This window comes from Gobio gobio (genome assembly GCF_949357685.1).
Source record: "Gobio gobio genome assembly, chromosome: 23".
Taxonomy (NCBI): Eukaryota; Metazoa; Chordata; class Actinopteri; order Cypriniformes; family Gobionidae; genus Gobio; species Gobio gobio.
The window spans coordinates 26,419,205-26,562,202 of record NC_137119.1 but is presented as its reverse complement, the minus strand read 5'-3'; the positions used below and the strand labels follow the sequence as shown (position 1 = coordinate 26,562,202).

The window sequence follows — 142,998 nt, the reverse complement described above, 5'->3', positions numbered from 1 at the left end:
ACAACATTCTGTGTAGTGCAAATAATTTTTGAGGCATTTCAACTATTATAATTTTTTATCTGTTTGAGAATTATCAACTCTGATTGCTTTTTAGTAGAGTCCCAAGTGTCTTCTTTCCAAAGATACCTTAATTGTGCCTGTAGCACACTGTTCTCAGGAGCTATAATTGTTTTAATTCAGGTAGGTCGTTTTCAGCTGTGAGCCCCAAAGTGGGGTTGCAGTTTAACAGGTTAATCACTTACACATATATCATTTTAGTTAATCAATCATTAATAGGCACATAGTTAAAATTAATATAAATAGCCTATATAAAGGTCATACAAATAAGCTTTAAAATCAATAAATAAAGCGATAAAAATGACTACATGCGAGTTTAAATGTTCAATTCTCTCTATATATCAACTAAACTAACTTCATAACTTTTACTTGTACTGACTAAGTAAGATTTTTCTTAAAGTTGACAGCTTTCATAGACAGCTCTTTTCTTCTTCCTGTGTACATTTGTTTAAATTCTTAATATTTTCAATCATGTAATATTCTGCAGAAGAGATAAATCAATTTCGCTGCTTCTCTCGCGAGAAGTAGATGTCAGTTTCACTGATCCACAGCATGTGATTGGCTGTTCAGTACTGATGTCACAGCTAAAATCCTAAACTCAGGATCAAAGCCTGAGTTGACAGAGAAAGTTGATGAGCTGCGTCATGGTACCAATAAAGCTTGATTGCATCGGTTTGGTTTTGTCAACTCAAAACCAATCCTGTAACCCTGAGTTTGTTCAACTACCTTCATGGTACAGGCCCCAGGCCCAGAAAACGAGTTCTCTCACAATATGTCGACTATTGACGTAATAGGACGCAGAAGCACCGCCTCAAGCCCGCCCACCGACTCGTGGAGATGCCGGTTCCAGCTCATGTGCGCAAGACATTGCGTTTGTTCGCTTTTCACCGCGGAATCGATTGTAAACAAGATACAGGTTGAGACTGGATTTGCAGACATATTGAGATTAAAACACAATGCTGTGCCTTCTATATTGGATCCGACAGGAGCGGTGCAACACACCTATGTGAGTAAAACATGTTTGTTTTTTTATATGCGTGTTAGTATTGCATTGTTACAGATCGTTTGATATCTATTGATTACTACCTTAGCATGCTGTCACAGGCTGGAGAAGGTGTTATTGGTTCATTCGTGATTAGACTCGGACTTGTAACGGCAGCTCACAAAGCCCAAAGTCCCGGGGCTATGTGTTTTTCACACGGGCTATCACCGGCCTGTCGACGCGCGTGTGTATACGGTTCACGGTTATATTCACTGATGACCGGGTGAAATGATACAGAAATAACATTCCAATCAATCGCAGGTGGATGAGAGATGAATCAGTGTTTGTTTGATAAAGACATTTTGCGAGCCCTGGCTGTGGGCTGGGCAATTCATTCCGGTTGCCGTTTGCCACACGCTTTCACTGACAGGGGAGCAGAAGCTCATTAAATATGCAAATCTTATCCAATCCTAGCCGTGGGCGTTTACTTCCAAGTCTTCAGTGTGGCACGCCCATCAAAACCGACCGTTTTTCAGTGAGCCTCAAAACCAAGGCAGAAAGTAGCCTATTACTTATTCATTATGATGTTTTTGAATGTAAAAACCACACGAACATCATAAGTTGACCTCAGACAACGGTATCATTTTTTTTTTAAAGCCAGTTCATGACTCCTTTAACCAATGTCTTTGCATCTGACCTTTGACGATCTAATTAAGCCATACTACTGAGCAAAAATGACTTATAGATAACCATAACATTTGCGTTTCATTTATTGTTTAGTTAGTTACCATTGGAACAACTAACATTAAATTAATGTCTAAACCCTGTGATTGAATGGTAGCAGCTGACAAAAACATGGGCAATAAAACTTTTTATATAGCGCCAATGTTTTAGATAAAAGTTTTATAATCAATATATATGAATAAGTGTATATTTTTAGATGTTGGGACTGGTCTTTACCCATCCTGATAATAAACGCGTGCTTTATGGTTTGCATAGCAGCTGTTTATAGCTAAACATCATCCCTGAGTTTTGCTTCCTCTGTCAGTCTTGAGCTTGCAGGTACTGAACCTACCTGAGGCAGGATCGGTTTCAACCACTCCTTCCTCTTTCCTCGCTACATGTTCACGCAACTGCCACCAGACATTTTACATACTCTGCAAATAACGGCTGTATCCTCTCTAACACACAAACACACACACACACACACACACACAGACAGACACAGAAACAACTAAGCAAGAAAACACTCACCCCACTTTCTTTTCGTGAAGTAAGAATCCGCTGCCGGATCATTGAAGTGCCTGCTGAACATGGTCTCCGCACCCGCATGGAAGTCGTAGGAGAACACCAGTGCTGTTGAGGGCAGATGTGATCATTTACGAAAAGTCAATGACAAGTGTCCATGATAATGAAAAGGAAAATCTTTCATATATGGTTTCATATTGTTTAAAAAAAAAAAATAATAATTAATTATAATAAGTATTACTATTAACAAACACCTATATATATGTGTGTGCGTATGTATGTATGTATGTATATATATTATTTTTTTTAATTTTTTTTTATAAGAAATGGGTCAAACTACCTATGGCCTTATTTTTCTTTATGGGGGTAAACTTTACGCCCCCACCCACCGAAAATCAAAATGAATTTTAATCCATACATTTAAAAACACACCTCACAGCAGAGGTAATCAATTCAGCATCTGAGTGAATTGCATTTTTTTATTTAAAAATATGCATCACTTCATCGGCCCAAAATGAAATGCATCATGGCGAAACCAAAAGCAGTGTTCCACAATAGTTTGGATATGCACATGCCCAGTCATTTAAAAAGCAAAGTTATTCGTACAGTGGTCTCCAAATGCTTTGGTGGTGAAGACCTCTCGAAGGGTCACAGTATTGGAGTGCTGAATCTTCTTCCACATGTCTACCAGCATCATACACTTGGTGTTGACCAGTCTGAACCCTGTGAATGCATAAAAGTAATTTCCAAAGTTACATGCGAGTACTAAACAAAACAATTAAGTGTGCTATGACTGCTTTCTTTAGCACTGCCTTGCGCTCTCACTGCTTTCTTTAGCACTGCCTTGCGCCCTCACTGCTTTCTTTAGCACTGCCTTGCGCCCTCACTGCTTTCTTTAGCACTGCCTTGCGCTCTCACTGCTTTCTTTAGCACTGCCTTGCGCCCTCACTGCTTTCTTTAGCACTGCCTTGCGCTCTCACTGCTTTCTTTAGCACTGCCTTGCGCCCTCACTGCTTTCTTTAGCACTGCCAATTGTTTGATATATTAATTCACGGTAATTTCACAACCATGAGCACTTAAACGTACTGAACTTTAAATTATTTCTTTTTTATGCCAGTGCAAAATCACTAGCTGTACATAGAACCACTTTATGCCTCACCATGTATCCTCCTGAGGCAGTAAGGCAGGTCATCTTTGCTGTTGACTGCCTTGTAACAGGAAGTGATGTAACTGAAGTTGCTGGTTTTCTGAAGACGGTTGGGTGGGGGAAGGGGTTCCAGGGGAAAGAGGCTGTGGTAACTGTCTACCTCAGATGGCACTCCTAAAGGGGAGATGGAACAGCCAACTTCAAACATACAACACACCTGGTCTCACACACTTGATAAAATAAACATGGTGTTCATACTGTAAAAGAATTTTGTGTGGCTCTGGGTATAGATAGATACATATAGATGACACATAGGTGGATAACCATGTAGATGTTTTCAAAACAATCTAAATAAAGACAGACAGACAAAGGTTGTGGTTTTATTCTCAGACAGCAGGTGAACCAAGATGCACTGACCACAAAACAGACATTATAACTGAACAGTTGCCACGTTGTCCATTAAAACAAAAACATTGTTAACATATCATGCCAACACAAGACAAACCACATCCTTACCAGTGTTCTCAGACTGATCCATCTGTGCCATCGTTATCAAATGCCTGTTAATCAGCTCCTGCAAAAAAGACAAACATATGTCTTACAATAAATAAGTGAAAAATTACAACAAATAACCAACTTCTAGACAAGACTGGCTAACAGATGAGGGCAGATTACCTGTCGGAGTTCGTCAGCCATAAAGAAGGATGGCGCGTTGGCTTTTGGCTGCATGTATGCCACATGAGGTGCCGTTTGTGGATACATGTGATATGTAGGGAACACCTGAAAATGAAAACCGCACATTGGATATTTTAGGTAAAGCAGGTAAAGACAATAATAGTGCACAGCAAATTTCGATTTACGTGGAACATACCACTCCAGCCAAGGGAGCAGGGGTGTTATCAGTATAGAAGTAGGTTGTCCCGCCTACAGTCTCCTTTTGAATTACATGGGCTCCACCTCCCTGGTCAGACGCAGTGGTGGGCACCATGTAATTGGCTGGATTGGGGTTGGGGTTGGGGTTGGGGTTGGGGTTGGGTGTATGGCTGCGCCGCCGCGGGGCTGGGGAGGTGTGAGGGGTGATTTTGGGGGAGTGGAGAGGCGATGACCCAGCAGAGAGGGACATACCTGTGCAAGAAACCACACAAAGCCTAATTACAAACAGATTCACAAAAAGGAGACCACAATCTAACCTAAAAGATCACACACATTAAAAGACTGGCTAGAAATACGAAGCATAAGAGAATACATGAGTTTATCAAGACAAAAACAGAAAGAAAGAAAAATGTCAGAGCACCGGGTGGTACTTTTCGGTTGAGTCACTTACCAGGTGCAAGAGCAGCCGCTGTGGAGCTGCTCAGGCCAGGATGAGGGAAGATGGGGGAGGTGAATGCTGGCACGGTTGTCTGAGACATGGAGGCCATTCGTGGGGCCCCTTTAGGAACAAACTCACTGGCTGTGGGGTTAGGAGCCTGGAGAAAAAAAAAAAGAAAAAAAGATATAAATCACAACTGTAATGGTTTCAGTCCAACAACTTTTTTCCAAATTAAGTATGTGCAAAGCAAAACATTTTCAAAAACAACTAACGTCTTAAGGAACCCCTGTATAATTATTCCAATCACTCGTTTTAATGGGTTTTCAAACTGGTGTCAGGTTATTTATTTATAATTAAAGAATTTGATTGCAATAAATAAATAGATACACTTTTTATTGATTAAAATAAATTGAATAAAAAATAAAAAATAAACGATAAAAATTTGTTTTGTCATGTACGGTACAGAACTATAGTAGAAAAAACCTAATGTAACGATAGAAACAATCTTTTTCAAATAATATTTTACACATTTATAATATATTTTTTTCATAATATGAATTGGGTCTTTATACATAAAAACAATACATAAAATGCCTTTTAAATTTTAGGATGGGGGTCCCTCACATGAGGATTGTAATATTTGGGGAACTAAAAGATTGAACACCCTGTCATAGGGGGTGTTTACAGAAGACGTGTTCTTGCATTCAAAAACAACCAGATAGAAGGGAACAAAACACAAGGGTCTGGAGATGTGTTTTACCTTGACACATCATCTTACAATGCAACGTCAGACACAATGTAATGGCAACTGATGTCCATCTAAAATGTACAGTGGGGCAAAAAAGTATTTAGTCAGCCACCAATTGTGCAAGTTCTCCCACTTAAAAAGATGAGAGGCCTGTAATTTCCATCATAGGTAAACTTCAACTATGAGAGACAGAATGAGAAAAATTTCACTGTCTGATTTTTAAAGCAAATTAATTAATTTTTTAATAATTTTATTTGCAAATTATGGTGGAAAATAAGTACTTGGTCACGTACAAAAAAAGCAAGATTTCTGGCTCTCACAGACCTGTAACTTCTTTAAGAGGTTCCTCTGTCCTCCACTTGTTACCTGTATTAATGGCACTTGTTTGAACTCGTTATCAGTATAAAAGACAACTGTCCACAATCTCAAACAGTCAGACTCCAAACTCCACTATGGCCAAGACCAAAGAGCTGTCAAAGGACACCAGAAACAAAATTGTAGACCTGCACCAGGCTGGGAAGACTGAATCTGCAATAGGTAAGCAGCTTGGTGTGAAGAAATCAACTGTGGGAGCAATTATTAGAAAATGGAAGACATACAAGGCCACTGATAATCTCCCTCGATCTGGGACTCCACGCAAGGTCTCACCCCGTGGGGTCAAAATTATCACAAGAACGGTGAGCAAAAATCCCAGAACTCCACGGGGGGACCTAGTGAATGACCTGCAGAGAGCTGGGACCAAAGTAACAAAGTATATCATCAGTAATGCACTACGCCGCCAGGGACTCAAGTCCTGCAGTGCCAGACGTGTCCCCCTGCTTAAGCCAGTACATGTTCGGGCCCGTCCAGGGCTGGACTGGGGCTAAAATTCGGCCCTGGCAAACCCAGCCCATCCGGCCCATGAGTTCCTCTTGACTGTTTTAACTGGGGTTAGGGCCTTAAATTCAGCGGTTCTTCAGAGGTGCTATATAGCACCTTAGTCAAAGAACCGGTGAAGAACCGCTGAAGAACCACTGAAGCACCAAAATTGGTGCTATATAGCACTAAAAAAGGTTCCCCTATGATTACGAGCCAAGAACCATTTTTGGTGCCATATAGAACCTTTTTTTTTTAGAGTGTAATGACATTTTAACTGAGTTTAACTGTAGGTCAGTTTCATTTAACTGTATGGGCATGGTAGTCACAGGTAAAATCATGCTCCTCATTACCATAGGTATATGGTTTCGAAAATAAATAAATAAATAATAATAAACTATTGAATTTGGTTGTGCTAGAGTGACAAGTTTGTAGTTGTGTGTATTGCTGTTTTCCAATTTACCTCGTGATGTATTTACATGGTCGCGGCTGTTTTCAGCTGATTCACCACAGAACCTTTAATATTCTCATATCACACGATTGTATAAAACAACATTCGGAGTCAAAGTGCCGGTTCATCACTTCATAGAGCAGCAGAAACGCAGCGCACGTTCGTCAGCGGCAGCGCTGTTGCGCGGATATTCGCCTTTTGCAGTTTCATGCGCCCAAATTTTTAAACAGCGCCTAATATGGACACAGTCTATGGAGGAGGGAAAGTCTCTCTCGCTTTGGCCTGTCAATTCAGAAGACAAACCAATGGGCCGCTGTCCCTGCATGATGGGCCAGTCCGTGGCAAAAAAATTTAATAAATAAATAACCTTGTATCGGCCCCAAAGTGTGTCGGCCCACCGGGAAAATGCCCGGTATGCCAGATTACCAGTCCAGCCCTGGGCCCGTCTGAAGTTTGCTAGAGAGCATTTGGATGATCCAGAAGAGGATTGGGAGAATGCCATATGGTCAGATGAAACCAAAATATAACTTTTTGGTAAAAACTCAACTTGTCGTGTTTGGAGGAGAAAGAATGCGGAGTTGCATCCAAAGAACACCATACCTACTGTGAAGCATGGGGGTGGAAACATCATGCTTTGGGGCTGTTTTTCTGCAAAGGGACCAGGACGACTGATCCGTGTAAAGGAAAGAATGAATGAGGCCATGTATAGTGAGATTTTGAGTAAAAACTTCCTTCCATCAGCAAGGGCATTGAAGATGAAACGTGGCTAGGTCTTTCAGCATGACAATGATCCCAAACACACCGCTCGGGCAACGACGGAGTGGCATCGTAAGAAGTATTTCAAGGTCCTGGAGTGGCCAAGCCAGTCTCCAGATCTCAACCCCATAGAAAATGTGATTTTCAGGATTTTTTTTCTCATTCTGTCTCTCATAGTTGAAGTGTACCTATGATGAAAATTACAGACCTCTCTCATCTTTTTAAGAGGGAAAACTTGCACAATTGGTGGCTGACTAAATACTTTTTTGCCCCACTGTATGTGGCTGTAGCATGACTGATGCTGAGGAATTTAAATACAAAACGTATTGGTTTTCCTCTGCAAACTCTCTAAAAGCTAAAACACAGAAGGCTGTGAGTATAGTTGTGTGCTTCTGCTAATTGTTTTAAGGTACTAATTAACAAGTCAGTTGTTAGATGACTAGTCTGACCCAAAATGTAAGTGGCATGAAAATGTTTATCTCCTTATGTCTCAAAAGATACATGTAATTCTTGCATCAACAAAATACCCAGTCACAATATTAACAGCATAACTGACATATTAAACACTCACTTTTCTCCTTTGTGATATGCTCAAAGCACCAAAATCACTGAAGAGAGATGATGTTGGGGAATTTACTGGATCTAAAAAGTGGAGTGGATGCATAAGAATAGGTTTTTAAATCTTACCACAACAGCTTTATTTCCAAAACAAAAGATTCAAACAATTTTATCACACACCATGTGTGCTGTGGCTGAAGCTCTTGGCATCGTTCAGCAGACTTGGAGAACTGCTACTGCTGGTCATCCTCTGAAAACACAAGCAACCATCAACATGTGAAGCGTACCATTATGAATCTCCACTGTGCGCTCAATTTGACAGACCCAGTTGCTAGTATCATCTATAGGTTTCACTAGTGGTTTAAGTTACCTGCATCATTGAATATTTGGACTCTGCTGGGCCTCCAAACCCATTCACCCCAATAAAGGTGCTGCTGAAGTATGAGTTGGTCAGACTGGCATCATTCAGAGCACCTCCCTCCATCCCAGGGACTGAAAAAAAAAAACACATAATATCTTACTAGTCCTTACTAAAGTCCTATGTTATGATTTTTCAAACTAAATAAAATAAATACCCACCCTGAAGAAGGCTGTCTGTGCCGCTACGTGTGGGTTGTGTTCCCCCCACCCCCATGTCTTTTAAAATTTCTATTATGAAATAGCCAGTAAAATCGAGGCTTTTTAATATTTTGAAGTAGAGTGCCTTGGATTTTCCTTTTTTCCACATTCAAATAAAATAAATAATTCAAAATATTGCAGTGAATCGTTGCTTAGGTATATATTTTAAGTGTTTAAAAAGATTAATGTGCTCTCCTAAAATGCAAGTGCCATAGAATTTCTTCTGGATACAAAAACAAGGTTTTAGGAGCCGCTGGAAATAATTTCACACTTTATTGTGAAAATGCACTCCGACTCAAGCAAATCATATAAAGTGTCATCAAAACACTGGCAAAAAACATGCTTGATATTATATATTAGTTTATAAAGATATTTCAATATTGCCTGTGAACAATGACTCCTTCCTATGGCAAGCCATTTAAAGGGGTGGTAAACCACGATTTCACTATTCTAACTTTAGCTAACGTGTAATGTTGCTGCTTGAGCATAAACAACATCTGCAAAGTTACAACGTTCAAAGTTTAAAGCAAAGGGAGATATTTGCTTTTAAAGAAATCAGTTTCTAAGGACTACAGCAAACGGCCGCTAGGGACTACTACACATTCACCCAGGTTTTGCTGACATCACCAGGCCCAATATTTACATAAACCCCTCCTCCGGGGAATATGAAATAAGGGGGGCGAGGCAATTTTGTATCGCCGCGGGGAAGCGTTAGTAGGCTGTGTTTTTGCCGCAATGCCGAAGAAACGCTGTTATTTTCATCCGGATTGCAGGTCTGGGGTACTTGCTCTGTTCAGCCTTCCTTGGGAAGGGGGTGCGTTGCAGAGCGTTTAACATACAGCATGTTATATGCACGTGTGTTTGAGTCAGCAGGGAATCAGGCGCGCGCAGGGCTCCCTGCATCCACCGTCTTCGCGATTTCAATACCAGATTTGCACAACGTCAGCTGCGTGAAAAAAACACTGCCGGTGCGTGGATGCACGACGCGCGCTGCACATTTCACGGAGGACAACACAATCTTCCACAAACTTCGCGAGTTCAATACAGGATATGCACAACGGCTTGTCCTGAAAGCTGGATTTACAAACAGAAGCTGTTTACGGGCCACAACCTGTAAGTCTGATTTATTTTTCATCGATGTGTTTTCCTGTAATAGGTTGTAGCAAGGAAGTAAACAGATGACAACGCTGTTCTGCAAACCAGTCTGTTAAATGCTCATTCATACTTAACGTTATCCGACGAACACCTATCGTTACAAACACTAACGATAAAATCTCAACAGCGAACCTGGCATTAGTGTAAATGATTCTTTGATTAGAGCTTTTATGTATTGTTTATCTACAGGCATGCTAAACATGGTTCTGTGTGTGATTTGGCTTACTTACTAGTTAAAGCCAGTGCTTAGTGTTTGTTTTGGGTTAGTTCTTGCGACAGATATTTGGCTATAATCGTTCTAAAAATACAAAAGTTAAAGTGCCATTCAGTAGCGATCATTATAGATCCGCAGTCTTTACTCTCGAGGACTGAACAGGTTCTGCTCGATCATCTTCACTCAAATGTTCTGGGTCTGATTCGGGCGGTAAGGGGCGTGACGTTTCCGACGTGCACTGCGGTTAGCGAATCACAACACACTGGGCCAGCTAACCAATCTGAGCCCACTGCGTATTTTTGAGGGACTGGCTTCATACAACCCGGAAAGCATCAGACCGTTTTACAAGGAGGGACAGAGCAGTGTAGAATAAAGGTCAAATATATGAAAAATAAGGCAATTTTTTTTTAAACGAAGCATGAACACATGTTACAGTGCACCCCACAAACACAATCAAGCCTTCAAAAGAATGTGTTTTACCACCCCTTTAACATTTATTCATTACAACTAGGGCTGCCCCCTAATAGTTGCCGAGAAGAGGCTTGGTCGACAAAATTAATTAGTCAGTTAGGCCCTGTCCACATGAAAAAGGGGATTTTCAAAACCGCAGCTTTTTTCACGCGGTTGTGTGTCCACACGCAAACACAGTATCCGGTTACTGAAACCGGACTTTTTTGAAAACTCCGGCCAGGGTGAAGATTTTTAGAAACTCCGGTTACAGCGTTGTCGTGTAGACGGTGAAACTGGAGATTTCGGCTTATTAAGTCGAAGTGTGCGACGTTCTCTCCTTTGTTTGACGTTAGATTGCACGCCATTATCGCTTTTGTTTACATGAGTGGATTCTTTGCAATGGTGGAAGTAGCTTTGAATAGCGGTTTCTGCGCGGAGCGCTCTGATGAGATTAACAATGCTCACCACATGGATCATATATCAGATATAGACGGGAGCGAGCGCGTTTACGTTTTTTATGGACATATTTCATATACTATAGTGCTCTAAACGTGAACCCGAAGCGTGTATGCGCACATATTTCATCACGTCTTACTGATCACGACCGCGATGACACGATGGATTATTCTGCTATACAAAAGACAATGAATGATGCAAGTTAATAAATAAACTGACAATTCAAAGAAGAATGGGCAAAAAAGTAACTGTGTTGAACTGATGTGTCATTTGTTCAGAGAGTGCTCTTAAATGTATTGCAAATATCCACGTTTCTCCCTCGTTTTGGCAGTTTGTTGTTATATAGGATTTTTATAACAACAAGGTAAGATTTTTTAAATGCTTAAGGTGTCCTCAACTCTGTTTTTTTCTCTCTCTGTTGTCATATTTTAATATTCATGTGCATGTAATGAGTGTGTTGCAGGTCAGTTTTATTGGTTGTCTCTCCACAGCATCATTTTGTGGGGCTTTGCAAACTCTAGTGTGGAATTTTTCTACAATATTCACTCATCATAACAGTAAAATAGGGCATTCCAGTCAATCTACTGCAGTATTTCCTCTCAATCAGTAGAAAACGTGGTTAACACCCGGTCATGCCTGGGGTGAAAAATACCGTCATATACCGTGAAACCGATATAATTAAGAAAAATACCGTGATATACATTTTTGGTCATACCGCCCAGCACTAGATCAGTCTATGATTGAGATGCAAGCCATTAATGAGTAACAGTTCGTCCGTAAAGCCTTGTTTGCGCGCGGCAAAAATGAATGTGCGCAGTCAGCGTAGCGCGGAGGCTCGCACTGCGGAGCCAGGCGAAAGTAAACAATGCGCGCTCTGTGCGGCCGTGCACATTTTACTTTAGGTTTTGAATTAGCGCCAATTCGGCTGCGGGTTGCTTAAATTGTGGGTTCATTAGCCTATTATTTTTAATGAAAAACACAACAACAAAACAAATGACAAACTCCCTTAAATAGGCGCTTTTACGTTTCGCTTTGAAACCAAATCTTCCGCGATCATCTCAGTCAGCTCCTCACTCTTAAATCTGATGAATGACTCCTGCCGCTGCCGAGACTCACGGTCGGATCCTGCTTTATTAAGCAGATACGTTCAGTTTTTATTTGTATTGTCAGTTCTCTAACTGAATTAAATTATTTTATTACTATAAAAAAAATCAAAAAGGCGGTGGGCGGTGCCACGGTGGGCAAGTGATGTAACCGGTGTTGAGTCTGGACACCGGTAACACCGGCAACACCGACTATCGTAGCAAGCCTAGCGTGGTTTTGAAATTTCATGTGGACAGAGATTTTTTTTTAAACCTTGCTTGTGTGGCCATGATTGTTTTTTTTAAACGGAGGAAAAACTCTGGTTATAAAAATACCTGTGTACGTGTGGACTAGGCCTTAGTTGCAGAAAAAAAATAATAATAATTTAAAATAAAAAGTAATCAGTTCTAATGTTATTTTGGAATTAATAAATTGACATCTAAATTTTTTTTGAGGAAATAACCCCTTCAGATCTGTGTATTCAGTTGTGTGGTGCTGTGTAGATGCCCATTTTCTCCATATTAGGATTTTTCCCCCTAACACTTTCGGTTCTGTGATTGGTGGTCCAACCATGAAATTACAGAGGGCCAAGCTATAGCAAGTCAATGACAGACTAATTTCAAATGACCAAATCATATTGAAAATTGACCATATATCATATCATCCCTCTAAATGGGTGGGGCTTGTTATTACCAACTTTACAAGATCCTTTTGACAAGTTATGACAAGTTGCTGTAATTCTGCATAATAGGTAAATTTTTCACAAATCATAAGTTTATTACGGTCTGTTGCATACATTTAATCGGCTGCTGTGCCAGTGTAATAATATTATTTATTGACAACATTGCTTGTTTGTGGTGGTGGATTCCAAAATCCAGTGATCGCTGTTCAAGGTCTCTGATCCAGAAGTGCCTATTGCTTGTTTGCAACAGATCAACTTTGCAATTTATATTGTGAATTATTTAAATGCTCATTACTATGGTTTAGTATTACTCCCCGACTAATAGCTTGAACAAACGACTAACAGTGGACTAGGAAAATCTTTAGTCGGGGGCAGCACTACTTAAAACTAAGCTAATATCCCTGGTAGTAGTGTCTAATAATGACCATTTACAGGTGAAACAGTAAAAAAAAAACTAGTACATGCTGGATTACTGGAGTACACGATAAAGAAATACTTATACTAGGAATAAATGTTGAAATGGCTTGCCATACCTTCCAGTTATCAAAAACTAGACATTTTATGCATTTTGTAAAACATTTTGGAACCAGTAGAAACCACACCGAGCATTAACTAAACGCTTTTGCATTGGTTATTCAAGTACTTTATCCGTTCGTTTAAAAGTGCTTGCGAGCTGTGGAGTAACAAGTTGATTTCCCGTGTTGTTTTGGTGGCGAGGTGAAGGCCGCGCTAAATCCACGGCCTCGATTTAGACAAAAGCCGCCGTGTAGTAACAACAACAGAGAACACTATACAGTAGGCCTCAGTACAAACTTACTGGACAACAGCTGTCCCTCCAGAGCTGTTCCCGCGGGACCCAGAGAATCGTTCTTTTTGGGGACGTTCGCAGGAGCGCCGCTGGCCGCGCTACCTCCAAGCACGTATCCCGCCGCCGTCACTGCTCCACCGACTAGAGATAAAGAGACGGGGCTTCCTCCTCCTCCTCCTCCTCCTCCAGCACCTGTACCACCTCCGTGCAAAGAAAGGCTCGCCATGGACGGGTCCTCGTGCAGAAACTGGCATTCATCTCCGTAAAAACAAGTCTTGTCTTTCGCATAATAACGACAGAATTTCACTTTCACACCCGGTATTCCGACACCCCCGAGCGGAGCAGCTAAAGCTGGGAGTCCACTGTTCATGGCACCGCTGCTGCTGCTGCTCCCGCCGGAAGAGACTTGCACATAGAGTGATGTTTAGCAGCGTATATTCTAAAACACTTGAAAAACAACGAGCACCTTACTGGACGTTTAGCAATAAAATCAGCCTCCTCATCGAGCCAGATCAATAGTCAGCAAAAGCCACACTTTTGTCGCCATGCACTGATACTCGTTGTCCGGGTCCATAGCTGGCCTACTAGCCCATCAGCCTGGCGTTTGGCTGAGATCATGCTGTTGTTGTTGTCTTCTGTCTACACTTGTTCAGCTAAGCGCTAATAGCTCTGCTGTGCATGCTGGGTACGACCAGGACTGCAGTTCACATAAGGAGTCAGTAGGGGATTCATTTAAATAATAAAGCACATATTAGCTACAATCAATGATAATATATTGACATTTAGCCTATACTTATAGTGTTGATGTTACATTTTGAGCCTGAGTTTTACTTTTCCTAGTTTTACTAGTAGGACTTTGCACTTTTCATATTTTAACTCAAATATATTCATTGGGTATTTGTGTCAATTTGTTTTTAATAGGTCTAAATAATTATTTATCTTCATACATTTATTATGAACGTGTGTGTGTGTGTGTGTGTGTGTGTGTGTGTGTGTGTGTGTGTGTGTGTGTGTGTGTGTGTGTGTGTGTGTGTGTGTGTGTGTGTGTGTGTGTGTGTGTGTTCATGTTTTTTCAAGCATAGTGGGGACTTAATTGTGCATTAATTCAGGTTGAAGTCCCCACTATGATAGAAAAAACATGAACACACACACAGACACACGTTCATAATAAATGTATGAAGATAAATCATTATTTAGACCTATTAAAAACAAATTGACACAAATACCAAATTAATGAATTAATATATATAAATATATATTTTGAGTTAAAATATGAAAAGTGCAAAGTCCTCTGCTTTTAAAAACGCAGGCTCAAAATGTAACATAAACACTAGGCCTATAAGTATAGGCTAAATGTCAATATATTATCAATGATCTCGTGTCACCATGGGGACCTAAATTGAGGTCCCCATGAGGATATAAATCATACAGAAGGAGTTTTTTAGTTGTTGTTTTTTTTATGAAAAAAATGCAGTTTTCTGTGATGGGTAGGTTTAGGGTCTCCATAAGGGGATAGAATATACAGTTTGTACAGTATAAAAACCATTAGAGTCCCCACAAAAAGTGTGTGTGTGTGTGTGTGTGTGTGTGTGTGTGTGTGTGTGTGTGTGTGTGTGTGTGTGTGTGTGTGTGTGTGTGTGTGTGTGTGTGTGTGTGTGTGTGTGTGTGTGTGTGTGTGTGTGTGTGTGTGTGTGTGTGTGTGTTCTTATTAATGACAATTCATATGTATTAATATTGTTGTTATGCTGCAATAGGCTATTGCTGTCAAGGAAAAATACTCCAATATAAATAATAGGCTACCAGAAATATAATTCCGTTTTAGAAACAATCTACTTGCCAAAAGGCTTCTTTTTGAAGTTGCTGTCAGTGATACCCAACCTGATGCATTTGAAGAAGTGCTTAGCGTCAGTAAAGTGATGTTTTGTGTGTCATGTGCTGAAGCGAATCCTGAGCCTTATTAAGAAGTGATGTTTTGTGTCATGCGCTGACGTGAAAGTCTTTGCGCCTCTGTTCGCTGTCCATCCTATTTCATGATCACACAAGGGTCGAGGAACAAACTGTTATGCCTTCACGCGATGCGTCCAGGAAAGAGGCTTTTGGTGGGTAAGTCGGACATTTTTTTTTTACTGTAATTTAACACTGAACCGGTGACACATTAGCCTAGTTCATTTAGGCTATAATCTCATTTTAATGGATTAATCGTTTGTGATTTATTTTGTCTAATTTGTAGCTATGTTAAACATTCATTCCATTAGTTTAAGGTCTAGTATATAAAAAAAATTCAATTCACTCTTTTCTCTCACATTTGTTTTCTTCTTATGTCGTACCGAAGTGTTGCTCGTGCTGCACTTGGGCACTCAATGCAGCGCGGTGACGGACGCTTCAACTGAGACTCAATCAAAATGTGGCACTGATGGATTGGTAAAGTTTTTCTGAAAAGCCCCTCACTGGCTCAGTACAGCTTTCTGCCTACAGTTCTCAGACTCCTTGCAAGATTATATTTTAGCTTTACCCCACATATGCTACAGGCAGGGTTGAGGTTAGAGATGCCTATAGATTAACCATTCACCCTCGCGAGATTTACTTTACCAGTGAACGTTACATTAAATTAGCCTGGTCATAAATGCCTTTTCCGTTTATAAAATATCATTTGCAAGGCACAATTTTGTAAGACTTTAAACATTTAGTTAAACATCATAAACATTCGGTTGTTTACTTTAGAAATTCATGGTAACAGGGCTGATCATTTAATAAAATAGAAAGTGATTGAAAAATTAGACATTTGTCCTTAAAGAGCTGTTACATTATTTTATTAAGGAGTAGGCTAGGTAAGATGGTAAAAGGCTTCTCAAATGAAAACGATGGGTATATCGTTTCTTACAAAGTAGGCTATACTACAAATCCATGAACATTTACTGAAATATCGCTTGAGACTTGACATAAATATTATTATAATTATAATTATATAATTATAATTCATATTTATTTGAAGTACTTCTTTATTGCACAATGCACATTTCTTAATAATAAGCCTAAAATGTGTTTTTATATCACTATTGGTATAATTTGATCACTATATCAATCTTTAAATGCAAGATATTTAAAGTGTACATAAAGTATACTTGCAATAGTTCCACTTTAGCACAATCAAATACCTAAGTATATTTTTAGATGGGCCGCAGCACAATTTCTGGATAACTAAGGTGCATCAAGTGCAAAATAAGTTGTTCCAATTTAGCAGACTTTAAATAGTATATCAATATAACAACAGTACAGTTGCAGGGGATAACACACAGTAAAATCTGGAATTAGATTTCATTGTTAAAGTTTAATATAATTAAACATCCTTTTTGTGTAATGAACCTACAATATAGCTTATAGTTTATTTGGGTTTATTATTGGGTAGATTATTTGTAACAAGAGTCTCTGTAAGAAAGGGCATTAGGTCTTTTATCTAATCTTGCATTTATATACAAATGTTTATCCCTTTTTTAAGCAGTAAAAAAGCAGCTATAAATAAAAGCAGAACTGATGCCTATACAGAAATTGCAGTAATGACCACAGAACTTGTGTATTTTACAGTTACTGTCAGGCTGTGTTTGCTCTTTTTCAGCACTGATGGTGACGACTGGAGTGTTAAAGTCTGTACACGTTTTTTTTTTGTTTTTTTTTAGACCGTAAAATGCACATTGGAAGAGACTGACTTGATGAGTTCTGACCCAATCAAACTGGACGTCGCTGAAGGACAAACTGTTGAAATTTACAGTGCGTGCCAACAAAACAGCTCAGATGGGCTTAAATGTCTCTGCTCCCAAAGGTTTGTATCTGTGGGATGGATGAGGGATTAGGCTACTGTAATACATCACCTGATGTTAAAGATGAATAATTGATCAAAATCTTTTACATTCTTTATACAGGATAAATACATCTATGGATCCATTACAGAACACTGAGAGATTTGAAAGTGTAATATACACTGTAATCTGTGGCAATCATAGTGTTACAGTTGTTCAATCTCCACAAAGTAAGTCAAACACTCACAAAATGAAGAAAATACACATAAAACATCCCTATTTATGATCTAATCCATACTTTACCCTTTGTTGTTTCTGTAGGAAGGCCATCAGTTCCAGTGCTCAAAGCTATTGCACGAGCAGGGAGTAGCAATATAGCAGAATTAGTGTGTACTTCTGAGGGGAACCCAAAACCAACCATCTGGTGGTATGGTAACAGGTAATATGAAGTTATGGTCTGCTATCGTTTTACCTCATTTAAATCACGGCTCTAACTGTACATCTCGATTGTTTGTTCTCCATTTAGAGACAATCCAGTGGAGGGCAAGACAAATAAGTGGTATAAGACAGAGAGCATTTTAAATAACCATCAATATGATCATATAACTCCAAATATAACGTGCTGTGCCATTAATACACTGGGAGAAGAATGTACTGAGGTCCATAATTACGGTACGTAATGTTTTTTTTTTCAATAGTTACAGAATTTGTATCAAACATATTTGTATACACGTACATAACCATTCAATAGTTTGGGGTTCTTAATGTTATTATGTTATATATCTCACCAAGGCTGCATTTATTTGATCAGAAATACAATAAAAACAGTCATATTATGAAATATGATTACAATTTAGAATAACTGTTTTCTATTTTAATATATTTTAAAATGTAATTTATTCATGGTATGGCAAAGCTGAATTTTCAGCATCATTACTCTAGTCTTCAGTGTCACACGGTCCTTCAGAAATCATTCTAATATGCTGATTTGCTGCTCAAGACACTTTTTATTATGAGCAATGAAACAAAACAGTAATATTTTTGTGGAAACCATGAAACTTTTTTTCCTCCATGGCTTTTTGATGAATGAAAAGAGCAGCATTATTTGAAATATAAATCTTTTGTAACATTATGAATGTCTTTACTGTCACTTTTGTTCAATTTAATGCATCCCGTTGAATAAAAGTATTGATATATTTAATCATGCATTCCAATCTTTGTGATCTGTGGGTCATGAGACAAGAAGACATTGTTAAAATACTGTCAGCGACTTCATTTGGATTTTACTTAATATGATTCCTGAATTAAAAGTTCTTCAAATATTTATTTTCTTATCTAAATAACAGATAAATAATGCTCTTTTTATATATAACCCAAATGCAACCCATATATATACATTTGATCAATATACAACATATGTATATGTTAATATAATATACACCAATAAGGCATAACATATCACACATCACATAAAGTGAATAACGCTGATTATCTCCTCATCACAGCACCTGTTAGTGGGTGGGATATATTATATTATATAAAATTTTTCCTCAAAGTTGATGTGTTAAAAGCTGGAAAAATGGGCAAGCGTAAGGATTTGAGCGAGTTTGAAAAGGGCCAAATTGTGATGGCTAGACAACTGGGTCAGGGCATCTTCAAAACTGCAGCTCTTGTGGGGTGTTCCTTGTGGGTGGTCAGTATCAATCAAAAGTGGTCCAAAGAGGAACAGTTGTGAACCGTCGACAGGGTCATGGGCGGCCAAGGCTCATTGATGCACGTGGGGAGTGAAGGCTGGCCCGTGAGGTCCGACCCAACAGACGAGCTACTGTAGCTCAAATTGCTCAAGAAGTTAATGCTGGTTCTGATAGAAAGGTGTCAGAATACACAGTGCATCGCAGTTTGTTGCGAATGGGGCTGCATAGCCGCAGACCAATCAGGGTGCCCATGCTGACCCCTGTCCACTGCCGAAAGCGCCAACAGTGGGCACGTGAGCTTCAGAACTGGACCACGGAGCAATGGAAGAAGGTGGATCAGGTTTTCTTTTACATCACGTGGATGGCCGGGTGCGTGCTGCTTACCTGGGGAACACATGGCACCAGGATGCACTATGGGGAAGAAGGCAAGCCGGCGGAGGCAGTGTGATGCTTTGGGAAATGTTCTGCTGGGAAACCTTGGGTCCTGCCATCCATGTGGATGTTACTTTGACATGTACCACCTACCTAAGCATTGCTGCAGACCATGTACACCCTTTCATTGAAACGGTATTCCCTGGTGGCTGTGGCCTCTTTTAGCAGGATAATGCGCCCTGCCACAAAGCAGTTTGAGGAGCACGACAATGAGTTTGAGGTGTTGACTTGGCCTCCAAATTCCCCAGATCTCAATCCAATCAAGCATCTGTGGGATGTGCTGAACAAACAAGTTCGATCCATGGAGGCTCTACCTTGCAACTTACAGGACTTAAAGGATCTGCTGCTAACATCTTGCTACCAGATATCACAGCACACCTTCAGGGGTCTAGTGGAGTCCATTCTTCGACAAGTTAGGGCTGTTTTGGCAGCAAAACGGGGACCAACAAAATTAGTATATTGTGATCATATGCCTGATTGGTGTATATCAACAAATGACCCCTACCTCAAACCCCAAAAACATTACTTTAAAATTAGATATAGAGTATCTAGATATTGAAATATTATAATATCTCTTATATATTACTATAGTAACAGCCAAGTTTAATAACTTGCTTGGAAAATGTTATTTAGATGATGTAGGGTTTTTCAAATTGTGTTGGTTATCCTTCAGATCTGGATAAGAAAGTGAATGCGCAAAAAGCTCAGATGATTTTCCTGAAATCTGGATGGTCTCTGCTACTCCGTTGCGCCATAAATTGGAAAAAAAGCATCCCTGATTTGAAATGGCACTTCAATAAAACAGAAGTAAGATGTGGATGGTAACCATGAAGAATGATTCAATCCTTTCACTGCTCTGACCGTTTGCTGATGTTTTCACTTATCTTTTATGCCCTTACTTCAGGTCGAAGGAATTACATCAGTATATTTTTCTGATTGGATGAAGTACTTCTTTATCGAATCAGTTAATGTGACGCATAGTGGGGAGTACATCTGCAAATCTAAAAACAATCAAACTTGGAACATCTATGTCAAGGTCCTTGGTAAGTAAAGCCATTGCCCTTTTCTGTTAAAATATCAAAAATATTAATTTTGTGATTATTGAAAACACAATGAATAATTCAGATTTAGAGAAATCGCATGAAAGCTTCTAATACTGCCAAGTTAATTTGACAGAATTAAAAAAAAAAAATTTTTGACTGAAAATCGAGACAATGTATTGTTGTGCAACATAAATAATGAAAGTGATATTTTTGCCCTTCCTCTATTGTCCATCCTTCCTTGACAGAAAATGACAAAATCGACATATTGCAGTTGAATGAGAACAACAGCATACTAGCACGAAATAAGGCAAGCTTCTGCTTCCAAGCTCTGGTGTTCTCCTTCCCAAAAGCCCAATGTCACTGGATTACACCAAATCAAACCAAAATACAATGCAGAGAGACTCACCACCTTCATTTTAATAGGTATTTACCTCATGCCATCCATTTTAATCCATTTTACTGTGTTGTGTTTGCTTATTTTGTTCATTCTCTCTTTAGTACTTTTGAGCTGTGTGACCCTGAACCAGGCCAGTACCAAATAAAACTAAAGACTCCAGAATATATTGTCACAAGGAATATGTCTCTCTGCATTTCAGGTGAGTGGTCATTACCCAGTTTGAATGAAATGTAAAACAGTTTTGTTAAATGTGAAATATATTAATATGCAATGCATTTTGCAGACATTCCTACAATTACAATACAGAAAAATTCAAGCTTCACCACGTGTGACACTCAAAGCTCTCTACCTGTGACTGTCTCTTGGAAGATCTGCCCATCACATGCTAAGTAAGTCATCAAACCTTAGGAGCAGAGATAACCAATTACATAAACGTGTTTTTACAAGAAGTACAAGTCTTTTTTTTTTTTTTTGATTTGTTTTAACATATACATGACTTGTACCAATTTCTCTACTGAAACACCATTGTTTGCAAATGAAGTGAACTCTGAATATTTTCGCAGATGTATTGATCCTGAAGACTGGAAAGAGATGTATGTGGCCCAGCCCGAGTTCATGAATTCAGATCAGTTCTGTCACAAGAAAATTCACTTTGCCAGACCACTCTCAAACGGGGAGGACAATCGTATTAAATGCTGCATCACTAACGTAGCAGGGACGGACTGCAGTGAACAAATACTTCTGCAAACGAGTGAGTCTAAACCCAAGATTGAACACTCCTGAAATTGGTCGCATTGAGTTAATCTAAACACTGACTTGCATTATTCTGTGCATTTTACCAAAGTCCCTCTAAAAATAATTTCACTCGGCGGCCATCTTTGAAACGCCTGCAAGAACAGCTCCTCTTTGAATGGGAAAACATCAAATTCTCCAAAATTGTTCGCCAAGCTTACCATTAAATTTCATATTTGAAATCACCAATGAAATCTGACAACAACTGTCTCATAAATTTTGTTTCTAAACGCTGAATGTTTCTGTAGCAACCGACAGCTGCAGTGACGCGATGACTTTACTAATCAACGATTGGCTCTTTCGTTTAGACAATTTAGAAGGTGGAGCTTATTCGCCATATTGGGCGTTGCACTTTCTCCCATTAACCCTTAATCGTCCCTCAAGTAGGGTTTACGTTTGAGTCCCAAACTTTTACAGAGCGATTGCATAAGGAAATATAATTTTTTTACATGGAAAACTATATATCATTTTTTTAATTTACTTCTCAACTATATATTTATACATTTTTTACCTATTTACTGCACAAATACTTAACTATGTCATAAATTGGCTCATTAAAAATTATTTTTTTATGAAAAAATCACTTGAATGATGATCTTAAATAAATATAAATAGTTTTTGGACATTGCTCTATGTGTTAGGGATAGAATACCGCCATCTGTAGGTTTGTGGAAAAACTTTAGGAATTATAGTTAAAGAGAAAGAGAGTGCAATGACCACATTATCCAATAGAGGTCCATAGGGAAGTTATGCAAAAGTTAAGCTGCCTTTCATCTTTCTTTTATTTGCCCCTTTTCCCTCTCTTTCTCATGATTGTTCCATGTTGCATTTGTGCTCTAGTATTTGTTCTTCATTTATGTATGGAATTTTTTCAGATTTATGCCAGTTTTGTTGATTTTATTTGCCAGTTTCTTTAAAAATGCTCTCTGTTGCAGTCACACACATGTGGGTGTTTGTGTGTGTGTAATGAGACAGAAAGTTCCTTCCACTTTGTGTTTATGCTCTAGGACCAGGGGCCTCATTTATAAACGTTGCGTACGCACAAAAGAAGGCGTACGCCGCTCTCTACGCAATAATTGGTATTTATAAAAAGCAAACTTGACGGGAAAATGTGCGGTCCTTCACGCAAGCTCTGACCCAGGCGTACGCACAAAAACGGATGAAATGAGAAATGGCGACACCGTCGGCAGATGGAAGAAACACGTGAAAGTGTGTGAAACTGTAGACCGTTGTGTAAAAGAAATGGCAATAGGCTATGTCTCTCATAAATAACTTGAAGACTTCACAAAACAAGTATTACAATTAACAGCCTACACGAACACCCGTTTGATCGATCTGCAGTGTAAAACAAACAAAATCAAACGAAAATTACAACAGAAATGCAACAAAAAAAAAGTGAAATATGTTCTGCAACAATATTGGCATGTTATGCAATTCATCCTCATATATAATATGGTAAACAGAACGAAATAATGTACAAAACTGATATTCTCGTCAATGTGTCCGTCTGGCGGAGCAGATATAGATGCAATTAGATAGACAGATAGATAGATAATTAGGGAGATAGATAAATAGATAGATAGATGTATTAATGGTCCACTGGGGAAAGTTGTTTTCATAGTAAAAATTTCTTCATCAGCTACGGAATCATGGTATTCATGCAAATGCCTTTAGTTTGTTTTATTTTCGATAAAATAACTGATGTATGTCTCAACCATTCAGAAAGCTGCAAGAAATTACATTTGCAATGAACTATTTCCCATTTCCACGTAGATAATAGGGATAGGGATTAATAGGGATTCCCCAATAATTGCCGCCAGTCTCTCATCAAGAGGGGTCAGCTCCGGTGTCCCGTCTCCCCCACCCGTGGCAGACACACTCTGGCGATGCAGCGCTAGACGCTTTATTGCCTCGACTTTGATGTCCGACCATTTCTTTTTTTTTCGGCCACGGTCCGAGGTTGTGAGGCTACAGCATTTACGGCGTCTGCAACCTTTTGCACTTCAAGCGCCTTTTTGGCATTAGTAATGCCCACACTGTGCCCTCCAAAAAATATTTTTCTCCTCTTTTCCACCTCGCCAACGATAATTTCTACTTCACATTGAGTGAAGTTACGTTTTTTTGATTTCCTCTCTGTATTTGCCATGATTTCGCAATCGATGAATATTAATTTGTGGGCGTTTCACAGACTATTTATGGGCAACTATGGGCGTGACATGAAGCCGCAAAAGCTGCGCTACATTTAGAATTGATTGTGATTTATTAAGGGAAAACTGCGTAGGATGTGCGTGCGCACGGTTTTATAAATCCGAATATTTCTGTGCGTACGCACGTCCTATGTTTCATCCGTACGCCACTTCTGACGCAAATCCTACGCAAAGTTTTATAAATGAGGCCCCAGATCTTGATATAAATGTAGACATTTTCAGATTTATACTGGATTTAGTTGATTTTTTTTTACAAACAAAGTGAAAAAAAAGCATTTTTTACATTTTCCCATTCATTGCCAAAATCAAAAAAAATACTCCAGACACCTGTGTTTGTGTGTTTGTGTGTTTGTGTGTGTGTGTGTGTGTGTGTGTGTGTGTGTGTGTGTGTGTGTGTGTGTGTGTGTGTGTGTGTGTGTGTGTGTGTGTGTGTGTGTGTGTGTGTGTGTGTGTGTGTGTGTGTGTGTGTGTGTGTGTGTGTGAGTGAGTGAACATGCTTGTTCCATATTGCATTTGTGCTCTAGTACTAGTACTTCATTTATGTATGAAAATCTTTCAGATTTATGCAAGTTTTGTTGATTTTATTTGCCAATTTCAATAAAAATACTCTCTGTTGCAGTCACACACATGTGTGTGTGTTTGTGTTTGTGTTTGTGTGTGTGTGTGTGTGTGTGTGTGTGTGTGTGTGTGTGTGTGTGTGTGTGTGTGTGTGTGTGTGTGTGTGTGTGTGTGTGTGTGTGTGTGTGTGTGTGTGTGTGTGTGTGTGTGTGTGTGTGTGTGTGTGTGTGTGTGTGTGTGTGTGTGTGTGTGTGTGTGTGTGTGTACGTGTGTGTGTGTATGAGATAGAAAGTTCGTTCTACTTTGTGTTTATGCTCTAGGACCAGACCTTGATATAAATGTGGACATTTTCAGATTTATACTGGATTTAGTTAATTTTTTTTGACAAAAAAAGTGATTTTTTTTTATTTTTTACACTTTCCCATTCATTTTCATGAAGCTTCGGAAAGTATCAAATCAGCGAGTCGATTCAGCGGTTCGGAGCATCAAAGTCACATGATTTCAGCAGTTTGGCGGTTTGACATGCGATCCGAATCATGATTCGACTCGCTGATTCGATACACTCCGAAGCTTCATGAAGCAGTGTTTTGAAATCGGTTATCACTATATAAGTCGTTATTTCGGGGGTTTTGGTGCACCAAAAATATTATTGTCGCTTTATAATATTAATATTGAACCACTGTACTCACATGGACTGATTTAAATATGAATATGTTTTTAGTACATTAAGGGATCTTGAGAATGTAAATTGCTTTGCTCCCTATGGAGGCCTCACTGAGCCTTCGGATTTCAACAAAAATATCTTAATTTATGTTCCGAAGATGAACATTATTCGCCATTATGGCGACATTATTTTCATTTTTGGGTGAACTAATCCTTTAATAAGTAATCGGAGCGCACCGTCTTCCTATATACAAAGGCTTTGATCTTACTTATCTTACTAGATCTTAAATGGGATTTCATAACTCTTTACACTACCATTCAAAAGTTCAAAGAAATTAAAAGTTCTATTCAGCAAGGGTGCATTACATTGATAAAAAGTGACAGTAAAGTGACATTTACATTGTTACAAAAACATTATATTTCAAATAAATGATGTTTTGTATCCTTCTATTGACCAAAAAAATCCTGGAGGAAAATTTTTTATGGTTTCCGCAAAAATATGAAGCACAACTGTTTTCAATATTAATTAGAAAGGTTTCTTGAGCAGCAAATCGTCAAATTCAAAGCCATGTGACATTGAAGACTGGAGTAATGACTGCTGAAAATTGGGGCTTATAAAGGAATAAATTACATTTTAAAATAAATTTTTTATATTGTAATAATAATATTTCACTATTTCACAGCTAAAAATATTACCGTTCCCAAACATTTGACTATAGCAGGAAAGATCCCCCACATATATACAGTACATGAATATATTTTCACACCACAGAATTTGAATTTAACATAACATGATACCAAAAACATTATTTATAGCAAATTTTTACAGCTGTGAAAAGGTGTTTTTCTTTGGAATCTTTTTCCCCATTTTACATGAAGATCACATATTGTCTGTCAATGTTAGTGCAGTAATAAACCCCAATTTTAGTTTCAAATATGGTTAGCACTGAGGATGAGTCACGATTTTAGTTCAGTTTGGTTAGCAGGTGCAAACTTAATTTATGCAGGCGATTTTTTTTTCATATGCAAGTTATCACTCTATTTTTCCTCAGATTTCCGCATTGAATATGTGATTTGTTTCCTGCTAATCGTCATACTCCTTGTTGTCATCTTTGCCTTAATCATCTTCATCAAAGTTAAGGTAAACCTGCAGTCTCTGTCATGATGACAAACACCAAGAATCATAGATCTTACCTCTTGAAACAATATACTGTCACTCCTTTGTCACAGAAGCCTGCGTACCAGTGCCAGATCCAGATGATTCAGATGGTCGGACCCAATGACAATGACTACATATACATTGATTTCAAAGAGTTTAAGTATGACCTGAAATGGGAATTTCCACGAGAAAATCTTGAGCTTGGTAAAGATAGGACCAGGAACCTTCTTTTGACTGGCTAGAAATAACCTATTAGGTGTTACTAATTCCTTCTGTGTGCTTTCCAAAAGGTAATGAGCTAGGATCTGGTGCTTTTGGGATGGTTGTGCAGGCTACAGCATATGGGATCAGCAAACCGGGAGTGTCCATTCAGGTAGCAGTAAAAATGTTAAAGGGTAAGTGATGACAAAACTGGCATGAATATCTCTACAAAACAAAATCAATCAATTGTGTATGTATGTCATCGGCACTTTGTAATATGTTGGTAAATGTGTATTTTGATTTGTTAACTTATGCATCAAACAGACAAGCACCAGGCAGTGGAGAAGGAAGCTCTGATGTCTGAGCTAAAAATGCTGACTCATATTGGACACCATGAAAACATTGTCAACTTGCTCGGAGCTTGCACAGGCTCAGGTAAGATTTGGAGAAGTTGTGGGTTTCTGAATCATATCCTCTGCTAGAGACTCCTACACATATACAAATATCTTGCATCTCTCTTGAATACTTGATTCTGATTGGTCGGTTGTGCGTTTGACCTCTCTTCTCACATACCGCTGAATGTGAAAATGATAACTCTGTCAGGTTGAAACTAGCGAAAAACACTTGCGTCGCGCCAGCCGTTGCATTGCGTCAAGTGTATGATAGGGCCCTTAATGTTCATTTATTTGCTTATATGTCAAATGAGCTGGATAATATACAATTCTCTTTTTTTTTTATCTGCAGGTCCAACTTACCTGATATTCCAGTACTGCTGTAACGGAGATCTCTTGAACTACATGAAGAGCAACAGGGAACGTTTTCACAAATATCTGACGGATGCTTTCAACAGGGACAGATTCAGGGGCCTCTACCACAACTTCCAGCAGAAGAGAAACTCCAGGTTTGCATAAGCATCCACTAAGAAGTGAATTACATTAGTGGCCTTTTAGACATAGAAAAACCCGTGCGGAACAGAGGGAAATGAATATCCCGTGCTGATGGGGAACCGTGTACATAAGTGAATAAGGTGTCATACAGTTACTGTAAAAGACCATGTGCTTCTCTCTCCTTGTCGTGCCTCCACAGCGATGTTGAGCCTGATAACAGCCCATGCCTGCACATGACTCTTACAAGCAAAGGACAGGAGAACGAGGCGCTCCTCAGTCCCAGCATCAGCTCGGTGTCTACTTTTGAGGGTAGGTGGAGAAAAGGAGAATTTAAGAGGTTTTAGATACACATAAACATAGATATCATCAAATGTATACATTATGCAACGGCTTTTAAGAGGTTCAACTTTTTATTACTTTTATTTATCAACATTTTATTATTATATTAATGTGTTGTTTACCTATTAACTAATTTTATTATGCATATTAACTTGGTTTCACATATTAAACCATACATGCATCATAATCACAAAACATCAATTTATTAAAGTGCCCTATTATGTTATTTTAAAGGTTCTTCATTTTGTTTTTGCGGTCTCCTACAAAAGGTGTTCATGCATCCAAGGTCAAAAAACACTAACATTTTCTCATAATATACATTGCAGCATCACCTCTTTTCTCACAGTGGCTGAAATGGTTTGATGAAGGACTCAGTCTCTCTAAACCCTTATTTTCTGAGAGTCTTCTGTGCTCTGATTGGTGGTTCCATTTATCGGAAACAAAACCATATAAATTCTAGCCCGAGTCCCCAATCCTTTGGAAATGCGTGGATTTGCTTTCACAGCACAGAAAACAGCGTCTTCTCGACATGTCGAAAACATGACCCAGACTCTTCAAGGCCTCAGCTACAAATACAATGTTTGAGGGCGGGTCAAAGTAAACGCTGTTCGTGGGCAGCCAATGAAGACCATTATGCAAATTTGTAACAATCAGGACCTTTTATACATTCACAAACAGCTAAATTACACACTACATAAAATGTAATGTCCGAAAAAGCATGATGGGGGCACTTTAAGCAAATATGTGATTGCAGAATGTCCATATGCTCGTTTTATTTGTTATTTCTTACCAAATAACTAATAACAATGAGTAAAACAGATAATAAAACGAAATAATTGTTTTATGTCAATTCTGTAAAGAAATGCTTGAATGTGAAGACAAACTTCAAGAAGAGGAACTTCAGAGTCTCACCTATGATGACCTCCTGAGTTTCTCTTTTCAAGTTGCAAAGGGCATGGAGTTCCTGTCCTCTAAAAATGTGAGCTTAACTTTCTGATCATGACACATCTACTTCCTTCTCAGAGATAAAACTCACAGCTTTATTACCTTTTTTTCCTAATGCTATCTCTGAATACTTCATTAGAACATGTCACAACCCAGAGCTTCTGTACTCTTTGTATTCCTTTTTATATCTGAGTGCTTAATATCTTGATTTGTTTTCTCATATAGGTGCTATATAGTCATAAAAAAGTGAACAATTTTCTGCCTACAGTGTATCCATAGGGACTTGGCAGCCAGAAATGTTTTGGTGACACATGGCAGACAAGTGAAGATCGGTGACTTTGGCCTCGCCAGAGATATTGAACATGATTACAACTACGTTGTAAAAGGAAATGTAGGTATTTTGGGTAATCTACACTGTAAACCCAAATAAGTTGGGCTAACTCAAAACATTTGAGGTAGAAAGTTACATACAAATTTTGGAGTTATGATGTTCCCAATTTTTAGTAAGCACAACTATCAAGTTTTGAGTTTGTAGTACTCATGCATGTCAATTGCTCCTAACTTGAAGTACTGAGTTCACTAACTTGCAAATCAAAATTGCAAATCATGAGTTACTTAATTCACTGTAAAACCTAATAAGTTGTCAGAACTCAAAAAAGTAGAATGAGATTTTTTTTAAGTTAAGAAATATTTAGCTAGCTATAACAAACTAATTCAGAAAATGCCAACTTTCTAACATGTTAACAATAGCACTTACTAAATGAGTACAACAACTTACCTGCTCTCAAATCAAGCAGCATGCGCCCCTTGTCACCATGATGGTAACTCTCCAAAAACTCACATTAACAGAAACTCTTCTAAATTAGCATAACAAAACATTAATCACTACTAAATCTCCTTTATCATTAATCTTGCACACACACACACACACACACACACACACACAAAAGATATAACACTTCATTTTAGCATTTACTCTCCCTTTCAGGTCCCATAGGCAAAGCATGCTGGGAAATAAAAAAATCCCAGTCCAGTTTCAGTTAAACTTAAGTTATTCTAAATGAAAGGAAAGGAGTTCATTCAACTCAAAACAATGAAACCTGAAATAGTTTCAGTTTACTGGAAATATGTAATTTCTTTGACCTCAAAAGAAAAAGAAAGTTCCAAATACTCATAACAGTTCATTTAAGAACTCATTTGTTTAATTTAAGTTTGTACTACTCAATTAATTATTTTGAGCGTTAGGGTTACAGTGTAGTTGTAACTTGTCTTCATTTAGTTGACTTTTGGTGTTTGTCTACATGGTATTTTTGCAGGTGCGTTTGCCAGTGAAGTGGATGGCTCCTGAGAGTATTTTCAAAGGGGTGTACACTATGCAGAGTGACGTCTGGGCCTATGGCATTCTTCTATGGGAAATATTTTCTCTAGGTGTGGTAACTTGTATAGAAAGAATATTTCTATAAATCATTCCTTAATAAAAGCACACAGTGTTTTGTTATCTTTACACACTATTCATGTCTATTAGGAGTCACCCCATATCCTGGTATTACTGTGAATAGCACATTCTACAGAATGATTGAAAGTGGATATCACTTGGAGCAACCCTTTTATGCAGCAGAATCTGTGTAAGTGCCTCTATTTTCTTAATTAAAAAAAATCAATGCTATCTCTCTCTCTCTCTCTCTCTCTCTCTCTCTCTCTCTCTCTCTCTACACACACACACACACACACACATATATATATATACACACACACACACACACACACACACATGCTTTATTATGTGTTATATTACAAATTGACAACAACAAAATTAAGATGGAACATTTATTATACATATAAATAAGTACATTATACACTTATAAAATATAGGCTATGGTATTTTATAGAACACTGGTGTTTGTGTTTATTTAGATACAGGGTAATGTGTCGCTGCTGGACACTGGATCCTGTAGATCGACCGTGTTTCTCCAAGCTTGTGGCTTTCATGGAAAAAGAGCTGGCTGCTTTGGAAGAGAGGGTGACTTTTATGTGAAAAGTTATTTTTAAAATGTGGTAACATTGCTGGCGGATGCATATTTACTGTGATATCTGTCTACAGCTATATTACAATAGTGGAGGATACTGTCACAATGAAGTTACATACCAGAATGCAACAGTGACCCCTGACGCTGCATCGATGGAGAACAAACAGGATATCTATCAGAACAACACTGATAATTCAGATGAATGAAAAACCATGGACAGTCCTGGGTCAGTAAGAACAGAAGCTCTAGTTTGAATATGAGCTTATGCTTTGATTATGCAATCATGTCTGCAATGGGAAAACTAAATGCATAATTTGTGCTTCCATAAATAACCACTTAGACATTTTAGTTTCAAGAGAAATTGTGGAAGGAATTGGTATGAATCATTTATGCACATATTGTACCACAAATATGTTTAATATTTTTTATATTTAGGCCTATTATCTTTTTTATGGGTGTAAACAAGGCTAGTTAATAATATACAGTATTTGAATGTTGTTTTGTGCAGCAAGCTTAGGAACTATGAAAAATAACAAATCTTTCAAAATTTATTTTAATCAATTTAAAAATATTTAGATTTCTATAAATTGTAGCCTACTGAATAACCTGCTTCTGTACCATAATGAAGGATGACAAGAGGTGTTTGAGAACAGATCAAGGATCTGTATTGTTATTTTTGCTACATTTTCAGACTTTTATAGATTGCTCTATTTTTATAAGAAAAACTCTTTATTATAATTTTCATCATATTTATTCAGTTACCTTTAAAACATGTATGGCTTAATCATTATTCTTCAAATATTATTTATCGTGTAATAAGAATAATCTACAGTATGCTTAGTTATGCTTATCATTTCTTGTAACAGGAATTTAATTGGCATATTTGTGCGTATTTTCTACAAAGCAAACTAACTTTTTCAGTTCCATTGCCTAAAGTGATAAAGTATTAATTGTAATGTAATCATTGTTTATTGCCCTTGCTTTGAGAGCATTTGCACAAGTGAATGAGTGTACATATTATTGAAAAGGGAGCATTGTTATTTTTATGTTATAAACTACAAAAAATGTATTGGAGTAGCTGAAAAATATTTGTATGTATTCAGATGCAACAGAGCAAATAAAACAATACAATTTTTTTTGTTGCATTTTTGTCTCATAATGTGCAACCTATAGGGCCCAAACACCAATGGTGCGAGGACCTCCAACATTATGTATGTTTATATTGAAAGTATTTAGGCTATATCATAGACCTACAGAGGGGGGCGCCACAGTGCCATGACACCAGGGGCCTCATTTATAACCGTTGGGTACGCACAAAACAGGTCCTAAAAGAGACGTAGGCTACGCCACTTCCGACGCAGAAGTTGTGATTTAAAACAAACTTGACGGGAAAATTTGCGCACCTGCACGCAAACTCTGACCCATGCGTAGCCTACAAACTCTTTTACTAGAGTGAGAAAAGTAATGAAGTAAGAACAATTTTAAAGTTTGTTTTCATTTTGATATAGGCATACACATTTACATTAATGTTCCAGTTTTATGGCAATATGCACTGAAATTACATAAAGTCATTACTCAGAATTTAAACAAAAATGATATGAATTAATAAGCTAATAGCTTACTGTATAACCACAGTTGTACGGACACGGAGTGTAAAGAGATCTTCACAAAATTATGAAAAATATCACTGTATTTGTAAGATACAACTTGAAGAAAAAGTTAAGATTTGCACGTTTCCTTTTTCAGTGATGCGCTGAGTCAGACAATTGTATTTACACTGCAATAAATAAGGCCTATCTGTTTACATTAAAAATAGCCCAAACATCCTATGTTCACATTGCCAGCAAAATTGCATGAATTTGAATTTTTATTATTATTATTATTATTTTAATGATTTGAATTGTTTCAAATGAACTAAATATTTTGAATTAAAATACCATTTGGCTCGTGAAAATAAATGAATCCACTTTATTCTAAACAAATTATCTGATGTTGTTTTTATGGCTATTTTCATATATTTATTCTGAAACATAAAAAGGATATTGGATGATTTTCTGTGTAAGGCACAAATGGCATTTATAGTCCGTATCTAATATTTTTCGATGTCTTGTAGCCTGCTTTGACAGTGTTAAACATGGTGTCACGTGGATGGGAATATGCATGGTATGCATGATGAGGTTATGCATATATAAACTAGGCGTTGTAAGCTCCAAATATGGTGATTTCGGGGAGGCAGGGTGGAGATGCACGTAAGCACAATCTTCTGTTGGCTGTGATGTATAAAGGGATTTTTGCGCAAGTTCTGGCATACACATTGTTTTATAAATCTGATTTTTTTTTTTTGTCCACGTAGGCCTACACTTTAAGATGAAATCTGCAGATTTTTTTATAAATGGTAATGATAAAGCTAGAAGGTGAGGTCCAACCACACCCTAACCCTACCCATTAGCCTACTCTATAGGTAGGGAACGGTAGGGACACACCAAACCGACGCCAAACTAGCTCTGATGAAAGCCGGCTTTGTTGTGGCCTCTCTCGTCGGGGGAAAAAACAGCACAAACAGTAAAAATCGTCTAGTGTGTCCCAGGCCTAAGCTGAACAGCCAATCAGAGTTCTCTCTCTCACCGTCAGCGCTCCGATTCTACAGAACGGCGCCTGACTAGAGCCAACGGTGCGGACCACACCGAACAAACTAACAGCGCTCAAAAAGGGCCTGACGTTGCCTGACAGCCGACCGTTGTGTCGATGGCTGCGTCCGAAACCTGGAAAATGCTGCCTTCGTCCGAATGTTAGCTTCTCCTGTCTCCTGAGATACCTTCAGAGTTCTGAAGGCAGCATATATGTATCCTTCGCTGCCTTTGATATCCCACAATCCGGTGTGCTTTCCATTCTGTGACAGTTGAGCTGGAAACAAAAAGATGGCGTCCGAAAGTTGCATTTGCTCTTTAGTTTGTGTGTAAATGTAGGCCTACGTTGACCAACATTTTCCACTTCTGATGTAATTTCTAGTGATACTCGTATGATATACTCGTAAAAAAAATACTAGTAATTCAATATTTGTTTACTTCTCACCAAAGCTCTCTATTTTGCTGTAGATCATTAAACAGTAACGCTGCCTTCGAAGTCTGTCCAAAATTCGTTTTGTGAGGTGCCTTCATCCACAAACGCTGTCTTTCAAGTCATTGTCTGATAAGGCAGCGAGGCAACAAGTCATCTGTAAGGACGCAGCCCCTGGTTTATCCCTCCACCCATTAGATCCACAGAGGTGGAGCTGGATAGGTCAAGCTCAAACCATGACGTCCAGAGAGGTGGGGCTGGACGACATTTGGCTCTGCATTACCACTTGGAGCAGAACCCAGAGAAACCTTTGACAAAATTTTTGGTATGGGTTGTCTATAGATGTCTTCAATTGTTTGCACTCATTTTAACTGTAATCAGACCTAGTATATCATGGTCTCAATATTTCCATTGCCATGATATATCCATATTTACAGAAGAGAAAAATCTAAACTCAAATAACAGTGTAACAAACAAAGCAAAAATAAGAACAATAACAATTGTTTAGTCTTTCATTTAGGTTTTCTTTTGTTTAATAATTTAATAAGTTTGATGTTTATTTTGTGTGTTTAGTTAAGCTGTTTTTATTTCTAGCCTATTCATCTGTTTTAGTCACGTGACTTTTCCAGCTCATCCGCCATAAATATATTTATGAACACCAGCGGGGCAAAATAAGGTTTAAAATAAAAACATCAACAGAGATACCAGAAAAACTTTGATCAGTGGATTTGATCAATACCAAACCAGGTCCCAGAAAACATGTTTAATGATCTCATGTTAGCACACATATGCCTAAATCTAACATTTGCATACATTTATAGGCTATAATCCTCTGTGCATTAGGCTACTCTGGAGGACTCGAGTGAAAAATATTTTACCCAATAATTATAGCCTACCTGTAGCGTGTAAAGAAGGTATGTATGTGTAGCTATTTTCGACAAATCCTGTTACTACTGTTACCCCACATTATGTTACTACTGATATTTAAATGGAAAGAGTGCTCGCCCCAACGGACAATGACCTCGTCCAATATTGGCTTTTGCAATTTCCAGTAGCCTACAGTTTGTAAGGGACACGCGCCGGAGCCATGGACATAAGCGTTGTAAATGCTCTCACATACGAGGAATTTGTGAATCTATTCGGTAATGTGATTGAGAAATGCCCCATCATTTCTGCTGCGATATGGTCCCACCGGCCTTTCAAAAATCTAGCAGATATCGAGGCTCGCATCACGGATTTCATTCACAGTCTACCAGATTCAGGTAGTTATCAACTTAACACGTATCGTATCACCTTTCCTGAAGTTTTAAACAATAATTTATTTACTGGTTTATATACAAATAAAAGTACATTGACTGTTCAGGTAAAGAGGGCATTTTGCGGTGTCATCCTGATTTGGCGGGCCGAGATCTCCAGAGCGGGTCACTAACACGCGAGTCTCAAGAGGAGCAGAGTCAAGCCGGTATGACCACACTGGATTCCTCCGAGATTCTGCTCATGTACCGTCTAAACTCGGAGTACAAGGAACGCTTCGGCTTCCCTTTTGTCATCTGCGCCCGTCTCAACAACAAGGCGGATATTGTGCGCCGACTGTCTGAACGCCTGAAGAATGACTGTGCAGCGGAGCGGGAGCTCGCGATCGAAGAGGTTAAAAAAATCTGTAGCCTCAGGTTACACAATATTGTCCTATCCGACATGCAAACCAAACTGTAACTCAAGTTAACTTTACAAAAGTGTTTACTGCCTCTCCCTAGTCTAGTTTATTGTATTTTTATTTTTATGTTTATTTTATGTTAATTGTGTTTTTACACAGCAGATGTTTTCCAGATTAACAGAACTTTAGCAGACATTTTACAGACATGCTGTCTGGCTCATTCCGGTTCTAGGGCCCCTAACTCAAAATAATATTTACTGTTTTGTGATCTAATTGTGCTATGCAAATCTATAGCCTAATAAAATGCAGTGATAAAAACGACGTTGTCGAAGCTCCACAAATCTTATTGATAAGCGGCCTTTTAGGCCTACGGGTTGCTTTGTTTTATTATTATGACATGACGCCACACTGTCCTCATAATTAGTTTGTATAGGCTTAACTATTAAGCATTTTATTGGAATAATGTTGTAATGATAAAAGCAGGCTATATTTACCCATTTGTAGCCTATTTAAAATTAAGAAACAATTTATTGTATAGGCTACCTATAAAAATGAATGCATTCAAATTTTAATAATGTATAAGAATAGGCTATTTGATGAACATTTGGTGTTTCAGTGACGTGCTGGATTTCGATTAGCCTAAAACATTCGGCTCTCACGCAATCGCCCCCTACAGCCAATATAACAGGATTTGACCAAATGTTGTCATTGTCACTGAGAACGGAATGTTATGGAATGTCACAATTTGCACGCTTGGTAGTTCCACTCATCGATGGCAGGCTGATAGATTGCGTTGATAAAACAGTCTCAGATGTCTCTGTTGGACAGTCACATTTGTGTGTTTTACGAGTCTTGTGGAACTGGAGGTGCATGTGAGTGCAGGGGTGAAGGGGGTCCCGCTAGAGTTCCCGGGGCACCACACGACTCATCCTTCAAATCCCCGGACGTGATGGAGGAATCCTGTTCGGGATCCACTCCTCTGGCTCTCCTCTTGTCCTCCTCCTTTTTCCACTTCATGCGTCGGTTCTGGAACCAGATCTTTATGTGTCTCTCGGTGAGGCTGAGCGTGAGCGCGAGCTCCACGCGGCGTGGGCGAGAGATGTACTTGTTGAAGAGAAACTCTTTCTCGAGCTCGAGCAGCTGCGCTCTGGTGTAAGCAGTCCGCGTGCGCTTGTTCTCCTCGGCCTCTACCATGTAAGGGCCTAAAACAGAATCAGCCGACATGAGTGACATTTTTAGTAAAGTCATGTTTTCGACACATTTGCCTGTGAGGATATTACAGAGTTTAAAGGTTATCTGATGTTTGATAAAAGTTAAAGGGTCAGAACCAGTTCATTTTGTATCAGGCCTATAGTCTTGTCTATTTTATAGGACAAATTCATGATTTAACCATTAACCATACCTAAATTAATTTCAAGCTGACAATAGGCTCGAATTAGGCTACTTAATGAATTAAAATAAGTCTTAAAAATTACATTTATTTAAAGCAAAATAAATCAGAATCAAATTCTGCATTAGTCCATAAATGTCACGCTTTTTGGAGACCTTGCAAGTGTCAAGTGTTCCTGTGGTTTTTATTATCATTAAGAGTCTTTTTTTTTATATTATATTAATTTTAATCATAATGAAAGTTTACAATATGTTAAATGGGCTATAACAATATATTTTTCTTGAAATTATTTTATGTGTGAATAGTTAGGCTACATATAAAAAGCTGAAATTCATTATGCATGCAGTATAAATCAATGTTATTTAAGAAAGTATATTATGTATATATATATATATATATATATATATATATATATATAAACAAAAACTAACTTTCTTTACTTACTGCATTCTTATATTTGAGCATTGGTAACCTCCTTTTGAAACGGCGGATGCTTTTGGAATCTAATACGAAAAATTATACATTATAGGCCTATATGAGACCATTATAAAAATGAGCCTTTAATAATTAACTTCCGAATGGAGTAGCCTATTCTTTTAAGCGCTTAGTTTGAAGATCTCGAGTATGAATTTGACATTAGGGCCTGCTTTCATTTTAATAAAAGTTATTTGGTGAACCTGTAAAAAAAAAAGGCTAAAGTAGACCTACGAGTTACCTGTCCACTGTCCTTTCCAGGCTTGCGTGTGAGATTTAGTTGACTTCATCCACGGGAATGGGAGATGGTATCTGTTGCGTTCCCCGCACAGGTCAAGAGAGTCTCCGTAACCCCCGAGCGTCTGTAAAGAAGATGTCTGTGGAGTCTGAGGAAGGTGAAGATGAGGCCCTGCTAGATCATCCCGGGTCGACATGTTATAAGAGGTAATGTCGGTAAGATTTGGTTGGTCCTGTGCGCCCAATGACGGTGAGGCGTAGACTGACTGAGTCTGTCTACTCATATACAGACACGGTGGAGGGTTTTGGCAGTAGTCTTCGTTGGGGTGTCTCTGGAAGGCGCAAGAGTCCTTGTACAGATGGTTAGGTGGATAATAGTGCTCTTCCCGATTCATGATTGCCACAGACCGGGGAAACCGTGCTGTACACGAGCACATGAGCCAGCGCCCTGCCCCTGATCAGGACCTCTGCTCTACCTGCAGTCTGAGCGTCTGGCGCCGCTCTAGGGCCTCATAGGTGTGCCACCGTGACCATGTGACCCTGCTGCACCATTGGTTTCACTGTTTACACAAAGCTGTCAACTGGCAGTAGATTCTGTTCGTGTTTCCCTTTGACTGCCCCGCGGTTTGACAATAATTGAACAGAACTGACCATGCTCAAATCAATGCCCTTGGCAAACACTCTCTTGTTTGCTTGCGACTATATGTGCTACACCTGCAGTTGTTAAATACTAGCCTACAAAGACAGGTGAATCGGGGAATCCGTAGGCTCTACTCTCTGCGGAAAAGGCTGTCACTTTTCATTGAATACCGAACCGGTAAAAAGGCTAAAAGCTACTTAAAGTGTAAAGTAAAACAAAGAAAATGTTGTGTGAAAACGATTGATAAAACTTTTCGCCTAATATAGCCTAATGTTGCGGGCATGATATCACTTTATTATAGATTTAGGCTTCATATAGCACAAAAAAAACACATCGTTTTAAAGAGTAGGCTATTTTAAATAGACTAATAACTTTAGCTCCGTAATATGCCCCAAAATTATAAATAAAAATCTTTATAAAATGTCTCGTAAAAAGTGCGAATGAGGCTTCTACACATTAAGAGGCCTTCAGTTTTTGTCACGTAAAATATGAACATTAGTGACAAGGACAATCATTACACACAGCCTTTACATGACATCCCAACTGTTGTCTTCAACCAAGCTTACCTGCCATTAAGCACACCCGTCCACGGTCCATTAAACTAAGGTCCTCGTGGTTAAATAAAAACGAGCTGTTCGGTGTAGCCTAAACGAATTAACATGGAGAGTGAAACGGAACTCAATTAGTTAGAGATGTGTGCGTAACGTGCGCGCACCCGGCAGTCCGCTGTTTGGAGAGGTAAAAAGTCTGCTGAAAAAACATCCAGATCAACCAATCCTTTAAAGAATACATTAAAATAGGTTCAAGCGTTCTGTTTTTTTTTAATTCATTTTTGAGAGGGCTGGAATTAAATTTGCCACAATTTCTCTATTTTGGATTTGCCCCCACACAGCCTATGTAGGCTATAGATGTAAAAAAAAACAAAGGACATTTAAAACATTAGTTTGTTCTTTTTTTTCACAGAACGGAGCACGTTATACCAAAATTATGACATGATGAAATGTGTTGCATTTCGAATCAACATTAGCAAAAAGTAACGGCATCACAGCCTATCCTACGTTCTTTTATATATTTTAAAATATTGAAACAACATTTGTATTATGTTCATGCAATATTGGAGACTGTATGCCATAGTGCATTGTTTGCATGGACCTCTTCAAAGGACAATAATGGCACTTTCTCTGCTATCTTAATGGGGCTCTCATGCGATATCATAAAGTTCAGGTAAATCCATTCCTCGCAAATCAAGCCTTGTAACGACGCTAATGGTGTTTATATATGAGCTCGTTTGAAAAGGGAAGGAAATCCCTTTATCCGCGACTATTTTCACAATGTTGAAAGAGCACAAAAGGTTTTATGAAGCGTGAGTGAGACGACGCTATTTGGAAGCATATCCATGGAAGGTTATGAGTGGAATAATGGTGCAAAGTGATATTTAATGGAAATACACAACTTAAGGCACTGGTACATAAAATCGGCTAGCAATTAAAATGCGTTTTGAAACTTTAGATAAAATGCAATAAACCAGTTAGGGGACACGCAAAAGCGTTCTAGAACCACTTGTATGTTTGAGTAGGAGTAATGTGTAGCTATAAACGATGGGAGTTCAGCGTAGATAAATCATAATGGTACAATTGCGTTATGTAAAACGACACGTAATCAGATGTTGATAAACCCGGACAACACCCACAAGATGCTTCGTCTCATAAAACAGTAAAGGACAACGCAGTTTGGGCTACACGAGTAAGTTTTTGATTACATGATGCATTATTTTTTCATGAGGAGTGAGGTTTTTTTTCTTCTTTTCAGACTTCTTAGATAAGAAATAGGACTAATCCATGGCAGAGAGCAAACGGCGATAAAATATGCTTTGCTTAGTGGCGACAGTAAAGCTCGCAAACATGTCAAACCGCGGCAAAGCATAAATGATAATGACATTTAAACTAAAATTAAAGTCGCCTATTGCGTGAGAAAGTCAGGCAGGTGCAATAAATAATGCATTCTGGCAACACGACCTGACAGGATAAATGATAGCCTAAGAACACTCGTGTTTAGTGCACAAACGTTAATTTTAAACAGATATTCTCTACTAAAGACCATGACAAACTAGAATTGCTGATATGTGCCGGGCGACTGAAGCTACGTGTTCATTGCTGGTTAGGTTTATAAACAAAACAAAGAAACACACGAAGAGACATTAAGCACAATAAGGATTTTTCCTGAAACTCTTAAAGAGACTTATGTATAAACTGTTGAACTTTTTTTCTGTTGCATCAATATTTGGTTAAAAAAAAACCATAATGTCTTCCTACAAGGTTGTTTAAGAAATGAAAAGCTACACACTCCATCAATAGAAGAATTGTCGCCAAACATATAACATGCTAGAAACATAATATAATACAAATGTATGTAGGCCTATGTATGTATATGTAGGCTATTGTAAGTAGCCTATAGCCTATCAATGTGCACCCCAGTGGCAACTTTTTTAAGTGTATATATGTGTGTGTGTGTGTGTGTGTGTGTGTGTGTGTGTGTGTGTGTGTGTGTGTGTGTGTGTGTGTGTGTGTGTGTGTGTGTGTGTGTGTGTCCACAGACTTTTTCAATAATCAAAATCTGTCTTTTTTCTTCAAATGCAATTTTAATATTATTGTTCCGCAAACTTAAATACCTCGTGTATTTAAGAAAAAAATAAAATAAATAATAAAGAAAAAAACTCTCCAAAGAGTGTTACATCATTCTTTCTTTCTGTCGGTGTATTTTTTGACATCTGGAGAACTGTCCCGCGCGGGTGAGCGAGATCGACTCCTATCTGACTTCCGGGAGAGGCTGGGGGAGTGGCTTCGGGATGATGAATGATTGCGTGTCGAAGAGCGGTGTTTTGAAGTGCGAGAATGAAAATCAGAGTTGTGTCTTCTGTGAGAATCGACTTTTTTGTGATTACACTTTTCACAGTCTGTGTTACGATGTTTCCCACAAACTCTATGTTCATCCCTTCCTCTCTCAGAAGTACGCGTCAGAGCAGAGGAACGAAGAGTGTTCAGCAGAAAGCGCTTGTTTGTACTTCCCAGCGGACATTTCATCCTAGAATAAAGCGATTCAACCAGCTTTTAGATGCAAGATACACGAGAGAATTGCACATTTATTTATTTATGATAAAGAAAGCTTTCAAACATGGTTCTCCACACTTACCACCCAGCAGGACCCATTGTCTGGGCACGGACTTTTGCTCTATTAGCTTCTTTAAGGAGCTCATCCACTGCTTTCCTGTGGGAGGAAGGAATATTAACAGGATTTAGTGTGATCTTTTATACAGTCTATGAGTGTGACCCAAGGACCCGAAGCATTTACTGCAGCAGGAACAAGATTCAACATTTGGATATTGTTTAGTTGTATTAACGTTATGCTTCTTCCTACACTATAATAAAAGATGATGTCTGCATGCAGTATGATACCTGGCCATGCATTATTACCTATACCTCTTCACTGACCGTTATAATGTTTCACAAATCCGGGTTACACCTTTAACATAACGTACATCGTAAACTAACCCTCTGAATTGGTTGTAAGCAAAAAAAGAAATATCTTTAGGATTTTCATACCTCTCTAGTTCACTGTCATCCATGATTTATTCAAACTTAAACCGCATTCAATGTTAAATTATAATTCGTTTCGGCTCAGCTTGCTAGCAACTGTTGTTGTTTACTATACTTGAGGACCCAAATTAGGACCCCGTTTGACTAGCCTAGTCCTAAGTTACAGGGGTACAAATACAACCTAACGTCAGTTACGTAAATGAGCATGAACATTTAAAATTAAAAATATGTAACCTATCTGTACTTTGAACTACTAAGTACAACACTAGAAGAAGAAAAAAACGAAACCTGACTGAGGTTATGCTCTACGATCGCATTTCAATCAGGCACCTAAATGGTCACACCTGCTATTCGATTGACAGCCTGGGAAGCTCGGAACCACACACTAACATACTATTACTATTTTCTTCCAAATCTTTCTATGGCTGGAATAGTAAGAGCAGTCTGCTAGTATGCGGTTCCGAATTCAGCAGCGTGAGCGCACGCCTCAATCTGCCCAACGGAACGGGGCTGACAGTTGTGATGGGAGATATACGACTAATTTGCGAATCGGTTCTTTTGAACAGTTCGTTTGAATGAAAATGATTAAATGGTTCTTTACGTCATTACGTGGTCCACTGGCACATTACATGCTCTAAAACGTTATAGTTAAGTTATATATAGGCACATATTGCTAATTATTACGTTCATTAAGTTATTTTTATATATTGGCCTATAAAGGGTGTTTATTGTCATGTGTCTCAGTGAAATTTGTTGCTACCATGATATGCCATGGAAGCCACTAATTGTAACATTTGCATTTACAATGAATAAAACTAAAATTAATTTAAATCTCTTGGACACACGTAATTTTTTTACATTTTAAAATAATGTATATTTATTAAAACTAACTTGGTTTGCGTTTGGTATGGTTTTGTTGATAAAACTGTCGTACAATCAAGTTAGAAACATTTCCAGAGCATTTTTGTTTGTAACATTTTTTATATTCGGCTGTAAAGTAACTTATATAATTGAAATCCCCAGTTGCTTTCCTCCAAAATGCTTTTACAATCAGAGAAGCGGTTCTCGGTTCAATGAGTCGGGCAGTTGTTGACTCGGGAGCCGCTCGGATAGTTTCAGTCCAGTACGTGTTCAGAGCCTATGGGTCAGACCAGTTTTATGAACCGGTTCAACTGATTTGTTCAAAAGAGCCGACTCAAAAGAATCATTTGTTCACGAATCGGACATCGCTACAAGACAGATACGGGGGTGTTTTGACGTGCGGATGCGGCTCGGGCAAGCTGCGGTGGATGTGATTGAGCTCCATGATTCTCCCCTCTCGGGGCCAGAGTTCACACCATCCAAGGGGAACGCGAATAGGTAATGTTATTCAAATACTCATATTATCACTCGCGTATCCTTTATTACTACACGTATTTTGTAAGATGCCACTGTCGTCCATTGTACAGGCGATGGCACAGACAGAGAGAGAGAGAGAGAGAGAGAGAGAGAGACAGTAAACGAAAAATTTACAGCGAGCCGCTCTGTACCAGAAATAATGAGATATCGACATTTGTATGTGTTATAGATCCGGATTGGATACGCCTTATTAACGAGACAATTCATGCAGGTGGCATCCACAGACGTTTTAATTCAGCAGAGAAAGCGCCGTTATTTCTCCTCCCCCTCCCTCCATTTATTTATTTTTGTTGCCTACCTGTTTGTAAATGTACAACCTTTCTGAAAATTAAGGTCAATGTATTGATTTGGAACACCAGCGTGTGATGCTTGTCAAAAATGGTGGTTTGTGGATAGGTCTGGACTGCAGAATGGAAATATGTCATTGCTGTTGAAAGCCGTTTGCTCAATAAATAAAGACTTTAGAGATGTGCATATCACACATGGAAAATGTCAGATATTGCTTGCTTCCTTGGTAGATGTTCAAAGATCAGGCATTAATTCTATTGTTTTATGTCAGTTCAGCTGAACAAACATTTAATTCTTCATCCGCCAGACAGCCAGATAAGCATGAATGTGCCATTTTGCAAGTGAGAACACAGACAAATGTGACAAGCAGCTAAAGATACAAGGATACAACAAGTGAGTGGCCTTGAACAGCCCTTGCGGTCAATATCTAAACACTCCCTTGTGATTAAAAGTCATCAGAGAATCAACATAGAAAAGCAACACTAATGGCAGCTGCCCAAAGGCCATTCAGCCTTATGTAATGAAGTCCCACATCATGCTATCAAGGGATGAGGTTTAAGTACAAGCTGCTTCGTTTAGATCAGACTTTCCATGTTAAAACATTACAGTGCGCTGGACGAGCGAGCATGGGTATGTGTGTCTGATGAGATGTTGACAGGGCTTTGTAGTGGGAACAGAGGAGCCTTGTGTCCTCATGATTTATTCATGTCCAGCTGCAAGATAAAAACAGAGGCAGGTAGTCACAGAGATGCTGTTGACAGACCAAGCGTGGGGCTGGTCATGGATGCACAGCTGTCGGATGCTGTGAATACAGGCGGAGGTTGTAGTTATTGTTGGCCCAATAGATTGCCCCCTGCTGTTGGAGGGCCTGAAATTATAAAAGGTGTAATTCAGGGGTTTGCAATCTTTTAGATGCCACGGACCCCAAATTCCCCCGTTCACGTACAGTAACTGTCAAATTTTATTTCGTGATTTTGAAAGATGTCTCTTATGATCACTAGGGCTGCATTTATTTAATCAAAAATACAGTCAAACAGAACAAAATATTATTACAAATTAAAAGAACTGTTTTCTATTTGAATATATTTTAAAATGTAATTTATGTCTGTGAGGTAAAAGCTGAATTTTCCACATCATTACTCTTGTCTTCATTATCCCTCAGAAATCATTCTGATTTGCTGCTCAAGAAACATTTCTTCTTATTATTATTATCAATGTTGAAAACAGTTTTTGCTGCTGTGTGACACTGAAGACTGGAGTCATGATGCTGAAATTCAGCTCTGCCATTACAGGAATAAATTATACTTTTATTTTAAATTGTAATAATATTTCACAATATTACTGTTTTTACTGCATTTTTGATTCAATAAATGCAGCCGTGGTGAGCATAAGAGACGTATTTCTAAAACATTAAAAATTGTAATGTATCCAAATATTAGTTTTTTGTATAAAAAAAAACGAATTTACAGTGCAAAAAATATATAAATGTGTACAATATATGAAAAAATATTTAGTTTTATAATTTTTTTCTACTCACTATAGTACTGTAAATTGTTATTTATTTATTTATTTATTGTTTAGTTTAATATATTTATTTGTTCAATTTTTATACTGTTTTTCTTTAAACTTTTCCATGGAGCCCAGATTTTTCATATTTAGTCACCCTCATGTGTTTTTGTTTTTCCACACCTGTATGACTTTATTTCTTCGAGCTAAGGTGGATATCAAGATTTTCTGCGAATAATGACTGCGAAACTCATATTGATAATATGAAAAAGTATTCAAACAGGTTTGGAATGACATGATGGTGAGTCAATATAGACAGAATGTGAACCTTTCTTTTAAATTTGAAATGTATCCAAATTAGAAACATGATTTTAATTATAATCTAGTAGATTTTGATTAATATTTGTATTTAATAACTTGAAGGAGTTTGCATCCACCCCTCCACCCTGGTATGAACAATGTTATCTTATACAGTGTCTTTTTTGTCTTCTTCTCTTGCCCATCCTCTTCTCTCTTTCACACCAAAACCTCTCGACTCTGTGCTCCCTGCTGCAATCCTAGATAATTCTCTCTCTGCGGGATTGAAAGATTGCTCCGGGCGAGAGAGCAAGAGATTACACTGTCAGATTAATGTGCAGGAGTAAACCCACACTGCTCTGCAACATAATCTCATCCTCCCAACACATGGCACACACACAAACACTTTCTCTCATTCACAACAGTTACCTCACTTCTTCTCTGCGTCCCTTCAGAGTGATGTCACACCGTCTACCAGGGGGTGGCCGTCCCCTGCCGGAGTCACACAGCCTCTGACGCCCATGGGACGGACGCCCCCATAACCTGAGTGTGTGTGTGCATAGCCGAAGCCGAGCGCAATGGGCAGTCTGGGAGAGGGAGTGGACCCGGGTATGGTGAGCGAAGCTCTTCTGGAGGCCCTTTGCTCTGAATGTGGACAGATTCACCGCGCCTGGGAGAACCACCTTTATAACTATCGTTTGGAAGTGGACGATGATTTGGTGTGCCACATCTGCCTTCAGCCGCTAGTTCAGCCCCTGGATACACCATGCGGCCACACCTTCTGTGCCCGCTGCCTGCGCAGCTTCCTGCAGGAACGGGACTTTTGTCCGCTGGACCGTGCGCATCTGCAACTCCAGGTCTGCCGGCGCTCTAGCATTCTGGTGCACAAGCTACTGGATAAGTTGTCGATCACCTGTCCGCTCACACTCTCCTGTTCTCTCAGCATGCCACGCTGCGACCTGGAGGCACATCTCAAACACAGGTAAGATACTCACACTTGCTTATGCAAAAATATTCAAATTCAAATATTTCATCTTAAATGCAAAACCTGTTGAAATCAGGGGCATTTCATCAGTAAAAAAAGTGGTCATATTTATCTGTAGTAACTTTGTCATATTGCCGAAAGTATTGGGACAGCTCTCCAAATCATTGAATTCAAGTGTTCCAATCGCTTCCATGGCCACAGGTGTATAAAATCAAGTGCATAAAATCATTCTACAAACATTTGTGAAAAATTATGAGTCGCTCTCAGGAGCTCAGTGAATTCAAGCGTGGTACCATGATAGGTTGCCACCTGTGCAATAAGTCCATTTGTGAAATTTCCTGACTACTAAATATTCTACGGTCAACTGATAGTGGTATTATAACAAAGTGGAAGCAATTGGGAACAACAGCAACACGTAAAATCACAGAGCGGGGTCAGCGCATGCTGAGGTGCACAATGTGCAGAAGTCGTTAACTTTCACGATTCAACAGCTACAGACCTCAACTTCGTGTGGCCTTCAGATTGGCTCAAGAACAGTGCGTAGAGAGCTTCATGGAATGGGTTTCCGTGGCTGAGCAGCTGCGAAGTTTCAATGACCTAAGCATCCAAGATGCTTGTACTTAAAAAAGGCAGCAACTTTTATTTTACAGTGCAGATATAAGCCATAAAACTTTAAAGAGTAACTAAACCCTAAACCAACTTTTTTTAGTTAATGATCTGTAATACTGGGGCTTTATTAATGCTGTTCATTGATACGAGTAAATGTTTTGACATTTGAGTATAAAGTGTTTTAATTCTATAAAATATGGTGTAAAACCGCCAAAGTGCTGCCCTCCTAAGGTTGAACGGTGGCTACTGCAGTTGAATTTTCCTATTGGACGTTGTGGTACATCGTGACGTAGGATGGTACCTCCAACGGCTCACTATCCGCGCCCCTGGCACGAGCTCACCACGCCCTCAGAAATGTTTCCCCCAATCACATGATGAGAACGGCTTCACTCCAGTAGGAACTGTCATGTTACATGAAGTAGAAAAATTATGAATGAAACTCACTTGACACTTGCTTTAACATTGTATTGAAGAAAATGCGGTTAAATAATGCAGTTGTCAGTACACGTCAGGCTTTTCTTGCGATATTATTGCCGCCCGTCATGTGTACAGATAATTTTCATACATGAGACGCGTTTTCAAACCCTGACACGCAAGTGGTTGCCGCGGACGCAGATAGATTAGGTCAGTTCTCTTGCGCGACTGCTTCACTAGCATCGTCTGCAGAGTTAACGCAGTTTGAGCAGCGGCTCGCATTGATGAGGCTCCGGGTTTGTGTCTGTAACAGACAATCCACCCTCCTCCACTTCAGGTGAAGGTAGGAGAAATGACCGCTCTGTTGCAAATCTGGCGTCACTCCAGTCATTCTCCATCTTTGCGACTCGCGAGTCAGACAGCTGTCAATCAATCCGTCACTGCGGGTCTCAGGTGCACGCCCTCCGCTCAGCCCCGCCCTCGGTTCGTCCCCTCTGTGTCCGCCGGGCTCTGCCCACTTTTCCAGCATTTTTTGAAAATTGCCAGTGGGTGGAGTTAAGCTCTGAGCAGGGGTTTAGTTACCCTTTAATATTGATGTCCTTAAAGGGGGGGTGAAATGCTGTTTCATGCATACTGAGCTTTTTACACTGTTAAAAGTTTCGGAAAGTTTTTTTCGAGTATACGTCAAATGGGGCGGAATTTCCTTATACGGGTCCTAAGGGCACTTCTCCCGGAAGGGCGCGCGCGCACCCGTAGACCAGAGCGAGAGAGCGAAAGCAGTACGCCCATCAAAGCGCTTTGCTCAGCTGCGCTGCAGTCACAGGACATCGCGACATCAACATTGTCACCAAAGATGTGTGTTTTTGGTTGTCAGGGCAAGACAACCCTGTACAGCTTTCCAAAGAACCCAGCGTTAATGGGACAGTGGATGGAGTTTGTTTTTCCGGAGCAGCAACGGAGTTGTGCAAGTGTTTTGTTTGTTCCCTGCATTTCGGCGACGATTGTTTTATAAACAAGGCCCAGTTTGACGCCGGATTTGTAGCTCGTCTAATGCTGAAAGATGGAGCAGTCCCGGCGATTAAGGTTCACGGTCGTGACTCGTGTGTAGTAAGCAGGCAGTGAGTAAAACTGCTTCAAATGTCTTTGTGTTGTTAGCTATCGACTCGTTCATTCAAATGCGCTACTATTCCATTGTTTTTCTATGTAAACACGCACTAGTCTGACGTGCAAAACCGTTACGCTTGCTACTGCTAACATTAAATCACATACCATAGTCCATAAACCCAATTATATCCTCATAAACCATGAGTAAACACACACAAATGTTGTAAGTTACAGTTACAGTACATACCATTGAGACGTCCTGCTGTAGTCGTCGTTGCTGCTTCTCCTGTTCAGTTTCAGCCTCTAGATCTGATTCTGGATCATATGTATGGCTGAATCTGATTGATCTCCATGGTTTATTTAGGATAACGTTTTTTTCCTCACGTTTAAGGATGTCATAGCTTTCAGACGCTCTCAACGCAATAGCTGCATGCGCTCGTGACTCTTTAGCCCCGCCCACGCGATACGCCTCCGGCCGCTCGTTTTTTTCAGAAAGACTCGGTACAGCGGATCTTTCTTTTCTAAATATAATAAAACTAAAGACTTTTCGGAGATATGAAGGATGCAATACTACTCTATAGGTACTCAAGATTGACATGAGATTGACTGAAACTGAGTGTTTCACCCCCCCTTTAAGTCACATTAAGGCTCACGTTAAGTTCTTCAGGTCTTCTTCAGAAGCATTCATTGGACTAGCCTGCAAACACAAATTTGTTTTCAGGCAGACTGGTAAAAAAACATGCACCCTGACTTCAGGAAATTGCAGGGAATAAGATAAGAGTGAAGATCTGATTTTGACAGTCTGTCTGTTTGATGCATAAGGGGTGGTCATACCAGCCTGCAAAGTTTCTTCAGAAATGGCACCTTTAAAATAACAAAACTAATTCAACATATAACAAATAAAAAATGTGAAAATATACAATCGAATCAATTTTCCTGCAACTCTGGAAAGCTTTAAAGTTTGCATTTTTTTAAATCAGCTAAAAGGTCATGCTATTAATGAATCAATCTTGGTCACACATTTTCATGCAAGATAAATTTGCAGGTTCTAGTTCACCAAACTTGAATTTTGGAATGCAGCAAAATTCTCACAAGCTTGCGTTTCCGGTCTCCTGCATTCACATGTGAATGTATGGAAGTCAGAGGAATGAAAAGGGTACTGCACCTTAAGACTTCACCAGCTCAAATTCAGATAAATAAAAATTATTAATCGTATAGTGGTAGTACTAGTTTGTTTGCGATGTATGTTAGAATGTTAATTCCCAATATAGGGATGTACTACTCACATATGAGTATTACCTATACACCATTGTGGTGTTACAAGTTGTAAACCTGAAAATGCAGAACACATTTTAATAAACAGTTCAACTTGAGCACAAGCACATGTCTGCCGGGGCTTTTGAGTCAGAACTAATATCGTACTCGGGTATCTGTTAGAGTTAGACGACGATGCTTAACAGACAAAGGCTCCAGTGACTTTCTTGTGAGTGGAGCCTACTGGGGCTGATCTGACTTCCTATCTGGGGATTATTTGCCCCTTCGTCATGTGATGGGAGATTAGTCGGTCCTGTGTAGTGCACTGGACAGCAGTAATTTCATATTCTCTTCAGCCATGCTGGGAAACTTCAACTCTAGAAACCTTTTCAACCACTTCTTCTGTGAGACTGCCAAGGGGAACCCAGAGCTATGGTGAGTTATAGAGTCCAGCATGGTATTTTGAGTTGGCAGGACTGTGTGTTTTGAGAGAGTGGTATAAATTTGGGAATTAGTTCTGGGGTAAAAGATAGGATTGAATGGTGTCTTTGGACAAAAACTAAAGCCAAACGTCAGTTGAATAGTTCAAAGTTGAGTTGGGAAAAAAAGCGTAAAGTCTTTGCTAGACTCGTCTGTTTTTGTAAAAACAAGTAGAAAGGTGGAATTTCTTAAAGTTTTGTAAGATCACCTATACTTCAATAAATTATTGCAGGAATGCTTTATTTATAGCTCAATGGAAAAGCACCCAAGGAGATTAACCTTAACAAGGCACTAACACCTTCCTAAGAGAAGGATGAGAGTTATTGCCGGCATTAGCCGTCTTCTCTTAGCTTTGTTGACAATCCGGCGCTTTCTTGTTATGCTACGAGACCTCAGCTTGTAATACTATCCTACAGGTCTTTGTCCTCATTGATGCGTAGAGCAATTCATTAGCGCTGTTAATTGTATGACAGTTATGTTTGTGAAATCCTCCCAGCTCAAAGGCAAGGAAATATCCCATATTGTTAACTATAATTTTAAGTTACTGTAAGTAGGCCTGCTAAAACTAAACCTGAAATAAAATAAAGCTACATAGACATTTTTAAAGCGTGACAAATTACTAAAACTTAAATTAAAATATCAAAATATTAATGAATACTATAATAAATAATACGAATAAAACACTGTGCTAGACCGTGTTTGGGAATACAAGGTTAGGGCCTCCCTTTACTGAAGGTTTCAGGAATAGCATCCGCCCTGAGGATGTAGCGCATGGTTTCTTGTGTAATTTGCTTCCTTTTTCTGGTCCTTGTCTTCCACTTCATGTCCACCAGACCTCTGTGTACCTAGACTCCTGAATATTTCAGGTTAAAGGTTATTGTGTTTATATGTTTGCGTCTATGTGTGTGGGTCTAGGTGTCCCGGGACACAGAGTCAGCGAACAAAGCTGGAGCGGACGCGGATGGAGGGAAGCGAAGACAGGGTCACAACGACCAATCCCCCCAAATCCCCCCAGACTGAAATAAAGGAGAGTACACCATCACCACCTGCTGGATCCAACGCATGCAACAACGCTCCTACATGGACAGAAGAGCCTGGCGTAGACAACCCCGCCTTTGAAGAAAGCACGGAAGAAGACAGTTAGTACACTAAGTATAACTTTCAGAATTTGAAACACTCTATCAGCAACTTGGTCACTCACTTGACTAAACACACAGTTGATTTTAATAGAGATTACAAAAACTCAAAGGCCTCGCTCAAACAGAAGCAGAATACGGTTGTCAGTCCAATATTTGAGTTCTTAAAGGGTTAGTTCACCCAAAAATGAAAATTCTGTCATTAATTACTTACCTTCATGTCGTTCGACACCCGTAAGACCTCCGTCTATCTTCGGAACACAAATGAAGATATTTAAGTTGAAATCCGACGGCTCAGAAAGGCCTCCATTGGCACAATGCACTTTACACTCTCAAGACCCATAAAAGGTACTAAAGACGTTGTTACAAAGTCCATCTCACTACAGTGGTTCTACAATAACTTTATGAAGCGACGAGAATAGTTTTTGTGCGCAAAAAAAAACTAAATAACGACTTATATAGTGATGACCCATTTCAAAACACTGCATCATGAAGATTCGAAGCGTTATGAATCAGTGAGTCGATTCAGCGGTTTGGATCGCCAAAGTCACGTGATTTCAGCAGTTTGGCGGTTTGACACGCGATCCGAATCATGAATCGACTCGCTGATTCATAACGCTTCGAAGCTTCATGATGCAGTGTTTTGAAATTGGTCATCACTATATAAGTCGTTATTTAGGGGTTTTTTGCACACAAAAACTATTCTCGTAACTTCATAAAGTTATTGTAGAACCACTGTTGTGAGATGGACTTTGTAACGACGTCTTTAGTACCTTTTATGGGTCTTGAGAGTGTAAAGTGCATTGTGCCAATGGAGGCCTTTCTGAGCCATCGGATTTCAACTAAAATATCTTCATTTGTGTTCCGAAGATGAACGGAGGTCTTACGGGTGTCGAACGACATGAGGGTAAGTAATTAATGACAGAATTTTCATTTTTGGGTGAACTAACCCTTTAAGGTTGAACCACTGTAGTCACATGGACTATTTAAAATGATGTCTTCACTACTTTTCTTGGCCTTGAAAGTGGTAATGGCGTTGCAGTCTATGGGGTCAAAAAGCTCTCGGATTTCATCAAAAATATCTTAATTTGTATGGGTGTAATAATATATTGTGTCACAATATATTGCAATACAAAAATGCAACAATATGTATCGTGCATAGTGACAATATGTATTGTGTATAGTTTACCCAAAATAAAAAGGTTTAGTGTCAGTACTACATTAAACTACTATTATAATGTTGAATAATGCAATGGGGGAATATTTGTGGGCCTTTCTGATAATGCCAAATGTCTTGTGTTACCAGTAAAAAGTGGCCTGACTTTTTCAGTGAAGTGCCTAAAATAATTCTGCATTGCAGCTTCAGAATCATGAATATTTTTATGCTGTTGTCACCATTGTCCTGTGCATTTGGTTACCAGCACCAAATCCAAGGCTATTCGTTTTCACCCCCAGTATAATACCAAATTTGGTATTTTAATCAACAGTACATTTTTTGTTAACATTTTACCTAAGTTTATCCAATAATATCGTATTGTGAGTTCAGTATCAGGATACGTACCGAATCGTGGCATGAGGGTATCGTTACACCCCTATTAATTTGTGTTCCGAATATGAACATTTCAGTTATTTACAAGAGTGACAACCGCATTCTATAACCGAACTCACGCCCGTACATTTTCAGGACTCGCAACAACCACATTCTCAGAAAACACATGCCGTGTGAACTAGTTGTCTGTTATGTCATAGAATGCGAGAGAGCCAATCTTCATTGCAAAAACGCATACATTGTCTACCATGTGTTGCGGGTTTTTGTGCATGGTTTGGGTAACTTACAGTAACGGAGATATGAGGGTTTTAGATCCAGTCACCGTTCTCCACCAGAGCTGCTTCCGTCAGTTTTATGTGCTCTGCGCGCAATTCTTTTCAAAAAGTGTTTGTAAAATGTAGCTGTCTTTCGTTCTCTCAAAGGTGTCCATGGTCTGGAATGCGCTCCTCCACGTGTGAAGCGTCCTCTCAGCAACCCGTGCATCCATCTTCTCCGTACTGGTAGTTCTGCCTCTTCCGGATGGGACTTTGTTGAAACTTTGCCTCTTTCTGCTGAAGAAGGTATGACTATTTCATCCAACCCTAGAACCAAATTACTTTTGTTTCTATGAGATTACTTTGAAATCTTTGCTTGGGTCCCATAAGTCTTGTTCTTCAGGTTGTGTAAAACTTCCATCACTACCTGAGGGAGAAATCACAACTATTGAGGTTCATCGTGCAAACCCCTACACAGAGCTGGGCATAAGTATTGTTGGTGGAAACGAGACCCCCCTGATAAATGTGGTAATACAGGAGGTGTACCGTGACGGTGTTATAGCCCGAGACGGAAGGCTGCTGGCCGGGGACCAAATACTTCAGGTATTGCTGCTATGTTCTGAAATAACTGTCTGATTAAAAAAGGCATTTTCACTGCTATTTACAGATCAGTCCTGATACTTTAATCAATCTCTAAAGAGCTCTAATGAATAGTGGCAGCAGAATGGCTACGAAGAGATGCAGTCTTTGCCACAGATACAGAACAGCATTCTTCAAACTGATATTCGCCTAAATATGTGACTTGCTCCATCATTTTGAGTCGTTTTGACCCAGAAATACATTTTGAGTTTTATGCATTGACTGAAAAATTTAACTTTCTTCTTATTAATTATATAATTGTTATGTTTTAGTTAGACTGTCAAGATAAATGTTTTAAAGGGTGGCTGTCTCTATGAGTCTAAATAAAAATGGTCTCTAAAGAGTCTAAATAAATTTCAGACATTTTATTCAAACATAAACTATTGTTTTTGTTTGAAAGAAATCAATACTTGTATTAAGCAAGGATGCATCAAATGGATCAAAATTGAAAGACATTTATAGTGTTATTGTCAAATAAATGTTGTTCTTTTGAACAGCTATTCATCAGAGAATCCTGAAAAAATATATATCACGGTTTCCACAAAAATATGAAGCAGCACAACCATTTTTTACATAAATAATAATGTTTCTTGAGCAGAAAATCAGCATATTGAATCAACAGAATGATTTCTGAAAGCTATATAATATTTCAGAATAGTACCATTTTACTGTATTTTTTAATCAAAGAAATGCTGCCTTTGTGAGAATGAGATTTATTTCAAAAAAATCTTATCAACCTCAAACCTTTGAACAGAAGAGTACTTTAATTAAGACATCAATAAGTAAAAATGTAATAATGTAAAAAAAATGAAATAATGAATGATGCCCTGAGGTTAATAAATTGTCAGGTGGCACAATTTATTTGATTGACAACACCACATTTATTGTTTGAATTCCGCATTTTGTTATGTTATCAACCCAATTTAAAAGATGAAAATGTATTTAATCAAAAGCCACATAAAACTACCGCAGCTACCGACTCAGAATGATAGAGCTCCTCACATTTGTCAAACCCATTCAATCTTTCTCTACACTTCCTATTCGAGTGCAGGTGAACAACGTAGACATCAGTAACGTGCCCCATAACTTCGCTCGCTCCACACTGGCACGTCCCAGCGCCACTCTGCAGTTGACGGTCCTGAGAGAACGCCGCTGTTCTGCCAGGCCACCTGTGGCAACTGCTACGCCCAAGGGCAGCCCTGCCAGCGTACGCATCACCTTGCACAAGCGGGAATCATCAGAGCAGCTGGGGATCAAGCTGGTGCGGCGTACAGATGAAGCTGGTGTGTTTATCCTGGACTTGCTGGAGGGAGGCTTAGCCGCTAAAGACGGACGACTTTGCAGCAACGACAGAGTTCTGGCCGTCAACGAGCATGACCTGAGACACGGCACGCCTGAGCTGGCAGCTCAGATTATACAGGTAGAGAGAAAGCATGTGTGTGGGGCAGTTCAGGTCAAGATAAGGATGCTAGTAGACCTAGGCTTTGATAATGAAATTAAACAACATTAACACTTTACAATAAGGTTTCATTAGTTAACTACATTAGTTCACATGAATTAATACTGAACTGCACTTATGGGCATTTATTAATCTTTGTCAATGTTAATTTCAACATTTACTAATGAATTATTCAAATCAAAAGTTATCATTAGTTAATGCACTGTGAAGTAACATGAACAAACAATGAACAACAGCTGAATGTTTATTAACTGACATTTACAAAGATTAACTAATGCAGTAATAAATAAATTGCTCGTGGTAAGTTCATATTAGTTAATACATTAACTAATGTTAACAAATGAGTCCTTATTGTAAAGTGTTACAATATTCTATATTTCTGTCTAAATAAATTACGAATAAAACACTAAAAACTAAAATCAGTCATTTGAAATGCTACAAGTGAATTTAGGTATCACAGCATTATTACAGAATAAAAAAAAACGCTAAATATTAAGTGAGCAACAGATGTTATTTTTAGTATTTATATACTGTTATAATATTAGTTTTTGAATATTTATATTTTAAAAAATATTATATTAAGATTAATTTTAGATTAATTTTGTTATTTTTATTTATTTAACCAATGCGTTTTTATATATTTAACTGCATTTAGATTACAGCGTTGTTAAAACTAAAACTGTTAAAATAAATTTCAAATAAAATATAAATATTAGATGAAAAACCTAAACTTAAAAAACTTAAATGAAAATGAGAACTGTTGCTTTGGCATCTAAGTACTACAATGACTAAAATTTAAACTGAATGTATATAAATATAAAATATATATAAAACTTATTTATTATAATTTAATTTAATATAATTTATTTTTATTTCAGTTCAAAAGTTTATTGTATTTATTTATTTATTTTTATTTATATATATATATATATATATATATATATATATATATATATATATATATATATATATATATATATATATATATATATATATATATATATATATATATATATATATATATATATATATATATATATATATATAAATTAATTTATTATAATTTTATTTAATGTAATTTATTCTTATTTCAGTTTTAATTTTAGTAAATAATATATATACTGTATATATATATTAAATTATAATAAATTAATTTATATATATATATATATATATATATATATATATATTGTATCTAAATTAATTTATTATAATTTAATGTAATTTATTTATATTTCAGTTTTAATTTTAGTCATTGTAGTACTTAGCTTGCCAAAGCAACATTTCCCATTTTCATTTAAGTTTTTTAAGTTTTAAGTTTTCCATCTAATATTGATATTTTATTTGAAATTTATTTTTAACAGTTTTCGTTTTAACAACACTGTAATCTAAATGCAAACATTACCATGCACAATTAAATATCCAATACCGGGCCGATAAGATCAGTAAGTAAAGACCAAGCAACACCCTACCAACGACATAGCATCATCCTTGCAACCACCCCAGCATGGCGGTGACTTTTGCACAGGCTCACCTTTTTTTCAGAAAATATAAATCTAGTTTCCTCTAATAAATGTTCTCATAATAAAACAGCCATTGTCATCTGTGCAAATCTCAGTGCCTGTTTGGGACATTAGGACACTGACGCTGCTGCCCTGCTCAGAGGGTAATGTGATTGATAGTATCTTTATGTCTACGTGAGCTGCTTTCTCCCATCTGGCTGCCCCGATCACACAGAGAAAGGGCAGCTAAAGCATTATTAAGAATAGCACTGGCAGACAGCAGACTGTCTTTTCAATACAGGGGTGCCGCTATGGTTTCTATCGTGTGTCCAGAGGGTGGTGGTTGAAATCATCATCCCCATTGTTCCCCAACTCTGGTCAAGGCCCTTGGAATCAGCCTGACCCCTCCCCCCATTACGGCACCCCTGGAGTAAGAGTATTAGGTATTTATACAGACCACCTACTGTCATCTTCTAGGCTAGTGGAGAAAGAGTCAATCTGCTGATTAGCCGGTCCAGCAAGCAGACTATGGCCGTGCACACAGGCTCCACCTTGACCAGGGACATTTGGAGCCATGAACACATCCCGCCGCTTCCCTGCACTGCGACCCCAAGCCCCGTCCCAAGTCTGCAGCTTGCCAGGTCTTCCACCCAGAGAGTAAGTACAAATGCCTGCAGCCAAGCGCGAGAGCAAGTCTGTGTGTGTTGCAGAATCTATTTTAGCTCTGTGAAGACGTAATTAGGGAGCCCTATTTCCGAAGCATCTGGGTAGCCTCCAGTTTTTCATGAGTTCAGACACCAACCTTAATTACTCCTGGTTGGATCTATTATGAGATCAATTATGAAGTTGGAGTAGAGCTGATCCCGTTGGGATGATGAACAGCCCTCAACAGAGATCCGATCAGAGTGTCAATTAAGAAAGGGGCTTCCCGTTTTTCTTATCTTTTGCTGCTTGTGTAAAAATGAGCGTGTGTTGTAGGACCTCTCCCAGTGTGTGACATGTAAGGAGAAACACATCACTGTGAAGAAGGAACCTCACGAGTCTCTGGGAATGACTGTGGCAGGGGGACGGGGCAGTAAGAGCGGAGAGCTGCCGATCTTTGTGACGAGCGTCCAGCCCCATGGCTGCCTGTCACGTGATGGACGAATCAAACGCGGTGAGTTACAGAAACCTAATTTTCTCTCTTAAATGAGCATCTAGATAATCCTGACCCAAGTTTGAGCAAGTTCATGCAGCTGCCGTCAACATGACATGCCTATTTACTTTATTTATAGATATTCCTTATTGTGTGATTCAACACCATAGTTTAAAAACCTGTAATATTGAATACATATAAAAACACAACCCAACACATTCGCACCTGTGAAAGGTTATCCCACTTGGCAGTTTCACACACCAGAAGCTGCGCAAAGTTGTGGCCTCATTGATTCTTATTGTGAGTAATGACACACAGACATGTTCCAAGATGGCGGGCGCGCCCACGTGTCTGGTGCGGTCGAATTTGGAATCTATGTTTTCATGTCTATTGGTGGTGGTATGCACCCATAAGTGAGCTTAAAGCTTTGTTCGAGCTTCCGCGTTTAGCATATTTGATGCGCACCTTTGTAAATAACCACTCGAAAGTCATTTATTTACTGTTTATTTTTATCTGCCGTCAGACTATCTGAGACATTGTTGCCATAACGTGTTGCTATGGGTTCTGTCTTGCTTCGGACTTGACTGACAGACATTCTACAGCATTCTGACACTGTGAGCTTCATGCTTTCTAACCTTATGTCTACTTTTTTTCTTTTTGTTGCAATTATTCTGCTTACTGTACATCTAAAATACAAGAAGTTTATACAAGTAGTCCCATATTCATAACTGTGACCACACAGTCTGCTTACAATATATATAGGTATATATATATACGTTTAGACATTCTACCAGTACCAACTATAAGCATTGTAATATGTTGTATTGGAATTTTTAATTCCCCATTTTAAAATCTGGGCCCCTGCCCCTGAGAAACTCTGAAGCTGCATATCCCTGTATACACGGGATTGATTTTTAATAACTTTAATGTACTTGAAATGTGCACCAAACACAAGGAAAATACAAGTTTCCGATCTGGTGCACAAAAAAATTTGACTGGGACATCCCTAAAATAAATACATTTAAAACAAAAAAATTTTAGTGACTTCTTAGAGGCAGAATATGCAATCCAACAATTGGCCTTAATTATATATCAAACAACAATACTAAAACAAATAAAATGTTTAATTAAATCATATTTATAAAATATGTGTAACATTCTTGTTCGTTTGCGGTAAATTCAAGCAACTTCACGTTGTCTTAAGAAAAACCAGTCAGCAACTGAACTTCAAGTTTTCAGTTACTCACTCATTATAATTATTCCTTTGGGAAACCAACTATACTAGTTGAACTATATGTGTTTGAATTAGAATCATTCAGTATCAGAATACACTGGTTGTGCTGTATCTGTTTGATTCACTAAAAAATAATTGACTCATTCGTCCAGGAATCACACTACCCTGGCTGTGCTGTATATGTGTTTGATTCTGTAATATAAGTAACTCATTAGAGTCATTCATTCTGGAATCACACTACACTTACTGTGCAGGATGTGTTTGATTCTCTAATAGAAGTGACTCATTAGAGTCATTCATTCTAGAATCACACTACACTGGCCCTAGCAGGATTTGTTTGATTCTCTAATAGAAGTCATTCATTCTGGAATCACACTACAATGGCTGTGCTGTATGAGTTTGATTCTCTAATAGAAGTGACTCAGAGTCATTCATTCTGGAGTCACACTACACTGGCTGTGCAGGATTTGTTTGATTCTCTAATAGAAGTGATTCATTAGAGTCATTCATTCTGGAATCACACTACACTGGCTTTGTTTTATTCTCTAATAGAAGTGACTCATTAGAGTCATTCATTCTGGAATCACACTACACTGGATGTGCAGGATTTGTTTGATTCTCTAATAGAAGTGATTCATTAGAGACATTCATTCTGGAATCACACTACAATGGCTGTGCTGTATGAGTTTGATTCTCTAATAGAAGTGACTCATTAGAGTCATTCATTCTGGAATCACACTACACTGGCTGTGCACGATTTGTTTGATTCTCTAATAGAAGTGATTCATTAGAGTCATTCATTCTGGAATCACACTACACTGGCTTTGTTTGATTCTCTAATAGAAGTGACACATTAGAGTCATTCATTCTAGAATCACACTACACTGGCTGTGCAGGATTTGTTCGATTCTCTAATAGAAGTGATTCATTAGAGTCATTCATTCTGGAATCACACTACACTGGCTTTGTTTGATTCTCTAATAGAAGTGACACATTAGAGTCATTCATTCTAGAATCACACTACACTGGCTGTGCAGGATTTGTTTGATTCTCTAATAGAAGTAACTCATTAGAGTCATTCATTCTGGAATAACACTACACTGGATGTGCAAGATTTGTTTGATTCTCTAATAGAAGTGACTAATTAGAGTCATTCATTCTGGAATAACACTACACTGGCTGTGCTGTTTGTGTTTGATTTACTAACAAGAGTAATTAGAGTCATTTGTTCAGGAATCAGACTACACTTTGTGCTGTATGTGTTTAAATCACTAAAAAGAACCGTGTCATGCATTCAGGATTCAGAATAAACTGGTTGTATGTGTTTGATTCACTAAAAAGAATAGAGTCATTAGAATAATTTGTTTGGGAATTTAGACTACACTGGCTGTACTGTATGTGGTTGATTCCCTAAAAAAACCAACTCATTAGTTATTAATTCAATAGTCGGACTACACTGGTCGTGATGTCTGTTTTACACTGTAGATTCATATTACATCAAGCTGTGGTGCTTCCTATCCTCTAGAGAAAAAGGCCCCCCAAAAAAAGGAAAACAGGAAAACAGTTTATCGCTTGTGTCTCTGATGATGAAGTGCACTGAAGTAAAATATCTGTCTCCAAGGGACTTCAGCCGTGTTGCAGTACTCTCTGTGTGGCTGTTTGGAGTGTCTCTAAGTGTCTTTATCGTCTCTCATTGCTCAGGGGATATACTGTTGAGTATTAATGGTCAGGATTTGACCTACCTGAGCCACAGCGAGGCAGTGGGCACTCTGAAGTCCAGCGCCGCGTCCTGCTCTGTCCAACTGAAGGCACTAGAGGTCAGCACAGTTGAAGAACCGAGCCTGGACGAAGAGCTTCTCCCTCCGCACGAAAACGACTACGACGCAAGCTGGTCGCCATCATGGGTGATGTGGCTTGGACTTCCCAGGTAAATCTAATTTTGAGTTAAATAAAACAACAGCGCTATAAGAGTGGATGTACTTTTGGAAGAGTCCAAATGGTTTTTCAGACTCTCTATGAACTCCACTAGGAGACTTAAAAATAGCATCCTCACCTTGCTGAGCGCTGATCCAAATAACCCTAAAATAGTCAATGCAATCTGGCCAGGACTACCTTCATGCCAGGTTTCGTTTCACCTACTTTTCCTTATCCAAATCTGAGTGGAAACAGCTTTGAAAGGAGAAAAGGCAGCTATTTTTATGACTTGGACACGTAAAATGACTGTAGTGTTGATGTGTTTTGGATCAGCAGCTTTATGCAGTGTTAACCCATGAGGATTATGGCTGTGTCGTGATGTAAACAGCTGCAGATTATCAGATGAAACGTACATGCGGAGAGAACTTGCTCCTTGCCCATTTTAGCCTAGCCTCGGGTCATACAGTCCAATCTCACTCTTTCCTTTTTCAATCTGTCCTCCCTTTTGTCCTTTATCATCCATAGCCTTTGCTTTGGCACCCTTCTCCCTTCCTCTCATTGTGCCAAATCCTCCATTTCTCTGCCTCCTAACATGCTTCTGTTTTTCTGTGTTTCTCTATCTGCGGTCCCCTAGTATTTAAGCAATCTGACATGCAATTTTTGACTTTTTGGGGGAAAAATGTATTTCCTAATGACGCTCACATACTTTCCACATTGTTCTTCGACACAGCTACCTGCATAGCAGTCATGAGATTGTCCTCCGCAGAAGTCACCCTGGCAGCTGGGGCTTCAGCATTGTTGGAGGTTATGAGGAGAACCACAGCAACCAGGCGTTTTTTATCAAGACTATCGTCCTTGGAACACCCGCTTACTACGATGGCCGTCTAAAGTGAGCAAGCATACCAAAACAAACAATGAACTAATGCTTCACAGCTAGATGATACAGCACTTTCAATATTAGCTTGATTAAAATGTGAAAAAAAACAAGCCATCGGTGTTTCAAGATTCTTTTTTTGATGTACACTAAAGTTGAACTAAATTGATGGGATGGGATGCCAATTCAAACTGAGAGTGAACTCTGAGTTCTTTTAACTTATTCATTAAAAACGAACCAGTTGTTTACCACTGAGATTGTATTGATAGAGCACTGACACGATCACATTGCTTCGTTTTCCATCCAGGTGTGGTGACATGATAGTGGCCGTAAACTGTCTGTCCACCGCTGGCATGAGTCATTCCGCCCTGGTGCCCATGCTGAAGGAGCAGCGGAGCAGAGTGGCGCTTACCGTCGTGTCCTGGCCAGGAAGTCTGATCTAACCCCACCAGGGCACCATGCCTCACCTCAGACAGCACTCATATCTGTGTTCTAATGGTCCTATGTGTTCTGCTCTCTGCCACGGAGGCACCATACTGTCAAAGCCAGAGTCTCGGATAACTGAATGCTTTTACTTGATGCTGAATAAACAAGGCCTTAGAAAACCTGCCACGCCCATGAGGCCACCGCCCTCTGGAGAGCAGCCTTAAGGTCTCCCCTCACCATGCCGATCAGCAGTCCACTCTACCGGAGGTTTTATATACATGTTATCTCTAAATGTGATCTACGTTTGTGAATGTTTGTGTAAAAGAGAGACCGAACAAAAGCGTATGCGTGCAAGTATGAATGGATGAATGTGCACAGCTGTTTAATAAATCTTTCCCAGTGAGGATATGGGAGTTAAGCCTCAGTTGATGTGTTAAAATGACTTCTAAACCCACTTTTCAGATTTGATCCAACCTTTTTATTATAGTAATCTCAGAAAAGTCTAATGTTAAAAAGTTCCAAGCTCTCTAGAGATAAAATGCAGGATAAATATTTGCCCTCCTAAAATGCTTTTGGAAAATCTTTGAAGCAATCTCAGAGAATTTTAGCATTTGCAACCATCTTTGGGCAAGAGTTCAAGGTTTGGCTGGTTAAGCATGTCCCCCATTATCTCCTGCTGGTAAATTCCAGAACTACCATCTGGCAGGAAAAACGAAAGTAAATACAAAAACAGCAATGTACACATACTAAAAACCTTTAATACGTTAGGTTAAAATAAACCTAAAATAAGGTCTGTGGTTTAGATGTCTTGCTTTTACCTTAAAGTAAAACAACTCTGGTGTACATTTAGGTTTTTACTTCTGGTGACTGTACTTACGCTGTATTTAACCCTCGTGCACTGTTTTTTTCTGGTAACACTCGTTATGGTCCGGGTCAAATTGACCAATTGGATTCAATACAATTCCCCAAAAATCACACTATGAAAAAACACATACAATCAGGTACAAACAATTAACTTTTAATATCAATAATTTTCACACATTAAAATTATTAAAAGATAAAAGATATTAACCTAAAATTTGGTACAGAATTTGCGCAGATATTTAGCTTTGATTCTCTTTAGGTTTTAGAGTTGAACAGGTTTTGTAAAATGTGTATTTTATGTAAAATATAAAAATATGCTATATTTTACATGTTCATAAACTTCGATAGCTTGTTTTAAACTTTACTTTTACGACTTATACAGTGATAGCCGATTTCAAAACACTGCTTCATGAAGTTGTTGATCTCAGCAAGACACTGGCACTTGGGTACTAGAGTTGAAGAGCTCTGACATAAAGTGTTTTGTATTTTGTGCCTGTACAGTTGCTTTTGAATAGCTGTCCTATATGGGTCAAATTGACCCACAAACAGCGAGTGTATAAAAATTGATATATGCACATTGCACAGCGTATCATGTTGAGACTTTGCATGCATGTTAAATGACCCTAAATGAGAAAAGGTCACAATTTCAAGAAAACAATGTAGGTTAGATAGTATTTCAGATAAATTGAAAAAAAGAAATAGCTCATTTTTACCATTTGAAGCATACAAAAAAAAATATTTCTGTATTGAAATGGGGAAAAGCAAATTTTTAGCTTCATAGGTTAGTAAAAACTAAAATAAAACCAAGAAATCATCATTTTGGGTCTCTACAGTTGCCATAGAACATTAAAATATGCGGGTCAAATTGACCCATGAACATAACAGTACTTGTATATATATATATATATATATAGATATATATATCAAAACACATCAGCGTGTTGAAACTGAGCATGCATGTTCATGACCCTAAATGGGTCACAATTTTAATAAAACAAAGTTAACTGATATTTCTGACAACTTAAATCAAAACTGGTCAAATTGACCCGCAACATAACACAGGGGTCAAGTCTTAAGTTGTTCATTTGTGGATTATTATGAACAAAAAGGTCTAAGAAACGTGTTTGACAGCTCATTTTGTGCAAAAAGCCAAGTCAATAGGGGAAGAAAAAAAAAATTCCTATTGGGTTGGAATACAAAAATACATTGTTACTACAGTGCTCTATAAACTGCCAACTGCCTTTGACAATGTTCAGGTCACAGTGACCCACTACCAGGCCTAACAGATTTTTGAAAAGTTAATTTGAACAGAGACTGTTCCTCTTCCATCATCATGAAGAACGAGAGTCACCACAAAACAAGAGTTGCAGCAGTGATAATTTATTTCATAAATTAATCTGAACTGAAAACATATGTCTGTATGAACTGAACAAAACTTAGAAACTGAGGAAACTATGGGACAAAAGGGGATTGTTCCATGAAAAAGAAAAAAAGTTAAGGCAATGGCTTCTTTGATGAGGTCTTGTTCAAGGACACATTTTGCAGATGCTCCGATAGTTTAGCTGCATCTGACGGTTTAGTTTTGGATGGGGTCATCTTGCGTTTGCGCTGCTTGACTTTTGGCTTCTGTAAGAAGATCATATTCAAAATGAGCATCTCCAATACATCTCAAACACACACGATTGGTGCACTGCTATCGGTTTACCTGCAGTTTTGACTTTTGAGGGTTATGTACTACAGAATGCCTCTTCAGGCTTTCCTGTTTAAAAAAAAAAAAAAATGTGTAATTATAATATAAATTATTAGTCATCTAAAATACTTGCCATAATAAAAAGGAAATGCTGACCTGCATAGCAAAAGCTTTACCGCAGCCTGCAGAAGGGCAAGTGAAGTCACGCTTTCCCTCATGGAAGACCAGAATGTGGTTCTGGAGGTTGAAGTTTTTGGTGTAGCTCTTTTGACAGCCTTCTCTGGAGCATTTGAACATGTGCCGCTCCCCAGAGTGAACGGATTGTTTATGCTTCTGCAAAAACCAGGCATTGTGGAAGATCTTCTTGCATTGATCACATGGCAGGGTTGCTGTAAACAAGAGGAAAAATTAAGCACAGAGGAACTTGCATTCAATTTGATTAATCAGAAGGACTTCACATATACCTCTGTGTGCAGTCTTTTTGTGCTTTTGATACTCGGACCAAGTTTTTCCTTTGAAGTTGCAGAACTCCTCACCGCATGGGTAAACTTAAATTTAGAAAAAAAAAAAGAAAAAAACCTTGATTGTTTAAAAGTCCGAAAAGGTTTTTGCCAGAGATTTAGGCACATTACCTTCATGCACCTTCCCATGTCGTTTTAGAGCTTTAGAGGAAACAAATTTGTTGTTGCATCCCTCAAAGTCACATCTGTCAGAATGAGCATGAGTAATGGGTCACAATGAGGGAGATGGAAAAAAAATAAATAAAAAAAAAAATGTATGGGAACTTAAAGCAACACTCACTCGAAGGGCAACTCATTTGTGTGTTCACACATGTGTATCTTCAGTTGTCTTTTCTTATGGAACGCCTTTCCACAGCCTTGATGGTTGCACTACAAAATATTGTAAAGACATTAAGGAAAGATTAAAACGCAAACATTTGAAAAAAAAATTAAATAAAAGAAACAAAATGACTCACCACATAATACCTCTCTTTGTGGTGGTGAATATGAGCAACATGGTTCCTCAAGCTGCCAGGCGTGGAGAACGCATCTGAACACCCGCTGACTGAGCACCTTTACCAGTTTTGATCAGCAGAAATGTGCATAAAAAGGGGCATAGTAAGGGCATTTTGTGACTGCATATAAAACCTCTGTGAGCAGCCCACCTAGATATAATTTGAGGCAACATATCATGCACAAACATTGTCTGGGCAGGCAGCTTACTAGGTCGGGCGAAAGGGAACAAGTGGTTCGCTCAGTTGAATCAGTTGCGTAAACAATTCGATACTGCCTCCAAAAAATAAATAAATCACATACTCTTCAGTAGGTACATATTTTGAATACGTACTTCACGACCAATAAAAAAAAAAAAGTTGTCAATGTCATCATGTGACCTACCAGTCAGTTGCTTCACCATAGATATACATAATAAAGGCTAGATGTCTCGTCCGCACTGCTGGCCAATGGAGGTCGACGTCCGCACCTGGCGGCCATCTTGTCACAGTCAGCTCGCTCATAACATTGTGTTTTAATGGTGCATGTACTTTTTAAATAACCATAACTTGCTCAATGTTCTACCGATATTCAAACTGTTTGGTCTGTTATAAATGTCAGATGTAGTTATGACACTGCATACTTATGAATAATTATTCATAATTTGTTCAAGCATCCAGAATTATAGCCACGTTAATAACGTTTGTAAGAAACCAAACCATTTGTAAATCCGTCAAGATTTCAACGAGAGCATTTGTATTTGTGCAGATCACTCACCTTACATCAGGTACCACAGAGCCCACCAGAAAGCTTGCCAGTGACAAGATGGCCGCTGGTGATTACGTTAGAGACTCCGCCTATTTGCTTCACTACCAGTCACAAATCCTCTCCCGTGGCCTCATGGGATAGTAAAGTGTCCATCGTATGCACACTTTAGAATCTTGCAGGAAGTAGATCCGGGTACTTTTTTCCCCCAACCATTTTATGAGTACTGTGAATTCAGACACCCTGTCATATAATGTTTTTCACCTACTATATAGTAGGGAAGTATGCGATTTTGGATGCAGCCCACTCGTTTGACGCCACCTACTGGCGTAACATACTACCCTGCAGAAATGTTCACTGAAGAGACTTTTTAGGGAGCAAAAGTCACTGGCATGATTCAGAATTTACACCACTACAAGATAAAATAAAAAATATGCATACATACGAAGTATTGATATCATTATGCAAATAATTTTGCTGTCTGTATGTGGACTTACAGGTAGGGTTTCTCGCCACTGTGGCTCAGTTGATGACGGGTGAGCTGGTAACGGGTACAAAAGCTCTTCTCGCAGTTTCCACAAGCAAACGGCTTCTAATGGATAGTAAATAAAATCACTTTTTTTAATAAAATGGTTCAGACCACCAAGTACAAAGATGAGCATCCAAAATGACAAGATTAACCAGACAAGATTAAGTTATTGATTGAGTTGCCACTCACCAGTCCTGTGTGTCTGCAGTAATGCACTTCCAACTTCCACAGCTTTGAAAACGCCGCTTTACAGTTAGCGAAAGAACAAATGAAGTGTTTATTCGGGTGTTGAATTCTTTCACCCATTCTAGTCGATTATAAACTGCTGCGGTCAGATGGTGGCAGGTCGGTCTTCGGCCCACAACAAAACGATTTAATTGAGCTAGGTTTTATTGTGAGTGGAACATACCAACTGAGTCCATTGAAAACTGCGACAAAAATAGACAATGGCGTCAAATTATCAGGTATCCTCTTAGCTGTCATATTATTTATTATTATGTATTGTTTAGCAGAATAATAATGGATGCTTTGGCTCACTAATAGTAGTTATCGCGCTTTCACAAGTAGATATGGCTTGTTCCTGATTTGAATAGATCTAACTGACTGTCACATGATTGGCGCACGACGTCGCGTAGTTAGGGCTCTCATTGGTTTATTTTTTATTTATTGTTATAAGAAAAATAAAAATTAAACCACAATAGTAACCTACATTAAACCATTTTTTAAATCTTACAAAATCAGGGATATAGCTAGAAATCTAAATAAATAATAGAATAGTGAACAGTTTCCAAACTTTCCCTGGTTTTTTTTTTATGTCTCATTGCTTTATCAGTATTGTTGCTTCTAATGATTTTAATAGCAAAATCTAATTATCTGAATTTGGCAGAATATATTTTTTTCTATCTGGTTATTTTTCACAAATGCACCAGCATCACGTGTTTAAAATGTTTATTTTCCATGGTGATTCACACATTGTAACACCTGATAAAGTTGTTCACCTTCACAGAGTTTTGATCGGGACTGAAGGTCTTTAGAATTGTCTGACAGAGATTTATGTGGATATTAAACCGTCAAGTGGCTCCATTCAAGTCTGTGTATGAATGTGTCTGTCTAGGGTGTTTAAAAGACTGCCTGGCTCCATCCATCATACACACACGTGGAAATTACTGCCCTAATTGTGGTTTATCAGCCTCCAAGAACAGCCCGCTGATATGTATGATTTACTACAGTCATGATTGCTCCTGTGTCCCAAGGTGATCGTGTTTTATTTCAAAGTGCTGCTTGCTGTAAACTATTTCTCATTTCCTGTTTGCTGCACTTTACCTGGAGGCAATGGGGGATTTGTTTTTCTCTTTCTCCAGCTTGGAATTACCTGATCCAGAACATAGTTATTCACATGGACATCATGTTTGAATGATTCACGGATAAACGCCCAAAATCTAACATTAAATAGTCCACAGTGAACGGCTTATAAACCTCTATTAAGCCCATCCAGACATTCAGCGGACATTCCTGCCCTATGGTCACCGTCATGCCTCTTCCTTCACATCATCCGGTCTTGCAGTGTCCCAACCCTCCACTGTTTGGGACTGATCAATAAAGCTGCCTCTATATCTCAATGGCCATGATCTGTCCTGATAAGCCCAAGCAAGCAAAAAGACAAACACCAGCTCACAGCCAAAATGGTGCATTGATGGTGATTGGGGAGTTATGCCTTCAGTCTCCCATTTGAGCCAATCTTCCTGATTTCACAACTTTTAGGAGGTTTCAAAAAGAGTCAGAGACTGTGGAGGGAGAAGACAATATAATGTCTAGTTGTATTATCTCTGTATTCCGTGTTTGCTTGTCTCCCTGGTTGAGAGAGGAAAGTTAATGTGTAACATGGGCAGTCGATATGGCTGCCGTGCTGCTTGATGGCCTAAATCTCTGAGTGTCAAACAGGTATGATTAAGGACCTCAGGACTTGCCTCTGCCCACTCTGCTCCATCCCCTTTCCCTCTTTTCCTCTCCTCTGTTTACTTTGATTAATTCAATCTATGAGTCAGAGCCTTGCAGCAATGTTGAGGAAGCTACTTTGAAGCTTGTCAAGCTACACTACAAACCACTGTACAACAAAACAAAACTACAAAACTAGATAAATACATTGAAGTTAAGGTGAATTGCTGTTAATTTATATCAATAGAATTAATTGAAATATGTTCCATATGAGAGAGAGGACCATCCAAATGCGTTTCAATAGCATTAATTAGCATTATACGCAATATATGAAAGAGAGGAACACTAGAACTAATAAAGAGCCATCCGAATGAACCGATTCACTAATAAATTGGACTAATACAACATTATGAGAGAGAGGATGAATTGGACTATCCAATGTTACATGAGAGTGTGGATCGTCCAAACGAAAAGATTCACCAAAATGAATTGGACCATTCAACTTTGCATATGAGACAGTCTGCACAAACTGATTCGATAGCATTATTTAGATCCTATGCTGCATATGACAGAGAGGACTGTTTAGGATGAAGCGATTCACTAGAATTAATCTGACTATCCAACGTTACACATGATAGAGGAGCGTTCGAAAGCGCCGATTCATTACAACGAATTTGTAATGTTACGTATGAGAGAGAGGACCATCCGAACAAACAATTCACTAATCAGACTAACCAACGTGAACTGATTCACTAGAATGAATCGGACAAACCAACGTTATGAGACAGAGGATGCGCCAATTTAGAATGAATCGGACTAACCAATGTTATGAGAGAGAGGACGAACCGTTTCACTAGAATGAATGTGGCTATCCAATGTTACATATGAGAGAGGAGCATTCGAACGAGCCAATTCATTACAACTAAATTGTAGTGTTACCATCCAAACAAACAATTGACTATATTAATCAGACAAACCAACGTTATGAGACAGAGGACGCACCAATTCACTAGAATGAATGTGGTTATCCAATATTACATATGAGAGAGGAGCATTCGAACGAGCCAATTCATTACAACCAATTTGTAACGTTATGTATTAGAGAGGACCATCCGAACAAGCGATTGACTAGAATGAATCAGACTAACCAACGTTATGAGAGAGAGGACGAACCAAATAACTAGAATTAATCAGTCTATCCAACGTTACACATGAGAGAGAGGAGTGTTCGAAAGAGCCTATTCATTACAAAAAAAATGTTACGTATTAGAAGGGAGAGCCATCCGAACAAACAATTCACTAGAATGAATCGGACTAACCAACGTTATGAGAGAGAGGGCCATCCGAACAAACAATTAACTAGAATGAATCGGACTAACCAACGTTATGAGAGAGAGGACGAACTGATTCACTAGAATGAATCGGACTAACCAATGTTATGAGAGAGAGGACGAACCAAATAACTAGAATTAATCAGACTATCCAACGTTACACATGAGAGAGAGGAGTGTTTGAAAGAGCCGATTCATTACAAAAAAAATTAATGTTATGTATTAGAAGGGACAGCCATCCGAGCAAACAATTCACTAGAATGAATCGGACTAACCAACGTTATGAGAGAGAGGACAAACTGATTCACTAGAATGAATCGGACTAACCACCCTTATGAGAGAGAGAGGACGAACTGATTCTCTAGAATGGATCGGACTAACCACCCTTATGAGAGAGAGAGGACGAACTGATTCTCTAGAATGAATGTGGCTATCCAATGTTACACAGTGCTGGGGGTAACGCATTACAAGTAACTCGAGTTACGTAATCAGATTACTTTTTTCCAAGTAACTAGTAAAGTAACGCATTACTTTTAAATTTACATCAAAATATCTGAGTTACTTTTTCAAATAAGTAACACAAGTTACTTTGTTTTCCCATTTATTGACTGACAGCTCTTCTGTCCTCATGTTGAGAGAAATTGGGAGTCCTTGTGTGTAAACATGATGATTATTGTAGTTCTAGACTAAATGTGTAAATCTCACTTGCACAAAAACAGATTCAGTATTCCTCAAAATAAAATCAGAGAAATGCAAAATCAGAACACTACGCAAACCTCCAATAATAAAATATGTTAAATAAAATAAATATTTTCATGCATTTAATCTCACTTTATTGACCAATGTACGTACTTGCTTCTGACCTTCGATGATTCAGTTAAACAATAAGCGAAAATCACTTTAGATTTTAGTTTGATCTGTTTTCCTCCAACCTGAGACCAGGATTGTTTCAATTTTGGTGTGAAAGGGCTTTTCCATTTGGCCAAAAATATAACTTTTTTGTCATAAAAAAAACAATCAAGCCCAGCCCATGTGAAAAAAGTAGCGCAAAAGTAACATAACGCATTAATTTTCTTAAAAAGTAACTAAGTAACACAATTAGTTACTTTTTGAGTTGTAATGCATCACTTCTCAAAGTAACTTTCCTCAATACTGATATTACATATGAGAGAGAGGAGCATTCAAACAAACGATTGACTAGAATGAATCGGACTACGTTATGAGAGAGAGGATGAACCGATTCACTAGAATGAATGTGGCTATACAATGTTACATAAGAGAACCTTCCGAACAAAATGATTCAATAGCATTAATTGAATTTTACACTTCATACCTGGTGGAGAAAACAAACAGCCTTTGGCTGGTTTTGACTGGTTTTAGCTGGTTTAAGCTTGTTTCCCAGCCTGGCCTAACTGGTGTTCAGCTGTTTTAGCTGGTTAGTCAGCTGGTCTCCTAGCCTGACCAGCTAAGATCAGCCTGACCATCTAAAAAAGTGTCCAAAACCCCTTTAAAACCAGTCTGCTAAACCTGCTATGACAAGGCTGGAAGACCAGCTAAGATCAGCCAACCAGCTTAGGCTGTTTTATCTGTTTTTCAGCAGGGATGACAAAGAGGCTTTAGGATAAAACGACTCACTATAGTGAATTAGACCTTCCAGAGATTTGGAGTTTTACATTCAAAAAACAGTAAAAAAAAATTAATATTAATACAGATTTACATAAAATACATACATTGAATACAAATAAACGATTGTGGTAATGTTGGCCTGTCTTTAATAAATCAATCTGTCTTGATATTTTAAGTGTTACAGTTGTAAAGTTTGGGCTCCCCTCATCAAAAAGGCTATCAACAACTTCATGGGGAAAAACACACAAAATATTAAAGATCCAATTAAAGATTGGACTTATTGCCATAGTCAGTGTTATTTGATTACTAACTTCCGCCATTCTCGCACTTTCGACATCTTCTTAGTGATCAATACCAGGGCAGCATGTCACTTGTTGATTGATACTATTGATTATGACCTCTGTGAGACCTCATCACCTTTATCCAAATCCCTACAAATATCTAACACCAGCACGATAGCAGAGGGAACAGGGCCAATGGATAGGTACAGCATACAATGAGGTTATCTAGTCGTCCTCACATTCTCACAGTCATGCTATGACCTCTCAGCGTGCCATCCTAATACTGAGGCTAATTCCCAGACCTATGTGTCCTCTGAGGACAGAATGAATAGACCATGCCTAAAAAAGAAAGAAGGTCAGATTCTGCCCCATAGCAGCTAAAACTAAATCAAGCAGTTCTACTGTAATGCAGAAGTGCTGCGTACAAATCATAAAATAAAAATGCAGTTGAAGGACATGCATGTGAGAACATCATGGAATTAAAGCTGGTTCTCATACGCACCCACACAGCTGCTGCGTATCTCAGTAACTGACCCTAATTGAAGCAAATATTGGGTGAAGTACTGAGGTGGGATGAGATAACATATTTGTCAGATATGCAGTCAGGCATTCAGCCACTCTGATTACACAGCACAAGTCAAGATAGAGAGAGGTGGTCCTCGCTTACACACCAAATCACACAAAGAACACCACACACACACAAAAGGCCCAGAACAATATTCAAGTGTGCATACTTCACTAAGCAGACAAATGTGTCAGCAAATGTGGATAGGGGTGAGCATGTTTTGTGATTTGGTCATGATTTGACTCATCACTTCACTCATTACTTGAAATTCTGAATAAAATTAGGAGAGAAAATTTAAACAGGCCTCGATACTGTCTGGTGTTTTCATATTAGCCAGTCTGCTATTTTATTGTAGTTTTTGAATAATGACAGTAGTACTTCCTTTTGTGAATAAGTCTTTATCAACCCATTGTATTTGTATTTGTATATATTATACACTATATTGCCAAAAGTTTTGGGATGCCTGCCTTTACATGCACATGAACTTTAATGACATCCCATTCTTAATCCGTAGGGTTAATATGGTGTTGGCCCACTCTTTGCAGCTATAACTGCTTCAACTCTTCTGGGAAGGCTTTCCACAAGTTTGAGGAGTGTGTTTATGGGAATTGTTGACCACTGATGTTGGACGAGAAGGCCTGGCTCGCAGTCTCCACTCTAATTCATCCCTAAGGTGTTCTATCGGGTTGAGGTCAGGACTCTGTGACGGCCAGTCAAGTTCCTCCACACCAAACTCGCTCATCCATGTCTTTATGGATCTTGCTTTGTGCACTGGTGTGCAGTCATGTTGAAACAGGAAGGGGCCATCCCCAAACTGTTCCCAATAAGTTGGGAGCGTGAAATTGTCCAAAATGTCTTGGTGTGCTGAAGCATTAAGAGTTCCTTTCACTGGAACTAGGGGTCCAAGCCCAACCCCTGAAAAACAACCCCACACCATAATCCCCCCACCGCCAAACTTTACACTTGGCACAATGCAGTCAGGCAAGTACCGTTCTCCTTGCAGCCGCCAAACCCAGACTCGTCCATCAGATTGCCAGATAGAGAAGCATGATTGGTCACTCCAGAGAACATGTCTCCACTGAGTCCAGTGGCGGCGTGCTTTTTGCTTTGCACTTAATAATAAGTTTTATTTATATAGCGCCTTTCCCAAGCTCAAGGTCACTGTATAAGAAAATAACACATACACAGCATCAATATAGAACATAGATATACAAATGTACAGTGAGAAAAAAGAAAGCAAAAAGAAAACAGCAGAACACTAAGCAGAGTAGGGTTGGAAATACTCTAAGAAAATATATGTTTTTAGACAAGATTTGAATGAGGCTATAGTAGCAGTGTCACGAAGAGTAAGAGGGAGAGAATTCAAGAGTTTCGGAGCCACACTTGGTTGCAGCTGCTTGGCCATGGAGCTAATCTGAAGGCCACACAAAGTTTGGAGGTCTGTAGCTATTGACTCTAAAGTTAGTGACTTCTGCGCACTGTTGCCTCAGCATGTGCTGACCCCACTCTGTGATTTTACGTGGCCTACCCCTTCGTGGCTAAGTTGCTGTTCCCAAATGCTTCCACTTTGTTATAATACCACTAACAGTTGACCGTATAATATTTAGTAGTGAGGAAATTTCATGAATGGACTTATTGCACAGGTGGCAACCTATCACGGTACCATGCTTGAATTCACTGAGCTCCTGAGAGCGACCCATTCTTTCACAAATGTTTGTAGAAGCGTCTGCATGCCCAGGTGCTTGATTTTATACACCCGTGGCAATAGAAGTGATTGGATCACCAGAATTAAATTATTTGGAGGGGTGTCCCAATACTTTTGGCAATATAGGGCTTGGAGCATGAATATATCATCATAACATGGCTATACTGTAGGTTTTCTTCCATAATCATCAAGATTTCCTCAATTAAGAACAGAGTGAGTTTAAAATGTAAACTTTAGTCTGATGTGCGCAAATAATTGGCTAATACAAAATATCATAATAATCAGTTCTGGATAGATTACTTACAAACTGTAATCTATTACTGAATACAAATTACATGATGAAAATAGTTAAAAACATAATATATTACATTACACATTTTAGGTAATATAATCTGATTACTTTTTTATTCCTTCTGACCTACTCATTTATCACATTGATTTGAATAGTATAATCTTGTTGCATATTATAATGTGAAGTACATTAAACAAATCAAACTGCATGGAGTTTGTAAATTGATGAAAAGCTAATACTTAACTAAATCTTGACATTTTAAAATTAAAAGATTTTTTTTTTAAATAAGATAGAGAAAAAATACAAAAAAATATTTGACTTGTTTATGCTGTATGGCCTCACAATTTTCCATGTAATTATAGCCAGCTAACACCGTTTTTGTGTGTGCAATTCCAGAAAACTGGAAGATAAGCAGTATATAAGCAATAGGCTTTTTAGAAAGGAAAATTTAAAAGGTAAAATCAGAAAGAATTAGTGAGAATCTGCCATTTTGTGATTATTAAGTAATCATATCATCAATAAAAGAGTAACCATACTCTGATTACGAGTATTTTAAAATGTAATGTAATCTAATTACAAGTATTTGATTTTAGGAATTTGATTACGTAATTTACATTACATAAATCATAAAATTACATATAATCAGTTACTACTCAGCACTGGCAATAATCTTGCCTGTCTGATTAATGCATTTTGATGTCAACAAAACTAACTAATTAATGTTTAATACACAGTCATGATCTGTGCTGCAAAAGTAAGTAATACCAGTCACGAGTCTAATTTAGTTAAAGATATTTTAAGTTATGTCTTTTTAGCACACCAACCCAAGGATATTTTCAGTTGAACAGGGTTTATTCTGTCAGGGCAAAGGCTAATGCTGCCTTCTAGTGACAGCTCATGTGAACTACCATACGCACAAAATCATATCAGAAAGCAGCTTATGTAAAAAGTTCCTTCACGTGGAAATAAATTACTTAGGATAAATCTTCTACCACTTTCTTTGTATTGAATTGAACAACATGGTTTATAATCACCTTGAGACATCAGAGTAACTACACTAAAGTACATTTTTGTTCATGCATTAAATTGTAATTGCATAATAACTTTCACCACCTTTCTATGTTCTCAAAACTGCACCTGCAGGTAAAAGCAGTTATGTAGACAGACTAAAGAACAATATGACATTTGGCAAACTCTGGATCTGGTTATGAAAAGAATTGGGGGGGAAATGTAACCTAGAATCACAGTCAAGTTATTTGTAACAGATTGGACATGAAATTACTTTGAATGAAGATCAGGCTGTTCTACCAAACTGAGCAATTCAACAAAAGGCCAGCTGCAACACTGATAAGACGTACAGTTATTTTGATGAAATTGCAGGCATTCTGTACTTCGCTGATTTTAAGCTGTATGAGAGCAACTAAAAGGAGTAAAGGCCAAAATAGCATCACGTCTGGATCTTGCTATAATCCATGACATTTAAAAAATGTCATGTTTGTGATTGGATGCACGGCGGGAAATTTTGGACCAAGATTTGGCCACTTCAAGCACTATGAAAATAAAGGTTCTGGACCATAGCAAATGCAGCCATCAGACCCTAATATAGAAATATCCTTTAACAGAACCGGCTGTGGCAGATAGTCTTTGCAACGCAGTTACACGACCTGCTACTACTATGCTTCTACATTCTTGACTATGCTGTAAGCTTATAGGTTAAATACTGAAACAAAATGTTATCCCTTATTTAAAATTATAATATAAGTGGCGGCAGTGGATCATGTAGGTTGTCAACAGACCGGTAGGTTGGTGGTTCAATCCCCGGTTCCACCTGACCAAGTGTTGAGGTGTCCATGAGCAAGACACCTAACCCCAGCTGCTCCAGACGAGCTGGATGGCACCTGGGTGATGTGAGGCAATATGTAAAGTGCCTTGGATGGCCATGGGTCTGTTGAAAGTGCTATAAAGTCCATTTACCATATTAAATGTGATTTACGTGAATGTAAAATGTGAAGGATAAAAACCTACAGGCTATAAGAGATTTAATAAATGAAAGAAAAAGGAATGAAAGAAGAATTGTACTGAACAACACCCTTTAAAAAAAAACCACAAGCACAAACTGTCACTGGAGTGGTAACCTTTCAAAAAGGTACGGTTGTACATTTACCCCTAAACAGTGCATATTAGTATCTTAAAGATACATAGTACCTAAAGTGAACATATTAGTACCCTTTGAAAGGGTACCACCCCAGTGAGAGCTTTTGTACTTTGAGAGTGCATGTATGTCACTATCAATTTGCATAATCAACAATAAATGTATCCTCACAATAAGAAAAATACAATTAAAGGGGGGAAAATGTTTAAAGAAAGTTCCAAACAAGATTTGTGGTACAAAGGACTTTATTTTGGTCAGCAGACTTATGCCATGAACTCGTAAGGGATGGGCTCCAGGAGCTGAGGCTCGTTGTTCTTGGTGCTGACAAAGTGTGCTGACCGTGGAGCAGCAGGCTGAAAACAAGACAAAGACACCACAATCAGCCCCCCAAAAAAATTCAGCCATAGCTGTTATAATGGTGTGTTATACATTTGGTGTCATTTTAACCAATCATGTAATTAAAGATCATAATGGCATTTTAATTTGACTTCAAATAACCATTTGCAATAGCTGTACATGAAACCCAATGCTTACATCAGGGAGCTCAATGAAATGCATGGTTTCACTGTGCACATTCATCCATTTAAAAGTAAAAACATTTAAACAGCAATTAAAATAGACTCTCATACCTGGCGTTTAAGCTCAATCCAGGTGCCCTCCTTCTTGGCCTCCACTTTCTTCCTCTCATTCTCCTTGACACGCTGCAGGAAGCTGTCTCTGCTCTTTGAGTGCTTAATATGCTCAATACGCACATTAATTCTCTTAGCCAGGATCTTGCCCCTAGAAGTAAAAGCAGTAATTGGTCATTGAAACAAGAATTGCTGTGCATTTACAAGCTATCATCAAAGAGAGGCATGTTTCCTTATTGACAATCTGGCAAAGGCATTAATGTGCCAGTCCAGGGTGCATAAGGATGATGCTCTTCCCCATATGAATGACCACACAGGACACTGGACGGCCCTTATGGTAAAGTGAATCTGGGGCATTAGTATTGTGTGTGCACTTAAAACACAAGGTAAATGGCTACCGCTCGTTTGACGCCACACACAATGATCGTGATGGTAATCAACACGTCACAACTCCCCTTTTGTGAATACTCATATGACAGTAGACCAAAAGCAATAGGTTAGAGTATTTCTTACATCTAATGTTTTTAACTTTAACTATCATTTCACTTCAGAAGACATGGATTCATCCACTTGAGTCGTAAGGATTACCGTCATGACCATTGTGTTTTTTTTAAGCATCAAATGAGAGGTACCCATTAACTTGCATTGTATGGACTCAGGCCATGTTTACACCTGGTATTAAGATGCGTCTTGATTGATCTGATCACAAGTGGGTGACACTAAATACAAGTTTAAATGGGATCTAAAACATTTTGAGGTTGTCTACATTCAACCACTGCCAGAGGCAGTTAAACATTTGACTGGATTGCTTTCGTAGTGTAGATGTTCATGTGATCGAATGGGTTTGAACAGCCACTAAAGACCGCATACTCTCCACCTACTGACCTAATCATAAACATCATGGGAAGCGCGCTAGCCAGACGGGATTTAAACTGTCGGCTGAGACCAGTCTTGCAGATATCAGCAGAAACGAAAGCGCATATGTAAATTGTGTGGGCTTGTTCTGTCCATTAGATCTGAAAAAGCCCATACAACTACCCACTCATAGACCCTTCATCCATATGAAAGTGGACAAGAGACAGATTCAAACACCAATTGTAAACGGGTATGTGTCTGCCTTGTCTACTTGTGATCCGACTGACCAAAATGCATCTTTATACCAGGTGTAAACAGGGACTCACAGGGATTAATTTTACTAAAAGTCTTCAAGTGTTCACCTGAAGAAACAGTCATATACATCAGGGATGGCATGAGGGTTTAAAGAATTAATTTTTGGGTGAACTATCCCTTTAACATGATACAAAAGTGGCATCAACAGCAATATCTGTAGAAACACTAACCAGGTGGTTTCTGTCCTTGTCTGAATGCTGTAACTTGTTAAATTTACATCGAAATACGTCATGTTCAGGGCGGCACTTACTTGACTTGCTTGTTGACAATGATGCCTACAGCATGCTGTGTAACATTATAAACACGTCCTGTTTTGCCATGGTAGCATTTATGAGGCATCCCCTTCTGGATGGTTCCTGTGCCCTGGATAAAAATATGGTTATCTTAGAAATTGTCATAAATGGACACCAAAAAAAGTACACTAAATCAGCTTTCTTTAAATAAAACGTACCTTGATGTCTACAATGTCACCCTTTTTGTAGATGCGCATGTAGGTGGACAGAGGAATTGGGCCTGTTGTGGAATGAGAAGCAATGTCAGGTCAATTTTATCAAAGGTTTATATGCTAAACTACAATACAAAATAGATACAGCAAGTGAACTCACCATGCTTGCGGAAGGGCCTGGCAAACATATACCTGGTCCCCCTCCTCTTGCCTCTGGTGTTTGTCATGATGCCTGATTACTGGATGCAAAAGAGGCAAAAATAAAGTTAGAAAAATATAGGGGGAAAACATTCAGTTCTCAAACACCTTCTCATTGAACTACGCTTGATACACTACAATACTACAGAAAAAAATAAATCACACGGTTTACAGCCTGAGGTCATCACTGACTGCACAATATAACATTACATAGCATTATATAAACGTATTTATTCCAATAACGATTAACAAAATCATTGAATGTTGTTAAATTATGACTGAATCCATCAAGACAAGTCCTGTAGGACTTTAAATGTTTACAGCTTTAAGTAACAGTTAACTTCAGTTAATGACCAAGAAATATATTGACAATAAAAAAAACTGATGTGACATCTTGCAAGTTTCGTTAATATTTCTACGTGAATGTTTATCAATACGAAATATTTCCACACGTCTTTATTTGTATATCCATGACTCTCGACTGAACGCGCATGGCCCACATGGAACGGACACGCTCCAGCTCGACTCTGCATTTTACTCTTTACGGCATCAAACTACGTACATTCGGACTTAATTTCGATGCCATGCTAGGTAATGTACTTTTTGGGCGCTTTGTGATGCACTTCTGCTCATTGAGAGCTATGAAATAAAGGATTTAATACATAATGTCTGGAGCACATCTTACCCCCGGTTGCTCGCAAGATGGCGGGTACGGCGGAAAGAGAATGATGGGGTCCTGTGGCTCTTCCTTCAAAGCACAAATAGGAAGACTACTCATTTGCCTGAGTAAAAATATCAGTTTCTGAGCTGTTGCTCCATGGGCAGTGATGTCATCGCCATACAAAAACAGTTCAGGATTTACTCCTTTAAACTGCCTGCGAGACCATTGCATGGATATATATATTTCTTTTCTTTCAAAGAATGTGTAGATGTATTTATTTGTTTATTTATAAATGAGAAGCCAGATTAAAAATGTAATAAATTAATTAAGTTATGCCTTAAATAAACACTTTTTTTCGACAAATCCCACAAACGCACAACCATTTAATTTTAATATTCTAAATAAGAATCTTTAACCGGGTTAGGTTCACGAAAACACGTAATTATGTTGTTTTATTTGTAATTAAAAATGCAATGAATTAAACGAAATCCTGACATACATTAGCGATAAAAAAATACCAGCAGTCGACAATCACTCTAAGTGTATATCTTTAATTAAATTGTTTTTAAATAAAAAGCGTTAACTGAGTTTAGTTCATGAAAAAAATTATTACTTGTTAAAATTAAAAATGCAATAAATTAAAGCTCTCTGTTTAATTGAATACACTCTCAAATAAACATAACAATTATTATACATTTTTTGATGTGTTCATTAATGCGGTTTCCCCCTACTGTATAGTGCACTTATCATTTATTTTTTTAAATTACTGGCATGTATTATTTAATTTGAGAATTTTATATTATACTTTATTGTATTATCTTCACGCCACTTTTTATTGTGTGTGTACTAATGCCGTGACTATATTAAAATGATTTGAATTATAATCTACATCAGACGCTGGGGCACTAAGACCCTGCGAAATTCCCTCTGGCAGGTACGCAGTCTGTCCTCACGGGGACTCCTTTTCGCCTCCGCGCGGTGATTGGGTGGAAGATGGCGCTGGGCGAATGGAAATCCTAATGACAGTTTCCAAATTTGCCTCTTTTTGTACCATGGTGAGTAAATATCACTTCATTCACGGATAATTGGGCATCAGTACACGCATGATATTGTAAAGGGTCGCGTGCTGCATTAGTTCAGTGAATCTGACTCCTTGGGTTGCCAGTTTTCCTCTGCTGCAGTTGCGAGCTGTCTTTTTCCGTCTGTGTGCCTGCTATGAATTTTGCCTTGGGCCTAAATTATTACGGTTATTGGGTAGATATGCGAAGCGACCGTATTGTCTTTGTAACACAACGTTAAGCTTTTCAATTCGCCCGTCCTTATAGGATTTGCTGAAGGCAGCAAAGCAAAGCAGATCTGCTAACTGCTGAGCTGAAGTGTCATTCAGCGCGGGTTATGATCGCGAGATGTGCTTAATAAGCGCGAGACAGTGACATCTAAACAATCTTCGAATGTTATTTATGTGTAATAAATGAGTACAAGCATCCAGATAATCACTGTGTTGCAAACGTGAGCATCATCATGATGACTGAAACGCGTTCAGTGTACCTGTGCTTCAGTGCTAAGCTGTTGCCAGTGCGGTCACATCGTGATTTCATGGTCCCATCCCCTCTCTGCTTCTCCGTACCCAGTATGCGCCTCCATATCTTATTTGCTTGATCTGCGTTTTGATTGTTAATTACATTTTTTCAACGGCATTTGAAGTTTTCAAGTGTGAAAATGACGGCGGTGAAATGCTAATGACTTCTAATGTCATTTTACCTCTTTAAGTTATGCTGTATATTTTTGAATAGGGTTGTTTTTATGTTAACAAATACGTGTTTTTTGGTGGTATTGCAATTTTAAAACATTAATTCTTAATCAATGGATGTTGTAATCTGACCAAAAGTGCCTCACATGCATCAAACGTCTTCTGAAGTTACCATTTACCATGGTAAATATAGTTTGCAGCACAATATCACTTTCTACAATTAACCACAATAGTATCACAATAGTATCTCCTTCTAAAAATTGCACATTTTCTAGTCATTTTATTTATTTATTTGGTAACACTTTACAATAAGGTCTCATTTGTTAACATTAGATGGATTAACTAACATTAACTAACCATGAGCTTTATATTTGCTACAATATTCATTCATCTTTCTTAATGTTAGTTAATGTTCATTGTTTGTTCAGGTTCAACTTTTGATTTTAATGTATTAGTAAATGTTGAAATTAACTAAGAATAATAAATGCTCTAGAAGTATTGTTCATGTTAACTAAAGATGTTAACTAATGAAACCTTATTGTAAATTGTTATCACTTATTTAAGGAAGTGGTGTGTAATACAAACTTACCATAGTTTTATTATAGAAACAATAACTATGTGGTAGAAACTGTGGTTACCATAGTCATTTTCGTATGGGATTCTCTATCCAATGATAAGCAGGTGTAAAAACCTGAACAACTGATCACCTGTTCCGTTTCAGGGCGCCAATGCCTCCGCTTTGGAGAAAGAGATTGGCTCGGAGCAGTTCCCTGTCAACGAGCATTACTTCGGATTGGTCAACGTAAGCAAAATGTTCCCTGATGTCTACCATTGTCTCCTCTAAGTTTATCGGCATACTATGGAATCAGTGTGTGTGACTTGTGTGTTTCGATCCACAGTTTGGAAACACCTGCTACTGTAACTCTGTGCTCCAGGCTCTTTACTTCTGCCGGCCGTTCCGGGAGAAGATCCTTGCGTACAGGAGCCAGCCGCGTCGCAAAGAGAACCTGCTCACCTGCCTGGCCGATCTGTTCCACAGTATAGCCAACCAGAAGAGGAAAGTTGGCGTGATACCCCCGAAGAAGTTCATTACACGACTACGGAAAGAGAATGGTAAGACGAGTAGGAAGGGGTTGTAATAAAATTCTATTTGATGTTCTCAGTTACTTCTCGGTTTCAATATGGATGCTAGTTCTAGGTCAGAAAAATTGAAGAGGTGCAGCACAAGAAGTTGTTCTCACGATGTATTCAAGTCGTAAACAAAATAAGCTAAGCCAGCACAAATAAACAATAGCAAGAACTATTTTTTTCTGTTGTATGAGTATATGTATATTATATGATGTGCACATTCTTTTGCACGCACACTAATTAATGTTAAAATAGTTAACTATATGCTCTGTCATACACAAATGAAACAATAAAGTCCCATTAGTTAATGTTAGTTAAAGGTAGGATAGGCAATTTGTTATATTTTTTTTTTTGTTATACTGTTTGAAACTCTCTCCACATCCTGATAGTAATCAATAATAGAAGTGGTCTAAATATTAAAATGTATATATATATATATATATATATATATATATATATATATATATATATATATATATATATATATCTCGGCTGTGGAAGTCTCAGGACCTCAGGATTCGGTCCGATACTATGTCCTACCTGCCTGTCAACATATGCATTTCCATACCTCTGCGCACCCTGCTCATGCAGACATCACACTTCATCAGCGCGTTCCCTAAGGCTATGCAGAGTTGTAGACAGACAGTCTCCGAGCGCCACAAACAGCAGCCGCCGCCTATTAAAGTTCCTCCTGAACCAAAAAAGTGAGCTGCATTCACGCCATGCCGTAACCGTAATTACCTATGATGTTCTACCTGGAGCTGTTCATGTGTTCAGACTCGGATTAATGCGTTTCTGTCAGCACTATCAATGCCGAAATGAATCTGCAGAAGTCAGGTGGTACAAGTAAGAGCTCTGTAAGTTGTTTACGTTCATTATTATTGTAAATAGGGGTGGGACGGTGTGAAAATTTCATATTACGATTATAATGACCAAAATGATCACGATTATCAATATTATCACGGCTTTGTTCAAATGAGATGAAAGTGTTCAATAAGAACTGAACACTGAAAACATTTCAACAAGTTTTATATTTGAAAATCAACAAACAACAAATAAAATTTACTTTTTTAAGCAAGATATTCTGTGCATTTCCTTCCTTATAATGACCGTTGTCAGTAGCAACACATTATAACACAGCGCACATCCATGTATCACAACGGATGCGCTCTCTCGTTTTTTGATTATATTGAAAATGAAATCAGAGGACTTTGCTATTAATACTACTATAATATTGTTGTGATCATCTTGTCTGGATGATTTTGTACGCTGTACAAAATGGATTTATAAACATTATTAAAAAAAAATCTGTGAATAATCTACATTATTATCATCCCTTAAAGCTGCAATATGTAACATTTTTGCTGTAAAATATCCAAAAACCACTAGGCCAGTGTTATATATTTTGTTACAATATCCCAAATGTTTCCAACTATTTGTAAATCGTGAGAAAATTGCTATTTTAACCAAGGAACCGGGACGTGTGAGGGAGTCGCCTGTCTGCGTTCCCCTCGGCTTCTGGTTTTATTTTGCAGAAACGCTTTACTCTTACTGTAGTGTGCTACAAGTGTCATAGCAGCCGCCAAAGGTAAGGTCATAACATAATTTTCAACACACTCAAATGTATCTAATATGATAAACAGAGCTGCGTTACCCCGTGACCGGAAAAACGGAAATGGCGGCGGCAACTGTGGCATAATAAAAGTCCTGCTGCTCATGAGGCGTGTGCTGCGTTCATCTTATTAACAATCGCTTGAACTTGTTTGTTCGTCTTTGACTCAAAGCCACTTGCTTGTTTCTTTGTGGAAGCTTCACGTTAATTTCAAATGAGTGAGATAAAATATTTCAACTCAAAACAACATTTTGTTTCCAATTATTTACCAGACGTAGTTTTGGCATTGAGGTCAAATTTAACTTGGCTTGTGTTCGCTATACAACAGTGGGTGATGGTCATGAAGACGACTCGGCAGATTTGAAGTGTTTCCCCCTAGTGCAGCGACTTTCTTTTTGCATGTTCTGCAGACAGGGTGACCATCCTCGTTTCCCTCAGGACTTTTGTAAAATCACAAAATATAACACACCATATTATAAAAGATAATACCAACCATCAGTACATTTTATCTTGGTTTATCGTGAAATCGATAATGGTCCCATCCCTAATTGTAATGTTATGTGCTTTGAGACATGAGGTAATTCAACGTGGTGTCACTTTGCAGACTGTGTGTGCGTTTATGTGTTTCGAAGGATGCTTGGCTTTGCGCTCTTAAGGGAGGGTGGGATCTCATGCTTTCAAAGCTAACTTGCTATTGCTAGCCACTCTGAAATGGCCTACCCTACCTTTAATGCATTAAGTAACATGAACTAACAAGGAGCAATTTATTTACATGCATTTATTAACCTTTGTTAATGGTGGTTAATAAAAATACAACTGTGTATTCAGTTCATGTCAGCTCGGGTCCAGTAAATAACATTTACAGATCCAACTTTTAATTTGAATAAGCTACTGGTAAATGTTAAATAAATGGAACCTTATTGTAAGTGTTACCACAAAATTATAGCATCATCACAAAACCATCTATTTCATTACCATCTAGAATTTCATAAAGAGTTTAAAAAAAGTATCTTGGGTCATTGACGTGCATATAACTTATAATTATGATATTTCTGACTTGAAGCTTTGAAGACTGCAATATTCTAGATGAAGCGAGTGAAATTAGAAATGTACAGAAATTGGCCGTGTGCTATTTTATGCAGCATTCTTTCTCCCTGTCGCCCCACAGAACTGTTTGATAACTACATGCAACAAGATGCACACGAGTTTCTCAACTACCTGCTGAACACTATAGCAGACCTGCTACAAGAAGAGCGCAAGCAAGACAAGCAGAATGGCAAACTGGCCAATGGGACACTTGACTCACAGAACAATAACAGCACCCCGCCCTCCTCCACCTGGGTTCATGAGATCTTCCAGGGCACGTTGACCAACGAGACACGATGCCTCACTTGCGAGACGGTAATTGCACCTCACTTAACTTAACCGGATACCGTTCAATAAGACAGGATCCTGATAATTCTCCTGACTGTGATTGGTTGGGCTTTTATCTAAGGTGGGTCTTTGGACTTTGCTCTTTCACAGATAAGCAGTAAAGATGAGGATTTCTTGGATTTGTCAGTGGATGTGGAGCAGAACACTTCAATCACACACTGTCTCAGGTCTGAAAGCACACTCACACTTAAACCCAAAGCAAACATGAATATGCGTCCATTTTAATAAGCTATTCTTTTTCTTACTGGCCCCTTATAGAGGTTTCAGTAATACAGAGACCTTGTGCAGTGAGTATAAATATTACTGTGAGGAATGCAGAAGTAAACAGGAAGCACACAAAAGGTGAGCATGCTTTCATTTCTGTCAGCTATTTCCTGTTTAGTTTTATACTATATATATATATATTTATTATATAGTGAATATACTCGATACATGATTATGTCTGTGTTTGACTCTAGAATGCGGGTTAAGAAACTTCCCATGATCCTTGCCTTGCACTTGAAGAGATTTAAATACATGGAGCAGCTGCAGCGCTACACTAAGCTAAGCTACCGCGTGGTCTTCCCTCTGGAGCTCCGCCTCTTTAACACCTCTGGCGATGCCACCAATCCCGAGAGGCTTTACGACCTGGTCGCTGTGGTTGTGCATTGTGGCAGGTAAGTCGGTACAGATTTTGATGGAAACCAGGAAGCCAGAATGGACTTTCAGTCTTTTATTAATGCGTTTTTCTTCCCCCTAAGTTGATTGATTTCGCAATGCTGGCTTGTGTGAACAGAATCTGTTCATGTAAGCTTTTTAAAATGTGTAAAAAGGAGAACTGTCTTGATTTGCTTCCTCGATCTGTAGCTTATTTTTATGTATGTGTGCTTTCACAGCGGTCCAAACCGAGGACACTACATTGCAATTGTAAAGAGTCATGATTTCTGGCTACTGTTTGATGACGACATCGTAGAGGTAAGCTGCCATCCGTCATGTATAATAGCATCAGTCATTCACTGAGATTTTGGGTTCCCACAGTTATGGAAAACCTGTAAATATTAGGGAATTTTAAAATGATGATTTTCAGGACTCAGCCAGACCTTAATTAATTTATAGTATTAAAAACATTTTCATAATGACTTTATAAAAGCATATGCTGAAAAATACATGAAAAAAACATATATATATATATATATAAAAAGGAAATCTTCATAATAATGTTAAAAAATATATCAAACCAAATAGATATTTTATATTGAATGTATATATAAACCGATCAGGCATAACATTATGACTACTGACAGGTGAAGTGAATAACACTGATTATCTCTTCATCATGGCACCTGTTAGTGGGTGGGATATATTAGGGTCAGAGCGACAGGGTCATGGGCGACCAAGGCTCATTGATGCACGTGGGGGGCAAAGGCTGGCCCGTGTGGTCCAATCAAACAGACGAGCTACTGTAGCTCAGATTGCTCAAGAAGTTAATACTGGTTCTGATAGAAAGGTGTCAGAATACACAGTGCATCGCAGTTTGTTGCGTATGGGGCTGCATAGCCGCAGACCAGTCTGGGTGCCCATGCTAACCCCTGTCCACCGCTGAAAGCCCCAACGTGAGCATCGGAACTGGACCACGGAGCAATGGAAGAAGGTGGCCTGGTCTGATGAATCACATTTTCTTTTACATCACGTGTATGGCCGGGTGCGTGTGCGTCATTTACCTGGGGAACACATGGCCCCAGGATGAAGAAGGAAAGCCAGCAGCGGCAGTGTGATGCTTTGGGCAATGTTCTGCTGGGAAACCTTGGGTCCTGCCTGTGGATGTTACTTTGACACGTACCACCTACCTAAGCATTGTTGCAGACCATGTACACCCTTTCATAGAAACTGTATTCCCTGGTGTCTGTGGCCTCTTTCAGCAGAATAATGCGCCCTGCCACAAAGCAAAAATGGTTTGAGGAGCACAACAACAAATTTGAGGTGTTAACTTGGCCTCCAAATTCCCCAGATCTCAATCCAATCGAGCATCTGTGGGATGTGCTGAACAAACAAGTCCGATCCATGGAGGCCCCACCTCGCTACTTACAGGACTTTAAAGGATCTGCTGCTAACATCTTGGTGCCAGATACAACAGCACACCTTCAGGGGTCTAGACTCTAGTGGAGTCCATGCCTCGATGGGTCAGGCCTGTTTTGGCAGTAAAAGGGGGATCAATTCAATATTAGAAATGTTATATACGGTAATGTTATGCCTGATCTGTGTATACAGCGCATCCAGAAAGTATTTACAAGGCTTCACTTTTTCCACATTTTCTTATGTTACAGCCTTATTACCAAATTGATTAAATTCATTATTTTCCACAAAATTCTACAAACAATACACCATAATGACAATGTAAAAGAAGTTTGTTTGAAATCTTTGCAAATGTTTTTTATTTATTTTTTTAAATCACATATACAGAAGTATTCACAACCTTTGCTCAATGCTTTGTTGAAGCACCGTTGGCACCAATTACAGCCTCAAGTCTTTTTGAGTATGATGCTAAAAGCTTGGCACACCTATTTTTGGGCAGTTTCTCCCATTCTTCTTTGCAGGACCATCTCAAGCTCCATCAGGTTGGATGGGGAGAGTCGGTACAAAGCCATTTTCGGATCTCTCCAGAGATGTTCAATCTGGTTCAAGTCTGGGCTCTGGCTGGGCCACTCAAGGACATTCACAGTGTTGTCCCGTAGCCACTCCTTTGTTATTTTGGCTGTGTGCTTAGGGTCGTTGTCCTGTTGGAAGATAAACCTTCGCCCCAGTCTGAGGTCCAGAGTAGAGTTTAGTTTCTCTGCCCGAGCCCGAACTTGACCCGACCCGACCCGACCCGATGCCATAATCAGAAATAATATATATTTTTAGCAAAGTAAGAACTAATACTACAACTAAGAAACGAATGTGTCAGGATTAGTCTAAAAATTAGCGTTAAACTAAGCGTCGAGCACACGCAGGACCGCTTCTGAGATGCCATCATGAGCTGCTCACGTGAACACTGCGTATTGCTTAATTAGCCGAATTGTTTCGTTTAACAGTGGACATTTCAAGCTTTCTATACACATATTTATCATGTTTGTGAGGTAAGTAGCCTGCTGAGTTTCGGTTTATTTATGAGACGTGCTCCAGTTCATGTGCAATGAAAGTGATTACTCCCGTGCAGCCGCGCCTTCATCTAAGCTCTAGTCCAGAGCGCTCTGAAGCAGGTTTTCATCAAGGATGTCTCTGTACATTGCTGCATTCATCTTTTCCTCGGTCCTGACTAGTCTCTGCCACTAAAAAAAATCCCCACAGCATGATGCTGCCACCACCATGCTTCACTGTAGGGATGGTATTGGCCAGGTGATGAGCGGTGCCTGGTTTCCTCCAGGCCAATCTTCGTTTCATCAGACCAGATAATTTGTTCTCATGCCTTTTGGCAAACTCCAGGCGGAATTTTTCTGTACTGTGTCCCAGATCTATGCCTCGATACAATCCTGTCTCGGAGGTCTACAGACAATTCCTTGGATTTCCTGGCTTGGTTTGTGCTCTGACATGCACTGTTAACTGTGGGACCTTATATAGACAGATGTGTGCCTTTCCAAATCATGCCCAATCAACTGAATTTACCACAGGTGTAATCAAGTTGTAGAAACATCTCAAGGATGATCAGCACCTGAGCTCAATTTTGAGTGTCATGGCAAAGGCTGTGAATACTTAAGTACATGTGATTTTTTTATTTTTAACAAATTTGCAAAGATTTCAAACAAACTTCTTTCATGTTGTCAGTATGGGGTATTTTTTGTAGAATTTTGAGGAAAATAATGAATTTAATCGATTTTGGAATAAGGCTATAACATAACAAAATGTGGAAAAAGTGAAGGGCTGTGATGTGAATACTTTCCAGATGCACTGTATATATAGTTATACTTAGCTCTAAAATATTTCATAAGCTAGAAATCGCTGGCTGGGGGTGCAATCTTTATAAACCCTTTAATTTTTAAATGATTTAAATGTAATCAATTTTTAAAAGGATTTAATTGTAAGTGATTTAAAGCTGTGTGTAATAAAGTTTAATGATAATTGGTTTAATTGTATAATCACTGGGTTATGAATTAGTGGTTGCTTTTATTTAAGATGGCTCAACATGTGGATCAAGGTGTGATTACTATAAAAAAGAACAACAACATTTACATCAATGACAAGTATGAAAAACCATCAAACACTAATACATTGCTGCAAGTACAACAAGCAGGTTTACAAAGGTTCAACAATAGATCTAAATCACCTCAAGTGACCAGTTGCAATCAATATACAACATCAATATTCGTATACATACAACAAACAATTTATCCATGGATATATAGATTAAAACGAGCTATACACATAATCAATCATCCTACACAAAAGCTAAAGCATTTCACTCAGTTGTAAACAATTAATACATGTAGTTTGTCTGTCAGAAAATACAAAGCATCAAATTACACTTGATGCACGCACACGGTCCACATATCATATCATATACCAGTCAAGACCATCACTGCTCCTAGGCCTCGACTCTCATTCCGATGGCTTCCACCAGCCAATCTCAGTCTTGATGATTGTAAAATGGCCTTCATGCATTTGTTAAAAACATTTTTTGTTTCTCCCTATAGAAAATCGATGCCCAGGCGATTGAAGAATTCTACGGATTAACCTCTGAAATTTCCAAGAACTCTGAGTCCGGGTACATCCTGTTTTACCAGTCCAGAGACTGAGAGAGACCCGAGAGGCGTCCCCTTACGGACACCTGTTCAGCAGGCGTGCCTGTATGCAGAACCCTGCTGCATCTCACCTGCGCAGGTTCTCTCTGCAGAGGCGCCTCACACACACCCCACCCCACCCGTCCAAGCCCTCCCTCGCCAGTCTCCACGCAGCAGTAACGTTGGACGCCATGTAGTCGCAAGGCCTTTTGAACGTTGTTTGTCAGTTGTATTTACGTTGTGGGAGCATTTCATAACTCGTGTTCAGTCCTTACTGTGGAGAGAATGTGTTTAATGTAACAGACCGTATGATATGACGGGGATTTGCGTTCAACTTTCATGCTGCGATCTTTTGATTCCTGTGGCTGTGAGGAGGCTGAAGACTTGTGCATGGGGAAAGCGGGTGTGTTTATTATAATGGCGGGGAGGGTCTTAAAGCTCCGGATACGGGGCATTTCGGGTTATGTATTTCTACCTTGTACAGAGTGATATTTGTATAAATATTATGAGAATTATAATAATATTACTGATATAGCCAAAAAATGAGAATAGAACCAGAAAAGATGTATAACACTATGGTGCACTTTTGATACAGTTTTGTAGATGTTGGAAGGTTAATGTGAGGGTTTGCTTGAGACGGCCTGTTGTGAAATTTATCATTTTCTGTTTTAAAGAAAAAGAAATAAAAGTGTATACACCAAGATGGGATGTATGCATGCAAGCATGTAAATACCAGCTATTACCAGCCTACTGCGATTTGATTGGACCCCTCGTACATACAACCAAGCCTTGCCCTGTGCTGATGACTCATTCGTGGTCACTGTAGCCCCTCAGTGGCCGGTCCAGATTACTGCAAGATGGAGAACCGCACAGTATCATTCCCTTTTCACTGATCTCTCTTCTGATCTCGTTCTGATTCGTTCAAATTTCCATAAAGCATTACATACTTTTATTAGCGCGTAACAGCAATTCTAAAATCTGTCTCCTTTGAGGCCCATACCGAGCCTAGTTTCAGTCTGTGAAGGATTTTATCACGCATTGTCACTGTCTACGCAGCTTAGTCTTTGAGGAGGTGCGAGTCTGTCTGAAATAGCGCAGACTGAGAAAGAGGCATGGGGACGAAGGCTGCACGGGGTTAGAGAATGGAGGAGAGAGGGAAGATAGTGGGGGAAGTGGGTGACACAGATGAGCATGCTGTTAATAGCACGCGCCGAGAATAGCTCTCACAGGGGAGCAACACAATGTGCATCTTTCCAGAAAGATGCAGTCTGAATGTCAGATGCTAGATAAATGGGTCTCATCCTACAGAGACACGTTACATTACCTTCTGGGTCGTTAGAAGTAGGTGCCTTTTCCGTTTTGAAAAGAATTAAGATTTGAGGTATTCTATCAGACAAACGTTGCCTTTATAGTGTTCATCTATTGCATTTGCCATGTCAAGCTAAATTCAAACATTGTAATACATGTGTTGGCATTCAAAAAAGTAGCAGGGTTGAGTTTTACTGTTTATTTAGCCAATACTTTTATTTACTTTTTACTTTAATTGAGTCTTTTGCTTAAGGTCATAACACTACAATTTGTTTAAAAGAAAGAGAATTTAATGCTAATATTTCTAAAAAATATATAGTTTTCAATAATTAAAATGTGCTCTCCTCTACTGAAAAACATAAAATCTTAAGATAAAGTGATTAAAAAGAGATCACACCTAACCTTGATGAATTAACATCTTTTTTTTTCTTTTTGAGGGTTTTTTATTATTATTATAATGGAATATTTTATTTTGACAATGTTATGAAGATAACAGGGTTGAAGTACAACATGGGACACTTTTTAATATAAAATATAATATTTCTAAAGTACAAATAAAGTATTTTTAAATAAAATATGTCCATCTCTATATAAGAGAACACGGGAGAATAAATGCAAAATACTGTAAAAAAATAAAATGTATATATTGTCGGCTTAAATTAAAAAAAGTACGTTACCTAGCTGCCTTAATTTTAAATTAATTGAAATTATACATTTGAGTTAATACAATGAAGGAGATTGGTTTCATCAACAGAAACTCAAAATTTTGTTATCTGAACAACATAAATTAAAGGACTAGTTCACTTTAAAATGAAAATTACTCCATGATTTACTCGCCCTCAAGACATCCTAGGTGTATATGACTTTCTTCTTTCTGATGAACATAATTTGAGTTATATTAATAAATATTCAGATGTTTCCAAGCTTTATAATGGCAGTGAATGAGACCCACGAGTTTGAAGCTCAAAATGCATCCATCTGTCATAAACGTACTCCACACGGCTCCATGGGGTTAATAAAGGCCTTCTGAAGCGAAGCGATGGGTTTTTGTAAGAAAAAGATCCATATTTAAAACTTTATAAAGTAAAAAATATCTACCGAAACGCCTTCCGTATTCAACTTACGAAGAAAGTGTAATGCCTCTCACATTTCAAAACGTTTACGCTAGTCATATGTCGTGCCAGTTACGCCTTTTCTGTAAGTTGAATACGCACGGTGGTCTGGAGGAAGCTAGATTTTACGTTATAACGTGTTAAATTCAAACGCATTGCTTCGCTTCAGAAGGCCTTTATTAACACCCCTGAGCTGTGTGGAGTACGTTTATGATGGATAGATGCACTTTTTTGAGCTTCAAACTCATGGGCTCCGTTCACTGCCATTGTAAAGCCTGGAAACATCAGAATATTATTAATGTAACTCAGATTATGTTCATCAGAAAGAAGTGAAGTGAAGTGACGTGGGGCCAAGTATGGTGACCCATACTTGGAATTTGTGCTCTGCATTTAACCCATCCAAGTGCACACACACAGTAGTGAACACACACACCCAGAGCAGAAAGAAAGTCATATACACTTAGAATGGCTTGAGGGTGAGTAAATCATGGAGTAATTTTCATTTTAAAGTGAACTAAGTTAATCCTTTAAAGGGTTCACCCAAAAATGAAAATAATGTAATTTATTACTCACCCTCATGCCGTTCCACACCCATAAAATGTTAATCTTCGGAACACAAATTAAGATATTTTTGTTGAAATCTGATGGCTCAGTGATGCCTGCATAGCCAGCCATGAAATGTCCTCTCTCAAGATCCATTAATGTACTAAAACCATTTAAATCAGTTAAATATAAAGTGGTTCAATATTAATATTATAAAGCGAGGAGAATATTTTTGGTGCGCCAAAAAAAAAACTAAATAATGACTTGATGGCAGATTTAAAAACACTGCTTCATGAGGCTTCGAAACGTTAGTGTATCGAATCAGCGGTTCGGAGCACCAAAGTCCCGTGATTTACCAAAAATATTCTCATCGCTTTATAATATTAATATTGAACCACTGTACTCACATGAACTAATTTAAATATGTTTTTAGTTAATGGATCTTGAGAGAGGAAATGTCATTGCTGGCTATGGAGGCCTCACTGAGCCATCAGATTTCAACAAAAATATCTTAATTTGTGTTCCGAAGAAGCCTTACGGGTGTGGAACGGCATGAGGGTGAGTAATAAATTACATTATTTTCATTTTTGGGTGAAGTAACCCTTTAAGTAGATTTAACAAAAGAAAAAATTTGATAAATCATGAAAATATTTTTTGCAGTATACTTTTTATTCTATGCGTATAACGTTAGGGAAACGTGGTGCTGAGTACAGGCCAAAAAGACATCCTAGTGGATAAAGGATTTAGAAGAAAAAAATATATACAATATATATTATAATTTAATGATAAAATGTGCATTTTACTTAAGACAATATGTAGGCTATCATTTTATGGTAAAATATCTTTGTGTGTGTGTGTGTATATATATATATATATATATATATATATATATATATATATATATATATATATATATATATATATATATATATATATAATACACTCACCTAAAGGATTATTAGGAACACCATACTAATACTGTGTTTGACCCCCTTTCGCCTTCAGAACTGCCTTAATTCTACGTGGCATTGATTCAACAAGGTGCTGAAAGCATTCTTGAGAAATGTTGGCCCATATTGATAGGATAGCATCTTGCAGTAGATGGAGATTTGTGGGATGCACATCCAGGGGACGAAGCTCTCGTTCCACCACATCCCAAAGATGCTCTATTGGGTTGAGATCTGGTGACTGCGGGGGCCATTTTAGTTCAGTGAACTCATTGTCATGTTCAAGAAACCAATTTGAAATGATTCGAGCTTTGTGACATGGTGCATTATCCTGCTGGAAGTAGCCATCAGAGGATGGGTACATGGAGGTCATAAAGGGATGGACATGGTCAGAAACAATGCTCAGGTAGGCCGTGGCATTTAAACGATGCCCAACTGGCACTAAGGGGCCTAAAGTGTGCCAAGAAAACATCCCCCACACCATTACACCACCACCACCAGCCTGCACAGTGGTAACAAGGCATGATGGATCCATGTTCTCATTCTGTTTATGCCAAATTCTGACTCTACCATCTGAATGTCTCAACAGAAATCGAGACTCATCAGACCAGGCAACATTTTTCCAGTCTTCAACTGTCCAATTTTGGTGAGCTCGTGCAAATTGTAGCCTCTTTTTCCTATTTGTAGTGGAGATGAGTGATACCCGGTGGGGTCTTCTGCTGTTGTAGCCCATCCGCCTCAAGGTTGTGTTGTGGCTTCACAAATGCTTTGCTGCATACCTCGGTTGTAACGAGTGGTTATTTCAGTCAAAGTTGCTCTTCTATCAGCTTGAATAAGTCGGCCCATTCTCCTCTGACCTCTAGCATCAACAAGGCATTTTCGGCCACAGGACTGCCGCATACTGGATGTTTTTCCCTTTTCACACCATTCTTTGTAAACCCTAGAAATGGTTGTGCGTGAAAATCCCAGTAACTGAGCAGATTGTGAAAAACTCAGACCGGCCCGTCTGGCACCAACAACCATGCCACGCTCAAAATTGCTTAAATCACCTTTCTTTCCCATTCTGACATTCAGTTTGGAGTTCAGGAGATTGTCTTGACCAGGACCACACCCCTAAATGCATTGAAGCAACTGCCGTGTGATTGGTTGATTAGATAATTGCATTAATGAGAAATTGAACAGGTGTTCCTAATAATCCTTTAGGTGAGTGTATATATATATATATATATATATATATATATATATATATATATATATATATATATATATATATATATATATATATATATATATATATATATATATATATATATATATATATATATATATATATATATATATATATATATATATATATATATATATATATATATATATATATATATATATATATATATATGTGTGTGTGTGTGTGTGTGTGTGTGTAAAATAATAATCAGACACCTGATATAATGTTTTACTATAGTGGGTGCTGGACACTATAGTTCATTTATGTTAAGTGAGGACAGCAAAATAAAGTAAACTGACATATTATACCCAACAATTCTTCATACAGTGGACTACCAGTAAAATTGATAAACAATTTGGGACCAAAATTATTCAGACACTTTGATCTGACCATGTTTTGCTGAAGTGTTTTTTTCTTTTCTTAAATTGCTAATGCAACCTTTTACACCACAGATTGAACAAAATGAAGCATTGCTTGGTCATTTGTTGACCTAAATTGGTATTATCTAATTGTGTACTTGAATTTAACAGCCGATTGGTTGATTGTAATCCATTACATACCTTTCTATCAAAGTTATCTGCCATTATTAAGATGAATTTGTTCTGACACAGTTTAACACTTGATTTCTTGTCATATTTTATTACCATTTTCTAAATTATAGCGTATAAACTGTGATAATGTGAGAAAATGTTGAAGGTGTCTGAATACATTTTGGTTTGACTGTAGGCTATCCGTTCACGAAAATGCCTATCACGGCACAGAATCGCGTCCTTTAGGTTTCCCAGCAGCAGATAGGTGACGGGACCTTCTGGTCTGAGAAGGAAAGCTCACCCCTCCCAGTGCCTCGCACAGCCGCAGTCGGTGGTGATGCTCGTGCAGACGGCGAAGAGCCGCTATTGCTGCTGGCTGTGACGATTCTCCGGTCCGGCATCACAGCATCCGATTCCTCCATCCGTCCGCGCGGCGCTGCACCTGCAAACAGCGCTGCCATTAAATACAATGGAAAGACAAGAAGGACGCAAAAACATCTAAACAGGCGCCTCTCCTCTAAAAGACAAGGTAGGGAAGCCTCCAGATGGGGAGTGAATGGAGACCGGGTGTATTTGAAATCGTTCTGATGGTATTGCTTTGCATTTTACAGCACATAAATGATTTTTACAGAGCAAGAGCTGAAGCGTTATTATAAAGCTAAAAGGGCTCAGGGGAAGCAATGGTTGCCTCCAGCTGCTGGAAGTGTAGATGTTCTTTAGGAGTCCATATGTGATAGATAAAAGGATGCTGGTGCAGGGGGGCTTTTATAAGCAGTGGAACCCGCCTTTATTTAATATCAGCACTCAATAGGACCCTCCCTTCATTTTTTGATTTCCCACCATTGTATTGTATGATTCAAAAGTATCCCAATAATAGCCGGTTCCTTTAGCCACTTAACCACTAAGGTAAAATCTTTCATCTTAATTTGATTCTTTGTTCTAAACAAAAGAACACCATGAGTCTTAAGACACTAACAGAGAAGTAATGCATAATTAAACTGAACAATGGCATTTAGGATAATTATTATGGCTAATTTTCTGTTATAATGGATGATTATAATCTCTGATGTTTTTGGAATGCCTATACACTGTAAAAATGTTGTGTTAATGGGAAAATAATGTACAAATGCTACAGTAAGCACTTGCTAATAGTAAAAAAGAAAGAAAGAAAAAGGCCTATTTATATATAAAACACAATGTTGCTGTAAAATACTGAACAATTCAACGTAAAAAAAAAAGAAGTATGAATCACGTTATAATTTAATCATAAAATGTACATTATACTTAAGACAATATGTAGGCTATCATTTTATGGTAAAATATATTTGTCTATATTTTTAAAAAGCAGGTTGAATTCACAGGAAAAGAGGTATTCCTAGAAATCAACCAGACCTTTTATATTTTATTTAAAAATGAGTTTTATTTTGTTTATATATATACACACTGTATGTATGTATGTGTATATATATATATATATATATATATATATATATATATATATATATATATATATATATATATATATATATATATATATATATATATATATATATATATATATATATATATATATATATATATATATATATATACAGGGAGTGCAGAATTATTAGGCACGTTGATTTTCTGATCATATTTTTTTTCCAGGCACATTTGACCAATTCCAAACCTCAGTAATCCTAATAACTACTATTGATTTAGTATTTAATAGTGTATAAGTGATATATAATTATTCATGAAGGCTGGAAATGAAAATCACCTTATATTCAGGTGTGCAGAATTATTAGGCATGTTTTCTTTTACAGATAAATTGAGCCAAAAAAGAGATTTAACTCAGACTGAAAAGTCAAAAAGTATTAGACATTGCAGTTAAGGCATGACCATTGGACAGTGAAATGCTCGTTGGGTCAGCAGGATCTGACAAAAACAGGTGGTGAAGAAAAGACACCTGTTAACTGCAAAAGAATTAAGAATTAAGGTGAAGAATTAAGGGTGAAACCATCAGGAACCCTTTAGTCTCCAGCGCCACCATTTTCCAGAGCTGCAACCTACCTGGAGTCTCCAGAAGTGCAAGGTGTCAGGATCTCAGAGACTTCAGTTAGGTAAAGAATCCTAAAAAATGACCCCCACTAAATAAGAATCACAAGCTGAAGTGTTGTAAAATACATGAAGAAGGTTTTTTTATAGGCTTTATGGACAGATAGGTTGAGAGTGACTCTTGAAGAACCAGCACCACATCCTCTAGTACCACTGTTTGAAGAATTCATCTTCCAGAATCTGGCAGTACGTTTTGGGAGTTCATTTTTAGTCCATCTCTGCAAAACGGACTTCAGGATGGACTAAAATGAACTCCCAAAACGTACTGCCAGATTCTGGAAGATGAATTCTTCAAACAGTGGTACTAGAGGATGTGGTGCTGGTCCTTCAAGAGTCACTCTCAACCTATAAAGCCTATAAAAAAGCAATGTCTCTTTTTTGGCTCAATTTATCTGTAAAAGAAAACATGCCTAATAATTCTGCACACCTGAATATAAGGTGTTTTTCATTTCCAGCCTTCATGAACAATTATATATCACTTATACATTATTAAATACTAAATCAATAGTAGTTATTAGGATTACTGTGGTTTGGAATTGGTCAAATGTGCCTGGATATATATATATATATTTAAATAACTTTATGATGTTTTAAAATTACATAATGTAATAACATGTCATGAGAAATTGCAAAATATAGTTACCAAAATGTCAATCCATAATGCTTGTAACATTGGCACTGTATTTTCTTTCTTTTCTTTTCTTTTTACAGTAAAGTTCTGGCAACCACAGCTGCTAGTTCTTATGTAAATGTATTATTTAATATTCAAACGGATAATGAAAAGTCTGTCAGCATTTACTTACCCTCCTGTCATGTCATTCCAAACACGTATGACTTTCTTTCTTCTGTGGAACATCAAAGAAGATATTTTTAAAGAATGGTGGTAACCTTTCGGTTCCCCTCCATTTATATATACCCCAACCCCAAAAAATGCAATGGAAGTCAATGGGAACCAACGTGTTTTGTTAAAAGCATTCTTCAAAACATCTATGTTCCACATAAGGAAGTCACATGTTTGGAACGACATGATGGTAAGTAAATGCTGACAGTATCTGTACTCGTAAAAATGTGGTTTTCACAGCAATGCTATAAGAACCAGTTCCCTAAAGAAGCTTTCAGTGAACAGTTCTTAAAAGAACCATTTTTTTCTCAGTGTGAAGAACTAATAACAGAACCCTTTTCCACTACAAAGAATATTTTGTGCTGTGGTTGTGTTAAAGGTTCTTCATTGTACCATTGATGCCAACGGTGGACTATATAAATGTTTTGTCTTTTTTTTAGACAAAAGTTATACTTCTCATTCTGTTTTTCTGCGTTTGTGTGTGTCATTTTAGACGGGAGGCAGAATGAGCGAAGAGGTGTCAGTTTCTCCCAGCTGGCTAGCTCAAGAACCCACGTGGGGCAGCAGCGGCGCAGGGAGCTTAGAGAACATCACCGTCGGAACGTACCCACCTGCGGTTGTCCTGCCGGCGAGGCCGCCCGCTGAGCTGTTGGTAAACCCGTGGGACATCGTGCTGTGTTCGTCCGGCAGCCTCATAGCCTGCGAGAACGCCCTGGTGGTTTTGGTCATCTGGCAGAACCCGGCTCTGCGCGCACCCATGTTTCTGCTGATCGGCAGCCTAGCTCTTGCTGACCTATTGGCCGGTTTGGGGTTAGTCCTGCACTTTACCTTCGCTTACCTGCTGCGCTCTGATTCGGCGCAGCTTCTGACTGTGGGTCTGGTGGTGGCGTCCTTCTCCGCGTCTGTTTTCAGCCTGCTGGCTATCACCATTGACCGCTACCTGTCGCTGTACTACGCCCTCACCTATAACTCTGAGCGAACGGCTGCCTTCACATACACCATGCTTGTGCTTCTATGGGGAGTGTCGTTGTGTCTGGGTTTGCTGCCTGTTACCGGTGTGAACTGCCTGGGTGAGGAGGAGAACTGCAGTGTGGTGTGGCCTCTTACAAAAAACAACGTGGCCGTTCTTTCCGTGTCCTTCCTTCTGCTCTTTGGCCTCATGCTACAGCTCTACGTGCAGATCTGTAAAATTGTCATGCGACATGCACACCAAATCGCCCTCCAGCACCACTTTTTAGCCGCAAGCCCTCACTACGTCACAACGCGGAAAGGTGTATCCACCTTGGCTATCATTCTGGGCACATTCGCCGCTTGTTGGATGCCATTTACAGTCTACTCGCTCATAGCCGATTACACGTACCCACCACTCTACACATATGCCACCCTGGTGCCCGCCACCTACAACTCGGTCATCAACCCCGTAATTTACGCCTTCCGCAATCAAGAGATCCAGAAAGCGCTGTGGCTGGTGTGCTGTGGATGTATCCCTGCCAGCGTGGCCCAACGGGCACGGACCCCCAGCGACGTCTGATGTGCCTAGGGAATTGCACAGAAAGCACCAGAAAGGGCGTGCTCGTCACCCGTTTATGTCTTCCCCTAATTGTTATGTGACAACCACTGCCACACGATCTTTGCCTGATCCTGATCTGACCAGCTGCCACACCCTGTCCAGGGGAAAAAAAGGCCGGAAACAGAAGCTGTGTGGCAGGCAGATGTAAATATCTTGTACATAATATGCCGTTGCATTTTTTGTGCTCGTTTTGGCTTGGCCACAGTGGCAGCCCCCTGTTGCACGGGCTTTGAGGGAGGAGGAGGAGGAGGATGAGGGGCAGCACAAGGCGGTCCTCTTGACTGGATCCCGAAGCTCATTCATCTCGTCCTGCTGTTGCTGCATTCAAGAACGTGCACTGAAAGTTAAGTAACCGCGGTGTGCTAAAAATAGACGAGGCGCTCGGTGATCCGCGCCTCGAGTCCTCCGAAGAAACCGACCTAGAGAGAGAGAGAGAGAGAGAGAGAGAGAGAGAGAGAGAGAGAGAGAGAGAGAGAGAGAGAGAGAGAGAGAGAGAGAGAGAGAGAGAGAGAGAGAGAGAGAGAGAGAGAGAGAGAGAGAGAGAGAGAGAGAGAGAGAGAGAGAGAGAGAGAGAGAGAGAGAGAGAGAGAGAGATTTAAATCTCAACACAAGCGCGGCATGTAAAATGTCCTCCAAAGCAGAAAACCATGAAGAGCTAACTACAATCTCAGAATGAGAACTACTCTATAAATAACCGTACCCGTCGATGCCTTCATTTTAGTTTGGAACGGAAGTCGAACCGTCTCCGTATCCTCTTCCATAAACGCGGTATGAAAGCGACCGGGGACCCGGGAGAACGTGTATGTTCATCTAAACAGCCCCATGTGAATAGAGGCTCACTTCAAAGAACCGTTGCATTGCGTGTCTGCAAGAATAAGAGGTTTGTTTATATGCAGCGACATGGAGGATGGAACCGAATGTATTTTCTATTGATTTCCTTTTAATTTGAATTGTGCCCGCAACCCTCTGAATGGAGCACTGCTCCTTTTAATGTGCCCAACTGGTAATTACTACTGGATACGGGATAGCTTTCACACAATGGTAGCTCAAAGCATTTTGCTTAAAATTTACATGTATTGCATTTGTAAAGAAGGATGATCTGGCGACAGCATTAAGATAAATCAATTAGAGGGGTATGTTGTTTGAAACATTATGAGAGAATCCCACTGCCTCTGTCATCTTTCATACCCAAATATCGCGATTAATCGCATCCAAAATAAAAGTTTGTGTTTACATAATTGTGTGTGTGTGTGTGTGTGTGTGTGTTGTGTATAATTATTATATATAAATACACACACACATGCATGTATATATAATTTTTTTTGTATATTTATATGTAAAATATTTATACTTATATAGAATATAAGTATATAATAGTATATACATGCAAATATTTATTAAACATATACATGAATGAGTGTGTATTTATATAAACATAATTATACACAATACACACATATATTAGCCTATGTAAACACAAACTTTTATTTTGGGTGTGATTAATCGCGATTAATCTATTTGACAGCACTAATTATTCTTTATTGAGATCATTCTTTTGATTTTGGGGTTAAACATGACATGAAGTTTTCATGCGAGTCATCCATGATAAATTATATTCTGTTAAATGATGTGTCAGCCAAGCTACACTTCCACTTTAAAATGAGCCTTCAGCAGATTTACAGTCATGATTTTTTATTAAACTGGTGAATCTCCTCAAACAGTCCACATGACAAGATTATAATGAAGAGAACAGCTGGCCTCTCAGAGCTGGCAAATGTCAGATGAGGAATGTTATTATAAAAATCTATCGTACTTTCATCACAACTGAGGCTTGTGTCATGCTACTATTATGAGCTGAAGTTCACCCTTGCTTTTTACCTTATGCCCTCCAAATGCCAACCAGCCACTATCCATTTCAGTGTAGTGGCAGAATCCATCAGCGAGCAATAACTACGGACATAGTGTTTCATCAAATAATAGCAATATTCTGGCAGCAATAACAGCCGTGCCCAAGCAAAACCAACACCTCAGCTAGCCGAAAAAAACATCCGTCAATAACTCACCTCGAAAATACAAGTGGATTCTAAGAACGACTGTACTTATTTCAACATCACCCGAATTATATTAGTGAATTTGGGATTTTAGAAAAAACAGGAACTTGACAGATGTCCCAATCCCTGCAAACATGTCCATAATCTCACTGCCTCGTGTTCTCTCGTCCAGAAAGTGACTGTGCCCTGCCTGTGGTCATTTACGATATCTAACTATGAATGAAATCTCGCTGTACACTCAATGTGACCTACTCTGCCGTATGCATTTGCTTTTGCGAAACCTAGAGATGTTTATACGTGTGAGGAACGTGATGTGTAAGGCGTGACTGTCGGTGCATGTGTGCGTGTACGTGTATGTGTGAACGCATGCATATATGTTCGTCTCTCCAGGGACAATGATGTAGTTGGGGGTAATAATGTATATTCCCCATAGACCTGCATGGGCTAGAGTGGCTATCAGTCTTCCCATCGCGCCCTCTTTACATCGTGCCTGCGGGTCGGACACACCCTCGTGACCTTTTTTGCCTGAGTGACCTCTATATGATTCCATTGAAACAGCACATGAGCGATAGCAAGCAGGTATGCGAGTTTTAATAGGGCTTAGCATGGAGATGATGACCGGTCACATCTGACCACTGAGGAATACTTTATTTTGCTATATTCATCGAAAGTCTCTATTTTCCCCCCTCAGTCTGAATTCTTTCGGAATTCCTGAGATTTTATTTTGTAATCTGATGCGCTGTACGGCCTCTTCTGAATGTATCGACAAAGACGTTCTTATCATTGCTATGGCGTTCTACCATAGCATCCTGTAAATAAGGCATGTGACTTTAAGGAGGCATGATGGTGTCATAGAGCGCTGCAGTGATATGTGTGTTTGTAGGCCAACCCGGAAGTTAGCATCACCTTGGTTCCCTCGACAAAAACCCAACAGGATTTTACCATTGTCTTTTGGATTATTGAGCTCTGCGACCAACAAAAGTTTATGATTCTTACACGTTTTGTTCATGATGATAGTCTTTACTAACTAACAAAACTTTTATGACTTTTGAAGCCTAAATTCAATTGCCAGAGAACATTGCTAAACTTTATGTCGTAATTACCATAATTTCGAGATGACAACACGTGACGTTCCATACTGGAAATTATACATCTCTATGCGTAACCGTTCCTACATGACCCACCCCAAGCGGGATTCGAACCAGCGTCTCCGGCATGGGAGGCGGGTGCGCTAAAAAGGACGCCAAAGATCGCAGTCTATAGCATCTGTTTCTAGTGTGCGTTTTGAGATTAGGCGAGTGAGGTTTACCCGCACAGCTCTTAGGCCCTGTCCCAAATAGGCATGTGCCGGTATCAAATTTTCATGTTGCGATTAATTGCTGAAGCTTTTTTCACGGTATACGGTATTATCACGATATTTTAAAAAAAGTTGCAAAAAGAGTGTTGTCATACTATAACAGGTTTAAAAACTTTCTTATAACAAAAGAACCAAACATTTAAATACAATAAAGCAATACACAAAAATGTATAAAGTAAACAAATATTTGAAACAGATTAAAGTGCTAAAGAATTATAAAGAACAATAGGTAACACTTTACAATAATGTCTCGCCAGTTAATGCATTAACATTAACAAAGAGCGAATAGCTACATTTTTACAGAAGTTATTCTTCTTTGATAATGTTAGTTTAAAAAAGCAACTGTTAGTGTTAGCTCAGGTCCATTAAATAATACAGTTACAACTTTTGATTTTAATAATGTGTTATTAAATGCTGAAATGTACATTTAACTAAGATTAATACATGCTTTAGAAGTATTTTTCATTGTCAGTTTGTTAATGAATGAACTAATGTTAAATAATGGAGCCATATTGTAAAGTGTGTGATTGAACAACAGTCAGAACATATTCAAACAATATCTAAGGCATGTAATTTAAAACTTAAAAAAAAAAAAAAAGTTTGAAAATGACTTTAAGTCTTTAAGTATTAGGTTATGTGATGATGAGCACCGGATTGTGGTTACTGGGGAAACGGCTGTATTTCTGCTGTTCCATCAGCGCCCTCTGCTGTCTGAAAGTGAATGTGCACTTCAGTGTGTCTTCACGCCTTCCGCCATGTGCTCGGCTCATGAACGGTCTGTTTACATCAGTGCGCGTTCCTCTTTGACGCGTTGTTCATTTTAAACGGTTGATGGGTAAAGTATTCTTAAAATACATTATAAAAATCGGAATAATTCGTAATAAATAATTATTCACGGTATTTTGAAGTGCCCACGATAACAATATTGTGCATGTTCATTATTGCGGTATATCGTATTACCATTTACCGGCACATGTCTAGTCCCAAATGCCACATTTCAAATACACTTTCGGTCTTGTGGACTTAAAATGGCTGCCGTGTGCGCATGTCCGTTTAGTCCATGTGACCGTAGAGTGTCCAATTTTTCATTTTAGGTTTCAGAAGGGTGCTCATGAGTGCCCCCTTTGCGGTTGATATCTGCACTGAAGCGAGCTCCGCAGACTCATCGGAAGACCGCAAGTGTTTAGAGTGCCATTTGGAACAGGGCCTTACCCCCCTACCCCCCTAAATCTCACTCCCATCTGGGTCAGGGCACCAATGTAACCAGTCCTACTCAACCCACTCCCAGCGGGATTTAAACTGGCGTCTCTGGCATGGGAGACGGGAGTGCTAACAATGTCACGAAACATTGCAGTCTCTAGTGTGCCTCTTGAGATCAAGGGAGTGAGGTTTAGGTTCAGGCTCCTAGGCCCTGTCCCAAATGGGCACACACTTTATATGTACTTTTGGTCTTGTGGACTTAAAAGGGCTGCCATGTGCGCATCTGTTAAGTCCATGAGACTGTAGGGTGTTCCATTTGTCATTTTAGGTTTCACAAGGGTACTTGCGAGCACCCCCTTTGCAGTTGATATGCGTCCTCGATGCACACTTTTACAGAGCCCGCACTGAAGCGAGCTCCGCAGCAGACTTCTTCCCAACAATCAAAGCGGTGTTATGTCACGAAAATGCGGACTCATAGGAACGCAAATGTTTAGGGTGCCATTTGGGGCAGGGCCTTACTAGCTGGCCTCTATTACACTTACCCACCTAAATCTCACTCCCATCCGGGTCATGGCATCAATGTAACCGGTCCCACTCCACCCGCTTGGAGCGGGACTTAAACCACCGTCTCCGACATGAGAGGCGGGCGCGATAACAATGTCACGAAAGATTGCAGTCTCTAGTGTTGGTCTCTATTGCACCTCCTGAGATCAGAGGAGTGAGGTTTACCCGCACAACTCTTACTAGGTGGCCTCCATTACACTCAAGCCGCTAAACCTCACTCCCATCCGGGTTTTTCCAATGTAACCAGTTCTACTCAACCCGCTCCAAGCGGGATTTGAACCAACGTCTCCAGCATGGGAGGCGGGCGCACAAACAATGATGCTAAAGATTTCAGTCTATTGTGTCTGTCGCTAGTGTGCCTCCTGAGATCAGAGGAGTGAGGTTTACCCGCACAACTCTGACTAGGTGGCCTCCGTTACACTCAAGTCTCTAAACCTCACTCCCATCCGGGTTTTTCCAATGTAACCGGTCCTACTCAACCCGCTCCAAGCGGGATTCGAACCGACGTCTCCGGCATGGGAGGCGGGCGCACAAACAATGATGCTAAGATTTCAGTCTATTGAGTCTGTCGCTAGTGCGCCTCCTGAGATCAGGGGAGTGAGGTTTACCACACACCACTCTTACGAGCTGGCCTCCTTTACACTCACCCCCCTAAACCTCACTCCCACCCAGGTCATGGCACCATTGTAACCGGTCCTACTCAACCTGCTCCGAGTGGGATTCGAACCGGCGTCTCCAGCCTGGGAGGCGGGCACGCTGACAATGTAACGAAAGGTAGCAGTCTCTAGTGTCTGGTGCTAGTGTGCCTCCTGAGATCAAGGGAGTGAGCTTTACCCACACAGCTCTTACTAGCTGGCCTCAGTTACATATGGCAACATCAACACCTAAATTAATCTGCAAAAAACTTGTGGGACAAGTATGAGCTCATAGAAATTTCCCAGCCTACCAATTGGAATTACGAGCTTTACAAGGACGTGAACGTTTTTTACAAGTTGAAATCTCGTAATTATGATAATTATGCACCTTAAGCGCCTTTATTAAAAAAGCATTTTTCCGTTTAAGGTAGAATAGCTTGCAAGAGCATGATTATAAACATGGCGAGGCTGTGAAAGCGACTAAGTGAGTAGATGAGATTTCCCGTTCAGCATGATGACGTTTAAGGCCATTACATACTCCACAAGAACAGAGAAAAAAGTTCTCGCTCCCAGGGCTGCGAGAACAAAATTGTGTCATTTTGTTCTCGCAGCCCTGGTTTGGGAGTTCTCGCAGCTTTTCCTCGACACACCGTCTGAGCAGAACTTTTTTCTTGTGGGTGTCCGAGAACTATTGTGCCATTGGTCAGAAATTTAAACGCGAGCTGCAGTGGGCGGGGCCTCTGAGGACTCCCAAGAAGTTCGGCACCTGCTTTTCTCGTGAAGTATGGAATGTCCTGGCCAGAACAAACTTTGTTCTTGTTCTTGCTCCCTCGAGAAAACGAACACATTTCTTTGTTCTTGCTGAGTATGTACCAAGCTTTAAAGTCCCTGAAAAACTCTGTAGGCCTTTTTCAAAACAAGTAAAAGCTTTTTTTAAAAATCACTGTATTACTGACGTGAAAATATCTAGAGCTTGTGTTAATCCGAATCGCACACCTTATTCCAGGCATTTAACCAAAAACCCATTGATTTGTAAGCGGAGGCGCTAAGATGCTAACTTGTTTCCGGGCCTACAAAAATACATCATCCCTGCTGCACTCTAATCTGCAAAAGTTAACCGTGGGCCACATTCCAGTGTCTCCTGTTGCCTGGGCAGGCTTGTCTACAGCGGATTGAGAGGGTTAATGCCTGATGCACATGACCGGGAGATTATCGCGATGGCTTTTGGGGGTTAGTTCCCTGACTAAAACATCATATCTCCGTCTGTTTTTGAAAAGAGCTTTGTAAAATGATGTTATCATGCTTTGTGCCTGGTCTCTGATGGACTTTCCACACGCAGATGGACGTTTGCCTATTGAATCCATGATTTAAAAAGACTTGTATCCAACTGTAGATGATTGTGCTCTGTAATCCAATGTGAGAGCTTGAAAATGTCAAAGCGAAGGGGCGAAAAAGGGCTCGGATGGGAGTCTGTCTCCCGTTCTGGTTTATTTGAAGAGCATAGAAGAGGAAATCACCTCTGGTTTGGTGTCTTGTGAGGAAACTTTCTACATTTACAGTAGGATTCAGACTCGTTCTGTACTTTATTTAGATACTAGAATCGAAATCTTGAACAATCCGAGGAGCAGTCGGGTGCATTGGTTTCAGCATCTTGTGTACACGTATGCGTAGTTTTAACTGTGAAATGCACTTTATTTTTTTGATGAGAAAAGGCACAACGAATTACTTATCTGCAAAACAATATTATAAGAATTATAATCAACATGCACTAATTAACATTGTAAAACATTGTGTTAACGTGTTGTATATTTTTCCAAAGTGTTGGTTGTATACTTTTATTGCTTTGGTTAGTTTAATGAACTGAGAGATCTTGTTAATTTTGTATTAAAAAGAATGTGCTGTGCATTAAAAATATCCTCGCCTGGGTTTGTTCACACTCGCACATCAATTGGCCGAGTGCCTCAAATCCACTGTTGCCATGGCGATCCCAGTCTCAGCTGTACTGTTTCCATAGAGACATGGGGCTCGGAATCAAAACTGTCCTGTTTCCATGACAAAGCCACTGAGGGGCAGGAACGGAGAGCGATTTAACGTGATTCGACGGATTTTTATTGTCACAAGACAACCGGCGCACACATGCACAAAGACACCAGACATTACAGAGAAAACACATTTCAGGTAGTTTAATAAAACACCTCGGGCCAGTTCACACAAATATAACTACTGACCTCAATGTTTCTCAACATACATGGAAACTTTCATGCAGAAACGTCTGTTTTTGATGACCTCAACATGCTTTTTTATCTTTAGTTCCAGTTACTATTACTACTTACAGTATGTCCATATCATTTATTAACAAGTGTTGCGTTAGAAAGCATTAGAAAAAATGGAAAAAGCATCATACGTGGTAGCTCAGGGAAAAGACTGACTATCTTAGTATTCCATAATACAGACGGCCTATCACGCCTTTATTAAGATGCATACAGTACAAGATAATTTTGTGTATGGGAAATGCAACGTTATTGTTCGCAGGTAAATTACTGAGTAAGTGTCTGTGAATTTTGTGCATTAGTATTGTTTTAGTCAGACCAATCATTGTCCTCCAGCTCAGATTCGTCCTCAGAGTCACTGTATTCCACAGCAATGCGGCGAGACAAGATCGTGGCGACATCATTGCCCACCGGTTCTCGTTTTGCCTGCTGTTCCTGCTGCTCTTGAACCTTTTTCAGCTGGATACCTGCCGTACAAACAAACACACACAAACGTCAACAGCTCAACTCATTCATTTTCAATGAGAGATGAACAACAGTGGGCGTTTGTGATGAAATGTGGGTGTGTCCGGCAACTTTATAGAAGTTTAACTTTCTGCAAGCGAGCGATGAAGTGAAGTCAGTGGAGCTCACATGATCCACCTCCTGTGAGATACTGCAGTCGAGTGTAGGCGAGACGGAGAAGTTAACGTTACAGGGAGCAATTTCATTGTTCTATATGATTTGTCTCTGCCCACATTCAGGGATATAATAAGAAAAGAATGCGTGGAAAAAATATTTTCAGGAGTTTTGATTCATGCTTTGACTGTTCGCCTTGTTCGTGATATGATGTATTATGAACAGCTGCAATTCATATAAAAATATTTACATTCATTGCCGTTAACAAGTTCAGTCAGTTGGGGGGTCAGCACAATAAAAAAAAAAGGAAATTAATACTTTCATTCAGCAAGGAGGACGCAATAAGACATTTATAATGATACAAAAGATTCTTAGAAAACTCTCCATTCATCAAATAATACTGAAATGATTGCCACAAAAGATAAGTAATGTTTCTTGAGCAGCAAATCAGCATATTAGAATGATTTCTGAAGGATAATGTGACACTGAAGACTGGAGTAATGCAGCTTTGCCATCACAGGAATAAATTATATTTTAAAATATATTAAAAGCAGTTATTTTAAATTGTAATATTTGACAATATTACTGTATTTTTGATCAAATAAATGCAGCCTTGGTGAGACTTTAAAAAAACATTAAAAACATTAAAAAAAATCAAAATCTTACCGACCCCAAACTTTTGATGACATGGTGACCTCCACAGATAATGATTTTTATAATGGTAAAGCTTATGAAATCTACCCATGTTCAAAAACAAGATGTTTATGTACAGTATAACAAGTGTGAAATGCTTATATTCATAACATAAACACACTTCATACCCATTCTTATAGCTGCGAGCAGGTCGCTGCGTGCATCGTTGGTGGGTTGGGCCTCATTAGGCACAGAGGGCCGTTTGGGTGTGATGGATTGGGCTCCAGGAGGGGGTGGGGCAACTGGTGGAGGAGGGGCACCCATTGGTATAGAGGTAGGTGGAATGGGTGGGGCATAACCGGCAACTGCTCCCATTGGTCCTAGATGGCCTGGAGGCGGGACCTGTCCCATGGGTGGCATAGCAAAAGCAGTTTGTGCTGATGGGATAACAGCAGGTGGTGGAGGCGGCGGCCCAGAATTCATGTAATCCACACTGTCGAGAGGAGAAGAGGGAAAGAAAACGAAATCATGCTTTTTCACCCCATTCAACATAAACTGATGCTATATAAATTCAAAAGTATAACTGTATAGTAAAATCACGAAAGCATGTCACAAATTTGTTGACCGTGGCAGTATTTGCAAATACCCACTGTGGCATTTACAATATAGACCAGGGTTTTTCAAACTTTCTGATGCCAAAGACGTCCAAATCTACCGTCATGTGATCATGTGATCTACCAGCGTCAGTTGCATTGCTTCACTATGTTATATATATAACATTAAATTAAATAATATATTATTTATATTGTATATACATATTTAACAAAACCATTTTTATTTCACAAATAAGTTTTCATTTTTATAACTTATATTTTTATATTTCATATAATTCTGGATAGATTTAAAATCTTGTGATTTCTAAACAGTCTTTAGAGAGTAATACTATGTAATATTAAGTAATATAATAACTATATTGAGTAATATTATACAATTTATTAAGTAATATTATCAAATATGGTAAATGTAAGAAAAAAAAAAGTTAAACAAATGTTATTAATATCTTCACACATGATCCAATAAAAATCTCATGGATATTACAGAACATCCTTGGGCAATCAATTGTTTAATTTGTTTATAACTAACTGATTAATCTAAATAAAAACGACAAACCTGTAGTCGGCAGGTGGGAGGGTCATAGAGCCGTTAATTGTGTTTGATGCAGGTGGAGGGGGCGGAGCCTGGTGCGGGCGACCCAATGTGCCAGAACGGTATGCCATAGGCCCACTCCGGTAATCCTGGTCCATGGTCAATTGGGTATGAGCTGACAAGGCCGCCATGCTGGGCGGAGGCCCAGAGTAAGTGTGGGCGTGGCCGGCATGGTTGGCCATGGAGAGATAACCGTGATCTGCATGATCTCCATGAGACCTGCATGAATTATGAATTAGATTAAATGAAATTGAGTTTATATATGTGCACTTAAGTGCATGTAGCCCATGTTACCTGTGCTCCGGGGACATGATGCCCTCCGTGGAACCTCCTCTGTGCACAGTGTGGGAATGTCGATGGTCAGGTCTCAGTTCCTTATCGAAAGCCATCATGTTCCATTCCTGCCTGCGGTTTCGAGCTTTTCGCACCTTTTTCACCTCCCTCTGCAGTGTGCCGTCCACACACCGTCTCTGCTCCTGTCGCAAGGTATCAAAGGACAGAGAGATGTTTAATTATCACATATTGCCTCATGAACACGCATTATACTAGGTTTCCAGTCTTCAGTGTCACACGATTCTTCTGAAATCAGTCTAATATGCTGATTTGCTGCTCAAGAAACATTTCTCACAGTTCTATGACATGAAATATTCATAACATGTCACGTTTGATCAAATTAATGTGTTTTTGCTAAATAAAAGTATTAATTTCTTTAAAAAAATTAATATATTACTGCCCCCAAACCCAAAAGAGAGGTAAGAAAAGGGTGTTCAACCTTCTGTCGTCTCTTTTCTTTCCTCTTGTCTTCTGTGTCCTGTAGCATCTTCTCCTTCCACAGGTCAAAGAAGTAGGAGGGGTCAGTGTAAAACTTCAGTCCTTCTTTACCATCATCTCTATGGCAACAAAAACAAAAAACATAATTTTCATGATTGATTTTGGTTATCCAAAGCTATTTAAAACCATTTCTCTTAATTAACATCTCAATAAAACAGTGGTTGAGAGATATATTTGACTATGAATATGTTTATGTAACCATTCCCATTCAGAATGCCAGTTGCTGGATTGCTTTTATGGACTGCTTCAGAGGAGAAAATGATTTTTAAAAGCATCTTGATGCATCATTTCTGACTGGCTGCTTTTGGAAAAGTGCTATTAATTGGCCATTAATCATTTATGCAAAATCGCCAAAAACTTTTGTTAACAGCATTCAGCCGAACAGACTGAAAAAGATGAGTCAGAGAGCAGCCACTGTCCCTTGAAACATTCCCTCCACACATTCTGCATTAGATCTATTTAAGTATTCATGAGTGGCCCATATTCTCTACCTTAAGAGCTAGCGTTCACATGAACTACATCTGCCAGCTTTAAGTATTCATGACTGCTCTATATTCCTTAATCAGACTTCTGACTGACAGAGGGCATATTAAAGGATACATTCATCATCTTCATATAACTTTGGTGACATTGTTTTATAAGTACCACTTCTAATACATATTAATGTTTTGGGAAAGAATTGATACATTATTTATTTCTGGTATATTCAATGGTATTTTCGGACCAGTCTAATCTGTCGAGGCATTATACACTATATTGCCCCTGAAAAACAACCCCCATACCATAATCACCCCTCCACCAAACTTTACACTCGACACAATGCAGTCAGGCAAGTACCGTTCTCCTGGCAACCGCCAAACCCAGACTCATCCATCGGATTGCCAGACAGAGGAGCGTGATTGGTCACTCCAGAGAACACGTCTCCACTGCTCTAGAGTCCAGTGGTGGCGTCCTTTACACCACTGCATCCTATGCTTTGCATTAGACTTGGTGATGTAAGACTTGGATGCAGCTGCTCGGCCATGGAAACCCATTCCATGAAGCTCTCTACACACTGTTTTTGAGCTAATATGAAGGCCACACGAAGTTTGGAGGTCTGTAGCCATTGACTCTGCAGAAAGTTGGCTACTTCTGCGCACTGTGCACCTCAGCATGCGCGGACACCGCTCTGTGATTTTACATGGCCTACCACTTTGTGGCTTGAGTTGCTGTTGTTCCCAATTGCTTCCACTTTGTTATAATACCACTAACAGTCACTGTGGAATATTTAGTAGAGAGGAAACTTCACGAATGGACTTATTGCACAGGTGGCAACCTATCACGGTACCACGCTTGAATTCACTGAGCACCTGAGAGTGTCTCATTCTTTCACAAATGTTTGTAGAAGCGTCTGCATGCCTAGGTACTTGATTTTATACACCTGTGGCCATGGAAGTGATTTGAACACCTGAATTCAATTATTTGGAGAAGTGTCCCAATACTGGCAATATAGTGTATGTACAGTAAATGAAATGCTATTTCAGAGCTGATTTTCTTATTTGCATAACACTGGGATTAAACACAACTTTATATGATACATAGATAGAGAAAAGACCAATAACAATTTAGTATGCAAATATTACAAAGAATGAATGCCAAAGATAATATCAATGTAAAATGTCAAAAGTCAATTGAAAATGTAATTATAAGTATAAGCTTTAGTTATAATTAATAAAGATAAATGAATAATAAAACATATTATAATTGTATTATTATTATTAAATTAATAATATGATTGAAAATGGTTAAAATTGTTAGTCAATGAAATTAAATGAATAAAAAAAATTATATTAATGCAAGTCAATGGTAGATTTATAAGATTGAGCTTTAATTAAATTAATAAAGATATTAAAAATGTTAATACAATAATACATTCAAATAATAAATTAAAATGGTTACAACATTATACATACATAATATAATAAAAAAAATACACCAAAGAATGTATGGAAAAATAATTTAGTATTTAGTATATGTTTATTAAGTATTCCTCATCGGGACTGTGGTTTTAGTTTTTACTATACATGTGGGGTACATTTGGTCCTCAAAATCTGACCCAAACATGCATTGACACATACCTGTAGGATGAGAGAATATTAAGAGGAGGTGGTTTATCACTCAAATTGTACATCTCTGTCACCGGGATCGGTACGCTGCTCTTGGACACCACCTTCTGGTCCTGTACAGTAGAGCTTTTAAAAGCCTTCCTCATGTTTATGTCCTGAAGAGAGACTGCACAGGGTGAAGGAGAGAAAGAGAGATTGATTACACCTGCGCTCCAGAGTGTGTAAAGTAAACTCCAGTATTGATCTTTTAATTGAAAAAAGAGATGTGAGGACACGCTTTGGTCTGGGTAAAAGAGATGCGGGGTGCGCAACATTTTTGCATTATTTATTTTGTTGATTTTCGGTTTGGAGGAATACAGTGGTATTGATCTCACACTGGAGCCATGTAACCTCAGAGATTTGTTTTAGGACAAATTGAGATGCCGATGGCCGTTGTGTATTGAGGGATGACCCTGAGCCCTTGTTTCCCAGAAGCAGACTCACCCTCCTCAACTGTGGAGTCCAGCTGGGTGACCTTGACGGCAAGTCGGTCAATCCGATCCTGCAGAGAGTTCGCCCGCAAATAGAACATGTTTGCCTCATTGAAGAGCTCTCCAAATATGTCTTCAGCATGTTTACCTTTGAGATAAGAGGAGAATAGAATAAACATATATATATATATATCACACTCTTCGTTGACACAGTTGTCTCCATGGTAAACAAGTGCACTAAATTTCAACAAAAATTGTGTAGGGGCAAAATTGTTTGTTGTGGTGTAAATGACACAACAAATGGCACAGTTATAATTTGTGTAAATTTTATATTATCAGTGTTGAAAATGTAACAATTCATATATCCATAATGATGAGTAAAATAAAAAACTACACATGCAAGCAAAAATGTACCATGGTAATAAGTTTCAAAGACTTTTACAATATTTTCAAAATATTATCATAATTTTAATAATAACTTTTTAATATGCGTTAACTATATAATTATATATATATATTATAATAACTAATTAAAAAAATTAACTAATAATAATTTAATAATTTCAATTAATAATAAATTTAACATTTATTTAATATAAAAATTACATTTTCATAGTTGATTAAATTATATAAATTATAAATTTTCTCTCTCTCTCTCTCTCTCTCTCTCTCTATATATATATATATATATATATATATAAATTATTAGCTCTTAAAATGTAGCATTTTCTAATATGTATTTAAAATATGAATTTTCACATGCATTACATACAGCACATTGAGGACAGAAACTATAAATGAGCTACATTTACATTCTACAGCTGTTCGAGAAAACAAGGTGGAGAAATGTTTAAAAAGAAAAACAAAGAATACACTTAATTTTTAACACCTCAACTGAGGCTATTAATAACTGCCGTGTTAAACAAAAGCACACAGGAAAATATTTACAGGAAGGAAGAGTGTCTGTTCCTTACAAATTCCTGGCCTATGACCCAGTGCAAACACACACATATACAGAATATATATATATATATATACCACCGATCACGCACTTACACTCCCTACAACAGTACTACACCCACCAACACATAAAAAGCATGTTTCCAGACATGCACGCTATTTTCGTCACACGCACACAGCGTCTAAAGCTTTCCCTTCAAGTCCAGTGGGCTGTCATTTATATTTAATCCACACAGCTGCTACTGAAAGGCCGTCTCCTTCTACAGGCATCCACTGAACAACACTAGCAGAGGCACAGTAAAGACGCTTCAGGGGATTTCAGGGGTCAGCTGGGGAGTTATTGAACAGGTGGATGGAAAAAAAGAACAGAGGATGGATGGATGGATGGGCAAATCAGTAGCTGGATACACAGAGAGAGACTTGCCGATTCAGAGGACATGTTTTCAAGATAATGGTCTTACATAATACAGTCCCGTGAGTCAAGAGGAATTATTATTAAGAAGCTTCTCTCTAGCACCGTGATCTGAAGATACCACTGGACCACTAAATTATAGACCACATAGAATGGAAACACAAACCAAATGTCTAATATGAATAAGAAATGGAAGTTTTAGAGTAATGTAATGGCATGTATAGTAAAAGCAAGTACAAAAATTTGAGTGTAAAACTCAGTTTTGAATGGTTGCTACAACTTGCTAGGGTGCTTCTTGTTGGTTATATACTGGCTCAAGCCAAAACATAAGGGGTGTGTGTGTGGACAGTTAGGACAATTTCAGGGGGAATCCGTCCCAGAAATGGTCCAGGGGGCCCAGATACCATCTAGCACAATATTTGAGACAAAATAACTGAGAATAGTCTCCAAATGTTGCTAATTCTGAGGGGGGAAAAAAGGTTGGTAAAATGTTTCATAAAGACATTAAATCTTCTCTTCTATATTACCGTTCAAAAGTTTGGAGTCAGTGAGATTTTTATTCAGCAAGGACACATTAAATTGATCAAATATTTTCTGCCTTATTCTGGGATAAAAATTACAGGTTTTTTTTTTACAAAATCCATGATGACAATGCCCAAGTGTTTGTAGTACATAAACTAATATTACAATTGTCATTGGGAAAATATAGGGAAAAGAGATTATAGAATATAAATGATTGGTTATTTTTCAGCAGTTTATTTGATTTCTTAGCCAATTTAGAGCAAGACATAAGAAAAAATAAAACCTGCCAATCAGACAAAAGTCAGAAAAAACTGGTGTTACACCCTCACTTCTGAAATGATGCTACGCCCCTGGTCCTTAGTAATTCTAATTAGCTCAATTCAACAACAATAGAAGCTAAAGCTAAGCCCCTAATTAGCCAGGTAAACGTGTGTTAAAGACAGAAAGGAACGGGGTAACTTACTGAGACTGCTGAGTTGACGTATGATGGCAGAGAGCGTGTTGTTCATCACACACTCCAGCTCGCTGCCGATGCCCTCCGGTAACACCCCGCGGCACAGGTGCCTGGGCTCAATGTTTCTCTTCACCAGAGGCATGACTGACCCTTATACAGCCGCAGCACACTCTACCTGCCCAGACAAAACACAAACACTGTATTTCAAATCACACACATGTGCACAGACTACAGCTGAAGCATGAAGGCAAGGTCCATCTATCATGTTTACTCAGTTTTCAACTGTATTTGGATGAAGCCCATATTATATAACAGACACCCACACATTGAGAGAGTGAATGTTCAAAATGAAACTGGGACAGTTGGAGATCAAGAAAAGGGAACTGAGTTACTCAGATTTTGGGTTAACCCTCTTACACTGGTCAAAACCTACACTGACCTCTGACTCCGAAATCACACTCGTAACGTTCAGCACAAATGAAGCTCAATCCATCCCAACACAAACAGAAACACAGACTATAACTCCCTCCACAAGCGGCCTAGTACGGCAGGATTACAAAGCATTAAGAAAAGAAGATACAGTCAAAGTAATCCTGTTCATCATTCGAGCTGCCCAGCTGTAGATCAAAAGACAAGAGATGCAAACTGACCATTTGTTTCCCAAAGAAACAGATGAAATTCTCTATCGCCTTACATTTACACAATCTATATTAAAATAATTATTTTGATATTATTTGTTTTAAAGAAATTAATACTTTTATCCAGACACATCAAAAGTGACAGTAAAGACATTAATAATGTTACAAAACATTTCTGTTTCAAATAAAAAATTTTTTTTTTGAAGAATCCTGGTTTTTTTTTCAATCTCAATTTCAACAAAAAACAAGCAGCACAATAATAAGAAATGTTTCTTGAGCAGCAAATCAGCGTATTATAATGGTTTCTGAAGTTATCATGTGACACTGAAGACTGGAGTAATGATGCTGAAAATTCAGCTTAGTTCACAGTAATAAGTTACATTTTAAAACATTAAAATAGAAAGCATTTACTTTAAATTTTAATAAAAAAATTTTTTTTACAATATAACTGTTTTATCAAATAAATGCAGCATTTGTGAGCATTAAAGACTTAAAAAATAATATAATATAATTAATATAATATAATTATAGATTTATTTCTTACTGATTCTTTTTTCCCATATTGTCTCTGCACTGTCTGGACACCTTTACTTCTTTACTTCATAAAAAATATGTACAAATAATAATAATAATAATTAATATATATATATATATATATATATATATATATATATATATATATATATATATATATATATATATATATATATATATATATATATATATATATATATATATATATATATATATATATATATATATATATATATATATATATATATATATGATTGCAAAAACAGAACCATAATACTATGACTGATGCAAAATATTGCTTGCCATGCAAATCATATTATATACTATTATATTTTATGCACAACACTAAAGATGTGTGTATATGTTTCTCCTCGCTCACATAAGTAGCTTAAATTAGCCATGTCATCTGATTCAACCGGACGCCATGACAGAATGATCCCGTCTGTGAAAGAATAACCCCCACATTGATTGGCCAGCTGAGAGGACATCTGCTGTGTGATTGGCTAAGGGGGGTTGAAAGTCAGAGATTAGGGACAAGAACAAAGAGATGGTGGGACAGCATCTCAGAGGTCATCTTATCTGCCGGTTTCCCAGCTTCCTGTTTTCCAACTCCACACCCAACTCTCCAGTTCCTGTTCCCCTCTGTCTCACATCTCGGACTTCCTGTCGTCCCAAACAGCCAGAACAATGATGCAGTTGGGGTGTGAAGAAAGTTTCACTCACACACAATCACAACACTTAAATAACTGCTATGCAACCGCTAACTTCCTCCCGTATCCCGCTTGTACAATATAAACATAACTATGAATACAGCTTGTGACAACTCCCTGAAACCAGGCCCAGATGGAATCCATTGACTTTTTCGCCTTTTCTACACCAATTTTGTAGGAAAATATGTAGAATTCCATAAAATAGGTTGAGTGCAATATATTAAATGGAGCTAAAAGGCAGCTAAAAGCCAAAACATTCAAGAAATATACATGCAACATTATGAATGACAGAATTCTGTAAAATTACTTTTTATATGGTAAAACCTGCAGAATTCTGTAAAATGTATATATGTATATATATATTACGGATGCCACCATTATGTAATCGTTTAAAGACACAATTACAAAAATGACGGCTCTACATGATCCCAGCTGAGGATTAGGGTCTTGTCTAGCAAAGCCATCGGTCATTTTCAAGAAAAAAGAAAAATGTATATACTTTTTAACCACGAATGCTCGACTTTGGCGTTGTGATTCTTCACGGCGTATGACGTCATCACGTTGGAAAGGTCACAGCCGTAGCGACCCAGTGCCGAAAAATACCATCTCATGTTCTCCTCCAACTTCAAAATCGTCCGACGTTGTTTTACCTTTATTTTTATAAAGGGAATTTGATTTAGGCCCATTCCCATTTCTACCCCTTAGGCCTTCCCTTCCCCCTTCATTTTGCACGTTCATGTGAAGGGGTAGGGGTGTCTCGATTCTCTTTTGGCTGGAGGGGTAGGGGTAAGGGGAAGGGCCAGATAGCCCTTCAAACGAAGATTTTTCAGGACCACACCTCGAACGAAGGGGTATGAGGAGTTTCCCTCCACCGACTACTGTGGTGCATAGAATGTGTGTATGTTGCCACTCGGGATCCTTCACTTGCGTGTCGCCTGGCTGCCAGTTTCTCCGTAGCTTGCTAAACGCACTATTTGATTGATTTGAACACATATTAATAATAGTTTAAAAATATATATCTGGTCATCCTTCATAACGCAGTCGATATTTACAATACATATCGTCTGTAAACTCTTGCGTTACCAAGGCAACGACTGACTTGACGTATAACGTGTGAACATTATCGCAGTAGATAACGAAACCATATCCGTACCGGTGTTGTGTCAAATTTTTACCCCCTGTCAGATTATTACCCCCCTAGTATTGGTAGGTTTAGGAGTAGGGGAGGGGGAGGGGTTAGGATTAGGGGTGAGGTTAGAATTAGGCAATCAGGTAGTGACTTCAATGGGGACTTCAATGGCTCATATGTTTTTGAACTGAAAACGAGCGCCATTTTCAAGTCCAAATACAGCGCAAAACTGTTGGGAGTGAGTAATTTGTTAAACGTGCTCGCGCCTGATTTCTGTTAGATATAGCCTACGCACTTCATTATTGTTCATACTAGTTAAATGTCACAGGACACTAATAAAAGAAACGGGGTATGATGACGTGTAATGGTATAGTAGTGGTGTCCCATTTATTAGGGGAATATTTTCACCCTTACGGCTTGGCACTCTGTTTCAAGGGGCAAGGGGAACGGGTAGATGTAGGGGAAGGCGAAGGGGTATAAAATAGAATTGGGATTGGGCATAAGTCTTTGCACGTTCCTTTTAACACTGGGTCGGTACTTCCACATATGTCACGACCGTGACCTTTCCGACCTGATGGCGTCATACACCGTGAAGAATCACTCACAACACCGAAGTCGAGCATTCCTGGTTAAAAGGTATATATATATTTCTTTTTTCCTTGAAAATGGACGATCGTTTTGCTAGATAAGACCCTATTCCTCGTCTGTGATCGTGCAGAGCCCTCTGAGTCCGAAGCCCTTAGAAACAACATTGATTTGGACCTTCAAACCGTTGGTTGCTATCGAAATACATTAAATGGAGAAAAATCCAGGAATATTTTCCTCAAAAAACTTAATTTCTTTTCAACTGCAGAAAGTGAGTAAATTATCAGGATATTTTCATTTTGAAGTGAACTAATCCTTTAAGGGTTTTCCCCACATTGTTATAATTTTAGTTTTAGTATAACATTATAATACCATGCATATTTGTACTTTTTTTATTTAAAGAAACCAAACCCATGCATATTTGACATTTGAGTCTTAATGCTATAGAAAAGCAATAAAAGTTTTTCAGGAAGTGTGTTTTCAGCTTAATGTAAATTGTGATCGTAAATAATTAATAATTGCAATACAAGGGAATAATCGTAATTGTGCAGCCCTATTAAAATGTATTTAATGCAACCAAAAGCCTTTTTAAACTTCCAAAACATTTAACAAATGTAAATGCAACATAAATCCTTAAAGGTCCCGTTTTTCGTGTTTTTTTGAAGCTTTGATTGTGTTTACAGTGTGCAATTTAACATGTGTTCATGTTTCATGTGTAAAAAAACACAGTATTTTTCACACAATTTACTTATCTGTATACCGCTGTTTTCACTGTCCTCAAAACGGCCTGAGAATTTCCTCGTTCTATGAAGTCCCTCCTTCAGAAACACGTAACGAGTTCTGATTGTGCCAGCGGTTCCCGTGTTGTGATTCGACAGCAGCTTAGGGCACGTTGCCCGGGAAGGTCACGCCTCTTACCATAACGGGGAGATGAACGCGCTCAAACTACAGCCCCTGAAGGCCAAACAAAGGTGATTTGACTCCGGGATGAAAATAACAGCGTCTGAACGACATGGCGACAAACGCAACCGAACCGAACGCAACACTTCCTCTTCTCCACGAGGGAGCAACAAGACCACGCCCCCCTTTTTCGCGTATTCTTGTGGGCGGAGGTTAGTCAACAAACTGTTCTACTGACGTAATTAAAGCAGGATGTACATGGATGTAGTCCAAACCGGCCGTTCGCTGTAGGCTTTGAAAGGGAACTTCTGTTAAATAAAATATCTCGCTTGGCATTGAACTTTGAGCTTTATAATTTTACAGGTATTATTTATGCTCTAACAGCAACATTACACACTAACTAAAGTTTGAAAAATGGGATCACGAAGAACAGGACCTTTAAAATTGGTGAAATTACGTAAATTTGATTTATATATGGTAAAATGTTTTAAATGCAGCTGAAAGGCAACTAAAAGCATTATTAAACTATCCAAAACGTTTATTTAATGTAAACATTAAAGGGTTAGTTCACCCAAAAATGAAAATTCTGTCATTAATTACTCACCCTCACGTCGTTCGAGACCCGTAAGACCTCCGTTCATAATCGGAACACAAATGAAGATATTTTTGTTGAAAGCTGATGGCTGAGAAAGGCTTCAGATAGGCCTCCATTTGCGTTCAGTACACTTATACTCCCAAGACGGATAAAAGGCACTTAAAATGTCATTACAAAGTCCATCTCACCACAGTGACTCTACAATAATCTTATGATGCGACGACAATAGTTTTTGTGCGCAAAAAAAATCAAAATAACACCTTTTTCCAACTTGTTACTGCCTTCCGTGTGTGCCTCCACGACGCATGCGCGAGAATATGACGCAGATCCGGCGTTCGGACAGATGACCCAGAAGTGATTTGTTTACAATCAGAGGAAGACGCGCGTATCTCAGCTGTTGGATTCTACATTGATCGTGCTTTAGGTCTCGGCGTAGTGCTCAAAATGGGGTTAGAGTGTGCATTTCATGGATTCCCGAACCCCGGCGCTACGTCATATTCTCGCGCATGCGTCGTGGAGGCACACGCGGAAGGCAATAACAAGCTGGATAAAGGTGTTATTTTGATTTTTTTTGCGCACAAAAACTATTGTCGTCGCATCGTAAGATTATTGTAGAGTCACTGTGGTGAGATGGACTTTGTAATGACATTTTAAGTGCCTTTTATCCGTCTTGGGAGTATAAGTGTACTGAATGCCAATGGAGGCCTATCTGAAGCCTTTCTCAGCATCAGCTTTCAACAAAAATATCTTCATTTGTGTTCCGAATATGAACGGAGGTCTTACGGGTCTCGAACGACATAAGGGTGAGTAATTAATGACAGAATTTTCATTTTTGGGTGAACTAACCCTTTAAGTATGACAATTAATATACAGTATACGGTAAAATCTATGGATTTGTATGGTAACATTTAATAAATGTTCATGCAACGTTGTGAATGATGTGCATTTAAACCCTCTGAAGTTTTATATCATGTGGACCTGCATATAACGCACTCAGAAACGGAACCTAAACAACCACTGTGTATTACATGCATAAGTACTATAGTTTGTAACCATTTACCATAGTAACACTGTACAAGTGGCCACAAAGTCCATTGTTCACTTCTTACACATCGCCTGCCAAACCTGTTCACTTCCCCTAATCCCCTTTAAAAGTGAAAACGAGGAACAAACAGCCCCAATGCCTTGACCTAAAGAGAGAGATGAACATCATATGCCATCGGGCCTCACACATGCACCCAGACACTGCTGTTGTTGTAGTCTAATGAGAACATGTCTGTGAGTGTTGTAATGTGTTCATTAAGTAAGCGCACTATCTCTCTACGGCATTGTAATTCTGCAGCGCACGGTAGTATGGACACAACCCACACTAATTACATAGTGCATTGAATTAAGACTGCGCCGGGAGGGGGGCCAGAGACACAGAGGAGACAAAGAGACGAGAATGTGAGTCTGAGTGGCATGAAAAGCAGTTTGTGAGATAGTTACACAGGAAACTGTTTCAGTTGGGAAGAACGGATCCAGAAAGAAGGGACAGGCAAAGAGTGAATGAGTGAAAAAGTATGAGGGAGAGAGAGAGAGAGGGAGAGAGAGAGAGAGAGAGAGAGATGATGGGGGAGGGAGAGTGGCAGGGGACCTCAGGGAACCCACTCTGAAAGGTTCTCGGGACAATAGCCCTCCGTTCACACGGCAACAGAGGAGCTCTCCCATGCATGTTCTGTTCCCTCCCCCAACCCGGTTACCCCCGCCAACCCACCCTCTCGGTCTTCTTCAAATAAAAGAAGCACTCCTGCCTCTCTCTCTCCTTTCAGCGGCCTTCTTTTTCCATAAGTCTGTGCCTATTCCAAAAACCACACACACATAGAGCACTTCAGACTGACAAAATACAAGCTACCTTCTTTCAAATAATGCACACAACAACAAGCATAATAGTGTGCATCCCAGCTGTTAACAGCCCCATCGGTGCTGCTGACAGGCTTTGAAGTCCATCAGACCCATCCCGTGACCACAGGAGGCCACATCCTGTCCGAACTAACGAGGGAGACACGAATCCACTCCCTAAACGACAGGACGGCAATGCATTAGCTATTCATAACTGAAGTAAAGCGCATCTCTGCGCGTAAGACTACATTAATATTACAACACGGATCACGTCACACATGATGAAGGCTTGTGAATGTCACGAGCCAGTTGCTCTGACTGTGAGATTTCTGCAAAGCCGACTGGCTTTATCTTAAAAAGCACCAAAAGCTATTATTATCTTAATATTTTTAACACTTCTGAGTTAAATTCATTAAGTCATCGGTTTTTTAAACACTTGAAAACGGAAAGTTGCAGAATTCTGTTAAGTATTATATTCTTTGATAACAGTTTAGTGACTGAGCACTTTCGGTCTTTACAGTTGATCTGATTGAAAATATAGAAACTTTTTTATTTATTTTTCTCAGGAGGACATATTCTGGTATACGGCACGCGACGATTGTTATTGTCATTACCGTTATAACAATGCTATTATCATTATTATTAATTTAGTAGAATAAACACCACATATAAAACAACAACAAACATAGCACATATTCCCGCTATTAGTTAAAAATGAATAAACAAGAATCAAAATAAACTCCCCACTAAAGAACCCCAAACCTCATGTTCCACTTATTACATAAAGCTCGATAAACAGTAAAGATAACAAGTGTAATATGACAAAATAACTACATTAGTGAAGATAAGTAAATGTTTGATGCTTACCAAAAGTGAATTTTGAGGGAAATTATATCCGCTCACATGTCCAGGCTTTCAGCGGTCCGGATTGCCATCCTGTGTCTCCATCGGTCCATCTGACCATTCCAAACAATCCGCTTGAGGCGGGGCATGTTGGGTTATTCGGACCAATCAGCATTTTAGAATAAGATCTTAACGCGCCACCATTTGTCACACTCAGCCTATCAGATGTGAGGCCGAGGATGATTGACAGAAAATCCCCGGTCATTTACCGTAGGGCGGTTGTGTGAAGGCGGGCTTTATCTGGGGATATTAGATGAGCTTTAAACACACCACAGAAAATACTTCATCAAACTTAGGCTACTTATTGTAAAGGAACAGCTTGAATTTGAGACTAAATAGCATTTTAACAAACGTTTGGAACTAGCATTTTCCACAAACGGTATAAAATAGGGTATGAATCAGCAAATATTGACCATGGGTGGTGGGGGGAGTGTTGATTAAAAATGTTGATTTATTGTTACCAAAACTGGGACAATAAGTCTGAACACATTTTAAAACCTGGATTCATTTGGCTTCAAGTAATAAACATTAAATAAACATCATAGGTTTAGTCTAATCTAAACAGCTATTCAGCAGGGGTTACTGGTTATTTAAACATATTTTAAATAATTTACCAGCAATTAAAACAATTAACTAAACGTCAATTAAATGAACTAAAATAGACTAAAATTATATACACAAACTATAGACCTCTGAAATGGGAGAGGGCAAAATAATTTTACGCAAAGAAAAAAAAAAATGAGGCATGGGACTTATAATTCCTATAAAGTTATGGGAATGTGGCAATTACATCAAGCGATCCGAGCCATGAGCTAATTTTAATGACCCAAGTCTGGATTCTTAAGTATTCATTGTTATAGACAGTATAACACTGCAATATAATAGCCCTTTGTTACAGACTTAGTAATTCACCAAAATACCAATAAGCAGGAAACACAAACTTTCCTTGCCAAACTGGCATTAGGTTTTTTTTTTGCATACAGCATAAAATGCACTACAGTACTCCAGTGCAATAACCCCAAAGATTGTTCTACATAATGTGGAATAAATATCATGCATTAAAAAAAAAGATTCTAAAAGATAGCCTTAATTCGTAAAGAATTGGATAAAAGCTTAAAATTATTTTAAAAGAAGCAAAAATGTAAGCATTACCTGTGTATAACTCTCACTGGAAATGCACACAAACACTCACACAATAGGCTTTTCCACTTTTTTTTTATTTTATTGTCAGGATATTTGTATCATGTAAAATATTTCATTACAATACAGTACAATGCATGTTCAATCTGCTGTCCACATGACGTGTCATTAAGTTCTAAGGCCGATCTTTCACACATAACAGCCAATTTGACAGCAAAATGGAAGTTGCTGACCTCTCCTAATGTAAAACCAAAACATTAAATTATTAACTACTAAAATCAAGTTTGTTTTATCTTTTATATCGCCTTCTACCAGTATGATCCAGCAGGGGGCACTAGAGGTTCTCATTATGCTTCAGTCAGCAGCTCCAGCACAGAGAAATCGGTCCCCAGCAATGGGCTAAAAGAGTGAGTGCTTGAGTATGTGTGTGCGTGTGTGTTTGTGTGTGTGTAAGGGCAGACGGAGAGACAGACAGACTGACAAACGTCGTTCTGTCTTTTGCTGGCAGTCACATAGCAGCTTTAAGTCTTGGAGAGGCCAACGGATTTTCAAAGTGAGGGCTGAGGGCTAAAGAGATTGGATGGTATGGTGGATCCCCACCTCACTCCAAACCAGTCTCACTACATAGTGCAGCTGTTCAGTACCACATATTGAGAATGTTTGTTGCTTTTTTTCATTTTTCTTTTTCATGTATCACAGACTTGCAGCGAAGACTATCACCAATGGAACAAATATCTGTTATTCATCAGCTTTTTTCATGTTTTCACTTAAATTTTATGTCTTTCTTTTTTTTTCTCCTTTTGTCAGCGGAGTATATTTTTTGCTGTATGATACGGTGATAGTTGTTATGTTAGGTATACAGTTATTGTTCCTGTGGTGTCTCTATGGAAATGCTGCACAGCAAAGCGCCCAGTGGGGAAAGAGGGCGGTTCAACTCAGTTCCACCCGCCTCCCTAAGTACATTCTCCCTATTGGGCACTGTGAAGGGGGGGTGGGGTGGGGGGTTATGGTCTGACTCAGTAGCGGTGGGTCTGGTGTGAGTACTGTGGAGGCTGCTGGGAGGTAGAGGAGTATCCCATGCTGCTTTGGGGCAATGATGTGCTTGGTCCTGGGTTCTGGTAGGCAGCATGTGGATTGGAGCGCTGGAACACAGAAGAAAACCAAATGAACCAAATCTTACTCTTCAAAATGAAAACTCTCAGGATCTCACTACGTTTCTGCAGTGTGGAGGAAAATGGACGGAGAGGCTAATCGCAACTAAAGAGGACCAAAATGAAATGCTAGACCAAGACACTGTGAATACAAACTCATGTATCTTCATCACTCATACACTGATCAGGCAAAACATTATGAATAGGTGAGGTGAAGTGAATAACAGATTATCTCTTCATTACGGCACCTGTTAGTGGGTGGGATATATTAGGCAGCAAGTGAACATTGTCCTCAAATTTGATGTTAGAAGCAGGAAAAATGGGCAAGCGTAAGGACTTGAGCGAGTTTGACAAGATGGCTTGACGACTGGGTCAGAGCTTCTCCAAAACTGCAGCTCTTGTGGGGTGTTCCCAGTCTGCAGTGGTCAGTATCTATCAAAAGTGGTCCAAGGAGGGAAAAGTGGTGAACCGACGACAGGGTCATCATGGGTGGCCAATGCACATTGATGCATGTGTGGAGCGAAGGCTGTCCCATGCAGTCCAATCAAACAGACGAGCTACTGTAGCTCAAATTGCTCAAGAAGTTAATGCTAGTTCTGGTAGAAAAGTGTCAGAATACACTGTGAATCGCAGTTTGTTGCGTATGGGGCTGCAGAGCCCTGTCCACCGCGGACAATGCCAAGTGGGCACGTGAGCATCAGAACTGGACCATGAACCAATGGAAGAAGGTGGCCTGGTCTGATGATTGACGTTTTCTTTTACAGTACATCACATGGATTGACGTGTGCGTCGCTTACCTGGGGAACACATGGCACCAGGATGCACTATGGGGAAGAAGGCAAGCCGGCGGAGGCAGTGATGCTTTGGGTAATGTTCTGCAGGGAAACCTTGGGTCTTGCCATCCATGTGGATGTTACTTTAACACGTACCCCCTACTACCTAAGCATTGTTGCGGACCATGTACACCCTTTCATGGAAATGGTATTCCCTGGTGTCTGTGGCCTCATTCAGCAGGATAATACGCCCTGCCACAAGACAAAAATGGTTCAGGAATGGTTTGAGGAGCACAACGAGATTAAAGTGTTGACTTGGCCTCCGAATTCCCCAGATCTCAATCCAATCAAGGATCTGTGGGATGTTCTGAACAAACAAGTTCGATCCATGGAGGCCCCACCTCGCAACTTACAGGACTTAAAGGATCTGCTGCTAACATCTTGGTGTCAGATACCACAGTACACCTTCAGGGGTCTAGTGGAGTCTAAAATCCTACTGGCCAAACGATATTTAATTCAAAACATTTGTCCACTTCTTTACGATAGAAATTCTACAACAAGAACGTGGACACAAAAACCATGAAAACTTTTATTTTGAAATCATGATGAACATCTCATAATTAGAAACATATTGGTTCTTCTGTGTTGGCATAAGTTTATAAATGATTTACCTTACAAATCTGATGAAATGGCACATTGTATTCCTAGATGAACGTTATAAGCAACCCAAACTTACAGCATATGCAGAGATTGAGTTTGAGACGCTCCGACCACGCATGTAAACGATAACAGTTCACATGGAGCAGCATTTACTTTGAACAGAGCCGCTCTGAGACGCACGTAACCTACACGCATATAAATAATTAAACTGTGTGTGTGTGTGTGTGTGTGTGTGTGTGTGTGTGTGTGTATATCAAGACATGATATTTTAAATTATCAATAGACAATAGTGACTCGACACGGGTAAATTGCAATAGATGATTTTCTAAAATCGAGTACTCAATTTAATCGAGGAAATGGGACAGCCCTAAACTGGGGATAAAGTTTGATCCTGGACAAATCCAGCCCATCTGGCCCACAAGTTTACCCGTGAATGTTTTGCTGGTGTTAGGGTCTTAAATTTTAGTAAATAAATTAATAAATTAAACAGGACAGAAACAAATAATTATATATCTCATAGTATTTTCTGCAAATACAGTAATATTTAATATTACATTTTTGTCACATAGAACACAAAAGAAGATCATTTGAGAAATGTCTTGATTAGAAGTCGAGGTTAAGACAAATGGTTTGGTTACCAACATTCTTCAAAATAGTTTCTTGTGTTTCACAGAAGAGAGAAAGACATAAAGGTTTGGGTTGACATAAGGGAGAGTAAATTATATTTTAGGGTGATTGGTAAGGAGTTAACACCTAATGTATGTAAGACACTGATATTTACATTTAATCAAGCTCTAATTGAATTAACATTTACTTCAATTAAAATGATTAAAAAGTTCAACTATTAGTAAGATCATGGTAGTCACAGGTAAAACCATGCTCCTTGTTACCATAGATATGGTTTCTTATATAAATAAATAATAATAATAAACTATAGAGTTTGTAACTTAGAAAAGGGTGTAAACATGTAGAAACTTCAAAAGCAACGTCTATGAAAGATGTATAATATTTAATATAATATAAGAATGTGCACTGCGCTTTTTTTAAATAGAAAAGATAAATGGTTGTGTTTTTATGTGTTACCTGGTAATCTGAGGTCATGATCAGGCCACTTGAGGTAGTAGTGGGCGGAACCACTCTCACCTTCTTCAGAGGCGGGCCTTGTGCGTGGCTGTTGTCAGGGTTACCTGTGTGCCCTGCCCCATTGGTGTGGTTGTTCCCCTGCTGTTGCTGCTGCTGGTTTTTCTGCATGTAAGAGAGAAAGAGAACGAGAGAACGAGTCAGCAGACATGCTCAAATTCAAGTGCATATATTTTTTAAATAACTGCAATAAAATTTTAAAACACACACACACAGAGAAAGAGTAAAAAAAGTGAAAACACACATTTCTTACTTTATCTGCCTTGTCTTCTGGCTCCTCTTCCGTCAAGAATTCCCGTTTGGGATAAGGAATCTGGCAGCCAGCAAAGACACTAAACAAAAACAATGAAATATTTTTTAAAGAATATGCTTGACCAAATTTCAGTGTAGATACAGAAATCCTAATCAAAATTGCTCATGTCATAGACAGAAAGCGGATTTTGTGCTTCGCATCACTCACTCAGATGTGGGTAAAGGCTCCTCCAGGAAGTACGGGTCTTGCATGGCCTGCTCAGATGTGATTCGGCGGATTGGGTCCATAGTAAGCAGCTTTTGCAGCTGAGAGGGAGGGCAAATGTTGAAAGTTTAAACAAGTTCCAATTAAACAAATAAGGGTATGTTTACACAAAAACTATGAACTAAAATGCGTTTTCGCATACAGATGATAACGTTGTCAAAACTATTCCCGTTCACAAAACGCATAAAGTTTTTAGTTCAAAACTGTGTCATTTAAACGGCCCGTAAAAGTATCTAAAATGAACTTGCAATTATTTTTGCCCACTTACCAAGTGGAATGCTTTGCTGTCAGGTTTGACTTTATGTTTCTCCATATACTTTATAAGGCTGCAGTTAGTGTATCTACAGCAAGAGGGACAAACACCATCAAATCAAACACTCTGGTAAACAAAACACCTTATTAATGACATTAATGTTTCATAAAAGCAAAGATGAAATCAAACTGACGTATTCCTCCTGAAGTCTTTCATCAACGTAGAGTGTTCCGGCATCTTTTTAATGTCCTCCCAGTCTTTGTCTGAGAAGAAAATTAGATTACGCACTAGTGTTAATTGCGTTGGCAAATAATTTGTCATAATTTTCACCAACAACCTTTTTTCACTGACGAAAACGAGGCGATAACTAAATAAAAAACTGTTTTGTATGATAAAAACTATGACGAAAATCTACTGTCATTTTCGTCAACGAATAAAAACGAGACGAAAGTGATAGGGAGGGACGATTAGGGAAGAGATCCAGTCAGTACTGATGTCCTGTGTAATAGATGCGCACATTTGAATTGTAACGTGCTGATCTAACCGCAAAAAAAATGTGGCTTCAGAGCGGGTCGCAAATCAATGAATAGCGTATATTTATGCCAGGTTATTGTTTATGAACTAATGCTGAAGAATAATGACAATGTTTACTTTACAATGTTTATATAGTAATATGTTTTAGGCAGTTGTAACAATGCATATTTTATCTCCCTCATCTGAACTTGAATGAGCAGCTGCAACTGCAATAGTAAATAAGAGTCATGGTTTATTTTGAGCTTGTTTATAATTAAAAGTCAAGCATTATATATACATTTTTGGTTACACAATAAACTGTATTCAATTTAATTCCTATTTAATTCATAGTCAGGAGGAAAGACTAAGAACAGCATTTGACACATAATTCAATAAAGTATCAGGGTTACACCTCTCCTTGAACTGTCACCTTATCGTGGTGGAGAGGTTTGAGTACCCGAATGATCCTGGGAGCTATGTTGTCTGGGGCTATATGCCCCTGGTAGGGTCTCCCAAGGCAAACAGGTCCTTGGAGACGGGCCAGACCAAGAACAGTTCACAAACCCTTGTGTTCACAATCACACCAAGGACCGTGACATCGCCCGGCATGGCGCAGCCGGGGCCCCACCCTGGAGCCAGGCCCGGGGTTGGGGCTCGTATGCGAGTGCCTGGTGGCCAGGCCTCCCCCCATGGGGTCCGGCCAGGCTCAGCCCGAAGGAGTGAGGTGGGGCCGCCCACCTGTGGGCTCACCACCTGCAGGAGGGAGCGTAAGGGCCCGGTGCATAGTGAATCGGGCAGCAGTCGAGGGCGAGGCCCCCGACAACCCGATCTCTGGACACGGAATCTGGCTTTAGGGACGTGGAATGTAACCTCGTGACATTCCACGGGGAAGGAGCCTGATCGGGGAAGGAGCCTGAGCTTGTGCGGGAGGTCGAGAGGTACCGACTAGAGATAGTCGGGCTCACCTCCACGCAGAGCTTGGGCTCTGGAACCACACTTCTTGAGAGAGGCTGGACTCTCTACCACTCTAGAGTTGCCCAGAGGCGGAGGGCTGGAGTGGGTTTGCTTATAGCCCCCCAGCTCAGCCGCCATGTGTTGGAGTTCACCCCGGTGAACGAGAGGGTCGCTTCCCTGCGCCTTCGAGTCGGGGATAGGTCTCTCACTGTCGTTTGTGCCTACGGCCCAAATGGCAGTGCGGAGTACCCGGCCCTCTTGGAGTCTCTGGGAGGGGTGCTGGAAAGTGCTCCGACTGGAGACTCCGTCGTTGTACTGGGGGACTTTAACGCCCACGTGGGCAGTGACAGTGACACCTGGAGGGGCATGATTGGGAGGAACGGCCCCCCTGATCTGAACCCGAGCTGTGTTCTGTTATTGGATTTCTGTGCTAGCCACGGTTTGTCCATAACGAACACCATGTTCAAGCATAAGGGTGTCCATCAGTGCATGTGGCACCAGGACACCCTAGGCCGGAGGTCGATGATCGACTTTGTGGTCATGTCATCAGACCTTCGGCCATATGTCTTGGACACTCGGGTGAAGAGAGGGGCGGAGCTGTCAACTGATCACCACTTGGTGGTGAGTTGGATCCGATGGCGGGAGAGGAAGCTGGACAGACCCAGCAGACCCAAATGTACTGTGAGGGTCTGTTGGGAACGTTTGGCCGAGCCCCCTGTCAGAGAGATCTTCAACTCCCACCTCCGGCAGAGCTTCGACCGGATCCCGAGGGAGCCTGGAGATATTGAGTCCGAGTGGACCATGTTCTCCACCTCCATTGTCGCTGCGGCCGCTCGGAGCTGTGACCGTAAGGTCTCCGGTGCCTGTCGAGGCGGCAATCCCCGAACCCAGTGGTGGACACAAGAAGTAAGGGATGCCGTCAAGCTGAAGAAGGAGTCCTATCAGGCCTGGATGGCTTGTCAAGCGGACTGCAGCCAGGGTAGTCGTGGAGGCAAAAAAAAAATCGGGCCTGGGAGGAGTTTGGTGAGGCCATCAGTCGGCCTCGAAGAGATTCTGGCAAACCGTTCAACACCTCAGGAGGGGGAAGCAGTGCCCTACCAACACTGTTTACAGTGGAGATGGGCACCTGTTGACCTCAACTGGGGATATCGTCGGACGGTGGAAGGAATACTTCGAGGATCTCCTCAATCCCACCGACATGTCTTCCGTTGAAGAAGCAGTGGCTGGGGACTCAGAGGTGGACTCGTCCATCACCCGGGCTGAAGTCATTGAGGTGGTTAAAAAGCTCCTCGGTGGCAAGGCACCGTGGTTGGATGAGATCCGCCCTGAGTACCTCAAGTCTCTGGATGTTGTGGGGTTGTCTTGGCTGACACGCCTCTGCAACATCGCATGGCGGTCGGGGACAGTACCTCTGGACTGGCAGACCGGGTTGGTGGTCCCTATTTTCAAGAAGGGGGACCGGAGAGTGTGTTTCAACTATAGGGGATCACACTTCTCAGCCTCCCCGAGAAATCTATGCCAGGGTACTGGAGAGGAGAATTCGGCCGATAGTGGAACCTCGGATTCAGGAGGAACAGTGTGGTTTTCGTCCCGGTCATAGAACACTGGACCAGCTCTATACCCTTTCCAGGGTGCTGGGGGGTTCATAGGAGTTTGCCCAACCAGTCCACATGTGTTTTGTGGATTTGGAGAAGGCATTCTGTGGAGGGTGCTCTGGAAGTATGGGGTTAGAATGGGGTCGGCGGCCCCCTTCTTAGGGCTGTTCGGTCCCTGTACGACCAGAGCAGGAGCTTGGTCCGCATTGCCGGCAGTGAGTCAGACTTGTTCCCGGTGCATGTTGGACTCCGGCAGGGCTGCCCTTTGTCACCGGTTCTGTTCATAATTTTTATGGACAGAATTTCTAGGTGCAGCCAAGGGCCGGAGAGTGTCCGGTTTGGGGATCACGCGATTTTGTCACTGCTTTTTGCGGATGATGTTGTCGTGTTGGCCTCCTCGAGCCAGGACCTTCAGCGTGCACTGGGACGGTTTGCGGCCGAGTGTGAAGCGGCTGGGATGAGAATCAGCACCTCCAAGTCCGAGGCCATGGTTCTCAGTCGGAAAAGGGTGGCTTGCCCGCTACAGGTTGGTGGAGAGTTACTGCCTCAAGTGGAGGAGTTCAGGTATCTTGGGGTCTTGTTCACGAGTGAGGGAAGGATGGAATGGGAGATTAACAGACGGATTGGTGCAGCTTCTGCAGTAATGCGGTCGATGTACCGGTCTGTCGTGGTAAAGAAGGAGCTGAGCTGCAAGGCAAAGCTCTCGATTTACCGGTCAATCTATGTTCCTACTCTCACCTATGGTCATGAGCTGTGGGTCATGACCGAAAGGACAAGATCCCAGATACAGGCGGCCGAAATGAGCTTTCTCTGTAGGGTGGCTGGGGGCTCCCTTAGAGATAGGGTGAGGAGCTCAGTCACTCGGGAGGAACTCGGAGTAGAGCCGCTGCTCCTCCACATCGAGAGGAGCCAGCTGAGGTGGCTCGGGCATCTATTTCGGATGCCTCCTGGACGCCTTCCCAGGGAGGTGTTCCAGGCACGTCCCACCGGGAGGAGGCCCCGGGGAAGACCTAGGACACGCTGGAGGGACTATGTGGATGGATGGATGGATGGATCAGGGTTACAATAGTTAACTAAAACCATCATTTGAAATTTTAACTGAAATTATTATTTTTTTAATAAACTTAAACTTATTTAAAGCTTTGGCTTAACCTGATATCCTAACTAAAACAGAAAAACTAATTATATAAAAACTATATAGATGTTTTAAAAAAACAAACAAAAGTGAATTGAGCTCTATTTCGTGTATTTTTGCGCTTGAAAGGTCAAAAACACAATTATGTCAAAATGTCAGTTTTGACATGTCTTGAAGTAACAGTCGGTGATGTAATTCTTAAATGCTCCATTAATGCATTACAATTTAACTCAAATCATTAGAATTTAGTCGACTAAAACTAGACAAACAATTCAAGTGGCTAAAATATGACTAAAACTTAATGGCATTTTATTCAATGATTATAACTAAATCAAAATTTGCTGTCAAAATTAACACTTTTACACACAAACATTACTGACTGAAGCATTGTGAACTATCAACTTTGAATGACCTGAAAGAGAAAATGACCTTTGACTTATTAAAAATAACTATTACTCCTAGCAAATGTTTTACTGAATCACCTAGATTTGAATGTAAAGTGGATGTTGAATACCTGCAGGAAAGCCCATGACATTAAAGATCCGGTCCAGCTGATCGTGATGGTAGGGATTACTGGTCTTGATGTCCTCCTGTCGACAGTGGAAGATAGGCTCTGAGGTCAAAAGCTCAGCGAAGATACAGCCAATCGCCCATATATCTGTAAAGCAGAGATAAAGTCATCTAAAACACACTTTTTAAAATGTGCATTTGCAAACACACTCATAAACGAACATCTCACCGATGGCTTTGGTGTAATGCCTGGCTCCCAGCAGCAGCTCTGGTGCTCTGTACCAGAACGTAACAACTACAGGGTCCAGATCTGCTAAAGGCTTCAGTGGTGAGTTGAAGAGCCGTGCAAAACCCATATCAGCTGCACAGGGACCGAAGTTTAAAAACGGTTATGATTGTGCATCAACATGCATCTCTCCTTTTTGTCAACAGAGAAAAGACAAAAGATATGGTCATACCTATCTTCACACGTCCTCTTTCAGGACCTTCTCCCATTACCAATATGTTTGCAGGTTTCTGTGGTGAAAGAGTCAAAGGTCAGAGCTGTAACACTTCCTCTCTCATTTCAGTCTGATAAATGATGCTGTGTAACCAGGGACCAACATTTTGAAATCTTACCATGCATGAATAATTCTTATGGCCATGAAACATTATTTTGTAATATTTTTTATTAGGGTCAAGATGCTTCCCTGCATTTTTTTTACGACAACCCTACCAGGTTTGGACTGTGATGTTAAAGCAGATTAGGGTTGTAACTAAAAACCTATTCAGAACAGGATCCATAAAAAATAAATAAACAAAGTTGTCATTTTAATTGTATCTTAAGTATTAGTAATTGTGTTATGTGCTCTTGTCATTTATTTAATTTTTCTAAAATATTTCTTTAGATATAAATGTATTTTTAGTTTTATTTTAGTACATCAATTTAAGCTTATATATTTCAGTTATTTATTAATATTATTTCAGTTTCTAAAGTTTTAAGTTTTTCATTTAATATTTATATTTTATTTTATTTTAGCCTTCATTTTCATAGTTTCAGTTATTTACATTTTTTCTCTAAGATGTAGTAATTTTGTGCTTTTGTAAATTTTTTATAATTATTATTTATCTATTTTTTTACATTATTTATTTCAGTGCCTTTTTGTAATATATATATACACACATACTTCTATTTAGGTTGAACTGATTTTTTAGTTTTGTTTTAGTAATTTTAGTAACAAACTTATTTGCCAAAAGCAACATTTCTAAATTTCAAGTTTTTTTTTTAAGCTTTTCATTTAAATGTTTATATTTTATTTTATTTTATTTTAACTTAAATTGCCCACAATTTTTTTTAAATAGTTCTACTGTGGAATGACCTGCCTATCTCAATTCGTGTGGCCGAGTCTGTAGCCATTTTCAAAAAACGTCTAAAGACATATTTTCCAGCAACACCTGACCGATCGAGAATAGCACTTATCATTCTATTCATTGTCTGTCTGTCTAATTTATTTATTTTAAAAAAATTAAAAAAAAAACATCTGTTCTGTCCTAGATTCACTGAGAATTGTTACAGCACTTGCATATTGTTGATATTGTTGCCCTTAGACTGCTCTAGCTGCTTCTATTTCCCTCATTTGTAAGTCGCTTTGGAAAAAAGCATCTGCTAAATGACTAAATGTAAATGTACTTTTAGTTAACAATAACAACACTGTTTGGCAATGAAAATACATTTATGTTTTCCTCTTGATAAAATAATTAAGAGAATCAGTCCTGCAACAAGAATTGTTAAATTCCATCCTTACATAAAAAATCTTATATAAATGCTGCCACCTACTGGAAAATTTGTCATGGGAATTTTTATATTTAGCCTAGTATCAGAACGTTCAACTCACACACAACTACTACTACTTTTAACCAAGATGATCACAAAAAGAATGATAAACACGGCAAACTAGCTACTTCTATTTGAACACTAACTATTCAAAATAACACACACAGAACCTCACCAGGTCTCTGTGCAGGACCCAGTTGGCGTGCAAATAGTGGATGCCGTCCAGGATCTGGTAGAGCAATGACTTTACCATCCCACGGGGCAGCTGAAGAGGCTTCTTATTGGCCTTGGAGGCTCTGTGGAACTTGATGATGTGCTACAAAGACACACAGACACTCAACAAGATATGTACTGTATATAAACATTTCTCTGTGTGTGTGCATATGATTGCCTGACAGTATGTTACCCAGAGGTCATGCTCAGCGTAGTCAAAGAGAAGCCACACTTTGCGGTCTGCATGTGACAGGAAAACCTTCTGCAGTGAGATCACATTGGGGTGCTTCAGTTCACGCAGCAGCTGCAGGGAGCAAACAAGAACGAACACACACATTCAGGCGCACATGCTGAGACAGAAATCTACAGAGCACCCACAGAACCCAAAGTACACAAAAACACTTCAGCCTGAAGTATGCGTGTTAAAACGATAGTTTGAATAAAAAAAAAATGAAAATTCTGTCGTTTATTCATGCTCATGTAGTTTCAAACATGTATTACCAGGGTACGCAAAAGGCGAGATTTTAAATAAAGTGCTGGACGATCTTTTCCAGGCAATTCAGTTTTCATGACTAAGATCAATGTGCAATATATCAAATCTTATGAAAACATGACAGCTCTGTGTGTAAAACGAACCAAAATTTGCATAAAAGCTACAAATAATCTTCACCTTCAATAGACAGTTAATCGTTGAAAAAATGGATCAGTGGCAAACAAATCATTCAGTTTTGTGAACTGGATCACCTGATTCGATGATAAGAGCAGACCCAAAAGAATGATTCATTCATTAATCTGAAAAAACTAGTTATAGCATGTCAAGGGGAGATTCATTTTCAGCCTGTTTCTCACACAAAGTTGTCACATGATAATTTGTAAGGACCCCGTTTCTGATATTATATTGGTATTTTTTTTATTTACTTTGGAGCTTGACAGCCCTTGTTCTCATTCACTTTCATTATACTGAAACAACATGAGTGAATCAAAAATGACAATTTTCATTATTAAAATGAACTCTCACTTTACTGCACATTATGACAGATTTTAACATTGACAAATGACACACTAAATCTCTAAAAAGCACTTATATCACACTTACAAATTCATAGAACTACTCACAGTTTAGCACTCTAAAATATCCACATGCTGCAAATGTATTTCTAGGAACTTATTTCACCAAGATGGCATGTGCCAGAACACTTGAAGAAGATCCTCTTGACAGGAACACATTCAAAGCTTGATGTACTTACTGCTATCTCTCTGCAGGCGGACATAGAGATCCCTGTGCCTTCAATCTGCTTCAGAGCATAATCTTTATCATCCTTCCTGCAAATAGACATATCAGCAACAGCAATTACTCTTCAGTGCATTACATTTCCCTAAATCTATACCTACATATCATATTTAACCCCATATAGAGAGAAAGAATCCATTGGGAAAGACAGAGCAGAATTCAATCAAGATTTTGACTCTTTCAATATTAGCACACCCTCAAAAATTCAAAAGTCTCCTGGCAGCTAATGTGGGGCATAGAAGGTAATGTTGAAATAGTACAGCCAATAAAATCTCAGAACGCCCTGTCCATTTTCTGGAGAACAAATTAGCTGTAAACCAGTCATAAACAACCAGCTTCTATGGTGAACAAAAACATCTTTAAACACAAGTGAGATTCTGGCCGCCAGGCAGTCTGGACTTTAATAGCCCAGCTTTGGGCCTGTCTGACGGGTCTCACTTAAATTCCGGCGCTTCAGAACCAACTTAACTCATCAGCAGATCCATTGTTCCTCCGCCAAGATAGCTCGCAACTGGTGTGAACAAAATATTGTTGTGCAGGAACCAAATTACAATTATCACAAAATCAAATCTCTCGTGATGGCAGTAAATGCAATAAAAATTGTGCAAATTGGGAGGAATGCTATTTCATATGCCTTAATATAACTAGCGATGCCCTGCAGACAGTGAGGGTTATTTTCTGTCAAGTTTTCCCACCAAAAAACACCAATAGAAGTTAATATAGAATAGTCGTTTAGGTCTTTTCTTATTCCCTGACATTGCAGCTATAATTTTTAATCAATAAATGCAAAACTCTTGAAATCATGGAGTTTTTTTTTTTTCCATTTCAAGAGTAGGTTAGACTGGGTAAACCCAGCCTGATCTGCCTGCGACTTGATTTCGCCCTGCAACTCAGTCTGGAAACCTGTACATTCATTTCTACTGCTTCTGTTACACTTTTGCGGGAACCAATCACAGACTGGCTTATCCACCTGGCGCTCTATTGGCGGGTTTAACACGATGACGGATAGAGAAGCGATGGGTCGTTGCCCGTTGATCACGCCTCTTGTGGTCTGATTGGTTGAAGGACTATCCAACTGCGTACAGAGTCATTTAATTTATGCTCGTTTATCACGCCTCTTGTGCAGTAGAAAATACATAGCAGACTCCCCAGACCAATGTTCAATCTTAAATTGAGCTTGGTCTAGTGATAGCCAGCCAAAAAGTAGTTATTAATGGTTTCAATTCACACACTGCAGCTGCCATTAGAAATGTAGTGCCTTATGAAATATGGCTGTAAATTTGATTAGTCACATCTAACATAAAAGTCTGTTTACACAAAATACGTGTGTGTGTATATATATATATATATATTATTATTCATTATATAGATTTCTCTGTGTGTGTATGTGTGTGTGTGTGCGCGTGCACATGTCTGTGTATATATACACACAGATATATATACATCTCATATATATGTATGTGTGTGTGTGTGTGTGTGTACAGATACACACACAGAAATATTTATAAAATATAAATATAATAACATACATACACATGTAAACACAGACTTTTATGTTAGATGTGATTAATCGATTTTACAGCCATATTTTATTTTTCCCAAATAGTTCTCCGTTTGAATTCTAGATTGTGTTGTAATGGTCTAAATTTTAATAATCAAAAAGGATGTCTAAAAATTTTACCAATCTAATAATTTATTAAAATCTTTATCCCACATGAAATTTGTTTTTAGAAATGTTGTGTTGTCTGTGGTAATCAAATGAATGCATACAATTGTAAATTTAATTCATATTTTAAGATGTAATCATATTAAATGTGAAAAATGTGTTTAATCGTTTTTTGGCAAAGAAAGCACTGCACATCAGAAGTTTACGGTTGCATTTAAAACATGGCCAAAACTGTGTGATATTCTTTAAAACAAATGTTTTAATAAACTATTACTTTGAGAAGTACATTCTACTGTACAACAGTAATATATTTCTCAATGTCAGTTTCTTCGAGACAAGTTAAACCAAATATCTATTTTGGCGTATCTGACGATCATCTGTGCCGCTCATTCACATGGATGCAGAACATGCACACTTCGTGTTAAAACAGCAGTCTTTTTTGTGGTTTAATATCCAGAGATTTGACGGAGTATAAATCGCTGATTTATTAATCCAAATTCCGTGACATTCAACATTAAATACAGTGAATTCCATTTTTATGACTGGCATTTTTCACATCATGAAAAGGACCTTCGAAATGAAATAAAGACTAGCATGGGTGTGGCACAGTCTTTTAGAGAGCATGATAAATGACTTGACAAATTTATAAAAACAAAACTAATATAATACTAATCTTAGAAAGGTTACATTTGTCATTCTGTTATTTTCAGCTTTAGATCATCGTGTTTGAAGAGAATCATTTGTCTTGCTTTGGATGAACAGCACAGACAAATCCCTGTGTTTTTGTCCCCCGGTGTGAGCAAATTTAGCCGAATATATATCCCTCCAGCAAGTTAGAATTTCAACTCCCTTTTCCCCCACAACAGACTTCAATTAAAAAAAGACCTCCTGTCCCGGTTTAAAATTCAGTCCCACTTTATATTAGGTAGCCTTAACTACTATGTACTTACATTAAAAAATAAGTACAATGTACTTATTGTGTTCTTATTGGAGACAGGTCAAGTTAGGGTAATACACAATCTCATATATATGTATGTGTGTGTGTGTGTGTGTACAGATACACACACAGAAATATTTATAAAATATAAATATAATAACATACATACACATGTAAACACAGACTTTTATGTTAGATGTGATTAATCGATTTTACAGCCATATTTTATTTTTCCCAAATAGTTTTCCGTTTAAATTCTAGATTGTGTTGTAATGGTCTAAATTTTAATAATCAAAAAGGATGTCTAAAAATTTTACCAATCTAATAATTTATTAAAATCTTTATCCCACATGAAATTTGTTTTTAGAAATGTTGTGTTGTCTGTGGTACAACTAACTACTATGTACTTACATTAAAAAATAAGTACAATGTACTTATTGGAGACAGGTCAAGTTAGGGACAGGTGTGGTGGTATGGGTAGGTTTAAGGGTAGGGTTAGGTGTAAGGGAAGTGTCAACAGTGTAATGAATTACAGATGTAATTACATGCAGGTATTTTTTTTAAATGTAAGTACAATGTAAAAACATGTATGTACACAATAAGTGCATTGTATCAAATTATTAATTTAAATATTAGTACATAGTAGTTAAGGCCACCTAACATAAAGTGGGTCCAAAATTCCCTTTCCCATCTCTCTTGCAAGTGTATATTCTACGCCTATCCTCTTCTGGAAGCATGAATAAATGCAATTCATTTATACATCACTATTCAAGTGTAGAGAATAATAGGTGCTTTCCTATACACACTGTCCTTTTTGCCTCGGTTGGGCTTTGTTGAACACAAACCAATATGAAGAAAGGCTTATCAAGGCTGTAACAACCTTTCATAATCCTCAACATCTGCTGTATCAAACTGTTAAGCGACACCGGTCACTGATGCAACCAGTGCAAATGCAGAAAAGCAGTAAAAGAGAAGTAAAAACCCTGCGGACAACTGAAAAATCACCCTCTAAACCTGTGCAGTGAACCCTGATCTCCATGGTAATACCTCAAAAGTGACGTCAATCCCATCAGCAATGGATTCAGGTGTCGACATGAAATTGAAAGACATCTTTACGCAGCTGAGGTGACAAGTTACATCACAAGTATGAGGAAGGCTGGATATTCGCTCTGTATGTAAATACATACTTCCGCAAGGGAACGATGGCAGAATTATTTTTTTATAGGTGCTCAGAAATTAAATATAAAATATGAATATTGAAACATGGTATTCTAAATAAAATATGAAACTATTAATTAGAATTCTCTGCCATGACAAAGGAAACTAGATTAGATTTGATGCTGCATTTTATTCACATAGAATGTAAAACAGTATCAGAGGCTCTTTTGATACTAGGGCCAGAGCTGATTTTTGAAGCAGCCTTATCCTATCAGCTGTGTAAACATGCCTTTAGTAAAGTGTAGTTTTAACTGGAGGTCCATATAATTTGTCCTCATCACGAAGATTAAAAAAAGCAACGCATGATATTGCATCAAATGCACCTGTGCCCATCTCAACTGCATAAGCTCGTCAATCACAACAGCACTCCTGCCTGCTGACGTACATTCACAATCCCCTGAAAATAAGCCTCGGCTGAACCGGAGCTGTGAATATCACACTCCCTTTGAAGACAAGAGACGCGTCTCTCCAAA

General features: G+C 38.9%; 12 protein-coding genes across 21 annotated transcripts in view; 5 read left to right on the top strand and 7 right to left on the bottom strand.

Moving 5' to 3' along the window:
- The window catches only part of pan3 (poly(A) specific ribonuclease subunit PAN3), a 38,190-nt gene extending 23,909 nt beyond the window's left edge, over positions 1 to 14,281 (bottom strand). Inside the window, exons 1-11 of the mRNA XM_079805874.1 lie at positions 13,590 to 14,281; positions 8,485 to 8,606; positions 8,295 to 8,364; positions 8,128 to 8,198; positions 4,759 to 4,903; positions 4,306 to 4,559; positions 4,110 to 4,214; positions 3,951 to 4,008; positions 3,447 to 3,608; positions 2,894 to 3,010; positions 2,294 to 2,395 (exon numbers count right to left, since the gene is read on the bottom strand). Of these exons, the coding sequence (XP_079662000.1) occupies positions 2,294 to 2,395; positions 2,894 to 3,010; positions 3,447 to 3,608; positions 3,951 to 4,008; positions 4,110 to 4,214; positions 4,306 to 4,559; positions 4,759 to 4,903; positions 8,128 to 8,198; positions 8,295 to 8,364; positions 8,485 to 8,606; positions 13,590 to 13,950 (1,567 nt within the window). The 5' untranslated portion in view covers positions 13,951 to 14,281. The remainder of the gene's footprint in view (positions 1 to 2,293; positions 2,396 to 2,893; positions 3,011 to 3,446; positions 3,609 to 3,950; positions 4,009 to 4,109; positions 4,215 to 4,305; positions 4,560 to 4,758; positions 4,904 to 8,127; positions 8,199 to 8,294; positions 8,365 to 8,484; positions 8,607 to 13,589) is intronic.
- Positions 14,282 to 15,487: 1,206 nt separating this feature from the next.
- LOC307119854 (receptor-type tyrosine-protein kinase FLT3-like) lies at positions 15,488 to 31,862 on the top strand. The gene is made up of 24 exons (XM_079806541.1): positions 15,488 to 15,683; positions 15,913 to 16,001; positions 17,255 to 17,397; positions 17,498 to 17,604; positions 17,696 to 17,813; positions 17,901 to 18,046; positions 20,174 to 20,307; positions 20,405 to 20,543; positions 20,789 to 20,966; positions 21,042 to 21,139; positions 21,224 to 21,329; positions 21,504 to 21,691; positions 26,213 to 26,301; positions 26,391 to 26,523; positions 26,610 to 26,714; positions 26,845 to 26,955; positions 27,265 to 27,421; positions 27,607 to 27,716; positions 28,607 to 28,725; positions 28,960 to 29,082; positions 30,008 to 30,119; positions 30,217 to 30,316; positions 30,606 to 30,711; positions 30,793 to 31,862. The coding sequence occupies exons 1-24, from the start codon at positions 15,611 to 15,613 to the stop codon at positions 30,922 to 30,924; spliced, it is 2,916 nt and encodes a 971-aa protein (XP_079662667.1). The 5' UTR covers positions 15,488 to 15,610; the 3' UTR covers positions 30,925 to 31,862.
- Positions 31,863 to 34,524: 2,662 nt separating this feature from the next.
- Positions 34,525 to 37,996, bottom strand: pdx1 (pancreatic and duodenal homeobox 1). Its single transcript, XM_079805707.1, has 2 exons — positions 37,535 to 37,996; positions 34,525 to 36,631 (listed from the first exon to the last, which is right to left on the bottom strand). The coding sequence occupies exons 1-2, from the start codon at positions 37,965 to 37,967 to the stop codon at positions 36,273 to 36,275; spliced, it is 792 nt and encodes a 263-aa protein (XP_079661833.1). The 5' UTR covers positions 37,968 to 37,996; the 3' UTR covers positions 34,525 to 36,272.
- Positions 34,863 to 35,488, top strand: urad (ureidoimidazoline (2-oxo-4-hydroxy-4-carboxy-5-) decarboxylase; the record flags this gene model as incomplete). Its single annotated transcript, XM_079805708.1, has 2 exons — positions 34,863 to 35,037; positions 35,139 to 35,488. 2 exons carry the CDS (start codon positions 34,863 to 34,865, stop codon positions 35,486 to 35,488), a joined length of 525 nt encoding a protein of 174 aa, XP_079661834.1.
- A 2,805-nt stretch (positions 37,997 to 40,801) lies between the features above and the next one.
- LOC307119672 (uncharacterized protein) lies at positions 40,802 to 41,883 on the bottom strand. Its single transcript, XM_079806091.1, has 3 exons — positions 41,770 to 41,883; positions 41,360 to 41,434; positions 40,802 to 41,251 (listed from the first exon to the last, which is right to left on the bottom strand). Exons 1-3 carry the CDS (start codon positions 41,790 to 41,792, stop codon positions 40,903 to 40,905), a joined length of 447 nt encoding a protein of 148 aa, XP_079662217.1. The 5' UTR covers positions 41,793 to 41,883; the 3' UTR covers positions 40,802 to 40,902.
- A 1,094-nt stretch (positions 41,884 to 42,977) lies between these two features.
- On the top strand, positions 42,978 to 62,633 carry lnx2a (ligand of numb-protein X 2a). 2 transcript variants are annotated; one of them, XM_079805692.1, is made up of 11 exons: positions 42,978 to 43,122; positions 45,708 to 46,234; positions 51,014 to 51,237; positions 53,206 to 53,343; positions 53,441 to 53,640; positions 54,728 to 55,096; positions 57,115 to 57,294; positions 57,616 to 57,793; positions 60,708 to 60,933; positions 61,651 to 61,809; positions 62,102 to 62,633. In XM_079805692.1, exons 2-11 carry the CDS (start codon positions 45,831 to 45,833, stop codon positions 62,235 to 62,237), a joined length of 2,214 nt encoding a protein of 737 aa, XP_079661818.1. In that variant the 5' UTR covers positions 42,978 to 43,122; positions 45,708 to 45,830; the 3' UTR covers positions 62,238 to 62,633. The 2 variants fall into 2 exon arrangements, with proteins under 2 accessions (XP_079661818.1, XP_079661819.1); XM_079805693.1 differs by having other exon boundaries at positions 42,999 to 43,122; positions 45,517 to 46,234.
- Positions 62,634 to 64,578: 1,945 nt separating this feature from the next.
- On the bottom strand, positions 64,579 to 67,366 carry gtf3ab (general transcription factor IIIA, b; the record flags this gene model as incomplete). The annotated part of the gene is made up of 9 exons (XM_079806829.1): positions 64,579 to 64,710; positions 64,790 to 64,843; positions 64,931 to 65,163; positions 65,239 to 65,322; positions 65,407 to 65,480; positions 65,576 to 65,664; positions 65,751 to 65,847; positions 67,029 to 67,123; positions 67,250 to 67,366. 9 exons carry the CDS (start codon positions 67,364 to 67,366, stop codon positions 64,579 to 64,581), a joined length of 975 nt encoding a protein of 324 aa, XP_079662955.1.
- A 9,808-nt stretch (positions 67,367 to 77,174) lies between these two features.
- Positions 77,175 to 80,134, bottom strand: rpl21 (ribosomal protein L21). The gene is made up of 6 exons (XM_079805861.1): positions 80,075 to 80,134; positions 79,352 to 79,430; positions 79,198 to 79,259; positions 78,997 to 79,109; positions 77,577 to 77,727; positions 77,175 to 77,300 (listed from the first exon to the last, which is right to left on the bottom strand). The coding sequence occupies exons 2-6, from the start codon at positions 79,416 to 79,418 to the stop codon at positions 77,211 to 77,213; spliced, it is 483 nt and encodes a 160-aa protein (XP_079661987.1). The 5' UTR covers positions 79,419 to 79,430; positions 80,075 to 80,134; the 3' UTR covers positions 77,175 to 77,210.
- Positions 80,135 to 81,003: 869 nt separating this feature from the next.
- On the top strand, positions 81,004 to 91,410 carry usp12a (ubiquitin specific peptidase 12a). 2 transcript variants are annotated; one of them, XR_013815631.1, is made up of 10 exons: positions 81,004 to 81,105; positions 82,522 to 82,602; positions 82,700 to 82,913; positions 85,709 to 85,941; positions 86,065 to 86,141; positions 86,233 to 86,316; positions 86,433 to 86,630; positions 86,850 to 86,928; positions 90,621 to 91,082; positions 91,136 to 91,410. XR_013815631.1 is itself a non-coding variant. In XM_079805468.1 (9 exons), exons 1-9 carry the CDS (start codon positions 81,058 to 81,060, stop codon positions 90,720 to 90,722), a joined length of 1,116 nt encoding a protein of 371 aa, XP_079661594.1. In that variant the 5' UTR covers positions 81,004 to 81,057; the 3' UTR covers positions 90,723 to 91,410. The 2 variants fall into 2 exon arrangements, 1 of the variants encoding a protein (XP_079661594.1); XM_079805468.1 differs by having other exon boundaries at positions 90,621 to 91,410.
- Positions 91,411 to 99,818: 8,408 nt separating this feature from the next.
- gpr12 (G protein-coupled receptor 12) lies at positions 99,819 to 100,844 on the top strand (the record flags this gene model as incomplete). Its single annotated transcript, XM_079806954.1, has 1 exon — positions 99,819 to 100,844. The coding sequence occupies one exon, from the start codon at positions 99,819 to 99,821 to the stop codon at positions 100,842 to 100,844; it is 1,026 nt and encodes a 341-aa protein (XP_079663080.1).
- Positions 100,845 to 108,858: 8,014 nt separating this feature from the next.
- Positions 108,859 to 125,119, bottom strand: wasf3b (WASP family member 3b). Of its 7 annotated transcripts, none has more exons than XM_079806049.1 (10): positions 125,011 to 125,114; positions 118,723 to 118,846; positions 117,181 to 117,346; positions 114,837 to 114,971; positions 114,366 to 114,519; positions 112,190 to 112,307; positions 111,712 to 111,893; positions 111,382 to 111,636; positions 110,400 to 110,704; positions 108,859 to 109,427 (listed from the first exon to the last, which is right to left on the bottom strand). In XM_079806049.1, exons 3-10 carry the CDS (start codon positions 117,311 to 117,313, stop codon positions 109,270 to 109,272), a joined length of 1,440 nt encoding a protein of 479 aa, XP_079662175.1. In that variant the 5' UTR covers positions 117,314 to 117,346; positions 118,723 to 118,846; positions 125,011 to 125,114; the 3' UTR covers positions 108,859 to 109,269. The 7 variants fall into 7 exon arrangements, with proteins under 7 accessions (XP_079662175.1, XP_079662174.1, XP_079662173.1 ...); XM_079806048.1 differs by lacking the exon at positions 118,723 to 118,846 and adding an exon at positions 124,157 to 124,320 and having other exon boundaries at positions 125,011 to 125,107; XM_079806047.1 differs by lacking the exon at positions 118,723 to 118,846 and having other exon boundaries at positions 125,011 to 125,119.
- Positions 125,120 to 126,272: 1,153 nt separating this feature from the next.
- cdk8 (cyclin dependent kinase 8) overlaps positions 126,273 to 142,998 on the bottom strand; it is a 17,295-nt gene continuing 569 nt past the window's right edge. The window contains exons 2-13 of one of the 2 annotated variants that reach the window (XM_079806682.1): positions 138,661 to 138,736; positions 137,607 to 137,717; positions 137,376 to 137,516; positions 135,846 to 135,903; positions 135,617 to 135,748; positions 135,392 to 135,535; positions 130,874 to 130,943; positions 130,696 to 130,768; positions 130,371 to 130,468; positions 130,155 to 130,242; positions 129,854 to 130,015; positions 126,273 to 127,328 (exon numbers count right to left, since the gene is read on the bottom strand). In XM_079806682.1, the coding sequence (XP_079662808.1) occupies positions 127,203 to 127,328; positions 129,854 to 130,015; positions 130,155 to 130,242; positions 130,371 to 130,468; positions 130,696 to 130,768; positions 130,874 to 130,943; positions 135,392 to 135,535; positions 135,617 to 135,748; positions 135,846 to 135,903; positions 137,376 to 137,516; positions 137,607 to 137,717; positions 138,661 to 138,736 (1,279 nt within the window). In that variant the 3' untranslated portion in view covers positions 126,273 to 127,202. The remainder of the gene's footprint in view (positions 127,329 to 129,853; positions 130,016 to 130,154; positions 130,243 to 130,370; positions 130,469 to 130,695; positions 130,769 to 130,873; positions 130,944 to 135,391; positions 135,536 to 135,616; positions 135,749 to 135,845; positions 135,904 to 137,375; positions 137,517 to 137,606; positions 137,718 to 138,660; positions 138,737 to 142,998) is intronic. The other variant, XM_079806683.1, reaches the window with a different exon arrangement.

Bases quoted from the DNA above. Each gene is read 5' to 3' on its own strand.
- usp12a (XM_079805468.1), top strand. From the start codon at position 81,058: ATGGAAATCCTAATGACAGTTTCCAAATTTGCCTCTTTTTGTACCATG. The intron at 82,914-85,708 runs GTAAGACGAGTA...GTCGCCCCACAG, and splicing joins ACGACTACGGAAAGAGAATG to AACTGTTTGATAACTACATG. The intron at 86,317-86,432 runs GTGAGCATGCTT...GTTTGACTCTAG, and splicing joins AAACAGGAAGCACACAAAAG to AATGCGGGTTAAGAAACTTC.
- LOC307119672 (XM_079806091.1), bottom strand. From the start codon at position 41,792: ATGGATGACAGTGAACTAGAGAG. The intron at 41,435-41,769 runs GTATGAAAATCC...TTCCTCCCACAG, and splicing joins GATGACAGTGAACTAGAGAG to GAAAGCAGTGGATGAGCTCC. The intron at 41,252-41,359 runs GTAAGTGTGGAG...GCTTTATTCTAG, and splicing joins ACAATGGGTCCTGCTGGGTG to GATGAAATGTCCGCTGGGAA.
- rpl21 (XM_079805861.1), bottom strand. From the start codon at position 79,418: ATGACAAACACCAGAGGCAAGAGGAGGGGGACCAGGTATATGTTTGCC. The intron at 77,728-78,996 runs GTAAGTGCCGCC...TTTTACTTCTAG, and splicing joins ATTGTCAACAAGCAAGTCAA to GGGCAAGATCCTGGCTAAGA. The intron at 77,301-77,576 runs GTATGAGAGTCT...TCTTGTTTTCAG, and splicing joins GGATTGAGCTTAAACGCCAG to CCTGCTGCTCCACGGTCAGC.
- pdx1 (XM_079805707.1), bottom strand. From the start codon at position 37,967: ATGTGCTCGTGTACAGCACGGTTTCCCCGGTCTGTGGCAATCATGAAT. The intron at 36,632-37,534 runs GTAACTCGTAGG...ATTCTGTTTTAG, and splicing joins CTGGAAAGGACAGTGGACAG to GCCCTTACATGGTAGAGGCC.
- lnx2a (XM_079805692.1), top strand. From the start codon at position 45,831: ATGGGCAGTCTGGGAGAGGGAGTGGACCCGGGTATGGTGAGCGAAGCT. The intron at 53,344-53,440 runs GTATGACTATTT...CTTGTTCTTCAG, and splicing joins GCCTCTTTCTGCTGAAGAAG to GTTGTGTAAAACTTCCATCA. The intron at 60,934-61,650 runs GTAAATCTAATT...TCTTCGACACAG, and splicing joins ATGTGGCTTGGACTTCCCAG to CTACCTGCATAGCAGTCATG.
- LOC307119854 (XM_079806541.1), top strand. From the start codon at position 15,611: ATGATCACACAAGGGTCGAGGAACAAACTGTTATGCCTTCACGCGATG. The intron at 20,544-20,788 runs GTAAGTAAAGCC...CTTCCTTGACAG, and splicing joins CATCTATGTCAAGGTCCTTG to AAAATGACAAAATCGACATA. The intron at 21,140-21,223 runs GTGAGTGGTCAT...TGCATTTTGCAG, and splicing joins TATGTCTCTCTGCATTTCAG to ACATTCCTACAATTACAATA.
- wasf3b (XM_079806047.1), bottom strand. From the start codon at position 117,313: ATGCCTCTGGTGAAGAGAAACATTGAGCCCAGGCACCTGTGCCGCGGG. The intron at 111,637-111,711 runs GTAACATGGGCT...TAATTCATGCAG, and splicing joins ATCATGTCCCCGGAGCACAG to GTCTCATGGAGATCATGCAG. The intron at 109,428-110,399 runs GTATGAAGTGTG...TTTGTACGGCAG, and splicing joins GCTCGCAGCTATAAGAATGG to GTATCCAGCTGAAAAAGGTT.